At 33.9% G+C, this 144,179-nt stretch overlaps 7 protein-coding genes, 1 long non-coding RNA gene and 1 other non-coding gene across 10 annotated transcripts; 4 read left to right on the top strand and 5 right to left on the bottom strand.

Annotated features, from left to right (window-relative positions):
- Positions 1-3,914: 3,914 nt before the first annotated feature.
- Positions 3,915-4,043, bottom strand: MIR10542 (microRNA MIR10542). The gene has a single exon (NR_161786.1). It is a non-coding gene; the product is annotated as a microRNA MIR10542 (primary transcript).
- A 46,002-nt stretch (positions 4,044-50,045) lies between these two features.
- LOC101250580 (BIIDXI-like protein At5g11420) lies at positions 50,046-53,240 on the top strand. The gene is made up of 3 exons (XM_004252440.5): positions 50,046-50,181; positions 51,209-51,727; positions 52,545-53,240. The coding sequence occupies exons 1-3, from the start codon at positions 50,094-50,096 to the stop codon at positions 53,078-53,080; spliced, it is 1,143 nt and encodes a 380-aa protein (XP_004252488.1). The 5' UTR covers positions 50,046-50,093; the 3' UTR covers positions 53,081-53,240.
- A 499-nt stretch (positions 53,241-53,739) lies between these two features.
- On the bottom strand, positions 53,740-60,654 carry LOC101263000 (cytochrome c1-2, heme protein, mitochondrial). The gene is made up of 9 exons (XM_004252276.5): positions 60,383-60,654; positions 60,224-60,256; positions 60,009-60,106; positions 55,315-55,502; positions 54,883-55,162; positions 54,744-54,815; positions 54,399-54,515; positions 54,253-54,318; positions 53,740-54,093 (listed from the first exon to the last, which is right to left on the bottom strand). The coding sequence occupies exons 1-9, from the start codon at positions 60,384-60,386 to the stop codon at positions 53,977-53,979; spliced, it is 975 nt and encodes a 324-aa protein (XP_004252324.1). The 5' UTR covers positions 60,387-60,654; the 3' UTR covers positions 53,740-53,976.
- Positions 60,655-64,327: 3,673 nt separating this feature from the next.
- On the top strand, positions 64,328-70,311 carry LOC101262697 ((6-4)DNA photolyase). The gene is made up of 14 exons (XM_004252275.5): positions 64,328-64,800; positions 65,989-66,060; positions 66,233-66,313; positions 66,482-66,661; positions 66,728-66,799; positions 66,934-67,020; positions 67,103-67,201; positions 67,277-67,360; positions 68,115-68,201; positions 68,315-68,386; positions 68,469-68,582; positions 68,824-68,911; positions 68,994-69,089; positions 69,564-70,311. Exons 1-14 carry the CDS (start codon positions 64,498-64,500, stop codon positions 69,746-69,748), a joined length of 1,620 nt encoding a protein of 539 aa, XP_004252323.1. The 5' UTR covers positions 64,328-64,497; the 3' UTR covers positions 69,749-70,311.
- A 408-nt stretch (positions 70,312-70,719) lies between these two features.
- On the top strand, positions 70,720-79,131 carry LOC101262088 (putative cytochrome c oxidase subunit 5b-like). The gene is made up of 6 exons (XM_004252273.5): positions 70,720-71,145; positions 71,322-71,401; positions 71,508-71,558; positions 76,729-76,795; positions 76,917-76,996; positions 78,839-79,131. Exons 1-6 carry the CDS (start codon positions 70,971-70,973, stop codon positions 78,902-78,904), a joined length of 519 nt encoding a protein of 172 aa, XP_004252321.1. The 5' UTR covers positions 70,720-70,970; the 3' UTR covers positions 78,905-79,131.
- An 11,326-nt stretch (positions 79,132-90,457) lies between these two features.
- LOC101261789 (uncharacterized) lies at positions 90,458-93,578 on the top strand. The gene is made up of 9 exons (XM_004252272.5): positions 90,458-90,983; positions 91,280-91,394; positions 91,714-91,750; positions 91,835-91,904; positions 91,984-92,088; positions 92,289-92,439; positions 92,524-92,606; positions 92,962-93,055; positions 93,142-93,578. Exons 1-9 carry the CDS (start codon positions 90,953-90,955, stop codon positions 93,227-93,229), a joined length of 774 nt encoding a protein of 257 aa, XP_004252320.1. The 5' UTR covers positions 90,458-90,952; the 3' UTR covers positions 93,230-93,578.
- A 557-nt stretch (positions 93,579-94,135) lies between these two features.
- LOC104645020 (uncharacterized) lies at positions 94,136-97,093 on the bottom strand. 2 transcript variants are annotated; one of them, XR_011213290.1, is made up of 3 exons: positions 96,762-97,093; positions 96,596-96,639; positions 94,136-95,321 (listed from the first exon to the last, which is right to left on the bottom strand). It is a non-coding gene; the product is annotated as an uncharacterized lncRNA (long non-coding RNA). The 2 variants fall into 2 exon arrangements; XR_011213291.1 differs by lacking the exon at positions 96,596-96,639 and having other exon boundaries at positions 96,762-97,086.
- Positions 97,094-107,951: 10,858 nt separating this feature from the next.
- On the bottom strand, positions 107,952-109,320 carry LOC138340740 (uncharacterized mitochondrial protein AtMg00810-like). The gene is made up of 3 exons (XM_069292768.1): positions 109,148-109,320; positions 108,313-108,799; positions 107,952-108,156 (listed from the first exon to the last, which is right to left on the bottom strand). Exons 1-3 carry the CDS (start codon positions 109,318-109,320, stop codon positions 107,965-107,967), a joined length of 852 nt encoding a protein of 283 aa, XP_069148869.1. The 3' UTR covers positions 107,952-107,964.
- Positions 109,321-111,687: 2,367 nt separating this feature from the next.
- On the bottom strand, positions 111,688-112,500 carry LOC138340480 (uncharacterized). The gene is made up of 2 exons (XM_069292205.1): positions 112,129-112,500; positions 111,688-112,041 (listed from the first exon to the last, which is right to left on the bottom strand). The coding sequence occupies exons 1-2, from the start codon at positions 112,498-112,500 to the stop codon at positions 111,688-111,690; spliced, it is 726 nt and encodes a 241-aa protein (XP_069148306.1).
- Positions 112,501-144,179: the final 31,679 nt, after the last annotated feature.

Below are 144,179 nucleotides of genomic sequence, written 5' to 3'. Positions count from 1 at the left end.
CATAAATTGGATGGATGGATCTTCATGCCACATTTATGGAAGCTGTGCATATGGATCTTCATGCCAAATTCGTGGAAGTTGTGCAACAACTTGGTGAAGGTGTTGAAATAGAGGAGGATGGATCTTCATTACAAATTTATGAAAGTTGTACAACAACTCGGAGAAGATCAGGTATCCAACTATTGAGAAGATGACAAAGAAGTGCTCAACAACAAATAACAAAAGAGTGTATATTGTTGAGCTAAATATGATTCTTGAAGTGATCCATTTAACTTCATAGGGAATTCATTTGATGCATGTACATTGGAATGATTTTCATTATCCGATAAATGATTAATTATATTAAAATAATGTACACCATAATAAATGTCAATTTGATTTTCTATCATTTTGGAATAGAAATGGCCAAGTTCTAAATTTTGGATCAAGCCATTCAATTTTACGAAGAAATCATTTGGTGGAACTAAAGAAGGTATTACAATTGATTGAAGTAAGTATATTTCTTGAAATGATTCGTCGAAAAATAACTTATCTATTAGTAAGGATTTTTCATCTCCCCTATGGTAATATTAATTAAAGGGAAATGATATTCAAATGGAAGTGCTTTTTGTTTCTCAATTAAAAGTTCTTAAATAGGTAAAAAAAAAACTAATAATAACAGAACACATAAATTACTCCTAATTATCCTGATCTAACCAACTCCATTAATCTTGTAGCCTAGAGACCAACAAATAACATAATTAACTCCTAAACAATAGCAACAAACAAACCACTAGTCCAACACAAAGAATAAATAAAATCATTTTTTTAAAAAAATACTGAAAGAAGGCAAATAATAATAAGGGAAAAGGGTCAGATATACCCCTCAACTTTGTCATTTAGAGCTGATATACCCCTTGTTATGAAAGTGGCTCATATATACCCCTACTTGTAAACAAATGACTCACATATACCCTTTTCCTCTAACGGAAATGAAAAAAATAATAATTTTCAATCTAAATTTTTATTTTTTTTTCTAAAAAATATAATCCCATATGAGTAAATTTAATCCTCGTCAAACATATTTTTTTTGACTTTTTTTTTTGATTCAATGACTAATTTATAATTATTATTTTGATAATCAAATTTATTTATGTTTCACTAATTTTCTTGTAAAACTTATTGTAGATGACCAAATTTTTTTTCGAATACGAAATTAAATTACAATACACACAAAAAAGTAGTTTAATCTTTTTCTCTTTAAACTAAGGAATGAAAGAAAAAAATAAAATAAGAATAAGAAACTCAAATAATTATAATAAAAGAAGTCAAAAAATAATTTATGTATGAAAAAAATTAAAATATACCTTGAACTTTTATAGAAGAATCATATATACCACTAAATAATTTTTTAAAAAAAATTATAAGTAATAAATATAAATTTAAAACTAATTATTTAAAATTTCGTTAAATGAAGGGTATATGTGAGCCATTTTGTAACGGCAGGGGTATATGTAAGCTGTTTGTATAAAGGTAAGGGTATATATGAGTCACTTTTATAACGAGTGGTGTATCAGCTCCAAATAACAAAGTTGAGGGGTATATCATACCCTTTTCTCTTCATTTAATAACATGGTATGAACACTTGGCGTTTATAAGTTTTACCTCTACTATAGGAGCGTATCAAAAGAATCGATCTCTTAGTTAGAAAATTACACTTAATATAAATTTAAAATTATCTTGTAGTACCGTCTATGACAAGATTTGAACGTGCTTCTAACTTACACATCATGTGTTGTATTTTTGTGCTAAACTTGTACATCATTTGTCTCACAAATATTATAAAAAAATTCCTTAAAAAAATAATAATATTTGAACCTCTTTTAATTATTTGAAAAAATTACAAAGGTACTACCTTTTAGTTTACTTATTACCATTATCTCCTATAAGTTTTATAAATCTCCAAAATCACTCATTTTCGCACATCAGATTAGTGTATCATCATATTAGTGTATCATGTATAAAATATATATTAGATTAGTGTATCTCGCACATCAAATTAATGTATCAACGCTTATATTATTGTATCCGTTTGAGAGATTTCTGTAATTATAAACTTTTAAGCGATATATTGTAAGTTTGCCTTAAAAGTATGTGATTTCTATAATTTGCCCTTAATTATTTGTGTGTTTACTCTAATATAGATAGAGCGCAAAAATAAATACAATTAAATGTTACTTCATTACCTTTTCCTTCCACCTAAAAAAAAAAAACTCCATTATTAGACATACATCACTACTATATATACTATTATCTTTAGTATATATTAATATATTATTTGAAGATACTATTCGATACCATATCCCTAAAACTAGGATTGATTAATTAACTCTTTCACTCCAAATCAACCACTATATCTTAATTCTCTCTTCCCATATTTATCACTCAATTATGTCTCCTCATTTCTGATTCAAGAATTTCAACGTACCATTTCATTCCAACAATAGATAATCTACTCTCTTCTTCTAATATATCATCACCATTGTTGATAAATTCTCCTAAATTCAAATATTATTTTGTATTGTTCATTTATAACGAGATCAAATCAAAGTAACTGCTACAAAAAAAAGTTTCAATTCTAAGTGGATCTTGATTGTTTGTGTTTGGAAGAAATGGATCTAAAATTTGATTATGTTATGCCACAACACAAAAGGATCAAAGGGAGTATGGTAGAGAGTTTTTGTCTACTGGTGTTCTTCTAAGGCTTTCTTAATTTGGTTACTGTGTTATGGATGTGGTAATACCAATATTACTTTGATATATCCCTTTAAATATGTGTATCCAACAAGTAGTAATTTTAATTAAGATTCAAGTTGTATTTTTAGTAATGTGATATATGAACATGTATATGTATCCACCATTAAATTTTGAATACATGTTTTTTAACAACATGATGATATTAATGATACGACAGATACTCTACAATCATGATTTGACCTAAATTCATGTGTTTCAGCTGCATTTCACATTTAGACACACATAATTAAATGTATGTGCTTATTATGTATTCGAGATACATATTTTTAGATATAACGTATGAATTTAGATACACATAATTATGTATATGCTTACTGTGTATTCGAGATACATGTTTTGGATATAACATATGCTTGATACCTGATACGTCAAATCAATACTAGATACAAATAAAAAATACATGAAATTATTAGATATAGGTAAATAGATACATAAAATTAATACTAGATACGCATAACAAATACATGAAATTAATATTAGATATATATAAATGGATACATAAAATTAATACTAGATACCTATAAGAAATATGATACATATGAATTTACTTGTATGATACTCATCTAAAAGCCCGTTTGGGTGGATTTAAAAAAAGCAACTTTAAAAAAGTACTTTTGAAAGTGCTGAAACTTATTTTTAAAATAAGTAGTTATGTGTTTGGATAAAAGTGTTTCAGTTGAAAAAAAAATTGTTGATGTGTTTGGCAAATAAGTGCTTGTAAACATTTTTTATGAAAATGTCTGAAATACCCTTAAAACTGTTAACATGATAAAAAATTGATTAATGTAAGGTTTTTATACTTAAAAAAATTAAAACAAAACTAATTTATATTTTATATCATAAGTAATAATATTTCCTATCGTTCACATATTTCTTTATCATCACAATATTTATAATAATAATAATAATAATAATAATAATAATAATAATAATAATGATGATGATGATGATGATGATGATGATGATGATGATAAAAGTAAAAATAAAAAAATTATAATAATAACGGAAAAGGGTCTGATATAACCCTCAACTTTGTCATTTGGAGCTGATATTCCCCTCATTATAAAAGTGGCTCATATATGCCCTTACCGTTATACAAACGGCTCACATATACCCCTGCTGTTACAAAATTGCTCACATATACCCTTCACTTAACGGAAGTTAAAAAATTAGTTTTAAATTTAAATTTCTTAATTCTAATTTTTTAAAAAAAATTATTTAGGGGTATATATGATTCTTCTATCAAAGTTCAAGGTATATTTTAATTTTTTTCATACATAAATTATTTTTTGACTTCTTTTATTATAATTATTTGAGTTTCATATTCTTATTTTATTTTTTTCTTTCATTCCTTAGTTTAAAGAAACAAAAATTAAACTATTTTTTTGTGTGTATTGTACTTTAATTTCGTATTTGAAGAAAAAATTTGGTCATCTACAATAAGTTTTACAAGAATATTAGTGAAACATAAATAAATTTGATTATCAAAATAATAATTATAAATTAGTCATTGAAACAAAAAAAAGTCAAAAAAAAATATGTCTGACGAGGATTAAATTTACTCATATGGGATTATATTTTTTAGAAAAAAATAATAAAAATTTTGATTAATTTTTTTTTCCATTTTCGGTAGAGGAAAATGGTATATGTGAGTCATTTGTTTACAAGTAGGGGTATATATGAGCCACTTTCATAACAAGGGGTATATCAGCTCTAAATGACAAAGTTGAAGGGTATATCATACCCTTTTCCCTAGTAATAATAATGTTGTAAAGAATTATGGATGCCATGTGGCCCCCAACAATTTGTGGAATTACATCACTTGTAGTAAGTGTAAATTCAAGGCTCATGCCATGTGGTACTAACCCGTTGGAGGGACACCATCACTTGACCAATTAAAATAGTCAAGTCGTACATTTGTAACTCATCTTTTTGCTATAAATAGCCATGACATTTACAAAGAATGATATACATATTGAAATATATTACTTCTTCAATTTTCCTTCTTTTTATACTAATCTTAGTAAGTTCTTTTATAACAAATAATAATAATAAATAATAGTAATAAAATAACAACAACAACAACAACAACAACAACAACAACAACAACAACAACAACAACAACAACAACAATAATAATAATAATAATAATAAAAGAATTAAGGGCAAAAATATAATATACTTGGTCAACATAAAATGACTTTTAAGTTGAAAAAAAAGCATCCCTCACCTAACTTTTAACTTTTAGCTTAAAATAAGTTATTTTTGACTTAAAATAAGTCACTTTGATAATTGTCAACACTCTAATAAGTCAAAAAGTGACTTTTAAGTCAGTTTGACCAGCTTTTAAGCTCATTCAAACATGTTCTAAGTGTTTAGTTTGTTGGATACATCATATATTGATAATAGATGTATCAAATAAATGAATTTATTATTTTAAGAGTAATAATTTGATTAAATCCCTTGACAACTAATCTAGCTTTGTACCGTGGAACTGGATTACCATCTTCATGTTTCACCCGAAAAATCCACCTGTTTTTCAAAGCTTTTCTGTCTTTAGGTAACTTAACCAAATCAAAGGTATGATTATCATGCAAGGATTTAATCTCATCTTCCATAGCATCAAACCACCTTTCTTTTTCTTCACTTTCCATGGCCTCATCAAGACTCTCAGGTTCTCCCCCGTCAGTCAAGAGTACATACTCATTGGGAGAATAACGAGATGAAGGAATTCTCTCTCTACAAGATCGTCTGAGAGAACTCTCTGGAGCATCTATAATTTGTTGTTGGACAACCACATCATCTTTCACTGGAGCATTAACAACATCATGCCGGTCATTCTGAACATGATCACCATCTTTATTATCAACTTGATTTTCATCATTATGAAGATTTTCTTCCGGTGCAATAGTCAAAGGAATTGGATCAACATCAACTAAGCTCTCACTACTCTGAAAATCAGCCTTGTCAGCTTTGTCAAAATCTTCAATTATTTGGTCTTCAAAGAACACAACATCACGGCTTCTAACAAGTTTCTTCTCAACAGGATCATAGAAACGATAGCCAAATTCATCTTGACCATAACCAATGAAGATACACTGCCTAATTTTAACATCCAACTTTGACCTTTCATCCTTAGGAACATGTACAAAGGCTTTACACCCAAAGACTCTAAGATGATCATAAGAAACATTCTTACCAGTCCAAACTCTGTCAGGGACATCACCATCTAAAGCAACAGCGGGAGATAAATTGATAACATAAGCAGCAATATTAAGTGCTTCTGCCCAAAAGGAATCTGACAGCTTAGCATCTGAAAGCATACATCTAACCCGCTCAACTAGAGTTCTGTTCATCCTCTCTGCTAAACCATTTAACTGAGGAGTCTTTGGAGGAGTTTTCTGATGTCTAATACCCTGCTCTCTGCAATATCTATCAAAAGGACCAATATACTCACCACCATTATCTGAGCGGATGCATTTCAATGTCTTCCTTGTTTGTCTTTCAACCAAGGCCTGAAAACTCTTGATGTCACGACCCAAAACGAGCCGCGAGTGACACCCACACTTTCCCTCCTATGTGAGCGAACCAACCAATCTAAACCCAACATTTCAAACATAATAAACATAAAAATAATGCGGAAGACTTAAAACTCATTAATGAAATCAATAATCAACTTCTAAAACTCAAACTTATCATTATCCCCAAAATCTGGAAGTCATCATCACAAGAACATCTATTCTCAAATTCCTAAAGCTAAGAGTATCTAAGAAACTAAACATAAACAACAGCTAGTCTATGCCAGAACTTCAAGGCATCCAGACATGAAGAAGATGATCCAGTCCAAGCTAGAAGCTTTTACTCACCCTGAAATCTGGTGTGACGAAGACTGGCTAGAGTTGCGGTTGAGTTGAAGACGACGGTACGTTTGCTGCACTCCACAAATAATAAAAAGAAAACATGCAAGTAGGGGTCACTACAATACACAGGTACTGAGTAGGTATCATCGGCCAACTCAAAATAGAAAATAGTATATATCAAATAATATCATAAAATCAACTACAATACTCAACAGGTAGCATCACGAGTACGAGAATCATTGATGAATAACGCCAAGTACACCCATGAGGACTCAAGCCTCCATACCATACTCATTTGGGAAATATGTTCATTAAATTGAGAATATTAACATATTTCAAGATTCATTCTCTTTACTATCCTGGTGTCGGAACGTGACACTCTGATCCTCATCATACTATCCTGGTGTCGGAACGTGACACCCGATCCACTATTACTATCCTAGTGTCGGAATGTGACACCCGATCCTCGATTACTATCCTGGTGTCGGAACGTGACACCCAATCCTCTATTACTATCCTGGTGTCGGAACGTGACACTCTGATCCTCATCATACTATCCTGGTGTCGGAACGTGAGACCCGATCCACTATTACTATCCTGGTGTCGGAACGTGATACTCCGATCCTCATCATACTATCTTGGTGTCGGAACGTGACACCCGATCCACTATTACTATCCTTGTGTCGGAACGTGACACCCGATCCACTAACCTCATTCTTTTAGTTCATCAAGCCTGCTTTTATACCAAGGCATCATCATTAACAAAGAGGTTTCAAGATTTAAGATTCAACAGCCTCATCATGCTTATTTTATCACCATTACATAATCACATCATGAAAGAACACAATTAAGCATATAGAAGACTTTACAAAATTACCCAATACATATCATTCACTATTAAGAGTTTACTATGAAATAGCATAAACCATAACCTACCTCTACCGAAGAATTCGTGATCAAGCAACCTTCTTTCCAAAACCTTTGCTTCCCTTGCGTTCTCCCCTTCTCTCGATCGTTTCTCTCTATTCTTTCTCTTTTTCTTATTCAAACCCTTTTGTCTTTTACCCTAATTGTCATATAATTAAGTATAAGGATGGTAAAAGTAACCCACTATTTATTCAAAGGTTGTCTCCTTTAACCCCCATGTAATTGAATTATTAACATTTAACCACTAACTTTATAATTATAAGCAGGAATAGTCCAAAACGCCCCTTAAAACATTTAACAGAAATTCGACCCAGTCAGGGTTACACAGACTGTGACGGCCCGTCGTGCCTGCGACTAAACAGGTCGTTACAATAGATACCAATTTACCCATCGTTCGTCCCGAACGATCACAAGAAGAAAAACAAGGACGAAAAGGAGTATCTAAATCTGTAAACAGGTGTGGGTATCTTTCTTGCATATCGGCCTCATTCTCCCAAGTGGACTCTTCAACTGGTCGATTCTTCCATTGTACTTTGATGGATGCAATCTCCCTTGATCTCAACTTGCGGACTTCTCTATCTAAAATAGCAACAGGCTCCTACTCATAAGACAAATTCTCATCAAGAAGGACCGAATCCCAACGAATAATGTAGTTTCCATCACCATGGTATCTTTTCAACATAGACACATGAAATACCGGATGCACTCCTGACAATCTTGGGGGCAAGGCTAATTCATAAGCCACCTCCCCAAGCGTTTCAGTACTTCAAATGGACCAATATACTCAGACTAAGCTTACCTCGCTTACCAAACCGCATCACCCCTTTCATGGGCGAAACCTTTAGCAAGACTTGCTCACCCTCCATAAACTCCAAGTCCCTAACATTTCGGTCTGCATATTCCTTCTGTCTACTTTGAGTCGCTAAAAGCTTTTCTTGAATGCATTTCACTTTATCTAACGATTCCCTCAGAAGGTCAGTACCCCAAGGTCTAACCTCAAATGCATCGAACCACCCAATGGGAGACCTACATCTTCTCCCATACAATGCCTCAAATGGGGCCATATCAATACTTGAGTGATAGCTATTGTTGTATGAGAACTCTGCTAAGGGTAAGAAGTTATCCCAATGACCACCAAACTCTATCACACATGCAAGAAGCATATCCTCCAAAACTTGAATCGTTCGCTCAGACTGACCATCGGTCTAAAGATGGAACGCAGTACTAAGGTCCAATATAGTACCTAATTCAACATGCAATGTTTTCCAAAACTTAAAAGTAAACTACGTACCTCTATCTGATATGATGGAGAGTGGAACTTCATGCAATCGAAAAATTTCTGAGATGTAAAGTTTGGCTAACTTCTCTGCATTATAAGTCACATTGACCGGAATGAAATGAGCAGACTTAATTAATCTATCAACAATTACCCAAATGGAGTCATACTTACCCATTGTCTTTGGACGACCAACCACGAAGTCCATTGCAATTCTCTCCCACTTCCATTCAGGAATGGGCATTCTCTGAAGTGTCCCTCCAGGCCTCTAATGTTCATACTTTACCTGCTGACAATTCGGGCATTGAGCAATAAAATCCACAATGTCACGCTTCATCCTACTCCACCAAAAATGTTGCTTTAGGTCACGATACATCTTGGTTGCGCCAGGATGTATAGAATACCTTGAACTATGAGCTTCTGTAAGAATAGTGTGAATCAAATCATCGACGCGGGGTACACACACCCTTCCCTTAATTCTCAAAACACCTTCCTCATCGATTTTTGCTTCTTTAGCCTCTCCTCGCAACGCCTTATCTCGGATCCGGATCAATTTCTCATCAGTAAACTGTTTTCCCTTAATCTTGTCAAGAAAGGAAGATCTTGCCTCCACACAAGCCAAAAATCCTCCCTTCTCATTTACTTCTAGCCTCATAAAGTCATTAGCCAAAGTCTAAACCTCTCTAGCCAATGGGCGTCTAGAAACCTGCATGTGGGCTAGGCTTCCCATGCTCCCTGCCTTTCTACTTAAGGCATCTGCCACCACATTAGCCTTTCGCGGATGATACAAGATAGTGATATCATAGTCCTTCAGTAGTTCCATCCATCTCCTCTGTCTCAAATTCAAATCTTTTTGAGTAAAGACATACTGTAAACTATGATGATCCGTGTAGACTTCACACTTAACCCCATATAGATAGTGCCTCCATTGCTTTAATGCAAACACTACCGCAGCCAACTCCAAATCATGGGTCGGATAATTACGTTCATGCACCTTTAATTGCCTCGAAGCATAAGCAATTACATTCTTCTCTTGCATTAGCACTGCACCCAACCCAGAATAAGATGCATCACAATAAACAGTGAAGTTCTTACCTTCCACTGACAAGGTGAGGATTGGTGCAGTAGTCAACAAAGTCTTGAGCTTCTGAAAGCTTTCTTCACACTCGTCCGACCATACAAATGGAACACTCTGCTTAGTCAAGTTTGTCAATTGGGAAGCAATAGAAGCAAATCTCTTGACAAACCGACGGTAGTAGCTAGCTAAACCAACAAAGCTCCTTACCTCTGTAACATTAGTGGGTCTTACTCAATTCTTCACTGCTTCGATCTTAGAAGGATCCACCATCACTCCATCCTTAGAAACCACATGCCCCCAAGAAGGACACTGAATTTAGCCAAAACTCACACTTAGAGAATTTGGCATAAAGCTTTTTCTCCCTCAACAGTTCCAATACAATTCTAAAATGCTCCTCATGTTCTTTCCTGCTCTTTGAGTATAGCAGTATATCATCGATGAATACAATGACAAAGAGATCCATATATGGCTTAAAAATCCCGTTCATCAAACTCATGAACGCAGTAGAGGCATTCGTAAGCCCAAAAGACATTACTAAGAACTCGTAATACCCATACCTGGTCCGAAAAGTCGTCTTGGGCACATCCATTGCCCGTATTTTCAATTGATGATAACCCGATCTCAAATCTATTTTTGAGAAGTTACAAGCACCTTGTAACTGATCGAACAAATCATCGATGCGAGGAAGAGGATACTTGTTCTTAACAGTTACCTTATTCAGTTGTCTATAGTCAATGCACATCCGAAAACTTCCATCCTTTTTGTTCACAAACAAAACGGGAGCACCCCAAAGAGATGCACTTGGTCTAATAAAGCCTTTGCTTAGCAACTCTTGAAGTTGGGCCTTTAACTCTCTTAACTCAGCGGGAGCCATCCTATAAGGGGGTATGGAAATGGGGTGAGTACCCGGCTCTAGATCAATACAAAAGTCAATATCCCTATCCGGTGGCATACCAGGACGGTCTGCAGAAAACATATCCAGAAACTCACGGACTATTGAAACCGACTCAATTGAAGGTACTTGGGTAGTATCATCCCTGAGGTGTGCCAAGAAAGCTAAACAACCCTTGCTAACCATTCTCTTAGCGCGAAGGAAGGAGATGATACGAACTGAAGTGGAAGTGCAGTCACCCTCCCACACTAACGGATCTGTCCCAGGCTTGGCTAATGTCATAGTTTTAGCATTACAATCTAAGATTGCAAAGTTTGGAGAAAGCCAAGTCATACCCAGAATTACATCGAAATCAACCATTTCTATGATAACCAGGTCTAACTGAGTATTGCTCCCCACAAACGTTACAAGACAAGACCTATACACCTTTTCAACTATCACAGACTTACCCACCGGAGTAGAAACACGAATAGGCATGTCAAGCAATTCACAATGTAAATTAAGACCAGTAGCAAATGAAGAAGATGCATATGAAAATGTGGATCCAGGATCAAATAATACGGAAGCCATGCAATCACAAACCAAAAGATTACCTGTGATAACAGCATCGGATGTCTCCGCTTCCGACCGCCCGGGGAAAGCGTAACAATGGGCCCTATAGCCTGTCTGCCCGTTGCCCCTACCATGTTGTGCTGTAGTGGCTCCAGTTTGCCCGCCACCCCGGTTGATTTGGTGACCACCATTACCTCGGCCACCACGTTCTCCAGAATAGCGGCCTCTTCCATGAACACCTCTACCTCTGACTATTGGAGGTCTGTAACTCTGTTTTGGACAATATCTCTTAATATGTCCAATTTCCCCACATCCATAACACTCTGGGTTCAAGCATAGGTCTCTGTGAGAACGACGGAGTCTAAGGATAACCTCCAAACTCAGAGAAATGATGACCGGTCTTCGGTGGACCCCCAGCTACAGCCTGCAGTGAAGACTGAATAGGTCGGGATGTATAACCTCCAAAATTCTGTCTTTTGGAGTAAGAACCACTAAACTCACCTCCCTTACGAAACTTCTTAGTAGTTGATGCCATGGTGAAATCATCTGGCTTCACTCCCTCCACCTCTATCACAAAGTCTACTACTTCCTGAAAGGATTTTGCTGTAGCAGCTACCTGTAAGGCTGAGATCCGCAAATCTGACCTCAACCCCTTCATAAAACGGCGAATCCGCTCTTGTGGAATGAAGCAAAGCTGAGTGGCATATTTGGAGAGTGCACGAAACTTAGCCTCGTAAGCAGTAACCGACATCCTGCCTTGCTCTAGGCTCAGAAGCTCATCCCTCCTCCTATCTTTCAAAGTACGGGGTATATACTTCTCCATAAATAAACTAGAGAAAGATGCCCAAGTTATAGGTGGTGCCTCTGTTAGTTGACACTCCACATGTGACCGCCACCACATTTTGGCGTACCCTTGAAATTGATAGGTCACAAACTCGACGCCAAATCGTTCTACTATACCCATCTTGTGTAGTAACTCATGACAGTCAACCAGAAAATCGTAAGCATCCTCAGATTCAGCACCCTTGAAGACCGGAGGTTTCAATTTCAAGAACTTACTGAAAAGTTCATGCTGATCACTTGTCATTATAGGCCCTATAGTCAAACGAGGAAATGTGCCTATTTCAAGTGAGGCATCCATGCGGGGAGCCCCAGCAGCGGCATGTCTTACTCTTGTAACCTGAGGTGCGGGTGCAGAAAAATCTGGAGGTGTTTTGACTTGATCAGATAACCCGCTAAGATAAGCAAGAACCTGATTAATCATCTCTGGGGTAGGTTGGGGGGGGGGGTAATTCCTCATTCTGCACCTGTTCGCTCTCCCCTTCCTCACCCTCTCTTAATACTTCCTCAGTCGGTGGAGGAGTCACCGCCCTACTACTAGATGGTCCAGGTGTTTGTCCTCTTTCTCAGGAGGACGTCCTCCCGCGACCTCTACCACGACCTCTTGCCACTGCCCCTCTTCGAGCTACAGCCCCAGTGGCTGGCTCAGACGCATCTTGTCTTGCCGGTATTGGTGTTGGCGCGGTTGTTGCTCTAGTTCTAACCATCTGCAAAATACAGTGAAGATGGTCAGATACCAATTTGTATCACCTAGATACCAATTAGATCCAAGTAATAGCACGAAAGAAGAAAAGAATGGAATTTTCCTAAAGTCTTATAGCCTCTCAAACAAAAGTAAAGGCGTCACCCTACCGTTCCTCGAGACTCTACTAGACTCGTTCTTGTGTGATGAGACCAACGAACATAATGCTCTGATACCAAGTTTGTCACGACCCAAAACGAGCCGCGAGTGGCACCACACTTTCCCTCCTATGTGAGCGAACCAACCAATCTAAACCCCAACATTTCAAACATAATAAACATAAAAATAATGCGGAAGACTTAAAACTCATTAATGAAATCAATAATCAACTTCTAAAACTCAAACTTATCATTATCCCCAAAATCTGGAAGTCATCATCACAAGAACATCTATTCTCAAATTCCTAAAGCTAAGAGTATCTAAGAAACTAAACATAAACAACAGCTAGTCTATGCCAGAACTTCAAGGCATCCAGACATGAAGAAGAAGATCCAGTCCAAGCTAGAAGCTTTAGCTCACCCTGAAATCTGGTGTGACGAAGACTGGCTAGAATTGCGGTTGAGTTGAAGACGACGATATTTTTGCTGCACTCCACAAATAATAAAAATAAAACATGCAAGTAGGGGTCAGTACAACACACAGGTACTGAGTAGGTATCATCGGCCAACTCAAAATAGAAAATAGTATATATCAAATAATATCATAAAATCAACTACAATACTCAACAGGTAGCAACACGAGTACGAGAATCATTGATGAATAACGCCAAGTACACCCATGAGGACTCAAGCCTCCATATCATACTCATTTGGGAAATATGTTCATTAAATTGAGAATATTAACATATTTCAAGATTCATTCTCTTTACTATCCTGGTGTCGGAACGTGACACTCCGATCCTCATCATACTATCCTGGTGTCGGAACGTGACACCCGATCCACTATTACTATCCTGGTGTCAGAATGTGACACCCGATCCTTGATTACTATCCTGGTGTCGGAACGTGACACCCGATCCTCTATTACTATCCTGGTGTCGGAACGTGACACTCCGATCCTCATCATACTATCCTGGTGTCGGAACGTGACACCCGATCCACTATTACTATCCTGGCGTCGGAACGTGACCCTCCGATCCTCATCATACTATCCTGGTGTCGGAAGGTGACACCCGATCCACTATTACTATCCTGGTGTCGGAACATGACACCCGATCCACTAACCTCATTCTTTTAGTTCATCAAGCCTGCTTTTATACCAAGGCATCATCATTAACAAAGAGGTTTCAAGATTTAAGATTCAACAGCCTCATCATGCTTATTTTATCACAATTACATAATCACATCATGCAAGCACACAATTAAGCATATAGAAGACTTTACAAAATTACCCAATACATATCATTCGCTATTAAGAGTTTACTATGAAATAGCATAAACCATAACCTACCTCTACCGAAGAATTCGTGATCAAGCAACCTACTTTCCCAAACCTTTGCTTCCCTTGTGTTCTCTCCTTCTCTCGATCGTTTCTCTCTTTTCTCTCTGTTCTTTCTCTTTTTCTTATTCAAACCCTTTTGTCTTTTACCCTAATTGTCATATAATTAAGTATAAGGATGGTAAAAGTAACCCACTATTTATTCCAAGGTTGTCTCCTTTAACCCCCAAGTAATTGAATTATTAACATTTAACCACTAACTTTATAATTATAAGCAGGAATAGTCCAAAACGCCCCTTAAAAAATTTAATAGAAATCCGACCCAGTCAGGGTTACGCAGACTGTGACGGCCCGTCGTGCCTGCGACGGTCCGTCCTACTGCTTCCGTCACAAAGTTCAGAGACTTAATTCCTTGAAGAGACTGTGACAGTCCGTCGTGCCAACGACGGTCCGTCCTGCCACTCCATCGTGAAGTTCAGAGGGTCGATCTCAGTATCCAAATTTTCAGAATCCAAGTGTTTTGGAACGAGACCCCCTCGACAGTCCGTCGTGCCCATGACGGTCCATCGTGGGATCCGTTGACCCAGGCAGTTATTACCAGAATAAACTCTACTGCTTGAAACGACTAAACAGGTCATTACACTTGAACACATCAAGTACTTGATCCTTGGACTTCAAAGGAAATACCCAGAGTTTGCGAGAATGATCATCAATAAAAGTCACAAAGTAAAGTGCACCACCATGAGATCTTACCTTAAAAGGACCACACAAATCATAATGTACTAACTCCAGTTAATTAAGCTTTCTTGAAGGCGGATGACTCTGAAAAGAAACTCTTTTTTGTTTACCGGCTAAGCAATGAACGTATTTCTTCAACTTTGCTTGTTTCACTCCAGAAAGCAAATTTTTCTTAGCCAAACTATCAATCCTCTTCTCGCTCATATGACTCGGCCTTCTATGCCATAACTCTGATGAAGTATCATTCTCCACCAAATTAACTGAGTCTCTGGACATGGAGCCCTGAAATACATACAAGTTAGACAACTTATCACCATGGGCCACAACCATCAAACCTCTAGTAAGCTTCCACGGGCCAATACCATGTGTATTAACATAACCCTCATCATCAAGATATCCCACAGAAATCAAATTCAAGCGAACATCTGGAGCATGCTTGACATTATTGAGAACTAGTTTGGAACCATTGTTACTTTCCAAACAAACTGTCCCAATCTCAATAACTTCAAATTCATGATTATTGTGCATTTTAAACGTTCAAAAATTACCTGGAGTATAAGAAGAAAATAACTCCTTCTTTGGCGTGCCATGAGAAGTAGCACCAGAATCCACAAACCAGCTAGACTCATCACGAACAAGATTAATGGCATTTGCATCACAAGAAACAAGAAGATCATCATTAGCAACAACAGCAACACGATTTTCATTATCGCCTTCTCTCTTTCTCTCTTATGCTCGTAACAATATTTCATGATATGCCCATTCTTGTGGCAATAGTCACATGTAATATTCTTGTATTTAGACTTTGACTTGCTTCTATTTTTACCTCTATCATTCTGACCTCTGGACTTGTTTCTCCCTCCATCTTCAGTAACCAACACATCGGAGTGTGAAGCTGAAGAAGATGAGGCTTGAGATCTTCTTCTCATTTCTTCATTCAAGACACCACTCTTAGTATATTTCATGGTTACAACACCCCTGGGAGCAGAATTAGTCAAAGAAACTCGAAGAGTTTCCCAAGAGTCTGACAGAGTATTAAGAAACCAAAGTCCTCGTATCCCATCATCAAACTTTACACCCATTCCGGACAGCTGGTCAAGAACACCCTGAAAATCATTAATATGATCAGAAATAGGAGTGCCCTCTTTATACCTAATATTCATTAATTCTTTCAATAGGAACAACTTGTTGTTGCCAGTCTTCGAAGCATAAAGTGTCTCGAACTTGTCCCACAAACTTTTGGCATGTGTCTCATTCACAATATGATTTCTAACATTATCTTCAACCCATTGTCTAATATAGCCACAAACCTGGAGATGTTCAAATTCCCATTCTTCATCATTCAAAGACTGAGGCTTATTAGAAGCAAACACAGGTAAATGCATCTTCTTGACAAATAGAAGATCTTTCATCTTGCCTTACCAAATATGATAGTTACTACCATTTAAACACACCATTTTGCTCATATTTGCCTCCATCATTCAAAACGACAATCAACAATAACCAATGCTCTGATACCACTTTGTTGGGAAAGACAAGGCACTAACAAAGAATGCCTGACATGATAACAGCGGAAGAATACCCAAGTCTATACTTTTCCTTCTCGATTTGAACCAAGAGAAGACAAACAACCACAAACAATATGATAGTAAGGCAGCAATTAATTCAACCAAACAAATATAACAAGGCAATAATAAACCAATCATACAAGATACCAAGATTTACGTGGAAAACCCTTCGATGTGAAGAGTAAAAAACCACGGGACCAAAAGCTCCACTATAATCACCAAGAGTTACGATATTGTTCTCCAAAATTGGCCACAAAACAAGTGTCAAATAACGAGCAACAACAAAATAAGATTGCACCAAATCTAGAGAATTAAAGGAGCAAAATCACCAATTTCGTAACTACTGTTCATGATAGCAAAACTGAAGCTGCAGGCCACCAAATCCAACTCTGTCAGTTCCTAATCAAAGATTGAGATGAAGATAATATGTTGTCCAAAAATCAGCTCAATCGGACAAGAAATGAAACGGGAATCGCAATTTGAAGTTGGCTGTTAGGGGAACTCGCGAGGTCCATATACTGACACGGACGATCTCCACGTGCCCAAATTAAAATCATAACTTCTCCATCGCACGGACAATCTCCACGTGTTAGACCTTTACTCATACTCAATCACATGTCAATGCATGTGCACAATATGATAGCAAACAAAGGGGAAAATGCAACATCTCAAAAAAAATCGTCGCTATGACATATAATTACCTCAATTATAACAATTATACGAGTTTAGTACAGAACATAGTCACACCTAATAAATTAGATCAATAATATATCATTTACTACATATATATTTTGGCATTCTCGGATTACAATTCACATTCTATAGTAATAAACTCTGTCTCTGACACCGGTATTTGTACCATTTTCAATCCATCACACACAAATAATTTATCATATTACCTTTTATTATCCCTTTTTATTTTGAGAATTAATTAAGGTGAACAAGTAAACCCTTCGCCAAGTCCCATTACTTTCAAACACATACCATAAAAAATACATAAATTTTGTACACTTAAACAAAGGTTTACAAATCCACTTGCCTCAAACAGTAACAGTGTAATAATGACTGTGACAAAGAAAAACTAACCCATTTTGCAATGTGCTTATCGATATATTTATCTTTCCCACCAATATTATTGGCTCCTTATGGCCAATCATTGGTCGATTATTAGTAATTGATAGTTATTATTCAGTTTATATACTATCCACTAACACGTAATTGGCTAAGACATTCAAAATCTCACCAGATATCATACTAACACTTTTATAATTCAATTCCCACTATTCCTAATTCCTAAAAAACATATTAAATAAATGTATATATATCATCTGCCAATTTCTTATTTCAAATATCAATCTAAATTCAACTATAGCATATTAAGGATTTTTCCACTAACTTCTAACCAACAAATTTCGTACGATAGAAATTCATTATTTCACTTAGTGATGGAAAATTTTGTATAAACTAACCTGTAGTCGGTGCCCTCTCGTCCGACGCCCCTTAGGAAATTTTTTCCTTTTTTTACTATCATTTTCCTTCCCTAAATTATTCTAAATTGCTAAATTCTTTTAACTTATTTCACATATGGGCCAATTGGTAAGGGTATATGGACTTGGCCCATTAATCATTAACTACTACAAAAAAAAATAAAATTCACTGACTTAATAGTTGTAATTATCTAATAGTTCAAAATTTTCAATCAACTTCACCAACCAATCATAAATGACTCAGAACAACTATCGAAAGGGATAAAAATAGTAGTTTAATAAAAAAAATTCAAAAATAACCTTGCGGGTCATTACATGATAATATTATGCCTTTTTTTGATGATTTGTATCTCAAACAACATTAATGTTAAGGATCCAAACTATAAAAACAACATCTAATTAAGGATCTTGGACCAAATATCTATCTGTTTTAATTAGTAGAGATTTGTATGGCTATTTTGTCCCACAGATAGTCTATATGTCTTTTATTATTTTAAATGCATAAGTTGTCTCATAGGATTCTTCATATATCTTTACTTTTTGTCCTTATTCTAAGTGTTTTTCTGTTATGTTTTATCCTTTTTTTAATTAGTTATTTCATTCACTTATACTATGTATGCAATTAATTTTTATTTGGATATTTGCTTGAGATTATTATATTTGTTTGTGTCTTTATTATTTTTATTATTAATATTGTAATTATTAAAAATATTTTTATTGCCAGTCTGATTTTTAAATATGATACCATACACGTTTAAAAATCTTAAAAAATCAATGTAAACTAATTACTTATCTACAATTAAAATTAATTAAAGCAATAAGAAAGATTATCGAAAATACTTATTTATTCACTTATTTAATAAATACGGTTATATTACAAGATTAATTACTGCTCTAACTTTATTAAGTTAAGAAATATGATATTTTCATTTAAGTTAATTGTCAAAAATTATTTTTTCTCTCCCAAAAACATAAATTTGTCTTAATTAATATATTTATATCCTGCTTTCATTTTGTTATGTCATCCTCCTTTACAAAATTGAGAATTTCATTCTATGTAGAAGGTTTGCTGGATAATGTCAATATATTATTTGTATCTTTAAAGGCTTTTATCGTTTATATAATATTAGTATTCGTATTCGCACGTTGCACGGATATTCTTAAATGTTATAATTCTAAATTTAAAATGATTTATAAAATTTATTATTCACTGAATAATTATTTGTTAAATAGTTATAATAATAAACTATAAATATCAAACAACACTATTTATTGAATTTATAGATGAAAAAAGAAGGATCAAAATATAAAATATACTATACTAAACTAATAGCAAATGCATAAAAATAATTACGTGACTGTTGTACGATTATGTACATTTCATTTAAGGGAAAAGGGTCTGATATACCCTTCAACCTTGTGAGAAGAAATCATACCGGTTGAACTAAAGAAGGTACTACACGTGGTTGAGGTAAGTATTCTTCTTGAAGTGGTTCATTGAAGTTTATAGGAATTCATTTGAATTTAGTACATTGATATTGTCGAATCCTGGGTCTTAGTTCTACACGTCCAAATCATTCAGTGGAACCAAAGAAGGTATTGCAAATGGTTAAGGTAAGTAAATGCTTCTTAAAGTGATTTTTGAAGTTCATAGGGCACTTGTTCGAATTAAGTTCATTGAAATTATCGAGTTCTACTTGTTGGTTCCCACCATTCAACCCTCTAAAGAAATCATTCGATTCAACTAAATAAGGGATTGCAAGTGGTTACTACAATTTAGTAGTTGTTGAATTTTATTTGCCCTGATTTCTTACCATAAATTGATTTTCCTTTCAGGAAAAGGTTTTGGATTGATGTAAAGACCTGTTTAGTCGTTTTGAGCAGTAGAGTATTTTTTTTGGTAATAACTGTTTGAGTCGACGGATCCCACGACGGACCGTCATGGGCACGACGGACCGTCGAGGGTGTCTCGTTCCAAACCACTTAGAATTCTGAAATTTGGGTGCTGAGATCGACTCTCTGAACTTCGCGACGAAATGGCGGGACGGATAGTCGTAGGCACGACGAACCGTCACAGGGTCTTAAATAAAAAGTGTCTCTGAACTCTGTGAAGACTCAACAGGACGGACCGTCACAGGCACGACGGCCCGTCACAGGCTGCGTAACCCTGACTGGGTCGGATTTCTGTTAAATGTTTTAAGGGGCGTTTTGGACTATTCCTGCTTATAATTATAAAGTTAGAGGGTAATACTAATAATTCAATTACTTGGAGGTTAAAGGAGATAACCTTGAATTAATTAGTGGATTACTAAAGGAAAAAGAACAGAGAGAGAGGGAGAAACGATCGATTGAGAGAGAGGAAGAACGCAGCTTTGGGAAAGTAGATTGCTTGATCGCAATTCTTCGGTGGAGGTAGGTTATGGTTTATGTTATTCGTAGTAAACTCTTAAGTGCTGAATTTAAGGATGCCTACGATTTTCTGGTTGATTGTCATGAGTTACTACATAAAATGGGCATAGTGGAACGATTTGGCGTTGAGTTTGTAACCTATCAGTTTCAGGGAAATGCCAAAATGTGGTGGCGGTCACATGTTGAGTGTCAACCCACACAGGCACCACCTATGACTTGGGCGTCGTTCTCTATCTTATTTATGGAGAAGTATATCCCCCGGACCTTGAGGGATAGGAGGAGAGATGAGTTCTTGAGCCTAGAGCAAGGCAAGGGTCGGTGACTGCGTATGAGGCTAAGTTTCGTGCATTATCCAGGTATGCCACACAGCTTTGCTTCAGTCCACAAGAGCGGATTCGCCGTTTGTGAAAGGGTTGAGGTCAGATTTGCGAATTTCAGCCTTACAGGTAGCGGCTACAACAAAATCCTTTCAAGAAGTGGTAGACTTCGTGATAGAGGTGGAGGGAGTGAAGCCAGATGACTTCACCATGGCATCGACATCTAAAAGGTTTCGTAAGGGAGGTGAGATTAATGGTTCTTACTCCAGAGGGCAGGGTTCAGGAGGTTATCCAGCCAGACCTATTCAGTCTTCACTGCAGACTGTAGTTGGGGGGTCCACCGCAGATCGGTCAACACTTCTCTGAGTTTGGAGGTTATCCCCAGACTTCGTCATTCTCACAGAGTTCTATGCTTGAATCCAGAGAGTGTTATGGATGTGGGAAGACTGGACACATTAAGAGGTATTGTCAAAAACAGAGTTACAGACCTCAAATAGTCAGAGGTAGAGGTGGTCATGGAAGAGGCCGTCATTCTGGAGGGCGTGGTGGCCGAGGTAATGGTGGTCACCAAAACGGCCGGGGTGACGGACAAATGGGAACTACTGCAGCGCAACCTGGTAGAGGCAACGGGCAGACAGGTGATAGGGCCCATTGTTACGCTTTCCCTGGGCGGTCGGAAGCGGAGGCATCAGATGTTGTTATCACAGCTAATCTTTTGGTTTGTGATTGCATGGCTTCCGTATTATTAGATCCTGGATCCACATTCTCATATGTATCTTCATCATTTGCTACTGGTCTTAATTTATAATGTGAATTGCTTGACATGCCTATTCGTGTTTCTACTCTGGTGGGTGAGTATGTGATAGTTGAAAAGGTGTATAGGTCTTGTCTTGTAACGTTTGTGGGGAGCAATACTCATGTAGACCTGGTTATCTTAGAAATGGTTGATTTCGATGTAATTCTGGGTATGACTTGGCTTTCTCCAAACTTTGCAATCTTAGATTGTAATGCTAAAACTGTGACGTTAGCCAAGCCTAGGACAGATCCGTTAGTGTGGGAGGGTGACTACACTTCCAATCTGGTTCGTATCATCTCCTTTCTTCGTGCTAAGAAAATGGTTAGTAAGGGTTGTTGGGCGTTCTTGGCACACCTCAGGGATGATACTACCCAAGTACCCTCCATTGAGTCGGTTTCGGTAGTTCGTGAGTTTCTGGATGTGTTTCCTGCAGACCTTCCTAATATGCCACCGGATAGAGATATTGATTTTTGCATTGATCTGGAGCCGGGTACTCGCCCCATTTTCATACCTCCTTATAGAATGGCTCCAGCGGAGTTAAGGGAGTTAAAGGCCCAACTTCAAGAGTTGTTAAGTAAAGGTTTCATTAGACCAAGTGCATCCCCTTGGGGTGCACCGGTGTTATTTGTGAAGAAGAAGGATGGGAGTTTTCGGATGTGCATTGACTATAGACAACTGAATAAGGTAACTGTTAAGAACAAGTATCCTCTTCCTCGCATTGATGATTTGTTCGATCAGTTACAAGGTGTTTGTACCTTCTCAAAAATCGATTTGAGATCTGGTTATCATCAATTGAAAATACGGGAAACGGATGTGCCAAAGACTGCTTTTCGGACAAGGTGTGGACATTATGAGTTCTTAGTAATGTCTTTTGGGCTTACGAATTCCCCTGTTGCGTTCATGAGCTTGATGAACGGGATTTTTAAGCCATATCTGGATCTCTTTGTTATCGTATTCATTGATGATATACTGGTATACTCAAAGAGCAAGGAAGAACATGAGGAGCACTTGAGAATTGTATTGGAAATGTTGAGGGAGAAAAAGCTCTATGCCAAATTCTCTAAGTGTGAATTTTGGCTAGATTCGGTGTCCTTCTTGGGGCATGTGGTTTCTAAGGATGGAGTGATGGTGGATCCTTCCAAGATTGAAGCAGTGAAGAATTAGGTAAGACCTACTAATGTTACAGAGGTAAGGAGCTTCGTTGGTTTAGCGAGCTACTACCGTCGATTTGTCAAGGGATTTTCTTCTGTTGCTTCCCAACTGACAAACTTGACTAAGTAGAGTGTTCCATTTGTATGGTCGGACGAGTGTGAAGAAAGCTTTCAGAAGCTCAAGACTTTGTTGACTACTGCACCTATCCTTACCTTGCCGGTAGAGGGTAAGAACTTCATTGTTTATTGTGATGCATCCTATTCTGGTTTGGGTGCAGTGCTAATGCAAGAGAAGAAAGTAATTGCTTATGTTTTGAGGCAATTAAAGGTGCATGAACGTAACTATCCGACCCACGATTTGGAATTGGCCGCAGTTGTGTTTGTATTAAAACAATGGAGACATTATTTATATGGGGTCAAGTGTGAAGTCTATACGGATCATCGTAGCCTACAGTATGTCTTTACTCAGAGGGATTTGAATCTGAGACAAAGGAGGTGGATGGAACTACTGAAGGATTATGATGTTACCATCTTGTATCACCCAGGAAAGGCTAATGTTGTGGCAGACGCCTTAAGGAGAAAAGCAGGGAGCATGGGTAGTTTAGCCCACTTACAAGTTTCTAGACGCCCATTGGCTAGAGAGGTTCAGACTCTGGCTAACGACTTTATGAGGCTAGAAGTAAATGAGAAGGGAGTATTTTTGGCTTGTGTGGAGGCAAGATCTTCCTTTCTTGACAAGATTAAGGGAAAGCAATTTAATGATGAGAAACTGATCCGGATCCGAGATAAGGTGTTGCGAGGAGAGGCTAAAGAAGCAAAAATCGATGAGGAAGGTGTTTTGAGAATTAAGGGAAGGGTATGTGTACCCCGCATCAATGATTTGATCCACACTATTCTTATAGAGGCTCATAGTTCTGGATATTCTATACATCCTGGTGCAACTAAGATGTACCGTGTCCTAAAGCAACACTTTTGATGGAGTAGAATGAAGCGCGACATTGTTGATTTTGTTGCCAAATGTCCAAATTGTCAGCAAGTAAAGTATGAACACCAGAGGCCCGAAGGAACACTTCAGAGAATGCCCATTCCTGAATGGAAGTGGGAGAGAATTGCAATGGACTTCGTGGTTGGTCTTCCAAAGACATTGGGGAAGTTTGACTCCATTTGGGTAATTGTGGATAGGTTGACTAAGTCTGCTCACTTCATTCCGGTCAAGGTGACTTACAATGCAGAGAAGTTAGCCAGACTCTACATCTCAGAAATTGTTCGATTGCATGGAGTTACACTTTCCATCATATCAGATAGAGGTACGCAGTTTAGTTCTAAGTTTTGGAGAACATTGCATGCTGAATTAGGTACTAGGTTGGACCTTAGTACTGCATTTCACCCTCAGTCGGAGCGAACGATTCAAGTGTTGGAGGATATGCTTCGTGCATGTGTGATAGAATTTGGTGGCCATTGGGACAACTTCTTACCCTTAGCAGAGTTTTCATACAATAATAGCTATCACTCAAGTATTGATATGGCCCCATTTGAGGCACTGTATGGGAGAAGGTGTAGATCTCCCATTGGGTGGTTTGATGCATTTGAGGTTAGACCTTGGAGTACTGACCTTCTGAGGGAATCGTTAGATAAAGTGAAATGCATTCAAGAAAAGCTTTTAGCGGCTCAAAGTAGGCAAAAGGAATATGCAGATCGAAAGGTTAAAGACATGGAGTTTATGGAGGGTGAGCAAGTCTTGCTGAAGGTTTCACCCATGAAAGGGGTGATGCGGTTTGGTAAGCGAGGTAAGCTTAGTCCGAGGTATATTGGTCCATTCGAAGTTCTGAAGCGCGTGGAGGAGGTAGCTTATGAATTGGCCTTACCCCCAGGACTGTCAGGAGTGCATCCGGTATCTCATGTGTCTATGTTGAAAAGATACCATGGGGATGGAAACTACATCATTCGTTGGGATTCAGTCCTGCTTGATGAGAATTTGTCTTATGAGGAGGAGCCTGTTGCTATTTTAGATAGAGAAGTCCGCAAGTTGAGGTCAAGAGAGATTGCATCCATCAAGGTTCAATGGAAGAATCGGCCGGTTGAAAAATCCACTTGGGAGAAAGAGGCTGATATGCAAGAAAGATACCCACATCTGTTTACAGATTCAGGTACTCCTTTTCGCCCTTGTTTTTCTTCTTGTGATCGTTCGGGGACGAACGATGGGAAAATTGGTATCTATTGTAACGATCTGTTTAGTCGTTTTGAGCAGTAGAGTATTTTTTTGGTAATAACTGTCTGAGTCGACGGATCCCACGACGGACCGTCATGGGCACGACGGACCGTCGAGGGTGTCTCGTTCCAAAACACTTAGAATTCTAAAATTTGGGTGCTGAGATCGACTCTCTGAACTTCGCGACGAAATGGAAGGACGGACCGTCGTAGGCACGACGGACCGTCACAGGGTCTTAAATAAAAAGTGTCTCTGAACTCTGTGACGACTCAGTAGGACAGACCATCACAGGCACGACGGCCCGTCACAGGCTGTGTGACCCTGACTGGGTCGGATTTCTGTTAAATGTTTTAAGGGGCGTTTTGGACTATTCCTGCTTATAATGATAAAGTTAGAGGGTAATACTAATAATTCAATTACTTGGGGGTTAAAGGAGATAACCTTGAATTAATTAGTAGATTACTTTTACCATCTTTTATACTTAATTATATGCCAATTAGGGTAAAATAAAGAGGGTTTGAATAAGAAAAAGAAAAAGAACAGAGAGAGAGGGAGAAACGATCGATTGAGAGAGAGGAAGAACGCAGCTTTGGGAAAGTAGATTGCTTGATCGCAATTCTTCGGCGGAGGTAGGTTATGGTTTATGCTATTCGTAGTAAACTCTTAATAGCGAATGATATGTATTGGGTAGCGTTGTAAACCCTTCTATATGCTTAATTGTATGCTTGCATGAATGTGATTATATAATTGTGATAAAATAAGCATGATGAAGCTATTGAATCCTAAATCTTGAAAAACCCTAATCTACTTTGTTAATGATGATGCCTTGGTATAAAAGAAGGCTTGATGAACGAAAATAGTGAGATTAGGGATCGGGTGCCACGTTCCGGTACCAGGATAGTATATGGATCGGGTGCCACGTTTCGGTACCAGGGTAGTATGATGAGGATCGGAGTGTCACGTTCTGACACCAGGATAGTATATGGATCGGGTGCCACGTTCCGGTACCAGGGTAGTATGATGAGGATCGGAGTGTCACGTTCCGACACCAGGATAGTATATGGATCGGGTGCCACGTTCCGGTACCAGGATAGTATATGAGGATCGGAGTGTCACGTTCCGGCACCAGTCTTCATTACACCGGATTTAACGGTGAGCTAACGCTTCTAACTTGGACTGGATCTTCTTCTTCATGTCTTGATGCCTTGAAGTTCCGGCATGGACTAGCTTTTTATTTATTTTATCTTTCTAGATACTCTTAGAATTAGTAATTTGAGGATAGATGTTCTTGTGATGATGACTTCCAGATTTTGGGGATAATAATAAGTGTTTGAGTTTTTAGAAGTTATTTAATCGATTTACATTAATGAGTTAAGTCTTCCACATTATATTATGTTATTTATGGTTGAAATGTTGGGGTTTAGATTGGTTGGTTCGCTCACATAGTAGGATAAGTGTGGGTGCCACTCGCGGCCCGCTTTGGGTCGTGACAATTGACTAATCTTTTTTCTAGTAGGAAAAGGTTTATGACTCTATAAATAGAGGAATGTTCCTTCTAACTTAATCAGCATTCACAACGTAGTCTTAATGACTTTGATAGTTTAAGTTAGAGGGAGAATTTGTGGGTCACAAGTTTGATACGTTATTACTTGTGTGAACCTCCCATGTATTCCGAGTGAATTGGTTGAGGTTGTTTCCCTCTGTATTTTGTACTCTCATATTTATAGTGGATTGCTAGTCTCCTTTGTGGACGTAGGTCGATTGACCGAAACACGTTAAATCTTTGTGTCTTTTGGTATATTTCTCGTTGTCTTCTTACTCGTGGTCTTTTGAGTTTTGCTTTGCTAGATTCCACGTTTACACCTGATTATTTTTGGTCCAAACAAGTGGTATCAGAGCCAGATTCAATGATGGAGTCAGGTTTAGTGTTTCAATAATCGACGATTGAACTAGGTTAGAAAGAGGTGTTCATCTTGGCAGGTGTAGTTCTAGCCGCAACTTTTTTGACAGTAATGAAGATTTTGTTGGAGAAATTTTTTCAGAGAGGTTCTTTGTGTTGAGACATAGATATTGCAACGGAGATTATGGAGAGGAGAAGCAAGTTGTTGAAGATTAAGTCAAGAAGGTGGACAAATTTATTTTGCTAGAAATTCAGGTCAAGGGGGAGATTTGTTGGATTTTATTTGCCCTGATTTCTTACCATAAATAGATTTTCCTTTTAGGAAAAGATTTTGGATTGACTAATCCTTTTTCTAGTAGGAAAAAGTTTAGGACTCTATAAATAGAGCAATGTTCCTTCTCACTTAATCAGCATTCACAATGTAGTCTTAATGACTTTGAGAGTTTTGGTTAGAGAGAGAATTTGTGGGTCACAAGCTTGATACGTTATCACTTGTGTGAACCTCCCATGTATTCCAAGTGAATTGGTTGAGGTTTTTTCCCTCTGTATTTTGCACTCTCATATTTATAGTGAATTGCTCGTCTCCTTTGTGAACGTAGGTCGATTGACCGAACCACGTTAAATCTTTGTGTCTTTTGGTATATTTCTTGTTGTCTTCTTACTCGTCGTCTTTTGAGGTTTGCTTTGCTAGCTTCCACGTTTACACCTGCTTATTTTCGATCCTAACAGTAGTAATAATATTAGTAACAATTTATTATATTAAGTGTCAATAATATAAAGAGATTTATAATACTATTGCATTTAGCATACTGAACACAATAACATTAACTTAATTGTCACTGAATATTTTTACAACAGAAAATATTTTTGCAAAAAAAAAAAAAATCTATTGCCACTAATGCCTATTTTGTTATAGTAGGTTGAGGTAAGTATATTTCTTGAAGTAGTCTATTAAAGTTATTAATAAGATTATTAGGCGAAGAACATAAATTGGACGGATGGATCTTCATGCCATATTTGTGGAAGCTGTGCATAAGGATCTTCATGCCAAATTTATGGAAGTTGTGCAACAACTTGGTGAAGGTGTTGAAATAGATGAGGATAGATCTTCATGTCAAATTTATGAAAGTTGTACAACAACTCGGAGAAGATCAGGTATCCAATTATTGAGAAGATGACAAAGGAGTGCTCAACAACAAATAACAAATGGGTGTATATTGTTGAGCTAAATATGATTCTTGAAGTGATCCATTTAACTTCATAGGAATTCATTTGACACCTGTCCGATAAACGATTCATTATATTAAAATGATGTACACCATAATAAGTGTCAATTTGAATTTCTATCTTTTTGCAATTGAAATAGCCGAGTTCTAAATTTTGGATCAAGCCATTCAATCCTACGAAGAAACCGTTTGATGGAACTAAAAAAAATATTACAAGTGATTGACGTAAGTATGTTTCTTGAAATGGTTCATCGAAAAATAACTTATCTATTAGTAAGGATTTCATCTCCCCTATGGTAACATTAATTAAAGGGAAATGATATTCAAATGGAAGTGCTTTTTGTTTCTCAATTAAAAGTTCTTAAATAGGTAAAAAAAAAACTAATAATAACAGAACACATAAATTACTCCTAATTATCCTGATCTAACCAACTCCCTGATCTTGTAGCCTAGAGACCAAGAAATGACATACTTAACTCCTAAACAATAGCAACAAACAAACCACTACCGCATAAATAAGCTAGCAACTGTATATATTTACGTACCTATATCGTTGAATACAAGGAATAAATAAAATTAATTGAAAAAAATTTGAAAGAAGACAAATATTTATAATAATAATAATAATAATAATAATAATAATGAACGCTTGAAAAATTTATTACATACAAGACAATAAAACTATAAAAGTTATGTGTATTTGACAAAATTTTAAATATAAAGCAAAAAAAAAAGTACGTGTGTAAATTTATTTGAAATACAAGAGAAAGAAATATTTGTTCTTTTAAATTAAACAATAACCTTGTTAAGAAATTTTTGTATATCAAACTAATTGAATTGGACTTGCCTCAGTGTAATCACATGAAATGCAAAGAAATATAATTTTTTGGCTTTTTAGTATTAAGGACCTTGTTAAGATAGAGTGTGACTCAGAAAGTGTATAATTGAACCCAAAATGAATCTAAGGATATTTTTAAAGCAAAATAAGTGAAAATAAGATATTTTTAACGATATTCTATAGTTTATGATATTTTAAATCGTTTCCAAATAGAATATGGTAAACAAAGTTAAGAATTTAGAGAACCTTCTACTCCTCGAATTAAGAAAACCTTATATACACCAAAGGCTCAACATAATTTTATCATAAATCTATGGTGTTTGAAAGAATTTTAACCGCTCTTTATTTTAAATGTTGCACTATTAATGAGAACGATTTTAGTTGGTTTCCTAGTTTGAAAGAGATCTATTTTAATCGCATTCATATTAATCTCATTACTATCTCCAAACTTATTTGTAACGGTATTTCAACCATGTGAAGAGATCATTAAGTGGAACTAAAGAAGGTATTGTAGGTTATTGAGATAAGTATGCTTCTTGAAGTGATTTGTTAAATATCACAGGGAACTAATTTGAATTTAGTACATCGAAATGGACAATTTCTAGATATTGGTTCCAACCATTTAACCTTGTGAGAAGAAATCATACCGGTTGAACTAAAGAAGGTACTACACGTCGTTGAGGTAAGTATTCTTCTTGAAGTGGTTCATTGAAGTTTATAGGAATTCATTTGAATTTAGTACATTGATATTGTCGAGTCCTGGGTGTTAGTTCTACACGTCCAACTTGCGAAGAAATCGTTCAGCGGAATCAAAAAAGGTACTGCAAATCGTCGAGGTAAGTAAATGCTTCTTAAAGAATTTTTTTGAAGTTCATAGGACACTTGTTCGAATTTAGTTCATTGAAATTATCGAGTTCTACTTGTTGGTTCCTACCATTCAACCCTCTAAAGAAATCATTTGATTCAACTAGATAAGGGATTAGAGGTGGTTACTACAATTTAGTCGTAATAATATAAGTACCAATTTATTATATTAAGTGTCAATAATATAATAGAGAGATTTATAATACTATTGCATTTAGCATACTGAATATAATAACATTAACTTAATTGTCACTAAATATTTTTACAACAGAAAATATTTTTGCCAAAAAAAAAATCTATTGCCACTAATGCCTATTTTGTTATAGTGGGTTGAAGTAAGTATATTTCTTGAAGTAGTCTGTTAAAGCTATTAATAAGATTATTAGGCAAAGAACATAAATTGGACGGATGGATCTTCATGCCATATTTGTGGAAGCTGTGCATAAGGATCTTCATGCCAAATTTATGGAAGTTGTGCAACAACTTGGTGAAGGTGTTGAAATAGATGAGGATAGATCTTCATGTCAAATTTATGAAAGTTGTACAACAACTCGGAGAAGATCAGGTATCCAACTATTGAGAAGATGACAAAGGAGTGCTCAACAACAAATAACAAATGGGTGTATATTGTTGAGCTAAATATGATTCTTGAAGTGATCCATTTAACTTCATAGGAATTCATTTGACACCTGTCCGATAAACGATTCATTATATTAAAATGATGTACACCGTAATAAGTGTCAATTTGAATTTCTATCTTTTTGCAATTGAAATAGCTGAGTTCTAAATTTTGGATCAAGCCATTCAATCCTACGAAGAAACCGTTTGATGGAACTAAAAAAAATATTACAAGTGATTGACGTAAGTATGTTTCTTGAAATGGTTCATCGAAAAATAACTTATCTATTAGTAAGGATTTCATCTCCCCTATGGTAACATTAATTAAAGGGAAATGATATTCAAATGGAAGTGCTTTTTGTTTCTCAATTAAAAGTTCTTAAATAGGTAAAAAAAAAACTAATAATAACAGAACACATAAATTACTCCTAATTATCCTGATCTAACCAACTCCCTGATCTTGTAGCCTAGAGATCAAGAAATGACATACTTAACTCCTAAACAATAGCAACAAACAAACCACTACCGCATAAATAAGCTAGCAACTGTATATATTTACGTACCTATATCGTTGAATACAAGGAATAAATAAAATTAATTGAAAAAAATTTGAAAGAAGACAAATATTTATAATAATAATAATAATAATAATAGTAATAATAATAATGAACGCTTGGAAAATTTATTATATATAAGACAATAAAACTATAAAAGTTATGTGTATTTGACAAAATTTTAAATATAAAGCAAAGAAAAAAAAGTACGTGTGTAAATTTATTTGAAATACAGGAGAAAGAAATATTTGTTCTTTTAAATTAAACAATAACCTTGTTAAGAAATTTTTATATATCAAACTAATTGAATTGGACTTGCCTCAGTGTAATCACATTAAATGCAAAGAAATATAATTTTTTTGTTTTTTAGTATTAAGGACCTTGTTAAGATAGAGTGTGACTGAGAAAGTGTATAACTGAACCCAAAAATGAATCTAAGGATATTTTTAAAGCAAAATAAGTGAAAATAAGATATTTTTTAACGAAATTCTATAGTTTATGGTATTTTAAATCGTTTCCAATTAGAATATGGTAAACAAAGTTAAGAATTTAGAGAACCTTCTACTCCTCGAATTAAGAAAACCTTATATACGCCAAAGGCTCAACATAATTTTATCATAAATCTATGGTGTTTGAAAGAATTTTAACCGTTCTTTATTTTAAATGTTGCACTATTAATGAGAACGATTTTAGTTGGTTTCCTAGTTTGAAAGAGATCAATTTTAATCGCATTCATATTTATCTCATTACTATCTCCAAACTTATCTGTAACGGTATTTCAACCATGTGAAGAGATCATTAAGTGGAACTAAAGAAGGTATTGTAGGTTATTGAGATAAGTATGCTTCTTGAAGTGATTTGTTAAATATCACAGGGAACTAATTTGAATTTAGTACATCGAAATGGACAATTTCTAGATATTGGTTCCAACCATTTAACCTTGTGAGAAGAAATCATACCGGTTGAACTAAAGAAGGTACTACACGTCGTTGAGGTAAGTATTCTTCTTGAAGTGGTTCATTGAAGTTTATAGGAATTCATTTGAATTTAGTACATTGATATTGTCGAGTCCTGGGTGTTAGTTCTACACGTCCAACTTGCGAAGAAATCGTTCAGCGGAATCAAAAAAGGTACTGCAAATCGTTGAGGTAAGTAAATGCTTCTTAAAGTAGTTTTTTGAAGTTCATAGGACACTTGTTCGAATTTAGTTCATTGAAATTATCGAGTTCTACTTGTTGGTTCCTACCATTCAACCCTCTAAAGAAATCATTCGATTCAACTAGATAAGGGATTGGAGGTGGTAACTACAATTTAGTCTTAATAATATAAGTACCAATTTATTATATTAAGTGTCAATAATATAATAGAGAGATTTATAATACTATTGCATTTAGCATACTGAATATAATAACATTAATTTAATTGTCACTAAATATTTTTACAACAGAAAATATTTTTGCCAAAAACAAATAAATCTATTGCCACTAATGCCTATTTTGTTATCGTGGGTTGAGGTAAGTATATTTCTTGAAGTAGTTTGTTAAAGTTATTAATAAGATTATTAGGCAAAGAACATAAATTGGACGGATGGATCTTCATGCCACATTTATGGAAGCTGTGCATATGGATCTTCATGCCAAATTCATGGACGTTGTGCAACAACTTGGTGAAGGTGTTGAAATAGAGGAGGATGGATCTTCATGACAAATTTATGAAAGTTGTACAACAACTCGGAGAAGATCAGGTATCCAACTATTGAGGTGATGACAAAGGAGTGCTCAACAACAAATAACTGTCACGACCCAAAAATGGACGTGATGGCACTCATCTTATCCCACCAAGACAAGTCAGCCTAAAACTCAACCATTACAATAAAGTGCGGAAATAAAATATAAATAACTTAATAAGAACCCCAAAACCTGGTAGTCACGTGTACAAACCTCTAAAATATTACAATTGATTCAAAATAAAACTCAAGTCTCAAATGAACTTATTTCTAGAATAGAACAAGAGCATAATTAAGGAGAAGAAAGTCTGCTGAGATGGAAACAGCTACCTCACAAATCTCCAAGAAGCCTCGGAAAATAGGAGAATGATAGGTACAACAAAAATCAAGGCTCATAACCTACAAAAAAAAATTGTAGAAGCAAGGGGTGAGTACCAAACCACACGGTACTCAGCAAGTAAACCTCTAAACACAAGCTAAGGGGATGAAATACTAGTACTCCTACCACCCCCAACCGAACCTCCACAACTACAACCTGCATAAAAATCTACCCAACATAACAGCTCAGAGTTTACATAGCACGTAGCTCAACAACAACACTTATACAAATTACATATCCTCAACAATAACACTTTAACAAATTACATATCCTCAACAACAATACTTCAACAAATTACATATCCGCAATAACAAGCTCAATATTGATCTATCACAAGTTCCACAGGAGGCAATCATAAGATCAGCAAAACACGATATCAAGTTCACTAATAATAAGTATGTGCAATGCAATGGAATGCAATGTCAAGTATAATGATGCATGTCTGACCTAATGATACACACCCGCCGTCTCTCAGTCCGGCACCCATGGGGGACATATGTGTCCATGCATCTGTCGCGGCGCACGACACGACCCTCGATAATAGTAACCATCACGGCGCGCGATACGTCCCTCAAAATACTGTATCCATCGCGGCGCGCGATACTTCCCTCGAAATGGTACATCCTCTTAAATACTCATTCTTTCTCAATGCACATAACACTTGTCACAACCAATGCCTCAGAATAATGCAGATGACAAATTCACACAAATAATGAGGAGATGACCATTTTCATAACATCGCACAGTTCACAATCACACAAACATGAAGTCACATCGACAATGATTCAACAAGTCTTCAACACTTTCTCAACAAAATCACACATAAATAATTAATCACATTCCCTTTTGTTATCCCTTTTTTTTCATCATTATAATTAATCAATGTCAACAAGTCAACCCATCACCAATCTCATTACTCCCAAACATATACCACAAGGAAATACGCATATTTCATACACTTAACAAGAGTTTAGAAATCCACTTGCCTCAAGTAGTCGAACATCACTCCAGGACTTGAGTCTTGCCTTTTCTTTAGACTTCCAAATAATTGCAATCTATTCAAATGTGTAATCACCATAAGATTCCAAACTAAAAACACCCATATGCTATATGTCAAGCTTAGACCCAAAAACCTAATCAATTTATAATCAAGTCCTAATCTTGATGTCAATTAATATTTAAATTTCTTCAAGTTCTTTTCCAAATTTCAAGCCTAGGGTTTAGCATCATTATCTCCAAATAACATAAATTTAATGATCTTCATATACTACCATACACCCACTATTTAATTATATATCTTTATATATATCAAAACTTGAATCATAATATAATAAATAAATAATTAAGTAACACCCTATATTAGTCGCGTACCTGGAACCAAATTTTTCCAAACTAACATATTTCTTTGTTTCATTATAAGCCCTAATCCATGTGCCACCGATGCACATTACTTTATTTCCCATTTTTTTCTTATCTCCTTTTTGTTTCACTATCTTATATTATAATATTATTAATAATAACATAACCTATAACTATATACTTTAATAGATCAACTGAAACATTACCTGATGTGCAGAAGTCAAGTTCTATGCCGGCGGCCGGTTTAAACAGGTTAGTGTTTCTTCTTCCCCCCTTTTTTTTTCTAAAATAAATATATACTAAAAGTGATAAATTTTACTAACTTAATTTAATTATATGGAACAAATGGTATAAGATCTTAAATAAATGATATTTTTGTCCATTAACTATCAATTAAGTCAATTATCCACAATTACCCATCAAATAATTAACTAAAGTCAATGAATAGTTCAAAATTATCAAAAATAACTTTCGGGGTCATTACATTATCCACCACTAAAAATCATGTTCGTCCTCGAACATAAAGAAGAAGAACTAAGAGTAATTGATATTACCAAAAGCGGAGTTATGACCTAACAGTCAGTGTTCATCTCTCTAAGTGAGCTCATCCTTAAAATCATTCAATCCAAATCAACTACTAACAATTGAACTTTTAAACAAACTTTGTAAGATCTGTAAATTAAGAGTGATTATCAAGTCACAAACTAACTCATGAACCCAATCTAAAGTGAGACTCATTGGACCATAACACAACCATCATTACAAATCTTTTCTTACATAACCAAGAATAACTTCTGAATCAATACTGGCTACAATCACAAGTGGACCTTAACCAACCATGAAACACTCATAATACCCGAATCATTACAGATCTTGTCAAAATTCTTTGCTCAAAGCGTCATCTTTTCCCGAGCTTAAGTTATAAACATCTAATATTTAGACATTGGGTACTCATCAAGGAGAATTGAACTCATATAGTCCAAAGAATGAAATGATTAAGAAACACCCAACAAGCGATACACTCTATGATGAAAACCTTTAACACCATTGTTAGATAACCATGACTATTCACGGAAGCTTTTTTTTTTTATAAATCCTCATAAGCAAAGTTGTGCATGTAGAATCACTGGTATATTTCAACTATCCACAAAACACTAAATCTCCCATAACTGAAATGATTAATTCTGTCCAAGGATCCTATCATATCAAGAGGACATAAGAGGATCGGCACATCCGATCCACCACTAAGAATTCACTCATAGGTGTGGAACCACGCGTAATATAAGTAATGAATCATACTATAAATAGTGTCCAAAACGAAGAAGGTTATCACATAAGAATTTACAAAACCAAGGTTGAATAACACTAAAAACTTCTTCCATAATTCCCACATCAAATATTCCATTCATTTGAGTACATCTCTCGATTTTTATCCACACACAACCAACCAGTTTGATCCCCGTTTTGTTAGTACCGAATCCCACATACTTTTCACAATAATCCAATGTATCTAAAACTCTTAATACCAATAAACATTATAGGCTCACCATCCATTTACCTTACTATTAAACCGTCTCTGGTATTAAAGTATTCTTAGCGAACACATTATCGCCTTAAAATTTTTTTTTTTGAACTAGGTCTTCCTCTCTTTCCCTTTTAAGCATCGCATGACAACAATGAGTCACACCCAAGAGTGATAGCACTAATTACCAGTCTAAAAATACTTTTCCATTGAGGTAAAATAATTGAATCACAATGTCAACTTCACGTAAATTTTCAAATACCATTTTTAAACTTCCTATTCATACCATCATATATCTCATATCAACACTTAAAAAATTGTTAGTCACCCCAATAATCCTATATATTATAAGCTCATAATCTCTACTAACCATCAAATTTCTATGTAACACATTATAACAATCTACATAGTCCCATCAACAAAGTAGTTTCAGTCCCATCAAAATCTTTATTAATCGTGTAGAATTGTAGGTCCACATTGTTGAATATAAATAAGGTACCTATCATATTGAACAACTTAACTCGACATAATAACATAAAATATTCCTTCACTTTTCTTAAATTCTTCTTAGGACGGAAAATTCTGAATATCTTAATTTTTTATATACACCACATTCTTGTTCCTTGTCTAACCACCTTACCAATCTTATTCTTTGGCTAACATCCCATACAATGTAAATCAATTCCTTGATAGAAATACTTTCTTAGGTCCTTTAACAATTAAAAGTAACAAACTCTACGATCCTAACCTTGCACATGTTATTTTAAATTCTCAATATCTGATGCAATCGATCAATTCTTACTTTAATTATTCATGCCTCCATAAAACACATTACCACAAACCTAAATTTACCATGAAAAACTTGAGTTTTGGACCCAACTGTGTAACCCATTCCCTTTATCTATGAACATTAATTCATATCTTAAAGATTTTATGAATTCACGTATCTTAGCTTCTCATTGGTCGCCTATCCATCGACCTTATCATATTTTTCACAATCTTATCATATTCAATATCAAACTCAAAATCATAAAAGAATTTATTATCACACTCAAGTCAAATGTCTTTAGACTTCTTTCTTAAATTTTATCAAATAGTATTGAACCAATATTATGAACATGTGACACTATTATCATAATTAGAGCAAAATAGATGAGATCACATGTCGATAAACTCCATCTTCTACCATATGAAGATATATCTTTTGTACTTGCACTCAAAGTAAATATCTTTGTTCTCGATCACCTCCTTCAAATGACTAAACTAGATCCCACTAATTCTTTTCATTTGTGACTCTAGCTCTTTTCAATTTTATTTAAGCAGAGTCACAACACCTCTTATAACTTTTCATGCAACAACATTACTCATCAAAAAGTAGCAGATCATAGCGATAAATACTCGCAGCTCGTTACTATCATAAAAAAATCATTTAACCCACAATCTTTATCATATAGTTATGTCTCAGTCACAATCCATCACAAACTCTTATTACCAATATGATCCCTTAGCATTTGTCATCACCACGAAGTCAACATTCTCAATGACATGACACCTCAAATCCAGTTATACCAACAAAATCAAAGGACTAACCCGATTTTATATGTATTTTCTTACTATAATCTTCAATTATCTTTACACAAGTATACTCTTTGAGACTTTTCTTACCCATAAGTTCATTTTCATTCTGGTATATCCATTCCCTTCGACCACTTCTCAATTAGAAACATCGATATACACTCCATAAATTGACGTATTAATATCATTCCAACAATCCACCACTAAAACATCCCTTATAACAATGTTTTAACTCAAGCAACCGTAGTAACAAACTAGTTAGTTTCTCAAATATGAATGTAACATTGAATCTAATTGTACGAACATGTGATATAACTTATAACTCTTTAAGTAGTTAATAATCACACTTGACAATCGACGTATTCATTTTCATACCACTAGCGTCACACTGCAAAAATTTATTTAATCCACCACTAGAACATATCATACATATCGAGAAGATCGCACCCAACTAAACCACACATTTCTACCAATCAAATAGACGTAAAATATTACAAAATTTGTTCCATATCTAGCCTTTCCTTTAATACTTTCACTTTCGGTTCTCGAACTATTTTCGATTCCGCCTATACGACAGAAGTACTATATTATTTATTATTATTTTACAATGATAACTAACCTTACTCAACTCTTTCAAATATGATCACGCATTCGTTTCATAAGTATATCATTTCCACCTTAATACCAAATCTAACATCAAACCAATACACGACATGCCAATGATTCACAAAAGGAATTACGCACGAGTCATCACATAAACGAGAGCGAATGGAGCGAAGTGATAAGAATCAAAATGGGACAAGTACGCACAATAGAGATCAAGAAGTGAAGATATTTCCTAAAAGTCACTATAGCCTCTCGAAGATAGGTACAGACGTCTCCGTACCAATCATCAAGAGTCTATTTAGACTCGACTTGTACACAAGTGAGACCTATGAACCTGGGGCTCTGATACCATTAGCTTGTGTTTAGAGGTTTACTTGCTGAGTACCGTGTGGTTTGGTACTCACCCCTTGCTTCTACAATTTTTTTTGTAGGTTATGAGCCTTGATTTTTGTTGTACTTATCATTCTCCTATTTTCCGAGGCTTCTTGGAGATTTGTGAGGTAGTGTTTCCATCTCAGCAGACTTTCTTCTCCTTAATTATGATCTTGTTCTATTCTAGAAACAAGTTCATTTGAGACTTGAGTTTTATTTTGAATCAATTGTAATATTTTAGAGGCTTGTACACGTGACTACCAGGTTTTGGGGTTTTTATTAAGTTATTTATATTTTATTTCCACACTTTATTGTAATGGTTGAGTTTTAGGCTGACTTGTCTTGGTGGGATAAGATGAGTGCCATCACGTCCATTTTTGGGTCGTGACAAAATGGTATAAGATCTTAAATAAATGATATTTTAGTCCATTAACTATCAATTAAGTCAATTATCCACAATTACCCATCAAATAATTAACTAAAGTCAATGAATAGTTCAAAATTATAAAAAATAACTTTCGGGGTCATTACAATAACAAAAGAGTGTATATTGTTGAGCTAAATATGATTCTTGAAGTGATCAATTTAACTTCATAGGGAACTCATTTGACGCCTGTACATTGGAATGATTTTCATTATCCGATAAATGATTAATTATATTAAAATAATGTACACCATAATAAATGTCAATTTGATTTTCTATCATTTTGGAATAGAAATGGCCAAGTTCTAAATTTTGGATCAAGCCATTCAATTTTACGAAGAAATCATTTGGTGGAACTAAAGAAGGTATTACAAGTAATTGAAGTAAGTATATTTCTTGAAATGATTCGTCGAAAAATAACTTATCTATTAGTAAGGATTTCATCTCCCCTATGGTAATATTAATTAAAGGGAAATGATATTCAAATGGAAGTGCTTTTTGTTTCTCAATTAAAAGTTCTTAAATAGGTAAAAAAAAAAACTAATAATAACAGAACACATAAATTACTCCTAATTATCCTGATCTAACCAACTCCATTAATCTTGTAGCCTAGAGACCAACAAATAACATAATTAACTCCTAAACAATAGCAACAAACAAACCACTAGTCCAACACAAAGAATAAATAAAATCATTTTTTAAAAAAAATAATGAAAGAAGGCAAATAATAATAAGGGAAAAGGGTCAGATATACCCCTCAACTTTGTCATTTAGAGCTGATATACCCCTTGTTATGAAAGTGGCTCATATATACCCCTACTTGTAAACAAATGACTCACATATACCCTTTTCCTCTAACGGAAATGAAAAAATAATAATTTTCAATGTAAATTTTTATTATTTTTTTCTAAAAAATATAATCCCATATGAGTAAATTTAATCCTCGTCAAACATATTTTTTTTGACTTTTTTTTTGTTTCAATGACTAATTTATAATTATTATTTTGATAATCAAATTTATTTATGTTTCACTAATTTTCTTGTAAAACTTGTTGTAGATGACCAAATTTTTTTTCGAATACGAAATTAAATTACAATACACACAAAAAAATAGTTTAATCTTTTTCTCTTTAAACTAAGGAATGAAAGAAAAAAATAAAATAAGAATAAGAAACTCAAATAATTATAATAAAAGAAGTCAAAAAATAATTTATGTATGAAAAAATTAAAATATACCTTGAACTTTTATAGAAGAATCATATATACCACTAAATAATTTTTTAAAAAAATTATAAGTAATAAATATAAATTTAAAACTAATTATTTAAAATTTCGTTAAATAAAGGGTATATGTGAGCCATTTTGTAACGGCATGGGTATATGTAAGCCGTTTGTATAACGGTAAGGGTATATATGAGTCACTTTTATAACGAGTGATGTATCAGCTCCAAATAACAAAGTTGAGGGGTATATCATATCCTTTTCCCTTCATTTAATAACATGGTATGAACACTTGGCGTTTATAAGTTTTACCTCTACTATAGGAGCGTATCAAAAGAATCGATCTCTTAGTTAGAAAATTACACTTAATATAAATTTAAAATTATCTTGTAGTACCGTCTATGACAAAATTTGAACGTGCTTCTAATTTACACATCATGTGTTGTATTTTTGTGCTAAACTTGTACATCATTTGTCTCACAAATATTATAAAAAAAATTCCTTAAAAAAATAATAATATTTGAACCTCTTTTAATTATTTGAAAAAATTACAAAGGTACTACCTTTTAGTTTACTAATTACCATTATCTCCTATAAGTTTTATAAATCTCCAAATCACTCATTTTCGCACATCAGATTAATGTATCATCATATTAGTGTATCATGTATAAAATATATATTAGATTAGTGTATCGTGTATAAAACGTAATATATTTTACTTAATGATTAATGTATCTCGCACATCAGATTAATGTATCAACGCTTATATTATTGTATCCGTTTGAGAGATTTCTGTAATTATAAACTTTTAAGCGACATATTGTAAGTTTGCCTTAAAAGTATGTGATTTCTATAATTTACCCTTAATTATTTGTGTGTTTACTATAATATAGATAGAGCGCAAAAATAAATACAATTAAATGTTACTTCATTACCTTTTCCTTCCACCTAAAAAAAAATAAACTCCATTATTAGACATACATCACTACTATATATACTATTATCTTTAGTATATATTAATATATTATTTGAAGATACTATTCGATACCATATCCCTAAAACTAGGATTGATTAATTAACTCTTTCACTCCAAATCAACCACTATATCTTAATTCTCTCTTCCCATATTTATCACTCAATTATGTCTCCTCATTTCTGATTCAAGAATTTCAACGTACCATTTCATTCCAACAATAGATAATCTACTCTCTTCTTCTAATATATCGTCACCATTGTTGATAAATTCTCCTAAATTCAAATATTATTTTGTATTGTTCATTTATAACGAGATCAAATCAAAGTAACTGCTACAAAAAAAAAAGTTTCAATTCTAAGTGGATCTTGATTGTTTGTCTTTGGAAGAAATGGATCTTAGATTTGATTATGTTATGCCACAACACAAAAGGATCAAAGGGAGTATGGTAGAGAGTTTTTGTCTACTGGTGTTCTTCTAAGGCTTTCTTAATTTGGTTACTGTGTTATGGATATGGTAATACCAATATTACTTTGATATAGCCCTTTATTTATGTGTATCCAACAAGTAGTAATTTTAATTAAGATTCAAGTTGTATTTTTAGTAATGTGATATATGAACATGTATATGTATCCACCATTAAATTTTGAATACATGTTTTTTAAAAATATGATGATATTAATGATACGACAGATACTCTACAATCATGATTTGACCTAAATTCATGTGTTTCAGCTGCATTTCACATTTAGACACACATAATTAAATGTATGTACTTATTATGTATTCGAGATACATATTTTTAGATATAACGTATGAATTTAGATACACATAATTATGTATATGCTTACTGTGTATTCGAGATACATATTTTGGATATAACATATGCTTGATACCTGATACGTCAAATCAATACTAGATACATATAAAAAATACATGAAATTATTAGATATAGGTAAATAGATACATAAAATTAATACTAGATACGCATAACAAATACATGAAATTAATATTAGATATATATAAATGGATACATAAAATTAATACTAGATACCTATAAGAAATATGATACATATGAATTTACTTGTATAATACTCATCTAAAAGCCCGTTTAGGTGGATTTAAAAAAAGCAACTTTAAAAAATTACTTTTGAAAATGCTGAAACTTATTTTTAAAATAAGTAGTTATGTGTTTGGATAAAAGTGTTTCATTTGAAAAAAAAAATTGTTGATGTGTTTGGCAAATAAGTGCTTGTAAACATTTTTTATCAAAATGTTTGAAATGCCCTTAAAACTGTTAACATGATAAAAAATTGATCAATGTAAGGTTTTTATACTTAAAAAAATTAAAACAAAACTAATTTATATTTTATATCCATAAGTAATAATATTTCCTATCGTTCACATATTTCTTTATCATCACAATATTTTTTATAATTATAATTATAAGAATAATAATAATAATAATAATAAAAGTAAAAATAAAAAAATAATAATAATAACGGAAAAGGGTCTGATATAACCCTCAACTTTGTCATTTGGAGCTGATATACCCCTCATTATAAAAGTGGCTCATATATGCCCTTACCGTTATACAAACGGCTCACATATACCCCTGCTGTTACAAAATGGCTCACATATACCCTTCACTTAACGGAAGTTAAAAAATTAGTTTTAAATTTAAATTTCTTAATTCTAATTTTTTTAAAAAAATTATTTAGGGGTATATATGATTCTTCTATCAAAGTTCAAGGTATATTTCAATTTTTTTCATACATAAATTATTTTTTGACTTCTTTTGTTATAATTATTTGAGTTTCATATTCTTATTTTATTTTTTTCTTTCATTCCTTAGTTTAAAGAAACAAAAATTAAACTATTTTTTTTGTGTGTATTGTACTTTAACTTCGTATTTGAAGAAAAAATTTGGTCATCTACAATAAGTTTTACAAGAATATTAGTGAAACATAAATAAATTTGATTATCAAAATAATAATTATAAATTAGTCATTGAAACAAAAAAAAGTCAAAAAAAATATGTCTGACGAGGATTAAATTTACTCATATGGGATTATAATTTTTAGAAAAAAATAATAAAAATTTTGATTAATTTTTTTTCCATTTTCGGTAGAGGAAAATGGTATATGTGAGTCATTTGTTTACAAGTCGGGGTATATATGAGTCACTTTCATAACAAAGGGTATATCAGCTCTAAATGACAAAGTTGAAGGATATATCATACCCTTTTCCCTAGTAATAATAATGTTGTAAAGAATTATGGATGTCATGTGGCCCCCAACAATTTGTGGAATTACATCACTTGTAGTAAGTGTAAATTCAAGGCTCATGCCATGTGGTACTAACCCATTGGAGGGACACCATCCCTTGACCAATTAAAATAATCAAGTCGTACATTTGTAACTCATCTTTTGGCTATAAATAGCCATGACATTTACAAAGAATGATATACATATTGAAATATATTACTTTTTCAATTTTCCTTCTTTTTATACTAATCTTAGTAAGTTCTTTTATAACAAATAATAATAATAATAAATAATAATAATAATAATAATAAAATAATAATAATAAAATAATAATAATAATAATAACTATAATAATAATAATAATAATATTAATAATAATAAAAGAATTAAGGGCAAAAATATAATATACTTGGTCAACATAAAATGACTTTTAAGTTGAAAAAAATCACCCCTCACCTAACTTTTTTAACTTTTAGCTTTAAATAAGTTATTTTTGACTTAAAATAAGTCACTTTGATAATTGTCAAACACTCTAATAAGTCAAAAAATGACTTTTAAGTCAGTTTGACCAGCTTTTAAGCTCATTCAAACATGTTCTAAGTGTTTAGTTTGTTGGATACATCATATATTGATAAAAGATGTATCAAATAAATGAATTTATTATTTTAAGAGTAATAATTTGAAAATAACTAAATTACATTACCAAGATATACATAAAATTAATTATCTATGTATTTTTAAAATCCTCAGTTACTCCTCTAATTAAGGAAATCAGTTATACCAATTAATTTAAATAAATAAATTTTGTACCTCAATTTTAAAATTTGACAAATACATGTATCTCATGGATTCTGAATCTGTATTCTAAGTATGAAATATGGTAGAGAAAGTGCTATGTGAAACTATTGTGAATCTTTTTAATTAAGACTTAAACTAGTGTGATTTATGTGGTTTTCCCAATATGTTGGAACAAATAAACGTAGTAGCACATACTTTTCTTATTCACTTTACTTGTCATATTTTAATTTGTGTATACTCTTTAAAAAATAATTAATATCTGTTATAAACAATTTGTATTATGTGAATGTCTAATTATGTGGAGTCCTAGTAGGATATGGTTAGGAATCCTACTTGGGGACCAAGTAAGGTTTTCCCTATAAATAAAGGGTTTTCCTTCATTGTAAATAAGATTTGTAAAAGATCTATGAATCCTGAATATAATTCAAGAGAAATAAGAAGTCTTTTTTCTTATCCCTGCTTTCTTCTTCTTTTAAATTCATATAGTTTCATAACACGTTATTAGCATGATTGTTCTATTCTTAAAGAATTATGAAGAAGACGGGAAAAGTGCAAAAAGACATGTTTTCAATCTTTATATGAGGTACGTGATCTATTAAACGATATCTATTAACTGCTAGTGATGATTATAAGAAATCAATATTCTCAATTTTGTGTGTAATTATAATATGTGATCATATTAATGATCATCAAAAGACATGAAATTGCAATTATTTTAAAGGCTTGAGGTTGAGCCTCATTGTGGGTAAGACGATAAATTTATGTTTTATCGTACCAAAAGAATAAGACCGATGGATTTATGTCCAATCGCACCAAGAGGGTAAGATATCAGAAATCTTGATGTTTTGTGATGAAAGATGTTGGATTCAAGTCCCTCATTGATTTATGACATAAGACGTTGGGTTTGAGTCTCAATGCACCATATTGATGATATTATGATGACTAAGGGAAATAATGAGTTTTTGATAAAATTAGTCATGAAATATATCTCGTTAAAGCAGATTCATTCCCTAAAGTGAATGTGATAGTCGTGCATATTACGTCTGAAAGAAGACAAGTGATTGAATAATGCACATAAATATAGAATGAGGTACCAAAGCTATCATAATTTGATATGCACATGTTTGTGTTCCATTCATCAAGAATGAGAACTTTTAATAAATGCTAAAAATATAAATTCTTTCTTTAAAGGGAATGAGGTGTAAGCCGCCATGCTAGGCATGATAAAGATTGCGACCTTGGTCAATGATGTGGCATCACCAAGAATGTCTCTAAGAAGACATGTATTATAGAAAAATTTCATGTTTTATGTTCAGACTTGTATTGAACAAGAATTAATGCAATTGAGGCACATTCTATGGTAAATAAGAAGTTTACTAATTCCAATACTTTCTTAGTTTGAACGATTGTCTGGGACATCATTAGTCTATAATGTTAGACGAATTATGGAAAGTTAAAATGAACATCCATGGAAGAACCTAAAATTCTTTTAAATGGTGAGTTTTCTTGTAATGATTGTTAGCAAGGCAAGCTAATTGTGAGACCATCATAACGAAAGTTGAGATTGAATTCTCCGCGTTCTAGGAATGTATACAGATATTTGTGGACCTACTCATCCACTTAGTGGATTGTTTAGATATTTAATGGTCCTAATAAATGTTTCTTCTATATGGTTCATGTGTGTCTATTATTATCTCGCAACTTGATGTTTGGAAAAATGTTGGCACAAATAATATATTTACATACACAATTTTCTTCAGGTTAGTTTATTCAATGATGGAACACGACTCACCTAAAGGTTAAAATAACTGAGAAGAAATAAATCTGAAAATTATTCTTGGAGTAATAAAATTGAAATTTAGTCATATAATAGTAAATCAGAAATTTACAAAAGCAAAAGGCACATAACGTAGTAAACTTGAAGTTTACGAGTACCAATAATTTTATTAGTTGGCATGAATAATTTGGTCATCCCAAAGATGTGCATACTAAGTAATGGACATACATTGAAAAACTAGAAGATTTTTCTAGAATTCTTTACGTTGCTTGTTCTCGTGATAAAGTTGATTGGATAAACTAAAGTTGGGACTAAGTCCCTAAATTTTGAAAAGTATAAAAGGTGAATATGGGCCCATTCACCTATCATGTGATGTGATAAAAAGATGCATCTATAACATAATCACATGTGCGTTTGTTGTCAACATGTAGTTTGACATTTACAAAATTGTTTGTGCAAGATAATTGAGCTAAAAGCACAACTTTCAGAATATGAAATCAAGATAATTCATCTTGATAATATTGATAAATATATAAGATGATGTGACATTAAATGTCTCACATAGTGAATCATTGCTTATGAAAATAAAGTTTCATGTGTTAATCTGAAATACGATATTACATACAAACATAATTGTATGAATCAAACCAATAAATTGTGATCAATTTTTCTGTTAATTGGTTTATGGTCAGGAACCAAATAGTTTTCATCTGATAATTTTGATGTGCAATATATGATTAATGAATATACTATGATATACAAAGATAGATTCTCCAAAAGATTGAGCTATATGTTAGGTTGTCTAACATAAGAGGGAGACTAGAAGCAACACAGAAGTTGTAAATGCTCTTATTGAATGTCTCTTAAGGATAAAGTCTATGACATACATGAAGCATGATAGACTAATCAATTCTAATTAAAATAATCCTTGAAAAAGGGGGAGGATCAAAGAATCAAAATGATCATAATAAGGAGACAATGTGCTCTTGGAGAGCTTACGGCATAACACTTTATGAAACCTCATGAGAGGGGTAGCTACCTAAAAATAATGAAGTGATCAGATCTCAATAAGTTTGTCGTATTGTGAATCAATGCAAAATGGTATATCGTTGAAGATATCTTTAATACAATAGCGTGTAATATTGTAAAAGAGTATGAGTATATGAATTCTACATCTATTAAAGCATGCTTTTATAGAAATAATTATCAAGTGAAAAGTGAAATGATGCATCTTGGTAAGCGTAAAACTTATTTGACTTGAAATCTAGGCACTAGAAGATGTCATACATCTAATATTAAATGTTGTTACTTGACAAAATTGATATGAAAATATCGAATGGGTTCAAAATCTAAAGCATATACAAGTTTTTGGAAAATTTGTTTATCATCCTCATAAGGATTAAATAGATTCAAAATGCATAGAGCATATATAAGTATTATTATGCAAGTTGATGACTAGAATTGAAACTCTTGGCAATAGATTATTTGCTTAAAAAAGTTGAAGTAAGGAACTTGCAGAAATCTTTGACCTTGAAGGGAAGATTTATAAAAGCAGATAGAAGAAAACATATTTTGTCAAGGTTTTTCTACACTCATAAGCTCCCAAGAATGATGATATCAACATGCAAGAGGTCTATTCAAGTAATATTATTGTTCATTTATTCACCAAGTCTCTACCAACTACAACTTTCAAAAAGATGGTGCACAAGCTTGGAAAACGAAGATTCTAGTCTCTGAATTGATGTTGTCATTAGGGGGAGTTAATACGCGATGTACTCTTTTTTCCTCTCAAGGTTTTGTCCCACTGGGTTTTCCTGGTAAAGTTTTTAATGAGACATCCATAATACGTATTGTTAGATATGTGTACACTTTTTCCTTCATTAGATTTTTTTCCCATTGGATTTTATCTAGTAAAGTTTTAACGAGGCACATAATCTACCGACATTCAAGGGGGGGTGTTATAAACAATTTGTATTATAGTGAATGTCTAATTATGTGAAGTCCTAGTAGGATATGGTTAGGAATCCTACTTGGGGACCAAGTAAGGTTTTCCCAATAAATAAAGGGTTTTCCTTCATTGTAAATAAGATTTGTAAAAGATTTAAGAATCCTGAATATAATTCAAGAGAAATAAGAAGTCTTTTCTCTTATCCCTACTTTCTTTATCTTTTAAATTCATATAGTTTCATAACAATATGAAAATTTTTATCGTAATATCAATATTAATTGATAAATGATTTCAGAATAAACAATTAATTTCAAAGTAAAATATGAAAGAAAAAATTGTAAGAATATATTAAAACTAACAAAAAAAATGTGAATTTATTTTTGAAATAGTAAATAAATAAAAGTAAATCGAGAATATATGTTGATTTAATGTAAATTTTATATTCTCAAACACAATAATACGCTTCAAATGCACAAAAAAAATGAGTGTAAATGACAACATCCCTTAGATTGACCTAAGGAATAACCTAAAGGAGACATTATAAACGAGAAAAGTATTTATTGATTTGATGTAAATACGTATATCCCCGAATATAATAATTCGCGATATTTCCCTCAGGTTGACCTAAAGAAAGAACATAAAGGAGACATTATAATTAGTACACATGGCTAGAAGTCAAATAACCTACACCACATAAGACCTTTTATTGACTCTCTGTATTTATATTTTTATAATGGTAATTAGGAATTGAAAAATACCCAACATTAATACAAGTAATTAATATAACTTAAATAATTCCATATTGATCGGATCATGTTACCCAACAAAGCCATTATAGATGCTTAATACTTAACTAAGAGAAACAAACACCGACCAGCATAGAACAATTCAATTTATTTATTACAAACTAATTTATAGTTCTACTTAATGATAATTTAGGGTTTTTTTAATCAAACCGGAGGTTCGATTCAACAGGATAAAGTGAGAATACTATTAATTCTCTTACATAGAGTAGGTTTACAAAGATTCAAGGCATATGTTAAATATTTTGATTTGTGTAATTTAATTAATCTAAAAGTTAAATTGATTTATAGCTTAAATTTATTCATGAAAATCTTATTAAAATGTTTTAGAAAGATTAACTTTTTAAATTTTGATAAGTTATATATAGTCATAAAAATATATAAATACTTATATAAGTTATTTTTTAAATTTAAGTAGGCATTATTAAGGAAGGTCATTTTGATGTCCAATTTCGAGTTCACTATTTGGCACCCCTATACTAATAACTAGTGTACAATATGTCGTTTGGTAAAATGTATAAGAAAATAATATATATATATATATATATATATATATATATATATTATTTTCGTGTATTATTTATATCTTGTTTAATATACTTTTTTTTATTTATGTACAACTTATGCAAGCAATATTTAGATTGAGGTATGCATAATAACTAATACATAAAAATCTATTATTTGAGAATGTATGGGGTTTTAGTGTAGGAATTAGCATGGTCAAAGATATAATTGTCGCTCAAATTTATTTTTTACATTCTTTTCATCATTTTCTAGAGGGTATTTTTACAAATAAATATTTTATTTTAGAAATTATGCAAAGCATAATGCATAAGATAATTGATATTAGCTAAAAAGTTTATCGCTAATCGATTGTTATTTCACTTATCACTAACATAAATTTGTCCTAATTCATTGCTAAATAAGATTAGTGTTTAGCTACAAAATTTGTTCGTGGCTCAATAAATCTCATTTTTAATGTCAGCATTATTTAAAGTATTATTTTTATATATCCTACGAAACGACGACTCAATAAATCTCATTTTTAATGTGTGTCTGTTGAGTAGCTCCTCATCATGAGAATTACACGTGCAGGCTATGTTCCCTTGTAGCTGCTGGGAAAGAGCAAGTTGTGGTAATCACCTGTAATTTACTTAATCTCTAAGGGCATTTTTAGCAACAGATATTTATAAAAACCCTTAGGGAGTTTGCTAGTTTTCATTGTGCACATATCCCTCTCATACATATAATTAATTTGGATAATATACATGGAAGAAGCTATGAAAATGAAGAAGGTTGTTATAGTTTTGGTGATTCTATGTGCAACTCTCCAAATTGGTTCATCTCTAATTGATGGTAATCAATTAATCCTTAATTATCCTTTTTATTATCATTTATGCATACTTTGTAGATGTTGTGTTTATTAATTCTATATGCTAATGAGTAATATAATTGTACACTGTACACTATTAAGGTTTTCCAATCGTGAATTCTTGAAAAATTTATGTTACGGAATGTGATTTTTTTCATTTATTTTCCACCGAATCAGGTTACTGAGAAAATATATGATAGGAAATGAAAACGAAAACTCATTAAAATAGTAAAAAAAATTCTATATTTTCCGTATGAAAATATTACTTACTATTTTTTCTATTCATTTTCACAAGGCTAGCTAGGTCTTTTTCCTCTTTAATTTATTTTTAAAAGGTTGTGGGAAAATTTTAAATTTAGATTTTTCATTTTAAATGTTTAAGGTGAAGCTCTTACTATTATAAAAAATGTAGACATATTTAAAAGTATTTGGGAGTTGTGACAATAAATTAACTTGCTCCTTGTTAGAGTACCATTTTGCATGAGTTATTATTAGTTGTCAGCAAACTTTAGGCACCAAGTTCGCAAATGTCATTCAATGCTCCTAACTCACAATTACTTCAGTTTTTAGTTTTAGTACAAGGCAGCTGATTAAAAATAGTTGATAAATATCGATAATTAAAATTAATTTTATAAATAATTATGTGATATAGAAATATTGAGATTGATTAACTAGTTAGTGTTTTCGGTATAAATATATTTATAAGCATTTTTTTTATAAAAATGATTGAAATATCCTTAAATTTATGTACCAATAATATAAATTTGAAGGTATTTTCATATAAAAAAAAGGACAAATAATGAAAATATTATAAACACTTTTTTTTTGGTTACCAAATGCATACACACAAGAGTGATGATGGATCCTCACTTCTGGGGCGGAACTAGTAAGGATGTAGGGTTCAGCTGTATTCGACTTCTTCGTATGTTCATTTTGTTATATTGTGAATTTTTCAATGAAAATTTTGATTCTGTCACTACCCTCACTCTGCGGTTTTCTAACTCATACCAGGATTATTACCAAATGGTAACTTTGAGCAAGGTCCAAAATCATCACAAATGAAGAATACAAGAGTAATAGATCCTCATGCTATACCTCATTGGGAACTCTCAGGTTATGTAGAGTACATAAAATCAGGACAAATGCAAGGTGACATGTTACTTCCAGTACCACAAGGGGATTATGCTGTTAGGCTAGGTGAAGGTGCATCACTCAAAACCAAAGTCACAAGTGTCACAAAAGGAACATTTTACTCCCTATCTTTTGTGTTTGCTAGGACTTGTGCTCAAGAAGAGAGACTTAATGTGTCAGTTTCACCTAATAGTGAACCAAAAGATTGGGGTATGTTGCCATTACAAACAATGTATAGTAGTGATGGATGGGATACTTATTCATGGGGTTTTTTGGCTGAGGCTAATGAGATTGATATTGTGTTACATAATCCTATTGCTCATGAGAAGGACCCTGCTTGTGGACCACTTATTGATTTTGTTGCTCTCAAGGCTTTGAAAACAACACATAGACCAAAAGGTATAACTCCTCACATTCACCGTATCGTCGATTTTATTTGTGCGTCTTTTAATTTATGTGATATCATTCAAATTTAAAGAAGCAAACAACTTTTTTCATAAACCATAATTTTTTTCATATACTTCATCTGTCTCATTTTATATGAGTTAGTTTGACTTGAAATGGAGTTTAAAAAAAGAAAGGAAGACTTTTGAAACTAGTGGTCTAAAATAAGTGACGTGTTTGTGTGGATATAAATCATTTCATTAAGATAAAATAGATATTTTAAAGTTAAATTATTATGTAATTAATATTGAAATGTATTATTTCTTTTGAGACTAAAGTGAGTCAATCATATAAACTAGGATAGAGGGAGTACTACTTTTAATATTTTGAATGTTACTTATGCTAACTTATACTCCCAAATATGTGTTTTTTGTTTCAAAATTTTATATCTAAATTTATGATCAAAATTAGAAATTTAGACTCCCCAAAAATACGAACATAAATTTGTTCACACTTTGTAATCGTGTCCAACTTGTTCAAGGTCTTTTGAGACTTGTGGTTCTAAATCTGTTATAACATTTATATCGATGGTAATCATTCAATGGATATATAGAAAGTTTAAATTAAATTATTTTCAAATTTAGAAAGATACTACTCTTTATTTCTACGAAACCTAGCTAGTACCATAATATGCACATGCACTTGTTATTAAATCCTTTTAATACCTATTAAATAAAGTTGCCCATAACTACTACTACCTCTTACATGATCAGATTGTGTAAATATTTTCCTTACGTCAGAATTTAAACTCTAGTTACATAAATGTGTGCAGACAACATGTTGAAAAATGGAAACTTTGAGGAGGGTCCATACATCTTCCCTAACACAAGTTGGGGTGTTCTAATTCCTCCCAACATAGAAGATGATCATTGTCCATTGCCTGGATGGATAGTTGAGTCTCTCAAGGCCGTAAAATACGTCGACGCCGATCACTTCACGGTTCCCGAGGGCAAGCGAGCCATCGAGCTAGTCGCGGGACGAGAAAGTGCAATAGCACAACAAGTGATCACTAAAACCGGAAGGATTTATGATCTCATATTCTCAGTTGGTGATGCTAACAATGCTTGTGAAGGGTCTATGGTTGTTGAGGCATTTGCTGGCAATGTTGCATTACAGTTTCAATATGTGTCTAAAGGCAAAGGTGGGTTCAAACGTGCTAAGCTTAGGTTTACAGCAATGTCTCAACGCACTAGGGTTAGGTTCTTGAGCTCCTATTATCATATGAAGAGTGACAACTCTGGCTCCTTGTGTGGTCCTGTCATCGATGATGTTAGGTTAGTCAGCGTTCGCAATCCACGTATCCCATAGGTCAATTTACTACGTTATATGTGTGCCTCTTTGAAATCATCATCTATATTATAGTGCAATTGTTACTAAGCAAGAGATTTAAATTATTTGGTGTTTCAGTGTAACGTCTTACATGTACTTATCAAAATTTCAAGAAATCAAATGAAGTTATGTTAGTCTATTTATTCCACGAGATACCTGCGCTACCTCCTCCAGCAAGGTAACTCTATCCACTCTATTAGCTAATTAATGTGAAATGGAATAAGGATAAGAAATGGAAAAACAGATAGGTGAAAGAATATCTGAGCATATATTACTCAACATTCTAATACCATTGGTAAAAAATTGAGGATCCTGCATTGTGTACCTCCAGCTACATTAGAATTAGATAGTATAACACAAGGTGATTTGTTAAGGAATTTGAGCATCAAATCTAAAACTTTGAGAGAACTAGTGTGGAGAAATTATATTCATGACAAACAGAAATCATCATTTTATAGTTAAAAGTCCTTGTGAAAAAGACTTGTAATTTTCAATAGCCTAAAACTTTAGGTCATTTGGTTGGTGGGAACAAGTTATCTCCCGGGATAAGTTATTCCACCATCCAAAACAGCAAAAGTCGCATCTCCTGGTGACTTTAGAAAAAGGAGGGGTGGGGGTGATACCACTCGCACTTGGAATTCCTATAACAAAGATTTATTATAGACAATACTGTAAATAGTACATCGGCTATTTATTTTCCCCTCAAAAGAATAGCTCCAAGTGGCTGATCTATTGTCTAGAGTCTACATTGTATATTATAACACTGATAATTCAAATCATTGGGCAATAATATCAGTATTCCTTGTGCCCCCATCACATACAGTACACAAAAGGAAACGCTTACTATTAGTTCACGTAGTGTGATTTGAATGAAATCAGTTGACAACATCGAGGACCAATTTGCGAGATTTCAGGACAGACCATCTCAGGCGACGGTAGTAAGCTGCTTGGAGAAGTGCAAGTGATAAGACGAATATCCATTTGAAACCCATCTGTAGAAATTACAATACCCAAGAGGTCAGTAAATTCATTTAATGGCACATTCAACTGTCAATGAGGATCCAATATCAGTTCAACATTCAAAATGCAGAGGTTGAATATAGTGACTATCATACTGCAAGAGAAGGACCAAATGGAAGATTGCGACTTACCAGCTTTCTCTCTTCCATTTCTGGCTCAGCAGCCCATGACAAGAACGACACAACATCTTTTCCCATCTGCACAGTTAGAGAAAAATTACTTCTATCTCTTTATAATGGATCAACACATAAAGCAGAAAGAGAGCAAGACATATTACTTGTGCCTCAGTTGCAGGTATACCATCTTCATACTCAACAGCACCATCATTAAGCATTTTAGGCATTGCTATAGCTCCACCAGGGAAGTAAGGGTTATAGTGAAGACCTTCCCGAATCTACAATAAGAGTTGAGAAGTTATTATGGTTCTCAACTTCCAATATAAAATTGTGATAACAACAAGCTAGTACAGTGTTACTCTTAGGTAACAACCAATTAAAAATGGAGCATATCTCTTCACAACTACATCTTCAGATGTACACAATTTTTCTGTTTGATGCTTCCCCTGTTCTAAACAAACAAAAGATGGTCACAAACCAAAAGAAGTCCGAGGGGCAGAAATTACCGAGACACCAGCAGGAGGGTCCCGGTAGCCAGTTAGAAGAGCAAAAACATAGTTTTGACCGTTATGCCGGGCCTGAAAGAAGAAAGAAAATCAGGCAATGCAGATAAATATAGCTGAAAGAAGAGGACCAAGGCAATACCTTAGTGATAAGACTTAGATCAGGAGGATAAGCCCCACCATTTGCAAACCTTGCAGCTGCTTCATTTGGGTAAGGCTGTGGAAAACGATCACTCAACTTCCCAGGGCGGGTGAACATCTCACCCTCATCATTAGGGCCATCAACCACCTCAATTTCTGCTGCCATGGCCTTAGTTTCTTCTTCAGTGTATGCAACACCAACAAGATCACGGTAGGAAATTAGCGACATTGAGTGGCAGGACGCACACACTTGCTGGTAAACCTGATGACCTCGACGTATCCTGTCAGGCAAATAAAGGCGTTAAACTAAATGGGGTATCCATTTCATTGAAGACTCATGCTAAATTTAGTTTTGAATAAACAAAAGGTTGAAATGTTTTCTGTAGCCTCCAATGAACTTTAATTATCATGTGGCAGCACAGCATATACTCACGAAGCATGGTCATAAGAGCTGAGAATGCCTTCGTGAGGCCAAGGATAGCTCGGACACTCTAAGCCATGTTCGGCCTCATCAGAATAAGCAACTCCTGCAAAGCTAAGTAGCCCAGAGATTCCAGCACCAACCACTGCAAATGCTCTGAAAGACTTTAACCCAGCAGATCCAAAACCATCTGAGTCATGCTTTGAAACAAATAACAAAGTAATTTAATCAGTTGTAAATTATTCCATGATCATAAAATTTATTGACCATACAACGCTAATGTAAAGGATTCAACAGAACACACTTAGTGATAAAAACTTTAATTGCTCGGAGCACACTTAGTGATAAAAACTTTAATTGCTCGGAGTCATTAGCATATGTTCATATAACACCAAAAAGATAGAAAAAAAGACAATTAAAGGGTACATTACAATTGTTTATACCCTGCACCACTAGGATACACATTATTTTACTCGTATTAGAGGTTCACCTGCATGATGGCTCTTCCAATAAGAAATTTTGCTCCTTGTGGGATGAAATGGCATGAGAAACTAATTTTGCATAGTTTACATCCTCATAGATATATGAATTAGTAGTTATATGAATGACACTCTCAATTATATTCACCAAAGAAATATGGGATCTGAAGAATCAAATCATGTAAACCAAACTGGGCACAACAATAAGTCTCAAGCGATTCACAAAACTGATAGTGAAATTTGCGATGTCTACTGACACGTTTGAACCATCTACCACTATGCATTGCTTTTTACTCTTTCTGAAATGGTTAGGATTGTATTCAAAACAGCAGTAAGAGTGTGCTGGGAACTCTGCAGTCTGCACAATGTGGAAAGTATAACGATACAAAAGTGCATCACATACTTAAACATGTAGGGATTCCAGTAGTTCTATTAAACCAAAAAGTTGTTAGCCTTTATCATCTGGATGGAACTGTATTTGTCTTCGAAACATCTCAAGTTCCTCTTCACCACTCTTATTTAATATTTTCTTGTGAAACTAATGATGTGCAGATTGTAGGACAAATAGTTACTAGTCTCTGCCAGGGGTAAATGCAGCGCTGGGTTCACGTTTATTCTTATGGCAGACCCACCACAAGAAAATGGAAATCAAGTTCTTTAGTTTCATTTTGAGATATTGAAACATGGTCAAGTAGCTCTTCTACCATGCATCGAGATCCATCATCGCTTTCTCTAGCTAACTATAGGAATACATGAAATATCATGTAGTATCCGTAGTGTTAGTTTGGCTGCATATTAAGCACTCAAAGAACCAGGTTCTTTGAACAACTATGCGAGAAGATTGTTTGCAGAAAGTATATGGAAAACTCACTTCCCTTAGGAGTCAAAAACCATGATCCAACTCTCCACTATCCTTTCAGGTTTGCACTGCCCTTCTAGTTAAGCTTCTTTTATGGTACCAGCAGTATCCAAGTAATATTTGATAGTACAAAATTAATTATCAAGGACACCAGAAGAGCTAATGTACTACAAATATAAGCATGATGAAATCACATGCCACAGTAAACTAGACGTTTATTAATATGAAATTCATGTCATGGTAAACCTGAAGCTTACTAAAAGAAATTGCACATATAATGGTAAACTTTCACTAGAACCTTTCTTTTACCTAGACATTCAAGGGGGAGTGTTGTAAAATAAGGGTGGATGTCATGTATGAGACCCACCCATTTATGGCCTATTTTCACTTACCCGATCAATCTCCTCATTGGTGGCCAAGAAACAAGTTTGTTTCTTTCACTTTGGCTATAAATAGTCTTTTCAAACAAACAAAAGAAAAACAAGAACAGATTGTTCTCTACCTCACTCAACTTTTTGTTAATTTAGTTTATCACTATCATTTGTTGGTATTAAAATAAATACAGAAGTGATAAACTAAAATAACAAGAAGGAGAGAGGGAGAGAACTATTCTTAACAAAAGGGGGGGAGAGTAAGAGAAAAAGTTGTTCTTGTATATCTTTTGTTCGTTTGAAAAGGCTATTTATAGCCAAAGTGAAAGCAAGAAGTAAACATTAGTAGGTCCCATGAGCATCCATATCTTTTACAACACTCTCCCTTGGATGTTCATGTAAAAGAGAAGTTCTAGTGAAAGGACAAATATATATAGTTATACTTAATACGCATAGTTTGCTACCTCACTAAATATCTTACTAAGAAAACCCAAAGGGCTAAAACCTTGGTTAAGAAAAAAAGAGTACACTGTGTATTGTACTACCCCGAATAAAGAACACAATACAGTTGGTTAAGTCTTCGCATCCCAATCTTGTATACCATCTTTTCAAAAGTTGAAGTTGGTAAGGATTGGTGAATGTATCCATTGGATTATTGCTTGAACGGAAATGTTGCACATCAACATCACTGTTCTTCTGGAGATCATGTCTGAAGAATAATTTTGGTGAAATATATTTTGTTCTATCTCCTTCAATGAACCCTCATTTTACTTGGGTTATGTCTACAACATTGTCTTCTAGTAAGATTGTGGACACCTTAATATCATACTCCAGACTACATTTTTCTTTGATGAAATGTATTACTAATCTCAACCATACACATTCGCTGCTTGTTTTATGAATAGCTATTATTTCAGCAAGATTTAGAGAAGTGGCAACAATAGCCTGCTCCGTGATCACCATGATATAGCAGTTCCCCTATATGTGAACGTAAGGTCCAAAAGATCATCCAATACAGAAAATAGCAAATCAAATGCCGGACGTGTTTACTGATTTGAAAAGGATAACTAAGTCACATATTCGAGCAGAGAATTGCCTATCGAAATTGATGTTCCGAAAGTTTCATCTATCTACTAGTGTGAGAGCTTCTGAATCTTCAACACATTTGAAATGTGGTACACCATTGGGTTCAAAGGATAAAAATCCTAGAAAAAGAAGTACGAAAAATGATCATATGACACCATAAAAAATCTCATAAAGAGATTCAAGATTTGATTAATCTTGATATTTCTAAAGAAATCAATGAACTTGAGACTGAAGTGAATAAAGAATTATCAATATATTTTACTGGTGATTGGATAGAATTAAATTGATTGAAAATTATGGTGGATAATGTTTTTGCATACAATGTTGCACTAAATAATATGCAAGACATTGAGGATCTTGAACCTCTATTTGTCGAAGAATGCTGACATAGTTGTGATTGGCCAAAATGGCAAGAGGCAATTCAATTAGAGTTGAACTCACTTGCTAAATGTGAGATTTTGGGAACATGTTTCCAAACGCCTAATAGTGTAAAATCAGTTGGCTATAAATGGGTCCTCAAGCGAAAAAGAAATGAGAAATATAAAATTGTAAGATACAAGGCATGCCTTGTTACGCAAGGATTCTTTCAAAGACTCAGTGTCACATTCACCGATTATTACAATAACTTTTGGATATCTCATCAATTTAGTTCTACATGAAAAGCTTGAAATAAACCTAATGGATGTGGTTACAGCTTCATAATGAAATTTATATTAAAATCCTAAAAGGATTAAAAATTCCTAAAGCATATAGTTCAAAGTCTCAAGAAATACTCAATCAGATTACAAAATTCATTATACAGTTATAATCGCCTCAGTCCATAATTGATAAAAGAAGGTTATATAAATGGTGTCATTTGTCCTTATATTTTTATCAAGAAAAGAACATTAGAATTTGTTAGGAGTACTTTTTATTTATATTGATGACATAAATCTCATTGGAACTACAAAAGAGGTCCAAAAAGCAATTGAGTATCTAAAGAAAGAATTTCATATATTTTGGAAATAAAAAACTTAGTATTGGTCAGCATATTGAACATTTAGCACACGGGGTCTTTATCCATCAATTTGTCTATACTAAGAAAATTTTGAAACGATTTTACATGGACAAGACACATCCTTTAAGTACTCCAATTGTTGTCTGTTGTTCGATCACTTGAAGTAAAGATCCGTTTCAACCTCAAGAAGAGAATAAGGAACCTCTTGATCCTTTTGTACCACGTCTTAGTGCAATTGGTGGACTTACGTCTCTTGCTAATGCTACAAGACTTGACATGGCGTTTATGTTAATCTATTAACATGATATAGTTCTTACCCTACACGGAGACATTGGAACAAATTATGGGTGGGAGGAGGGTTTGGGAAAGAGGAAGCCTTAGGTAAAGAAGGGAAAGGGGCCCACCAATAAGGTGTAAAGCCCAAGGGCCTCAATGCCTTATAAGGCGTGTGGGGCCATGTGCCTTCCTTTTGATGTTTATTTCACATCTGTTAAGGGACAGAAGCCAAGGTCGGGGGGCTGCACCTTTGCCCCTTTGGTTTCTTTAACAATTTGTTTGCCCTTTAGGCTCTAGACTCATCAATCAACTACATCTCAACCACAAACTACTTAAATTGTCTATATGAACCCTCTATATACATTGCACCCTATTCCCAACAGTGACAAATAGCTTGACAATTGACATTCCTATACTAGTATACAAGCTTGTAAATGGGGAGGATAGAGTATACGGAGACCTTACGCCTACTTCATACGGATAGAGAGGTTGTCCTTGATAACCCTCGGCTTGGATAAAGCATTTCTAATGTAAGTGTGACAACAACAAAATCGTAATCCCACCTAATTGATTCCCCTATATGATCCTTTGTTTCCTCTAAGTTGTAGCATTTAACTGTGGGGCATATATAAAAATACCTTAAAGGTGGAAGTCTTAAGCACAGTGCTTGCATTTGAAAGCTTGTTTTCGTCTCTGTGAGCTGCTCTCGCGATGAAACGATTAATTCTTCCAAACCCTGAATTTATAAACAAATAAAGCAACAAACTTTACAGTTTCAGGTGTAAATGATGAGCAAAATTTGATAAAACTAATAAAAATGTAAGGAAATCCATGAATGGTGATGAGTTTATACCATCGAGCCCTATCCTGATCTTCTTTCCGAAACCTGTTTTATTAAAATCATAAGAATTAGCTAATTTTCTACTAAATCAATCAAACAAAAATTTAATCCCAAACTAGTTGAGATCTCTATGAATAAAATCGAAATCCAGATATGATAAAAAGGACGTACTCATTATCTGACGAGACTGTGAGAGAGGACACTATGCAGAGGAAAATGGTGTAGCGCTGCAATGGCTGCACTGCGTGTTTTAGGAGAAGAAATTGTGGTGGGAGAGGGAGAAGCGCGTGTGGCTCAGAGCATCTTGAGAATAAAAAAATCAGGAATTTGTCCAGTCATCGTCCTGGGCGGCCTAGCTCCAGTCAAATTCGGGTTTATTTTAGTTGGATATACTTTTTTTGGCACCCATTTATGTGTTATATCATAATCTTAAAAGGAAACATACTACCAAGAACATGTTAACTTTAGTTGAAATAATTGTTACCACACTAAATTTTATATAATATCTTTTATCATTATATTATTTAATAATATATTTTGAAGATATATATGTGTCAATCTGAACATGTTATTATTTATAATGACTCATTATTTATGATATTCACGTGGAAACATATATATCTTTAAAAGACATTATTAAATAATACAGAGTAAAGCTTCTTTCCAAAGTTCGATATTGTTAAAACTATTACAGTCAAAGTTCAAATATATTACAGATTCTTTTTACAATCTAAAAATAACCTTATTAAAAAATGTTAAATTATAACCAAGTTATTATAACGCAAGACAACAGACTAATATTTTATCTCTAAGATAATTTTTTCGTGCGATATTAGATGAGATCTCAGTAGAGTTTTCAAAAAACATATGCAGGGCAGATTTAATTTGGAGTGGTTGGTTGATTGTTTGAATAATAATAATAATGTCTATCTTTAAGATAACGAAGATGTGTGAAGAGTAAAGGTAGAGTATGATAATTTTGTTGTATAAGAACAATTGTGATATTCAAAATTGCAAACAATTGTAAGGATAGGAAATTGCTAATTTATATTATGAAAGTGTGGGGTTGGGAGTGGAGGAGGTGTGTGTAAGGATGGGTGTGTTAATTTTTTGGAATCGTTTTGAATTCTTGTCGGGATCGATCTATCACATCAAAAGCTATATACTTTGTGCGGTGACTAGTGGAGCAATATAAGGAGATGGAGAGAAATTTGCATATGATGTTTATTGATCTAGAAAAGGTTTACAACAAAGTTTTGAGGGAGATTTTATGGAGACGCTAGGAAGTTAGATGTATACATTCGACTTAATTAATGACATACATGATGAAGTCAAAACTAGGATAGGGACAGAGGAAAGATACTCACAACACTTCTAGTCATAAGGTGGTTGCATCAAGAATCAACTCGTGTCCTATCTGTTTTCACCGCTCTGGATTGTTGTGCGATAGTAAGTACCATCAAAAGTTAAAAGGTAAGTTTTATATGATGGTGACTAGACTAACTATGTTGTATAAGATAGAGCATTGATCGGTCAAGATTTCTCGTCTTTAAAATATGAAAATTGTGGCTATGAGTATGTTGAAATAAATGTGCGTGTATACTATGAGCAATAAGATTAGGAATGATGATAATCAAAACAAGATAGGAGTGACTTCTATAATGGACAAATGAGAAAAGTGAGACTGAAATAGTTTGAACATATGAAGAAAAATGTGTAGATGCTTAGTTAGTAGGTGTGAGCGGTGACAATAACAGCATTATGAGAGGTAGAGGGATGTCAAAAAGTATTAGGAGAGGGGGTTGGGGAGTGTTGATTATACATGGCATGGAGCATCTTAAACTTACGACATGACCTTAGATATGAGAGTTTAGAGGTCGTGAATTAAGGTAAAAGGTTAATTTGGTTGGTAGTTGAACGTTCTCTCGTTTTTTGTGGGATAGACTTTTGTGGCTATATTTGTACTTACTTTTGTACGATTAGTATCGGCATAATTCGTGTAATTCTTTATTCTTTGATTCGGTTATCATTAATGATCAACTATAAAGACGAGTTTTAGTGATTCTTCACATATTATTTACTTTTTTTTAATTTAATGTGAGCTAAAATTATGAATTTACACACAATAATATATGTTTTTTGGAGTCTAGAGCCTAAAGGGCAAAAAAATTGATAAAAATTTCAAAAGGATATATCAAAAAAAATTCTAACCAAAATGGTAAAATCGATGTAGCGATTTGTTTTAACGGCGTTAAGCAAAATCGCTGCCTTGACAGTGGTTTGTTATAAAAAAAACTTTTCCAATTAAAAAAAAGTTTTAAAAAAAACAATAACAAAACTCACTGCCAAGGCAGCGATTCCAGAAAAAATAATAAAAATTGTACAATATTGTTCCTAGAGCAGCGATTTTTTTTCGTTAATATAAATCGCTACGTCAGTAGCGATTTTATCATTTTGTTTAGAAATTGTTTTGATATATTTTTTGAATTTTTTTTCAATATTTTTTTTTGCCATTTAAGCTCCGGACTCTGTTTCTTTTTGTAAGATGTGTTCATACAAATATTTTAATGAGTTTTGAGCAAAACTTAGTGATTTGGACATTGAAGTCCGAGTAGAAGCCTAAGAATATGCATTGAAATCAAGTATGAGATTCAAGGATACAGACATGAAAATGAAAGAGAATGGACCAAGCGTAAACTTTGTAACAATGATTGAATACAATTTCCAGTATTAATTTAAAGTTAAGTATTTATATATGAAATCTGCACAAAATCTTAATTTCAAATTATAAATTATCCAAAAAAATAGAATTTCAATTCAAGAATACACACATGAAAATGAAAGAGAATGGACCAAGCGCAAACTTGTAACAATGATTTAATATAATTTCCAGTATTAATTTAAAGTTAAGTGTTTATATATGAAATCAGCACAAAGTCTTAATTTCAAATTATAAATTATCCAAAAAATAATATATCATGATTTCAATCTTCTTTTATTTATAAACAGACATATTTTATATTTTGTAAAATAAAAACTCATGGTGGAATGAGGAGATCGCCTGTATTATATTGAAGGATTATATTAAAAAATAACTAGTCAGTGACTATTTAATTACTTGCCTATTGAATCTTTATAAATTATGTGTATTCGTAATAATACGAAATTACAAACTTTTAGGTATAAAAAGAACATAAAAAAAATATTTTATTAATGCGATAACTTTAGAGTATTTGAATGTTTCTTTTTATGAATCATATTCACTCATTTGATTAAAAAAAGAACAACTTTTACTTATAACAAATACAAAATTCATATTTGTATGTTATAGAAAAATTTGTATAATTGCGCTCCATAACAAATATAAATATATTTTAATTTGCTATACTGATACAAAGAAACCAATTGTTTAATTCGCTATCCATATACAAAAGAAAACAGTTGTATACAAATAAATTGTATAATTTGTGTATATATAAAACGGGAAAGAGAGAAAGACAAAAGAAAATTGGGCAGAGGAATATTTATATTATATAATTATAAGTGTATAGGACGAATATATATATATTTACATGTGTATATGCAATTTATATATTTCGTTTCTGTTTGTATAAGCGATAGAGACAAGGGTGACGAGCCAGATTTGCGAGAGAGGAATGAAAATATATGTATATATACAATTTTTTTCTCGCTTTACACAAATAAAAACACATTTTATACATTTGTGTTTATATAAATGTGAGAGAGCGAGAAAGGAAGAGTGGCGAGCGAAAATTTGAGGGATAGATGTGATTAACAAACAATTTTCTATACAATACAATTAAATCAAAATATAATTATAATATTTGATTTAATTTTTTAATTTGTCATTACATACAATTTTCCCATATAAAACTCGTATAAGAGTTTGAAAGAACTTTAAATAATTTTTAATAAGTAATATTACTCTTATTATATTTATACATACAAAAAATATAATTGTGGATCCAAATTAATCCACCTCATCAAAAAGCTCAAATGTTTGAACTACCCATAGAACTACGTGGTGTCTTCACAACCAATCCTTTCCTGCTCTACGTTAACTTACGCTTGCTGCGTTCTGCCCTTAACTTCCTCATGAAAAATGAACAAACTGTTCTCCCTTTCGCTAATTCTAACCACCCGGCTCACGTTAGTGAACGCCCCTCATTATACAAAGTACCAGAAGTTAGAGCCCATTTATGGCGGGAAACCCCATAACCGTTTAAATAAATTCTCTTTTTCTTCATTTCTCTGTAAAATCATCTATGGCTTCTGGAGCGAACTCTTTGATGTGGTTCAGGAAGGGTTTGAGACTCCATGATAATCCAGCTTTGGAATATGCAGCTAAAGGATCGAAGTTTTTGTACCCTGTTTTCGTGATTGATCCACACTATATGGACCCTGATCCGACTGCATTTTCTCTGGGTTCATCTAAAGCCGGGTTGAACCGGATACAGTTTTTGCTTGAAAGCCTTGCTGATCTCGATTTGAGTCTTAAGAAGGTTGGTTCACGTTTGTTGGTGCTCAAGGGTGACCCTGGTGAGCTCTTGATTCGCTGCTTGAAGGAGGTAATCACTGTTATTACTTTAAATTCTACGGGTATTTAACTATTTTAGTATTCAAGTAATAACTAAGAAGAGTTGGATTCAGTATTTAGAATGCATGTAGTATTATCTTTTGTGTTTTAGATAAATGTATATAGTTGAGTATCGGGTTTCTCCATGAAAAAAATGAACTCGTGTATTGGATATTAAAGGTTTTTGGCCATCAAAAAGATTGACTTTTTTCCGTAGTTGAGACCAGCATGTTTGGCCATAAAATTTTGGAATTCAACTTGAAGTTGAATTTCAGAATTTGAAAAACAATAAAAAGGTGTTTTCACTCCAAGTTACTCACATAAAGTCCGGATTTGCAAAATCACATTTTTTCACTTTGAAAACAAAAAGTACTTTTTTTTCTTCAAACTTCACTATGAAACATGGCCAAACGTCCACACTTATTAAGAAACCTATCATGAAATAATTAGTGTAGCTTAGTTTCCAGCAAGTTGTTGTCGGTGTTGGATATGGTCATATAGACATGATTGTGCAGATGAAGCACCTCTGTGACAGTTACAGTTCAATTTAGTTATCAACAAATGGAATATAAGTTGATTAACTTACGTACAAGAAAAATGATTTCTTAAGTTTATGAGCTATCAAAATGTGTTATTGCCATGTGATTCAGGGTTTATGATTGATTTTGCTTGCTGAAAATGTTGTATGTGGTTTCCATGCTGTTTGCTAATGTTGGAGCAATCGTTTAAGGTTCAAATTTGAATATGTTTGTCAATTGAATTTTACATATTATGTTGGGTATGACAGTTTAGATCATGTAACAATTTGTAAAGTTTTTGGTGTTCTAGAGATGCAGTTAGCCCTTTTAAGCTCTCTGGTCCATATCTGGCTATGGCTGAGCTAATAGATCTACTTATACACAGTTATTTAGTTATCAATTGATCAATATTACTTAAGAAAGTTCAGTCATGCTTGTGCTTTGAGTCTTGGAAAATCATGAAACTTAGAAACTAGAGTCAAGCTATTGATTGATCCGCCTATATGCTGTGAAAGACGACCGTTTCTTTTATGGTTTTCTTTTCCTCTTTCAAGTTTCAACATGCGTCTGTCCAATGTAACTTTGTACTGACATTGTTCTTTTATTTTGAGAACCAATTCATTTATTTGCCATTGATTTGCATAACTTGACATAACTTTCAGTGGAGCATAGGCAAACTTTGCTTTGAGTACGACACAGAGCCCTACTATCAAGCTTTAGATGAAAAAGTTAAGGTAAAATTTCATTTCCATCTGAGGAAAAGATTTGAGTACTTAATGGGAGCTTAAGGCAGATCCTGTATGGTGTTTTTTGGTTGATTAGATAATTTCTATACTAAGAAGTCTTTTTTTTCACATTCCGAATGATTCGGTGCTTGTCTAAAGAAAAATTATATTTGCTCCACAGGGCTATGTTTCTGGAACTGGTGTAGAGATTTTCTCTCCTGTGAGCCATACCCTCTACAATCCTGCCGATATAATACATAAGGTAAGTGCATTAACCTGTGAGTTAAAAACTAGGTTCGAAAATCTCAGAGGATCAGTTTGTTTCTTCTCCAATGAGAAAAAAAATGTTTAAGGAGAATAGGGTAGTCTTCTGTTTTATATTTGAAGAAATATTCTATATTGAATAATTTGTTTATGAATGTCTGCAAAGAATGGTGGATCCCCACCTCTGAGTTATCAGTCTTTCCTCAAACTGGCTGGGCAACCATCTTGGGCAGCAACCCCTCTTTCAACAACCATATCTTCACTTCCTCGTATTGGAAATACTGGAAGTTTTGCAGTCTCAGAAGTTCCAACTGTCAGAGAACTTGGTTATGAAGATTTACCAGAGGTATGATATTACTAGATTTCCAATGAAGTCCTTCAGGTGACGTCTTACCATAAATTTCGGATGCAGGACGAAAAGACTCCTTTTAAAGGTGGAGAATCAGAAGCACTGAAGAGGTTGAGAGAATCAATTGCTAACAAGGTGTCTTTTAATGTTTGCTGTACAAGCTTTAGCCCCATCTTATAGAATAACATTAATATTTTCTTTTTCTGGTACATTGTCTTTGGCTTTTTTTACCAATTCTCTAATAAAATGAACTGCTCGTTTTCGTACAGGAATGGGTTGCAAATTTTGAGAAACCCAAGGGTAATCCATCTGCATTTCTAAAACCAGCAACAACTGTTTTATCACCCTACTTAAAGGTGAGCGGTTTATAGGACGGATGAGTTAGTAGTTATTGCTCTGAAATATTCTGATCTCTTGCCCCTCCAATTCTTTTGGAAGTTTGGTTGTCTCTCTTCCAGGTACTTCTACCAGTGCATTCAGGACATTCTGAAATGCTCTAAAAAGCATACTTCTCCACCTGTTTCTCTTCTTGGACAGGTCAGTTTACTTGTTGTTTAATGTTCAGAGCTCAACAGTCAGCACCCAAGTGACTTGCAATTTCAACTACTGCAGTTGTTATGGCGCGACTTTTTCTACACAGCTGCCTTTGGAACTCCTAATTTTGATCAGATGAAGGGTAACAGAATATGCAAACAGGTGATGAGAGCAATCTTCTTCATTGATCTGGATCATGTTCCTCAGTTCCATTTCTTTGTGCTTTTGCTTTTTCCTCTATTTGATGCTAGGTTACTTCTTATCATTGTCTTTATGAGTTCTTGTTGGGTATCATCTCTTGTATGAAGTGTCATAACACTTGTTCAAATGGCGGTGGACTAGAACTTTTGGATGTATCAACAACTCAAGATCATGCAGAGGACTTGATAGGAAATTCTATCGTCTTGTTTATCTGATTTGATGATTTAGTTCTGGAAATTATGAGTGAACTGAGGACACTCACACAAGCACTTGTTTCTCAATCTAAACTTCCCAGTACTATCTGTAGGATGTTACCTTCTCCAATTTTTCCTTCCGCTCTTAGTTTGGTTCCTTTGATGTCCTTGACCCTCCTTTACCAAAAAAATTATTTAGTATACTATCAGTAAGTCATCATTTTACATAATGTCATATTGTGCTATGGAAACTACTCGATGACTGCACTTATTGTCCTCGATAGCACATGTGTTACATCTTTTACCGAAGTGTAACTTAGATGATTCTGTCGATGAAAGCCTTATAATTTGTCTTTTATATAAGTCCACATAATTTTCTGGTCGCCTAATCTTTTAGTTATTGTCTATATTTATTAAACAACTTCTCATGTTGTAACAATTGACATTTTACTATATATGACTTATCTCATTCGGACCTGAGTTTTTCCTTGTTCAATTATTATCTGTCTACCTTCCAACAGATACCTTGGAAGAATGATGATAAATTGCTAGCTGCTTGGAGAGATTCCAAGACAGGGTTTCCTTGGATTGATGCCATAATGGTCCAGGTTAAATTGCCGGAGCTTACTATCACTGTGTATACTTGAGAGATACTTATTGGTGTACTTTTGTTTGATTTGAGATTCGTTAGGGTATCTGATTTATTTTCTCAATGTTTCAGCTTCGAAAGTGGGGTTGGATCCATCATCTTGCTCGACACAGTGTAGCATGCTTTCTAACTCGTGGGGATCTGGTTAGTCACTTTAAGACTTGGATAATTTTTTTTAATTTTTGAATAATTTCGCATTTTTTAATGGTTATTGTTGTGTGGATAGTTTGTGCATTGGGAGAGAGGACGTCATGTTTTTGAAAGACTGCTTATTGACTCTGATTGGGCAATCAACAACGGAAACTGGTTGTGGCTATCATGCTCTTCATTTTTCTACCAGGTAAATGTTAATCATAATTATGTTGTTTATGGGGAGCTCTATCCAAAGATCACATTGTAGGAAATTAAGCTGTTGAATGAAACGTTGGTCTTTTATTTGCTCCGATATAAAACTTCAAAAATAATTAGGTGATACTAAATACTTCTCCCTAGAAGTGCTCTTAGTTTACATTTTTCCATGTCTCAATCAGTTGTCCTGGATCACCTACAAAATTCTGATTGTTGGTGTTCTCCATTTACAGTATAATCGGATTTATTCACCAATCTCATTTGGAAAAAAGTATGATCCTGCCGGGAACTATATCAGGCATTTTCTTCCTGTTTTAAAAGGTATGCTAATGAACTAATTCTCTTATTGATGCAATGGTTTTCCTGCATTCTCTTTTATTATTCAATCTAAATTCAATGACAGATATGCCTAAGGAGTATATATATGAACCTTGGACTGCTCCTATAAGTGTCCAACGTAAAGCAAAATGCATCATTGGCGTAGATTATCCCAAACCAGGTCAGTCGTTTTTGTTACTTGCAGTAAGGCTTTCTATTTAACACTCACACTTGTTATGTTCTATGCCTTATATATTTACATATTATTTGCATGCATATGCTCTTTCTTATGGTACTCAGTTTTTGTATTCTTCAGTAACATGCATTTTAGTTCAGCATAGACTGGACTCCTTATCTCTTTCATTTTGGGAATTCAGAAATGCCTAAAAGAATAGTGTAGTAATTGATTCATTATTAGTTGATACGCTGGAAACTATTGGTGTCGAGATCTTGGATGAAGTTCAATCCAGATGTTTGTGTGATAGATTTTGCTCAATCTGTTACTTATCTTTGGTTCCTGCCGCCATGCCATGTGATATTCATATGCTATATTTACATTTCTTAATAGATGGATCTCTAGCTTTATCCTCTCTGTATGAACGAATGATAGCATCTGTAAATGTTCATATATTGATTCAGTGTTTCTTTGTATCAGTTGTTTCCCATGATTCTGCAAGCAAAGAATGTAAGATGAGACTTGGTGAAGCATATGCATTGAACAAGAAGCTGAATGGCTTGGTCAGTGAGGAAGACTTGAACGAGTTAAGGAGAAAAGCAGACAATGAATCTACAACTCTGGATTCTGTTTCCAGGAAGAAAAAACAGAAGTTAATTGATTAGGACTACGCCATTGAAACCATAGGTGTATACAAGATCGGCAGCTAGGCAACCAGTATTTGTAGGAGCTACGAAAGAACATTCTCCTCCAACGACATCTCCTTTAAAATGATGCCACTGGTGATGCCTTGGCCCTTAGGTCCCTTAACTCAATAGTGTTAAAATGTAGGTGTCCTATTATAGTATATCATGTGTGTGCCAGGATTCGGGAGATTAGAGTTAACATACTGAGAGAAGGAGAATGAGTGTGTGTGTGTGTCAAAATAGAGAAGCACAAATCTGGTATGTTTTGATATTTAAGTGAATAAGATCATTAAGATATTTAGCTCTTCTTTAACAGTGACAACCTATAAAGGAGAATGTGATGTATCCCTGTTGTTCTTTGACGATGTCCTACTCACAATACATGATACGTTTTAGATCCCTTCTTCCCTTGATTATGTTTTGATAGCTTTTAGGAAATGAGTCCTTTTCATTGTCTTCCTTCTTTTTTGTTGGAAGATATTGTGAAATACGATGTGTTTCATATGAATTTATTATTTATGACGATTCTAGTATTAAACATTCATCATCAGTTATTCATATTCGAAAAAATTAGATGTTTTCTGTTTATGAAGATTAACATTGATGAAATTAAGGATATTGCAAAGATAGGTTTATAATTGAACCTTTGATTCTTGATCATTATATTTGTAAGCTTGAAGTAGATGTTCGTCGCTAAGATTTTCATAATTACTCAATTTAAATTTTGTTTCTTGGTTTTTTAGTTTACGTCAGTGAGCTATAGACTATAATAGCCAAATGGACCTCAAAGTATAGAGCTCAAGTAACATTACGTACCCTCTCTCAAATTGCGTGATAACTTTTGAAGTTCTTTAATGATAAATTTTTCATATATTTCAAATTATCAATTATTGTGTTGTATAATATTTTTCATATAGTTTACAAATATAGAAATTTTATTTTAATTTCATGAATAGTGTTTGATATTGTTTTATGTTTGAATTTCATATCTATAAAAATTAAAAAATTAGTGCGAGTACACGCTTCCCTTGAGAGAAATTCGATACGAGTGAGTCAACCTTGGCCGAAGCCGCCGGCCAGTGGCACCCTTATTTGCCATTTCATTTCCACAAAAAAGAGAAGATACAGAGCGTTGATAAGAACAAGTCTCCATCTATATACACACACAGGGGCTGACCTGAGATCCAACTGAACACACACTATGTCGAGAAAACTCTCTTCGCACCTCCGAACCCTACACCTACTTCGATCTACTCCCAAAACCAATTCATTCGCCGCCGCCGCCGCCGCCACCACCTCCGTATCTTCTTCTCAATCTCCGGCAGCCTTCCGTTCGTCGGTCACTTTCTTCCCTCGCCACTTCAGTACCGTATCAGGTATCCTTTCGCATTTCTCTCTCTACTCTCAACCCTAATTTAATCAGATCTTACGAGTTTGAATAGAGTGACTTGATTGATTTATTGTACTTGCGTTATTTGATATTTTTTTCTAGTTGGTTCCTTTTTTGTTTATGTGATGAGTATGCATTTTTTGTTGTTGTTGTGTGGAGTAGAGAATGTTGTTAAGAAAGTGGAGGATGTAATGCCGATTGCAACTGGTCATGAGCGTGAGGAGCTTGAAGCTGAGCTCCAAGTGAGTTATCACCATGTTTTACTAATTTAGCGTTGAGATATTACGTGTACTAATTCAAATGTTATTGATAGTGACTGAAAATTACATTTGTTGTGTTTCTCTTTAGGGAAGGGATATTCTTGACATTAACTTTCCTGAAGGTCCTTTTGGTACAAAGGTTAGTGTGGAACTGTGGGTTTCCTAGTAACTTTTGGTGCTAATAGGCATTAGTTATTGCCCCTTTTGCTTTAGTCATCATTATTGTTGATCACTAAATTGTTTTGTCTTTTATCCAGATTAGTTATTCTCATCTGATGCATAACGATTACTATATCATGTGATTGGTCATTCTCTTATTGACAGGGATAATGAGTAATGAGCAATCATTGGAAATGTTTGGAAGTAGTTGTTTTTAGGTGTTCTTTTGAGTGTTAGGTTCTTCTGAGAAAATTCAATTGAAGATGAAAGCAAGTCAGATAAAAATGAGCAGTGTAATATATGTTCTCGTAAAGTAACATCTGAGTTGTGAATATATTTTAGTTTGCAATCCGAGTCTGAGGAATATGTTTTGGTTTTAACTATTACTCCAGAATGATTATGGAGTTCTATTAAGCTAAAGGCACGACTTGGATCAATCTAAACCAGGGTTATGTTTTTCTTAAGAGGCTGTTCCATTGTTCCAAATTTTAAAGCTGTAAACAACAAATATTTCATTATCCGAAATAGGACCTGGATCCGCCTTGCTATTTCTCGCTTCTTTACTAGTCATAGTTATGTGCTTACTTCAGGAAAAGGGAGGATTGAGGAGAAGAGAAAGGGGTATGATGGATGGTTGATTTTGAATATTTGTACTTTTGTTCATGTTGGTTGGGGCATGAGTGAAAGAGAAGTAAATGAGCTTGTCTCACTTTCCCAGTCTAATCTAAAGAGATTAAATAGGATTAGCTGGAATTGCAAAGTCCCCTCATTTTTTCAATATTAAATAGGATTAGCTGGAGTTGCAAAGTTCCCTCATTTTCGATTGGACGATTCCTAACCTAACCTCTTCGTGCTCCAAGTCTCCAACATCTTGTGAAAGCATGTTTTGGATACACATTAACCCTGCTGGTTTCCAAAATTAATATACGACAACTTTGCCTGAACTTCAAGCGAGTTGGGTTAGCTGTATGAGTGTTTTATGTTTCTTTCCCTCTGCTTGGTTAAGTTAATTCCATTACTCAAACTTAGAAATAATCAAAATTCAGGGGTTATCTGAACCTAAACATTTCTAAATCTGAAACTTATCTTTGCACTTACAATTGAAAAGGCTCTTAATGTCAAAGATAACGTAAGTGCACTAACACGACAAAGTAATCCTTATTAATCTCATACTTTCACTTTTAGTCCACCCCAAAAGGAATAAAAACTAACTTTTTTCATTTTTACCCTAAATGGATGATTTATAGCTACACAAATATTGAAGATTTATTTTAGACCACATATTTCAAAAATCTTTCCTTTTTTTTTTGATGAAGTAAATGTTTCATTGAAGGCATCAAGAAGATGCAAATTAGTTACATAAGTAGAGTCTTTCCTTTATTTCTTTAACTTCATTTCAAGTCAAACGGTGCCACATAAATTGGAACAGAGAGAGTAGTTGGTATCACATATGCAAATCTTTTGCTTTTGTATGTTCTGCTGATTGTGTTCGGTCATGTGCTATTCTATTTGAGAGACCGCGACCATTTCTAATAACTTCCCCTATGAAATTTTATGCTGCCACTTTTCTCCTTTAATGTATCAAAATCATAGTGTGGCAACTAGAGGTCCGTGCATTTGGAAGATATACCAACCTTTTCTTGCTTTATCCTCTACGTGTGTTAGATATAGTTGCTTTGGAATGTAATCATTTCTAAGCTAATCTTTATCTTAGTGACTATACATCCATTTTAACATCCTCAAGTCTTACTTTGTCTCAGTAGTAGCTTGGTATTGAGTTTTCATTGATAAGATACTTATAATTATAAAAAAAATTCATTGACAATTTTCTTGTGGATATGGTCTGCTCTCTTTTACAACATTTCTGGTTCCATCATCATTTTAATGAACTTGTCTTCATTTTGGTAGGTATCTACCTAGCACATATTACTCTCGTAACACTGTCATATTTAGCAATCCTACTTTAGTTTTATATATAAAGCATTCTCATGGAATATTGAACATATATATCTAGATATGTATTTCGACACCATAATATTGTCTAATCTTACCTCAATTTTTTTTTATTGAGCTAAACTTGCAGTTTTTATTGTATACTAAAGCCCTAAGGGGTAGTTTGGAACGCGATTTAGTTATATGGGGATTGTACTGTGAAGATTATGATGTTCTGATTAAATAATAATGCTTAGTAGTCAATCAAGTGTATTGAGAAGCATGATGTCTTAGTTTCAAATCTCCTCAGAGACAAAATACACTAGGTAATTTCTTCCCATTTGTTCTAGAATTGGTGGATAAAGTTATCTAGCACATACCCTTCTGGATGACCCAGTGGTTCGAGCTTAGGACTTTCATGTTGGAGGTCTCAAGTTCGAAACCCCTTGCCAGTGAAAGCAAGTGGTTTGCCTTCTGGGCCGAGCTCGTCGCACCAGGCTTGCCTAGTGCAGGTTATCTCTCCTATGTGGTTTGCGAGCTATTGCATAGGAGCGGGAGTTTTACCTTGTGCGCACCCAAAGGGTAGCGGCTGCGGGTTTCTGTTGTCATCAAAAAAAAGTTATCTAGTAAATGATGTTGTTGGGAGGTGACATGTATCCCACAAAATTAGTCGAGGTGCGTGAAGTTGGCCCGGAGTAATGTTAGTATTGGTACTTATGGAGTTGAGGTTTAGAGGAATATTAGAAACATGTGGCCCAAATTAGAGGCTAATTTGTACATACAGGTGGGAGATGGTAGGTGAGCGAAATTCTGGGGAGTTGCTGGGATAAATAGATACCTTTGATGGACGATCTGTTCATGCTATGCAATAACCTAGAGGCAAAGATCAAGAACTGCTGGATAATACAGGGGCAGAATCTTTCCTTCAGCAGATTCTACTGAACGATTGAGATGTAGAGAGAGCAGCCAAACTGCTAGTAGAAACAGGGAATTCCCCGGCACCAACTGTTCCTGATTCAGCGATGGTTACAGACTTACAGTTTACACAATGAAGATGACACTTTCACTATCAATAGGGCCTATAAAATAGAAAACAATCAAAATAGAAGAAACAACAAAGATTTTGGTTGTGGAGACACTTAGCACCAACCAAGATAAAATGTTTTACATGATTGGTTGCTAGAAGGGACTGCCTGACCCATGAAGTCCTGAAGAAGATAAGAGCCAGCAAAGTTTGTGGAGGAAGGTGTGGAGAAACTTAGCACCAAGCCACCAACCAAGTTAAAATGTTTTACATGGCTGGTTGCTAGAAGAGTCTAGTATCTTGGTGTTCGTTATATGGGAAGATAAAAGAGACCAATAACCACTTATTGTTGCGTTACGGTTTCACAACACATTTAACAGGCTTGGGCCATATTTCTCAACCTCACAAACAAAGTGGACTATGCCTGAACACACACAGACCTGTTGAGTTGCTGGATTAGAAAAGGGGGCAATAAGAGACAGAAGGCACGGTGGAGACTAATCCCACATTGCATATGGTGGACGATATCGAGAGAGGAAAAGTAGAAATTTTGACGATAAATTCAATTCCGTTAATAAGGTTAACTGGAACTGCATTGTTTCTCCCTATTTTTGGTGTAAAGAAATAGGTTGAGAGGAAACAAAACAACTTTTAGAATTCTTAGGATCTCTATTAGTATTACTTTCTCTGTTCCTACTTTTGAAGGTCCTCAGCATTAAGGAAGAATACAACATTACCATTTGCAGGAACAAAGAAAAGAGTGTGTATTAGCAATTAAGAGAGAAAATTTGAAGTATAAAAATGCCCCTAAATTAGGCAAACCCCTACATAACATTATTAATACTCATCACATGAAAGTCTTTACATCACCATTCATTTTATAACAACCCCTTCATTATTTTTCACCAAACAACCATGCATTTTAATTCCCGTGTGACTAGTGTGTGAAGTGAACAACCCCTCACTTTCTTAGCATACTTCTCCAACCTTTGGTTGGCTTTCCGATAATCCATTGTGAATATGATAGGAGCAAATATCTATGAGGTTCTACTTCTGCCTGTTTATTTGAAATGTACTGCGTAAATATGGTTTCCAACATATTATTATTATTTTTATAGTCTTATTAATCTGGTACCAAGCTGGTACAGAAGCAAGTACAAAGCATAACTACATAACTTCCACCAATCACACTAGAACTAGATACTGCCCCCCGAATAAGTACAGCCAAACCAAGTAACGATCCATCCTATTTTAAGTACTGCTAGAACACCATAAGATATATTGTTGATGCATTTCGTTAATGCTGATAAATTGGAAATTCTAAGTTAGCGTTTTCTTCTACTTTAGCCCATTCTACGGAGCACAGTCAGTCGCTTAATGGTCTGCCTGTTTCTTGTTTGATTATCACTGAACTAATGGTGGTCTTATCATATGTAATGGAGGCCATTTCTTTTTCAAGTAGTGATGTAGTTCAGGTCATGCCTTGTCTTTTGCATATGCTCTTGGAGATGTAGTTAAACAGAGGTCTTCTCAGCTTCCATAATTAGCTTGTACATTTTGATAATATATGATTGCTTTAGTAAACTTTCATTAGTGCAATTGATTAGTAGTATTGACTGTCTTATTTTATCTTGTAATCCTTCACCAACACGGAAACAACCTCTCTATTCACCCCACCCTCCCTAGACCCTGCTTGTGGGATTAATGAATCCTTTACCAGTGAAAACTAAGTTACAGGGGTGTGTGGTGAATATTGACAAAATTTGCAAAGCAAATATTTCTTGTGTTTTAACTACTTTCAGTGGTTGACATCACTACTATTGCAACTTATAGGTCTCAAGTTTCCATTATTTTTCCATGTGAAAATAATCTTCTGTTGAATCTTTTTTACTTTTTGATCAATGGGGCATGCAAATTTTATTATTGTTTTTCTGCTAACGCTGATGGCTTCTTAATTAAAACGTTGCTAATTTCAATTCTTCAAATAAGTATAATTTGTGTGGCTGATAAGTGATTAAAGATTATATGTCAGCACTAACCACATGGTAATTGATGTTATGTGGAGATCACTTATGTTTGTTTTCAGTTATGTTTCAAGTTTGATGCATATGGAAATATGGATATGATCAACACTTTGAATGTTACCTTGTCAAAAATAAATAAATGATCAAATTTTGTGTGTTTTATATTGTAGGAAGCGCCTGCTGTTGTCAAATCCTACTATGATAGAAGAGTTGTAGGATGCCCTGGAGATGAAGGAGGTAAGTTTCCATTATTTATTTGACAAGTCTCCATCATACATTAATTCCTTTAGTCAGTTGACTTCAATCTTTAGTTGGTTTCTAGTCATGTCCTCTTTCATTTTCTATTCTAATTCAACAGAAGATGAGCATGATGTTGTTTGGTTCTGGCTCGAGAAGGGCAAGCCACATGAATGCCCAGTATGCTCACAGTATTTTGTGGTAAGTACAGGATATCAATTAATTCATAGTTAGTCCTGTGGTTTGTTATTGATTAAATCTAGGTGAGTTTGTAGGCTGTTGAGGAATTTGCTAGACATGAATCTGTACTCCCTGCTTTTCTAAATCTAGGTTAATTTTGAGGATGTTAGGGAGTTTTGTAGGTATGAATTTGTTGTTGCTGTTGTATATGTCAAAAAAGGCGCATCAACATCTATTAATAAACATTTCTTCAGTTAATAACGAGAATATTTTTTCTTGGGTTGGCTTTTGCTTAGCTGCAAATTACTAATTGTAGTTCTCAATTGTCCAAATGTGGTACTTGCTTAATTCTGATAGAATGCACATATGTGGCAAATGCACACAAGAGGTTCAGTTGTGTTGACAAAATGATGAAAGATGGGGAGCTGGTAGATGATGAGAAAATTATTAATGAACACACTCAAGACTTCTATTAAAGTATTTAGGGAGAATGAAGAAAGGAGATTAAACTGGAAGGATGAAGAACTGAAAAGGCTTCCTGATGAAGACAGAGAGTGGCTGCAAAGATCTTTTACTATGGAAGAACTGGAAGTTGTTATCAGATCTTTTAGAGGAGATAAGGCTCCATGTCCCGATGGGTGTATCTACACTTCTTCCTAAGATGCTGGAGCACAAAAAAAGATGATGTTTAAAGGACTGGAAATTTTCTATCAAAAGGATTATTTTGTTAAAAGTTTAAATGCTACTTTTATTGCTTTGATACCTAAAAGGAAGGGGCGGTTGAGGTGAAAGATTTCAGGCCTATCAACTTCCTTGGCCTGGGAGTGTATAAAATTATTGCTAAACTATTGGCTGAAAGGCTCAAACTGGTAATTGATAAGTTAGTGTCAGGACATCAGGATGCATTTATTAAAGTGAGGCAAATAGTTGATGCAACTTTGGTCGCCAATTTAAGCATTGAGAAACTAATGAAATAAAGAAGAGAGGAGCTGCTTGCAAGCTTGATCTTGAAAAGGCTTACGACCATTTTAACTGGTCATATTTATTAAATATTCGGAAACAAATAGGCGATAAATGGATTGAATGGATTTGTTACTGCAAATCTAGTGTAAAATTCTATATATTGATAAACGGGAGTCCACATGGTTTTTTAACTCTCAAAGAGGCTTGAGGCAAGGGGATCCACTTTCCTCCTATCTGTTTACTCTGGTGATTGAAGCTTTTAGTATGGTGGAGAAGCAAGCTGAAAAGTTGGGCTGGATATAAGACATGAGCTTTCAAAGAAATTGTGTTGATAGGGTTACCTTATCGCACATTCTATATGCTGATAGATGATACTCTTCTTTATCTTAGAGAGATTCTGGAAATTTTGAGGCAGTTATGGTTGAAAGTTAATCTGGCAAAGCGCAGTATTTTCAGCATTAATGCAGATGACCTCTGCCCTTCCATCCCTTGGATAGATTGAGAGGGGCTTTTGTTTTTTCATGTTGTCAAGGAACTAGCGGATATCCTGGGATGTAAGGCGGAAACGTTCCTCACTGTTTCTTTGGGGCTTCCCTGGGGGCGAAAAGGCAATGATCAAAGTATCTGGAATAAGGTGGATACCCTGATTTGGCTGGGCTAGTAACACACACACAAAAAAAAAAAAATCAGTTAAGAATTGTTATAGCTTATAGTATGTTACTGCAGTCAGTACTCAGGTCAGAATTGTGCTGCTTTTTGTTTCTTCTCCTGTATCATCTTGGTACCAATTAATAAAATCTCTACCTAATCAAAAAGAAGAAGAAAGAGAAGATAGAATGGAATTTCAGTTATGTGTTGATCCAAGCAAAATTTGATACTAAATGATTTCTTGTATTGCAGTTGGAAGTGGTTGGACCTGGAGGACCTCCTGATGGACATGGCAGTGATGATGAGGGTCATCATTGATAGTCCGTCTTGCAATTTTTTGTCGGAATAAATTTGGTTGAGACAATGAGAGATTACTCGTTTTATAAACTGATGATTCAAAGCTGTGTTCTTTCTTTGCCTTTACTGGATTATTGTTCTTATGCTTGCTGTGGTAGCACTGAAGTTGAATATTTTTGCTTATATATTTTATACAATTGACATGTATGTCGTGGTCTACTTGAAATATAGACCCAGTTTCTTCCAAATGCATAGTTCAATAATCAACGGCTACAATCTTTTTTTTTTTTGGTTGTACACTTTGAAATTCCTTGGACTTGTGCCTTATGGTGAAGCTTTTCGATGAAAAATGAATCCACGCGAGAAATCATTCTGCACAAAATGTTGTGTTTGTACATGTACAATTTTCTGAAAAAGGAACAAAGTATTTGTGAATAATTTTCATTTTTTTTAGGTACGAGTAGTTTTCTAAAGCGCACACATGTGATCGCCAAATCAGCGATTTAAGACAGTCTTTCTATTTCAAAATGAGTGATTTGTTGAAATCTTTTTCTTAGTTAAAAATAAGTGAACTGTTCAATGCTTAAAAGAGAGTTATCGGAAAAAAGAAAAAGTTTAATTTGGCCCCTCATTCATATTTTCGTTTGAACCTCTCTACTCAATATTGTGAAAAAAAAATGAAATCACAAGTGCAGTTATTTTTTTAAAAAAAAGAACCACCCAAACATAGAAGCACATAGAAGAACCATGATATAGAGAAAGAGGAGCTTAAGCTCAAATAACTCATCCATACTATCCTATAATGAGATAATGAAATGGAATTGGAAAGAGTAACATGTAAGAAGGATGGATGTGTATAGCCACTTAAAAAGCAAAGCAAATGAGATCAATATATTTAATAGTCAAGAACAAAGTTCAGTGCCACAATTGTAGTATACATAGAATGTAGATAACAAATTATAAAATGAAATGGAAATATGATGATCACTTGTTGTTCAAACATATATTCTAACAACAATAAATGAAAAAAGGGATCTACATCAAAAAAAAAAAGAGGACAATTACATGATAATCAACAATAAATAACTTTTCTTTCTCAAGCCTTTTGTTACCTTCTTTTCCTTCTTTAAGGTGATTTTGAAAAATAACACACTTCTCTACATTTACACAAAGAAAACACATTGACATAAAGTGCATACACCTTTTTACAACAATAAATGTTAAAAATAAGAGTTTCTTCTTTAGGCGTAGTAACAAAACTTACAAGAAAAAAACATTATTTTGCACCTTCACTCTAAGCTTTCTTGTTTAAACTTTGCACAAACGCTTTGAAAATGTTGAATATATATCAACTTCGTTGTCTGTTTTGGCCATCGAAATCTTTTGATGTCCTAGAGTCTCTTTTTCTGTCATTACTCAACTGAAAATGAGATGCTAATTGATGAGGCTCTCAAAAAAATGTGTTGCGTCTTCTATATTGTAATAAATATCTTGTCATACTATAAATGAAAACAAATTTATTCATTACGTTAAAATTATAGTAATAAAATAATTTATGTAGAGACTTAGAGAAAGTAGTCTTGCTATTACCATAATAACAAAAAATAAATCAAAAATTTCAAAATAAAGAAACTAATACTGTCAATGACTTTATCAATTTATTGAGGAAAGAAGGTGAAATTGAAATAATCTACATATCAAAATTTAAAAAGAAAAATCAATATAATATGAAATGTTTTAATAAGCTACTTTGTATAAAAGTTAATATAATTAAAAGAAAAAATAAATTTTCTTGGCTAAAATTTCTTGAAACTTCATGAGGGGAAGTTACCAACCCAAAAATAAATCTTAGTTAGAGTTGTAGAACTTCAAAATATTTGAAGACCAAAATTTAAAAAACTTATCAAATAAATAGCCAAAGGTGAATTTTTAAAATATACCCTCAAAATACTTCATTGCTATATACATTATTATTTATACTTTTAAAATATTACGTATTTTATCACTAATTAAAAATTGACTACATATTTTATATTTAGATACATCTATTTTTACTATCAGATACACACAAAAAAAGAGGAAGAGAGACACGCAAGATTTAGGAGGGAGGTGAGCGCAATTTATATGTATTCCAAACACATGAAAATCACACTAGATAAATGTTTAAATCTTCTTTTTTAAATAACAGTTACCAAGTTAAATTTTTACTATTGACAATATTTTTTCACATTCTCTACAAAATTTATCCCAACTCATAATTGAGTAAATATATTACAAACAATAGTTTATATTTCTTTTTAAGAATTATATTTGTTGTTATCACTTTTTCACTTTTTAAAATTTTTTAATATTTAATTGAAACCACTATTTGATATGCTTATTCGAAAGTATTACTGATTATTCATTTATTGATAATTAAAGACCATGGTAAAATGGTGGGTATTTTATCAATCTTTAATGGGAAAATACATAAAAGAAGTTTTGAAAATTGGTAACGATTGAGATTATTGTTGATCCTTTTTTAGTCCATAGTTTCTTTTACATTCCCTGCACATATGGACTAAAAATGATCAACAACAGCATCGATTGAAGGGTAGAAAAAAAAAGAAAGATTATCAATGGGGAAAAATATTATTATTCCCACATTAATGTTATGTTTTCCAATCATATCACTTGTTTTCTTGTATAATCTTGCTCAACGCTTTGAAAATGTTGAGTATAGCTCATCTTTGTTTTCCATTTCGGCAATCAGAATATTTTGACGCTCTAGAGTTTTTTTCCCTGTCATTAATCAAGTGAAAATGAGATGTTAATTGATTGGGGTTCTCCAAAAAATGTATTGCTTATTTATACAAAAAAATCTTCTATATTGTAATTAATTTCTTGTCATACTATAAAAGAAAACAAATCTCCTTATTATGTTAAATTATAGCAACAAAATAAATTTATGTAGATACTTGGAAAAAATATATCCTTTCTCTTACCATAATAATAAAAAGTAAATCAAAAGTTTCAAATTAAAGAAATAAATACTCTAATAAGTAATATAGTTAATGACGTTATCAATTAATTGAGAAAAGTAGGTAAGTAGGTGAGAACATAATTGACATGAATAATCTACATATCAAAATCTTACAAATTTCAATATAATAGGAAATTTTTTAATAAGCTACTATAATTATAGAAGACAAAAGTTAATATAATTAGAAGAAAAAATAAATTTTCTTGCCAAAGATTTCTTGAAATTTCATGTGTAGAAGTTACCAAATCGAAAAATAAATCTTAATTAGTTAGTGCCAGGAAATTTTAAAATATTTGAAGACCAAAATTCGAAAAATTGGTCATCAAGTGATCATTATATTTATGAGTAAGTCTGTCTTTTTTTTTTGAAAAATGACAAGTGTCTCTCCTAGATTATGACAAAAATCTCAGAATCACACCTTAACTAAATTAAAGTCTTATTATGCTTTAAACTTATGTTTTTTTATAATTTTGTGTACTTTTTTGTCTTATGCGTCATTCAAATATCTCCCACGCGCTTAATTCTGTGGAGTCAAGGAGTGTGCCACGTAAGACAAATGGTGCGCAAAATTTCAAAAAGAAAATAAAAAATTCAAAGGAGTAATAGGATCTTATTTAGTTAAAGTGTGTCTCAAAATTTGACAATAGTCTAGGAGGGTACTTGCGCATTTTCCCTTTCTTTTTCTATATATTTTCCCTTTCTTTTTCTATAAAATATTTGTATTATGAGATATGAACATTTTGATTGATCACAAAATATCATGCACACTAATTCTTTTCAGATATTTGATGATATGCCTGAGACATCTGAATAACTGATAAGGTTTTCTGTTTTCTCATGAAATTGCATGTAACGCTTCGAATAAACTAAGGCTTTAGTCTTAGATGTGGTGATAGTTAGAATTGCTTCTCAGTATCTACAGGTGAAGATAGCTATAATTGCTTCTTAGTATTTACAGGTGAAGATGGACAGATATTTCGTAATATTTGTTAACATGCATGTAAACTGATATAAACACCATAATTATTCATCAATGTAAGCGAATTGATAGTTCAAAATGGGACTTGGTAATTTCCTAATTCGGTTGTTTATGAAGTAAAAGTTACCTGTAAAATTGGCCATATGTGGTAGAATTTACTATTTAAACTTTAGTACAAAATCAATATTTTGGTTTCATATATGTATGTTTATCTACTAATCTTAATCTATGAATGACTCAAAACAAACTCAATCGATGTTATTCAAAGACTAAGGTGAAAGGTCGTCTCCACACACTTTTTTATATATATATATAAAATCAAGTATGTTGGGTCCCTGCTCAGCACAGCCATGACCAATCTAGTACTATTAATAAGAGATACATGAAAATGAATTTGGTTTAAACTTTACGTATCTTATTTTATCATAATCTCTAAAATTTCTTATCATTTAAAAATTTTCAAAAATCCTTTCTTGGATACCTCACTCTTTTGGCTGATACATCCTTATCCTCTCTCGGATACATCCATCTCCTCTTTGATGTATCCGAATTTCCTATCCCTCTCTGATACATCATACATCCCTCACCTATGTATCTGAGTGTCCAGTAATATATCTGGAATTTCAGTGATGTATTTAAAATTCATAATTTTTTAAGAACTTATTAATTTGAAAAAAAAGTAAGAAAATAATATAAGTAGCTCAATAGTTCTTAACACTATGAAATTTACGTAAATTATACTATTTGAATTACTAAATATTTATGAGCTATAATTCTATATGGTACGTTTGAACTTAAAATAATATTTAAAAATTAGGTAGTAGTATAAATTCTTGAACCTCAAAGTGTCCTAACTTTGGCTTCTCGGAGACTCAAAGAACGAATAACGAACATCTACCAAACTCAAAAGGGGCAAAAGGAAATAAGAATATCAAAGTATATTACAATGGGATGTGAAAAGAGACTTTTCTTTTTTCATTTTTCATTCAGTATTCGATATTTATATTAGAGTCCGACTATTTCAAATTCGTGCCACGTAGGGGGAAATCACTTTCTACCAAAGATTCTTCTATATGTAGGGCTCAAATCTAAGACCTCTAATTACCATAGGAATAACCTCATCCACTTTTAATGATAAGTGTGAAAAGAGATTGATAAAAAGTTCAAATAAATAAGACGAAAGAAGAGAATAAATGCTTTCTATATATAAATTGTGCACCAAAAAAAATGAAGAGGAAGATATCGATGTCTTTTCTAGTCTAGTAGTAGAAACACCATATTATTTCCTAAATAGTATGTATAAAAGAACCCTTTTTACCTTTTTTGCTGAATAATAACGAATAAGTAATAATAGGAATCTATTATTTAATTAATTATATTTTTTTTATGTAATATGTGCGTATGAGTGAATTTATAGTATCGCACCAAGGGTGGTTTATAAACAATGACTATTGATTTAATTAATTTGATTAATTCAGGTGAAATAATTTTAATTAACCAGGATGAAAAATTATCTTCAAAAGACTAACTCAATAGATAAGAGGTAACAAAATCGAGTTATATCATTTGTTTATCGAGAAAACGTCATTTTGATTAATATGTACGGTTTCTAAAAAAAATTAAAGGCAAGTACGTTAATTTGATTCGCGAATTTTAAGTTATTTTGAAATCGTAGTTTTGAAATTATAATTCATCTATTTATCTCACTTGGTAGATGGATAAAATAATATATACCAAATGACATGGGAAAAGAAGAAATATCGAAAATAAATTTATACCTTCAACTAAATAAATTATAAATTTCTTCTCAAATTTATTTCTATAAAAATATCAAATTTGTTTTAACATGCTCCAATACACATATCATCACTTCCAAACACTCATATTCGTGTTTTTAACAGGTGATTTTGCATTGTTTAAAAAGTTAAAATTTTACGAACGTTTTTACTAAAATACAATGAAAAATATTGAATTTTTATTGAAAAATCTATTAAAAATGATTCTGACGAACCAATTTTTCTCCGATTCCCGATTTAAATGTCAGTTCCAGGTTTATTTCTTTAATAGTGTAAAGTATATATTTGGCCCTTTAATCGTCTCAAAATAAGATCGGAGGGACACATGATTCATGTTGGTCTACAATACTCACAATTAAGTATTATTCTTATAACAAAAAAAAAAAACTGGAAAGAGGAATTAGTTCTTGGAATAGCATTATCCTACCTAATTAAAAATTTATTCTTTTCTTTGTCTCTTAATATAATTATATCACTTAATTAAGCAAGAGATAGGGTTAAAAAATTATTATGAGTTTGTACTTGAGAGATACCTCTCTTTTAGTTAACACCGTCCTAAATGGCATAGGGAATAAAGGTCACACTGCAAGAATTGCAACCGTGTATACAAAAAGTAAAGAGAAAAACGGGGAGTGATCGATATCGTTTAAAAATTTAAACGGTTAAAATATTTTATCAAGTCAATTTTAAAATATTTTTAATATAATGTAATAGTATTTGTTTTGGATCAAGCCCGTAGGGTTTTAGAAGTGTCTTGCCCCATTAAAAGTATTTCTACATCATATATGTAGCTTAATGATCTAATCAATTATTGATGTGAGATTTTATTCGAACACCTAACAATATATGTTTTCCTTGATTAAGTTTTGTGTGGCCCATCACCATGATTCATGGGATCTCTTCATTGACCTATTACGTGACACATTCTCGTAATTCACGAGTCATTTTTTAAAATTTACTATGTGTCACTTATATGATCGCACATTTAATTATGAGACCAAAAGTTTAACTAACTTCTTGATTTGTATATGTTAAAGCTACCCTTTGTTATGATAAAGGTAGTAAAAATCCTGGTATTGTCATTTCACCATTTTGACAATTTATAAATACTCTTAATATAATGTGATATTATTCACGTTGATTCAAGTCTCTCGTATAATTTTCTTTGGAAAGATCTCACACTATATTAATAAGAGTATCCCTACCACTTGTATGTAGCTATTAATCTTTTCATGTGACACTTTTATTGGCACACCCAACATATGAATGAAATGACACTTATATGTATTGTATATTGTTTTCTTAACACTTTAATCTACATATATTGAAAAAAGAGGAGAAAAAGAGATTAGCATCATTTTAGATGTAGAAAAGGCATTTGCTATTTGAGGCCAATATTTCCCTTTTTCCTTTATCAACAACTTTTTCCCCCCAAGTGCATCATTCACAAGTGTTAAACAATTTGATAATTTATAAAGTCATGTCAAAACTAAGGAGCTAGTGCCAACAGAATATCTTGCATTAAGTTTAAAATTATCCCCACCCAAAATATGAACCTAAATTTCATCACTAGATAGAATAATCAATGTGATATATATATATATATATATATATATATATATATATATATATATATATATATATATATATACTTATTATATACTATGTCATGACTGATTGATTCTTCTTTCTTAGTGGGGTAATAGAGTTGACATCCAAGATTTTTCACTATAATAACTCTAAGTCCCCTCCAAAAGGGAGACAAAATTAAAGGTCTAGTTTTTTCACTTGAAAAGATGACCCCAACAATATCCCACACTTCTATTAAAAAAGAAGAAGGAAAAATTCCAATTTTAAAGTCAACTAGCTTAATTATTATTTAGTACGTGTCAGAAGTAGCATATATTCGATAAAATAGTTAAGTATGTCAACAAACTGACTCAAACATTACTATAAGGTCCACTAATTTGATGGTGGTGTATGCCTTTACAACTCATATAAATCCATATCTAAACATGTAACATCACCAAATTTCACAAGTATTATGATTTATGATGAAGTCATTATGATGTTCATATTCACATAAAGCTTCTAAGTAACGATATTTGTTAATGACAATGCAACATCATCAATTGCTTTATAATTTTGTGAAAGTCAAGTGAGATTCTTGTACAAATGATACTCTGAAAAGAGACATAACAACAATTGTGACTAACTATTACTATTATTGTTGTCATCATTAGTTACATTTCTAAGTTCTCTTGTGACACATTTAATTTGCTTTGTTTTTTAGGAGTACTATTTTCTTTTTTATTACACTACTAAATAATCATTATTTTTTTTATTAAAAATTTTCACATAGAAATTTTGATTGAATCGGTAAGAAAAAAAAATAGTAGTGTTATCATATGAAAAAAAATCAGGATGCTTCCCAATATTTCATAAGAATCTATTTATTATCATGCGTTTTCCCAAATAAACTGATTCGGTGGAAAAATCATAATTTAAAAGCATAAATTTCTATTGATTCTCGATGGAAAATGTTAACGTTAGAATATGGTTTTGGAAAAACTAGTTTTAATATAGGAAAACCACCTTATTAGACATACATTCATACCATAGATGTTGATTCTATCTATACTTTCAAAAAAAATACGTATCTTACTACTAATTAAGAGTTTTCTATAATATATTGAGGAAGATACACCTAGATACATGCATTTTTGCTATCAAATACACTAAAATAGGAAGAGAGGAGAGCGATAAAGAGAGGGAGATAGTCATGTATCCCAAATACATGTGAATCACATTAGATACATGTATTTGTATGTATGTAGTATGATTCACATTGTATCTAGAATACGAGATTCATAGGAGAGTGATGAGACATATCGGAGGGAGGCGAGAAAGATTTGCCTATATATCTCAGAAACATGCGAATCCACTTGAATACAGTATATCTTGAATAAATTAAACCTGATTTTGATCTATATATCCGAGGTCTTTTATTATGTTAACTTTTTAAAAAGAAACAGAATACTTCCTACTATTTGTTTTTAAATAAAAGTACTCAAGAAAATAGCATAATTCAGTATTATTCCATGTCCCATGATGCTTGGGCCCAGGTGAAAAGATTAGGCGTATAATGGGCCGAGGAATCCATCTTCTATGGGCCCATGCCTTGAGAAATGAGATCTTGACAGTTTTAACCATGCCAGTGAATACAAATTGTGTATATTTTTTTATATATATAGTAATTGTATATTCAGCAGGCTAAGTACAATCAGTGTATACACAGATATAGATGATGTTTGGAAAAATATTCACTTGGTATATTGATTCATTTACTAAATCACATCCACATGTTAATGTTCAAGTTTGAGTTGATGTACCAGTAGATAAATTGTTAACATAAATGAGTCTATCGTCCGCTTAAAGCGTGGTAGATCAATTAATTTCAAGGATAAAATACTAAAAAGAAAAAAGAAACAAATGATCATAATACGGAGACAATTATTCAAAAAGATTCCCAAGATATAACAAGTGATGATACCACCAAGGAGGTCTAAAAACTTGAAAATAATGTAAATGAAAAAATCTCAATAAATTATGTCTCTTTAAGAAAATAATGGAATCAAAATAATGCTGCTATTGAAATAATGCAAACAAGATAAGAATTAAATTCTTTCAATGAATGTAAATAGAAAAATGATTGATCAAAATGAAAGGAAGTAATTCAAACAAAATTTACTTCACTTGAATAATGTAATTTTTTTTGTATCAATAGTCCAATTGCCAGAAGGTGTCAAGTCAATGAGGTACAAATGTGTTTTTATGCGAAAATTGCAATAAAAATGGTTTAAGTTGTAAGACATCAAACATGACTTGAGGCACAAAATTTTTTTTCAAAGGCCTGATGTTGATTATGAAAAGACATATTGTCTTGTGGTAGATGCAATTATCTTAGAATATCTGATAAATTTAGCCGTATATAAATTTTTTTAAATACATCTAACGAATATTGTCACAACCTATTTGTATGGCTTATTAGACCACAATATGTTTACAAAAATTCTTGAAGCACTCAAAGTGCCTGAACTATGTAAAAATTCAAAAGAAACTTGTTCAGTAAAGCTTCAAAAGTCTTTAAATGGATTGAAACAATCATGATCAATGTGAGATAAGCGAATTGACGAATAGCATCAGCCAATGTATGAGTCGCACTTTCAAGGTACGATCCATACTTACTAGTCGTAAGGTGCACTTCAAATGGTGAGTAATCTAGGTCCAGGAACCACGACTCACACTACGAGCCAATCATAGTCACTGAGTACGGCTCGTAGAATGAGGCATAGCTACCGGAGGACTTGAGGTGATTTTGGTAACTACGAGCGAGACATCTATTAATCACAAGTTGTACTGACATACCCTGGATCGTACACAGCTGATAGGTCTACTTTCCTAGTTTATTTAAGATAAATTTTGTGTTGTTTATAAATATTTGCATGTATTGTTCTCTTTTCGTATTTATTGCTTTGTAATGGCACAAATGTTAAAACTCACCTTAATTCTTTTACTTGTTTGATAATATATATATATATATGTGTGTGTGTGTGTGTGTGAAATGAAAAGGGAGTAACAATGGATATTTGAGATTACCCACCCTTATTTATTACTTTAAGTATAAAAGGTAAAGTTAATGTATAATTAAGGTAAGGGTTTAAGATTCAAATATTCAGAAACCAAAATTATTTTTGATAGACACTCAAATAAACGATTACTTATTATTACAAACCTCCTTTGAAAATAACTAACTAAAAAATTCTAAACATATTGTAGGTATGACTGACCCCAGCAAAGGGGAATCTTTAGAACACAAAGCAATCAAGAGTGGTGAAGTAACAATTTTTAGCCTTTACCCAACTTCAAAACCTATTGTATAGATGGGACTCAAATAAAATTATCTGCTGCATGATAGACAGACTGACAAATAGGTGAAATTGCTCTTCTGTTGTGGAGTCAGCCATCAATAGAAACAAACAAAAAAACTTATGATTACTTTGAGACTTTGTGTAACCACATAAAAGTGACTTTTGAGGGACTAAAATACCCAAATAGGTGGCAAATCAAGAAACTAATAGAGAGATGGTATAAAGTTCACTTACTTTTTTACATGTTTTGTCCCTTCCACCTAAACAATTCTTAGTTGGTAAACCCTACATGCCTCACTTTGTTCAAATTCTTGATCATTTATGCATTTCTTGAATGCATAACAATGTTGCAATCATGATATATTAGACTTCACTTTTTTTCATTTAAAAGAAAAAGGGAAAATGCATAAATCCAGTTGAACTTGTCTCAAAAAGTCAGTTACACACTTAAACGCTTAAACTATTATAATGACTTATTATACACATTTAAGAAATAAAAAAAAAAGGGAAAAGGGATAAATTTACTTAAACTTATTTCGAAAAATCAGTTACACACTTAAACGCTTAAACTATCATGATGACCTGTTACATACGTTTAAGAAGTTAAAAAATAAAAGGAAAAATGAATAAATTCACTTGAATTTGTCTCGAAAAATCAGTTACACACTTAAGCTCTTAAACTATCATGATGATGACTTGTGTCACACATTTAAGAAGTTAAAAAATGGGAAAAGGAATAAATTTACTTGAAAATTTGTCTCAAAAAATCAGATACATGTTTAAACGCTTTAAACTATCATGATAACTCAGACGTTTAAGAAGGTAATGGGTATCCATCAAATCATCATCAAAATACATAAACAAATGATTGAAAGAAAGATATTTTTTTTCCTTTTTTTTTTATACCAAGTTGGTATTATTCCTTGTAATTGTGAAACTTTTTTTTTTCTCTTCTATGGCATAGATTCTTTCTTTCATGCTGTAATTTCTTAAGGGAAATGAACGGATGAATTGTGTTCTTTTCTTGTTTTTCTTTCATTTGATTCTCTTATTTACGCGGTTGAAAAGATTGCACCCTTTTTTCCCTCTGTTTTACACTTCTTTTTCATTGATTCTTTCTATTTTTTATGAGTTTTTAGGCACAATTTGCAGCTGTTATACACATACTTAGTTGTTGTTGTATATTCACATGTTTTATTATTCCATTTTGGACCTACTACTTTGTCTATAAATAGAGACTAAAACATTGTGTTTTCTTCAACTTAGCATCATTTCTTAGTTTATTTTGTTGTAAAGAGAGGTGGCCGTTCAAAACTATATTGGAAGTTGCATTTCATAGACATGAGTTACATAAATCCTTCAATGGGCTCTGGTTAGTTTGCAACTTTAATAGCTTTTCTTTTACTTAGGTTCTTCGCGCACAGACTTTGCATTGTGTCATCCTCTAGAAGGGTTATAATTAGTGTTTTAAGGTCTTTTTGGCTATACTGTCATCATGCACTGAGATTTAGACCTTTGTCGCTTCGATTAGAAACGGACTTTTGGCTTTAAATTCTAAAAAGCAACTTCACATTGTGGTATTTACCAATGAGAGTAGCAATTTTGTTACATTTTTAGTCTCTTTTTATATCTTTGTTAAAGTAATTAACTTGGTTAACAATATGACAGGAAGTAGGACGGCGAGGAGGACGATGGAGTTTGGAAGGACATATGTGGTGAGGCCTAAAGGAAAACACCAGGCTACAATGGTTTGGCTACATGGTCTTGGTGATAATGGCTCTAGGTAGGTTCCTTTTTTTGCTTTTAAGACAAACATTTTATGGTTATTTTTTTGAAAAAGAATGTCACATTTATATGATGGACTATTATACAAATAACCAGAACAACTTCTTTGCTATTTCTTCCTTTTATCACTTTTCGAAATGTAAAAGCAACTATAAATATAATCACATCACTTACAAGCTAGATATTCTGTTTCTTAGTGGAGTTTACTGTACTAATTGTTAGAATAAAGTTTGTAAAGAAGTGTGAGTTCACTGACAAAACAAGAAAAGAAAAGTTGGTTTTGTTGTATCGGCTAATTTGCTTGTTTCTTTTTGCAGTTCTTCTCAGCTCTTGGAAAGCCTAGCCCTTCCTAATGTAAGTGATGTAATAACATTTTTGATTTATGTGGTTAGATGGTACTCGTCCTAGACGATGATTGTTGTCTATATAATCTTGCAGATCAAATGGATATGCCCAACTGCCCCAACTCGTCCCGTGGCTATACTTGGTGGATTTCCTTGCACTGCATGTAAGAATGAACCTGACAACTATGACATAGTTAGTTACCTTTATAACTTCCATTTGTTGAGAACTTCATCTTATTCCAGGGTTTGACGCGGGAGAACTTTCTGATGACACTACTAATGATCTTGAAGGCTTAGAGGCGTCCGTTGCACATATTGCAAACTTATTGTCAACTGAACCTGCTGATGGTAAGTTTCTTTACCATGCACAATTATAGACTATTAAAACTACAGAGACTATTTGTATGAAAATCAGTTCACTAAGCTGATGACTACTGATCATGTGAATGCTAAATCGACGACACCTAAGAAATTAAGTCCTTTTACTTCAAATTGTTCAGTCAGACTGTTTTATTTGTCTGATTAGAAGATTACTATGTCTTATACAGTTAAACTTGGTATCGGAGGCTTCAGCATGGGCGCAGCCACTGCGCTCTACTCAGCGACTTGCTTCGCCCACGGGAAATATGGAAATGGAAACCCTTACCCTGTCAACTTGAGGGCTGTCATAGGCCTCAGTGGTTGGCTTCCAGGTTCCAGGTGTGCAAATCATTTTTTCAAACTATAGCTCTTATGATTCTCTCTTCTAAGTTTACTTAGGAGTTAACAACTGACATTCTGCAGGAATGTGAGGAACAAGATTGAAGGATCACATGAGGCTGCAAGATGTGCTGCATCTTTACCTATTCTACTATGTCATGGAAAATGTATGTATTTTCACTTGCAAATATAGTTATAAAACGTTGACGTCTGTGTCCTTTAGAGTCGTTAAAGACCTAAACATTTGATCTGATGTACAGAGTGTCCTGAGTCTGCCTTGAACGTTTTACCATTCCACGATACCAAGAAAAAGAAAGCTGCTAATTAGTTAAGGAATGTGAATTAGTGTCCCATGTACGACCTACTTAAAATGCTATTTTACGCTAGTACTTAGCTGTCTTGAAGGATGCAACAATATTCTATAAGGTGTTACCAGCTTATAGTGCAGATTGAGTACTGTGATTCATGTGAAGTATATACAATCTGCATATCCATCTTTACACAGTTATCTGAACTTGTTAGGCGATGAAGTTGTTCCTTATCGGTATGGAGAGAGGGCTTCCTATGTTTTGAGCTCAGCTGGATTCAGGAATCTTCAATTCAAAGCCTATGATGGGTAACCCCTTTATCCTTTTCTTGGAGAAAAGTAGTCGTTCTCGCCATGTATAAAAGATTAACATGAATTACCATCTTCTTCTGCAGGCTTGGTCATTACACAGTGCCAAGGGAAATGGATGAGGTTTGTAATTGGTTAAATGCAAGGCTTGGTCTTGAAGGTTCACGACGATAAACTCCATTACAAATATTTCGTTTTCAACATAGCAGACGAAGAAAAAGAAAGAGGCTTGGTCATTATACAGTGCCAAGAAAAATGTATGGAACTCCATCAGGGAGTTTTGAAGTTCAGAGTAGCTGATGACAAATGTACGACGAAAACGGTAACAGGAAGGAGTACATAGAGTTTATATGTAGTTAATAATGTATGTTTTATGGTGAATGCTAAGACTTAGTCTTCCAGTTTTGCCTTAACATCTTCTGTATAATAAAATTTTGGATGTGTGCTATTGCTTATTATCATTCACTTGTAGACAAATAATTTGACAATTTGTTCTCTTCAATTATAGTTTTGACTTTCAAAATATGTTTATTTAGAATTCTGATGGCTTTTGTTACTTTAGTCCGTTACCAATTCAAGAAGAATGAGAGGGAGGTTGGCTGTGTTTTTGATGTACACACAAAAAGTTTTGACCCTTTACCCCCATGAAACAAAATCTAGTGAAAAAAGCTAGGTCAAAAGTTCAAAATCATCCATAATTGTAAACTTCTTAAGATATTTTTAGTTAAAAGTATAAAACTAGAAGATACTACCTGTTTTCCAAATTTTACTCTATGGGATACTACTCCATTCATTCTAATTTACATAAACACCATTTCATTTTTATAACAACTTGACTAGTTTCAAGAATCAAATTCATATAATTATTTTTAGGTTCTACACTTCCATGTGATATATTTCCAATCAAACTGACATTATACCCATGATTCTAATAGTCAAATGAACATTTAAACCCAAAAGTGCAGGAAAAATTGTCATGCAACAGAAGTGTCACTTGGATAGTTTCCATGTCTGCAAATAGAATTGCTGACTGGAAAAGCAGGAAGATACTAAGCAAAACCCGTTTTACGCTCTAATAAGTTTCGGACAAAACAGAACCTTTTAACATGTAGAAGAAAGATTGCACTTGTAACAGAGTTGGAATTCAGATTTTAAGAAGAAAAGAATGGAAGACATGGACCGAGACTATAACGGTCAGTAATAAAAGAGCAAGAGATAACATGAATAACATAAAGTCAAGGCCTAAACTCTACCCATACACTAAAAGCATGACCAATTTGAGTGCCCTGGCAACAGATTTGTGTTTCTTCTACTTGTTGGCCTTAGTTCATTGTTATCAGAATCTAGATCTCCTGTTTTGTGGTCTAGCACCACTCTCTGGTCGATTGGTCCTCCTACTACCATAGCTTGGAGACCAATCCATAGGGGAAGGCACAGACTCACTCAGGAAAGAGAGACAGAGCTCAAGTTCGACATCCACTGAAATTTCCAATCCCGCATCAGCCTCTGAGTAGTGACTATCTGGAATATCAAATAGACCAGTGTCAAGAGGCAGTTCAAGAGGCAGGTAAGCCAGGAAGCCGTCTTCAAACTCCCTTTGAAGCCCCAATCTTGTCCAATTATATTGCCGCATAGGATCAACCTCAGATGGCCTTTCCAAGGGATGTTCCTGCCTTGCATGATTTTCTTAGTTCAGCATAGTTACCAGAGAAATTGCATGCCTCCAGGGCACAACTCCTTGTCTTGGAGTTCATGAAATTACGGGCAGCTTTTACAACAATCCAGCCTTCGACATGTCCCCGGCAAAGAGGACAGGTAAGCTCAGGTTGCTTCTGCATATGAAACCTTGAAGCTCCTGATAGCGTTTGTCCCCGACTTTCTCTATGGAACACAGCTCCTGATACATTACCACCGCCTTGTTGAGCTCCTACAGCAGATGATTTACGAAATTGATCAAGGCAATTAGAATGTCGATGACTTGTGTCACACATATAAGGCTGACAACCCTTGTCTCGTGAAGAACAAAGCAAAAGGACAGCATTGTGTGGATGCTCCAGACATATTGGACACTTAGCTTCTTCCCACTCTCTTTCATTCACAACTGATGGTAGAGATTTCTTGGAGTCTAGGTCAGAATTATCTGAGCTGCAAGAATAAGGAGATGCCCTTGACTGGTTAACGGAAAAGGAATTCACACTTGTGTCTTTTGGCATGTTGAGACGATGCTCTGTTGGACTGGCTTCTATTTTAATGCATTTGTGCAATTCTAGAATAAGAAGAGCAAGAGAATAAATAATCGGCTACAGCTAACAATGAGAACAAATTCAGGAACACCATCATAGCACATAGTGAAATGACTGATATTTCATTTTAATCTGAGGGTCCGTCATATTTGAAAACTTACTTCATCTTTTGTTCTGAGAGGGGGAGGGGTGTGAAGGACATCAAAAAAGGAAACAGGTTCAACAATGTACTCATTTGAATATTCCATGACCAAAAGAATCTGCAATAACCTTTCCCTCTTTTACTTGCGTAGATTCAAAAGCTAAATTGAGAAACAAGAATTAAACTATAAAACCTAGAAAACAGGATATCAACATAGACAACAAAAAATAACATTAATATCCACATTTGTCAATTTACAACTAAAGGTTTCGTCTCTTGAGAGAGCTCTTAGTCCCTAACACTTTTTCCCCTTGAGGCTTACTCAAGTAAACTCAACGTATTACTAATGTGACTTGTCCAGCCCTGACTATTCATGTGTGTACACACCAAATTCTCGTACACATTCTTGCAACAAGTACAACTATGTCTTTAGTTCAACGCTAGTTTGGCATTGGCTTTACATATCCTCTATATCCAAAACTTAATATTTTCTCCCAAGATATGTCTAGAGTTAGAGACCACATGTTATACCACATGACTTTCGCATCCTCACAACTCCCCTATGCCCCCATTGCCAACAGTTTCTCCCCCATCTCCTGGGCATGGTCAAATTTCGCCATCTGATCCTTGACCATTCATTCCCTGACTTTCTTCGTCCTGTTGATCTTCAAATCCATCACCAAGAACCTATATTGAGTGGTGAGATTCTTACTCGCAGTCTTCCCAGCGACTTCTACCACCCTTCCAAATGAGCAGATAATCCATCCACACTACAGAAGATTACCAAATAGTACTCCTCCTTTAAAAACATGAATTGGCCACCAAAACCACCCGAAAGTGTAACTCATCTCACATTCCTATCACCTAAAACAAAACCTTCATGTGCCCGTTACAATCTCCTCCTACAAAAAGCTTCCTCAACCCCATGCATGGTACACCTCTAACAAAACAATGTCTTTACAGTAAAAATCATTCAGCATTCACCAATCATGCATCAATTACTTAGGTTTAAGGCTTAATTATTGTTTAAAATCTACCACTAGATTATCAATTCAACTTTTTTTTACAACCCTAATCCATCAAAGTAGTAGTTATTAGAATGAGATGAACCTAATAAAACGGAACAGATCTAATTTGGTACTGAACAGCGATTACCTTAGAATTAACAAATCACAAGCCCTAGACCCAAAGTTTCAAACCTATGAAACAGATAGCCTAATTAGTTTAGATATTACAAAGCATATATAAATTATAAGCAGAGAAAAACTATGAAAGCACAAATATACAAATAACGTAAAAAACTCCATAAAAGTTGACGAACCTGAAATCGTAGCCTCTTAAAAAAAGAGTTCAGAGAAGGACAACAATGCAAATTTATAAAGAAAAATTACTAACGCTACTTTAATTTATCTAATTTTATTAATTTCCTACTAATGCTTAGATAAAAGAATACGTTCTTGCATCGCTTTTTTTGTAGAAAGCTCGACCAGCGAGAAAAAGTGTTTGGCCGAAGCCAAAAAGAGGGTGACCCACTTTATTCGCCAAGCGAATGATCTTCGCTTCGCGGGAACAACAAAAACCACCATCTCGCTCTTTCCTTTCTTCGGTGCTACCTTTTTTTTTCCAAGGGATGGGGTTGGGGTGTGTATTACATTACAAAAATTCTTTTTTTTATTCTAAATAATGCTAATTAAATTTTATACGTTGGAATAATAAAAGTTCATTCAACCTTACCAAAGTAAAACACAATTCCTTTCCCCAAAAATTTCACCTTCACCAAAACTTTTGCCTTCCCCAAAATTTCTGTCTTTCCCAAATTTTTCTCTCAAAATTTTCTCCCTAATTTGAGTTAAAAATTAAAATCAAATTTGAAATTCAAATTATTCTAAGGATTACTATCGATACTCTTCCGAATTTGAGTCCTAAATCAGATATATCATCATCCACATTACTATTTTTTATTTTTTTCCCCATTTTTTTATATTTTCTGTGATGGTATACTATCATCCATATTAGTATTTTTCAATTTTCCCCCCTTTTTTTTGTATTTTCTGTGATTATTGTTCAAAAAATTTTATTGTTGATTTTCATAATCAAATTCTATGTAGATCTGGGTTCTTTACAGTTGCATCAAACTATTGTCATGAAAAAATCAAGCTCTAGCAAGAAAAATTCTTCAAAAAACAAACATGCATCTACATTTAAAGACTCGAAAACCCCCAAAAAGAGGGGTAGAGAGGCGGCACCTCCTATTGTTCGACCAACATTACAAACGGTATGTAAATTTGTTTCTCATATACATCATTATTTTCAAGTTATTTCTTTAGTTTGTTGATTCTGATTCTTAAGTGTCGTTTATATTGTATATGGAATTATTATTTTTAGTTAGTCTGATAAATTATAATAAATATCATTTTAATCTTATCATGATTTTTGTATATATTTTGTTAGTATGTTCAATGATTTTTTATTAAGTATCATTTTTTTGGTTCTCATGATAGAATGATTCTCTGTTTTATTTTTACTTATATTTCGTATATATTAAGGTATCAAATCATATAGTCATACATCTATATTTAAGTATCATATTTATATGAATTATTGATAATGATATAAAAGTTTAAGTATCTATCTTTTTATGTGTTGGACATGAAATTTAATGTATCAAAGAAATATATTCAAATTTAATGTTTCGTTAATATATAGTTTCAAATAGTATTTGTAAGTATAATGTTAACCTGTTTATTTATATTTAGAATCAACATTAGGCAATTTTTAGTATCATTTAAAACAGTAATATTATTATATGCGATCAATAGTTTATAAACTTTTTATAACATTTTGATAAAATTTTATTTGTTTTATTGCAGAATATGAATTACGTCATTAAACATATTCCAACTAATGCATTAAAGTTTGGTCCAATATACAACACGAATTTTGTTGAACACTTAGTATCATCTATTAAGGTTGAAGGTATGAATTTATTAAAAAACAATTTTTGCACCATACCTAAATATCCTTAGATGCAATTACCAAGGCCAAATTACTAAGTGTTTATACTTGTTAGAGATTGAGCATAATAATTTAGATGAAGAGATTCACATTCCCCATGCCAAAGCGAATATCAGTGAATTTGCAATTGTTACTTGTTTGAATTGTAAAGGTAATGTAAAGAACTTTACATATTTGGACTCAAAAACTAGTAGGTTAGTTTAAAGATATTTTTCTGATACTAAATATAATATTAAAAACAAAGATTGGTAGACCGGTTTATGGTAGGTCAATGGAAAAATATTGAGGATGCCCTTCAAATGGCTTTACTTTATTTTATCCATACATTTTTGTATTCCCAACCTGATAATACACCAACTCCTATTGAAGATTTCTATATGGTGGAAGATGGTAGTTACCAACAGTTTCCTTGGGGTATAGTTGCTTTTGAAAAGTTAATGAAATCTTTTCAAAAAAAGTACAAATCCTCCAAAAAATTGTATCGATTAAATGGATTTTCATATGCACTTAATATATGGATTTATAATGTTCTTCTACAATAAACACGAATATTGTTGTCAAAGAAGAAACAATATACCGGGGATTTGCAACTGGCAAGTTGTTGGTTTGAAGCCCAAGTTTGAGTTTTTTATGGAAATAATTTTTTCAGAGGTAATTAATTCAATACAACATTCTTAATTAATTAGTTTTATTATGGAATACAACTTTAATATGTTTATTGTCATTAATTAATTATTTTTTTAGATTGAATGTTCTAACATTCAGCCAACGATCCTGAGGAAATATCATCACTTGGGTTACCAGATATCAATTATGTACCTCCAAACCAATCAGTTTCATCAATTCCAGATAATGAAGATGTGCATCCGGAGGAGGTTTCTGATTTTGAAGACTTCACAACAAAACCTCCAGATAATCTGTTAAAGAGAACATCAACAGGTGTTAATGTAGGAACAACCCCACCAAAACGCAAGAGAATAAAGATTGCATATCCACATAAGTATGACCTATCAAGACTTTCAAAAGCACAGAAGGAACCAGATCATTCATTCCAAAATCCAGAACCACAACAAAAAGAATCTGAGAATGTAGCTGGTGTTGGTGTTTCTCCAAATTCATTCAATGAAAAAACAAGCTTGGGCAGTTCAGAAATTGATGATTTGAAGAAGTTCATGAAGTTTTATGTAAGTAATCAAGTAATTTAAACTCTTATATGTTTTAGTGTTACTATTTATTATATGTTAATTTTGATAATAGGTTGACCAAAAATTTGGAGATCTTGATAGTAAAGTTGAAGCTCTTGAGGAATTAATAAGGAGTAACCATTCATAATTGTTGAGAGTTGTTGCTGCGAGAGGAAACAAATCTGAGAAGGTGATATTTTAATTTTTGTTATTTCTTTCTGTTTTTTTAAGTGACGTTTCTGTAAAAAAAAATTGTAGGATACGGGAGGAGTCTCATCGCCAAAGATGATGGATGATTCTGTGGCGAAAGAAAATGTTGGTGCAAAATTCAATTCAAGTAACTCTGATGAAGCAACTGTTTCACATAAGCATATGGATTGTGTAACTCTAGACGATGCTGCTGAAAATTCTGATGCTGCTGGAAAACAAAAGGCGTCTTCTGAAGATGTAACAAAGGTATTTAAGTATATTATACTTAATTTATTTGAAGTTATCTTAATATTTTTGTGCATTAGAAAGTTTAATAAAGTATTGTTTCGTATGCTTGATACTCTAATCCATTAATTTTTATGTGATAATTTGTATCATTGATTAACTAATTATTTAGTTTTAAAATATAAAGGATGATGTAAATCATGTATTTGATATATACTTTAATTTATGAAATTGATTACTTTATTTTTTTAGTATTACTGACTGCACAACGCATATTAATAGAATAACTCTGATCATCCGACTGTTTCACCAAAGCATACAAATTTTGCAACTGTTGATGATGTTGCTGAAACTGCAGTGGAGGTTGGAAAACAAACAGAAGATTTAATGAAGGTAATAACAAATCTGATACTTAATACATTGATTAATACTTTATTATTCATATTCTGCAATAAAGTATCTTTTCAGATGGTTGATACCTTATTCTATCAATTTATCTTTAAAAATTGTATGTTATCAGCAATTGCCTTATTCTTTTATAGTAAAAATATATATGATGTTTTTAATCATGAATTTTGATTTATAAATTATTCTATTAAATTTATCACTTTATTTTAAGTACCGCTGACTGCATAATATATATGAAAATACTAACATATACTTTATTTGTTCAAATATTATTATTTATTTTAGATCATGCTGCTGACATATTGAAAAAACAAGTTGAAAAAAAGAGTATATTTTAACTTGCATAAGTTATTGAAAATATGGTGTTTCTTAATTATTTGATATGACAGATTCTACCTCATCGATCTCCTTCACACCTGAAAATGAAGCAATGACATTGGATGTCAACCCATTGGATGCAGTCATTCCTCTACAGCTTACCTGGAGTGATGATCGGTTATCGGACAGTCAACTACCCACCGAGCTTGGTATCAGTTATGTTGATACTAAAATTCCTGCTCAGCGTAACAAGATGCCTTCTAAGGTTTTGCAGTCTCCCTATGTGCATTTCTTTGAATAACCTGATAAGGGAAAGGACAAAATACGATGATATCCGTCCATTTACTCCATTTGATGATTGCCGAATCACATCTCCTATATTTTATACCATGTCAGATCAAATGGAGTAAATGGACGAATATGATCGTATTTTGTCCTTTTCCTTATCAGTTGATTCAAACGAATGCACATAGGGAGACTGCAAAACCTTAGAAGGCATCCTGTTACGCTGAGCAGGAGTTTTGTATCAACATAACTATACCAAGTTGGGTGGGTAGCTGACTGTCCGATAACAGATCATCACTCCAGGTAAGCTGTAGAGGAATGACTGCATCCAATGGGTTGACATCCAATGTCATTGCTTCATTTTCAGGTGTGAAGGATACCGATGAGGTAGAATCTGTCATATCAAATAATTAACAAACACACTATATTTTTAATAACTTATGCAAGTTAAAATATACTATTTTTTCAACTTGTTTTTTAAATATGTCACCAGCATGATCTAAAATAAATAATAATATTTGAACAAATAAAGTATATGTTAATATTTTAATATATAAGATGCAGTCAACGATACTTAAAATAACGTAATAAATTTAATAGAATAATTTATAAACCAAAATTCATGATTAAAAACATCATATTTATATTTTTACTATAAAAAAATTAAAACAATTGCTAATGACATACAATTTTCAAAGATAAATTGATGGAATAAGGTATCAACCATCTGAAAAGATACTTTATTGCAGAATATGAATAATAAAGTATCAATCAATATATTAAGTATTAGATTTGTTGTTACCTTCATTACATTTTCTGTTTGTTTTCCAACCTCAACTGCAGTTTCAGCAACATCAGCAACAGTTGCAAAATTCGTATACTTTGGTGAAACAGTCAGATGATCAGAGTTATTCTATTAATGTGCGTTGTGCAGTCAGTGATACTTAAAAAATAAAGTAATCAATTTCATAAATTAAAGTACATATCAAATACATGATTTAGATCATTCTTTATATTTTAAAACTAAACAATTAGTTAATCAATGATACACAATTATCACATAAAAATTGATTGATTAGATTATCAAGCCTACAAAAAAATACTTCATTAAACTTTCTAATGCACAAAAATATTAAGGTATCTTCAAATAAATTAAGTATAATATACTTAAATACCTTTGTTACATCTTCAGAAGATACCTTTTATTTTCCAGCAACATCAGAATTTTCAGCAGCATCGTCTACAGTTGCACAATCCATATGCTTATGTGAAACAATTGCTTCATCAGGGTTACTTGAATTGAATTGTGTAGCAACATTTTCTTTCGCCACAGAATCATCCATCATCTGTGGCGATGAGACTCCTCCCGTATCCTTCAATTTTTTTTAAAGAAACGTCACTTAAAAAACCAGAAAGAAATAACAGAAATTAAAATATCACCTTCTCAGATTTGTTTCCTCTCGCAGCAACAACTATCAACAATTATGAATGGTTACTCTTTATTAATTCCTCAAGAGCTTCAACTTTACTATTAAGATCTCCAAATTTTTGATCAACCTATTATCAAAATTAACATATAATAAATAGTAACACTAAAACATATAAGAGTTTAAATTACTTGATTACTTACATAAGACTTCATGAACTTCTTCAAATCATCAATTTTTGAACTGCCCAAGCTTGTTTTTTCATTGAATGAATTTGGAGAAATACCAACACCAGCTAAATTCTCAGATTCTTATTGTTGTGGTTTTGGATTTTGGAATGAATGATCTGGTTGCTGATCTGGTTCCTTCTGTGCTTTTGAAAGTCTTGATAGATCATACTTATGTGGATGTGCAATCTTTATTCTCTTGCGTTTTGGTGGGGTAGTTCCTACATTAACACCTCTTGATGTTCTCTTTAACAGAATATCTGGAGGTTTTGTTGTGAAGTCTTCAAAACCAGAAACCTCTTCCGAATGCACATCATCATTATCTGGAATTGATGAAACTGATTGGTTTGGAGGTATATAATTGATATTTGATAACCCAAGTGATGATATTTCCTCAGGAGTTGACTGAATGTTAGAACATTCAATCTAAAAAAAATAAGTAATTAATGACAATAAACATGTTAAAGTTGTATTTTATAATTAAACTAATTAACTAAGAATGTTGTATTGAATTAATTACCTCCGAAAAAATTATTTTCATAAAAAATTCAAACTTGGGCTTCAAACCAACAACTTGCCAGTTGCAAATCCTCGGTATATGGTTTCCTTCTTTGACAACAATATCGATGTTTATCGTAGAAGCACATTCAAAAATTCATATATTAAGTGCATATGGAAATCCATTTAATCGATACAACTTTTTGGAGGGTTTGTACTTTTTTTCGAAAAAATTTCATTAACTTTTCAAAAGCAACTATACCCCAAGAAAACTGTTGGTAAACACCATCTTCCACCATATAGAAATCTTCAATTAGAAATTTGTGTATTATCAGGTTGGGAATACAAAAATGTATGGATAAAATAAAGTATAGCCATCTGAAGGGCATCCTCAATATTTTCCCATTGACCTACCATAAATCGGTGTACCAATCTTTATTTATTAACATTATATTAGTATCAGGAAAATATCTTTCAACTAACCTACTGGTTTTTGAGTCCAAATGTGTAAAGTCCTTTACATTACCTTTACATTTCAAACCAGTAACAATTGCAAATTCAATGATACTAAATTTCAACACATTCCATTTGGCATGGAGAATGTGAATCTCTTCATCTAAATTATCATGCTCAATCTCTAACAAGTATAAACACTTAGTAATTTGATCTTGGTAATTGCATCTAGGGATATTTAGGTATGGTGCAAAAATTGTTTCTTTAAATAAATTCATACCTTCAACCTTAATAGATGATACTAAGTATTCAACAAAATTCGTGTTGTATATTGGGCCAAACTTTAATGCATTAGTTGAAATATGTTTAATGACGTAATTCATATTCTGCAATAAAACAAATAAAATTTTATCAAATTGTAACATATATAAAAAGTTTATAAACTATTGACCGCATATAATAATATTACTGTTTTAAATGATACTAAAAATTGTCTAATGCTGATACTAAATATAAATAAACAGGTCAACATGGTACTTACAAATACTATTTGAAACTATATATAAACGACACATTTAATTTAAATATATTTCTTTGATACATTAAATTTCATGTCCAACACATAAAAAGATACTCAAATTCACAATTTAAATTAGATACTTAAATTTTTATATCCTTATCAATAATTCATATAAATATGATACTTAAATAATAGATGTATGACTGTATGATTTGATACCTTAATATATACGAAATATAAGTAAAAATAAAACAAAGAATCATTCTATCATGAGCACCAAAAAAATGATATTTAATAAAAAATAATTGAACATACTAACAAATATATACAAAAATCATGATAAGATTAAGATTATACTTAATTTAATTAATCAGACTAATACTAATTTATTAGACTAACTAAAAAATAATAATTTCATATACAATATAAATGACACTTAACAATCAGAATCAACAAACTTAAGAAATGACTTAAAAATAATGATGTATATGGGAAATAAATTTGCATACCGTTTGTAATCTTGGTCGAACAATAGGAGGTTCCGCCTTTCAACCCCTCTTTTTTGGGGTTTTCGGGTCTTTAGATGTAGATGCATGTTTGTTTTTTTTGAAGAATTTTTCTTGCTAGAGCTTGGTTTGTTCATAACAATAGTTTGATGCAACTATAAAGAACCCAGATCTACATAGAATTTGATTATGAAAATCAACAATAAAATTTTTTGAACAATAATCACAGAAAATACAAAAAAAGGATAAAATTGAAAAATATTAATGTGGATGATGATACACAATCATAGAAAATACAAAAAAAAAATGAAAAAATAAAATAAAAAATAGTAATGTGGATGATGATATACCTGATTTAGAATTCAAATTCGGAAGAGTATTGATAATAATCCTTAGAATAATTTGAATTTCAAATTCAATTTACAATTTTTAACTGTAATTAGGGGGAAATTTTGGGAGAAAAATTTGGGGAAGGTAAATTTTTTGGGTGAAAGGAATCAGATATTGGGAAGGTAAGTTCTGTTTTACTTTGATAAGGTTAAATTAACTTTTTAGTATTCCAACATATAAAATTTTATTAGTATCATTTAAGGTAAAAAAAGGAATTTTTGTAATTTAATACATTAGTAGGGAATTAATGAAATTACGTAAATTAAAGTAGTGTAGTTTAATAAGTTTAATAAATTTTCCTTATATATTTTATATTTGTACTATATTAGAAGTATGAGTAGGAAGTGTGGTATGAACCTGTCAGGTTTTTGTCTTTACAATTGTATTTGAGGGTATTTTAGTCACTTTACTATTTAATGCAACCAACTATTAAGTCCTCATCCATCGATGTTGATAGTGGAGTGAGGCGCCAGATCTCTCATTCAATCAACGACATCGGCCTTTGTTTCTTTGAATCTGTCGTCGGTTAGTTACAATCAACATTTTAGATATTGTAACTTTTCTTAAAAGTATATTATTTGAATTTGCTGGTCAATTTTAGCCAAAGTAATTGTGGTAAATTTCTGCTGTCAAACTGAAAAATAGAAGTGGAAATAATATGTGAATTGCTTATTGAGAGGAGGAACAGAAAGGGGTGTGGGATTGGTACCATATATTGATATTTATAATGCATTATCAGATGTTTGCAAAAATATCACCAATAGAAACTCAAGATTTTCTTTGCATGATATTGATTCCACACTACATTCTTTGCAGGGAGAAGAACTTCAAGTATTTTCTACTTTGCAAAAGATGTTAGAGCCTTTTTGGCTTAGCTTAAAAGTTGGTCAAATTGACTTAAAAGCTGGTTTTTGACTTATTTAACTGTTTGGCAATACTTGAAATAGCTTATTTTAAGTTTAAAAAAATTTATTTTAAGCCAAAAGTTAAAAGTTGGGGTAGGGATGCCTTTTTTTTAAGCTTATAAGCTGTTTTAAGTTGACCACATTTTTATCCTTTTGCCCTTAATATTTTTATACAATCTCCAAATTACCCATATAACCCTAACATCTCTTTCTTCCATTTTTCCTTTTTCACGTTTGGCATAACAATTTCAGCACTTTTATCCAAACGCATAATAACTTATTTTAAAAATAAGTTTCAGCACTTTCAAAAGTACTTTTTTAAAGCTCTTTTACTAAGCCTATTCAAACGGGCCCTTAGTGGTGTAGTTTGTGATAGAAATTAAATTTTCATTGGAAATAATTTTTCAAAATATGTATAAGATAATAAAAAAATTCTTCGATTCAATTTAAAATTTTTCATTTTTCTCATGTGATCAATTACATTTTAGGGATGCTTTCTATGGCCTTAAATAAGACTTTTTATAAATTCATAGTGCACGTCTATGATAAACTTTAATATTTAACTTGTTGACACTAAATTTTCGTCTGATAATTTAAAAATTAATACATGTTGAATATTTTATTTTAAATAATTTAAAATACATAGTTTTGTTATTTTAATGAAATTTTTTGATAATTATCTTCTTTCTCTAAATATTAGGATTTTTATCGATTGTTAATTTTTAAATTATATACGTTCAAATATTTGTTCATTTTTTATAAGATCATTATTTCTGTTAAATTGCAGTTTTTACATGTAATTGATTACGTTTATTACATTTTTTCATATTCATTTTTTTCTCTGTTACAATGTTAATATTCATTGATATCCTGTTCATTCAAATTCAAATACAATTTATACATATAAATATTTTATCAATTGACAATTTTGGGGCCACAACCTCAAGTCCATTAATTGGGCTCATAATTTTCAACTCCCTATAATATAGTTGATCCATTATGTTTTGGGGTGATAAAAGTTTTTAGGGTTAAGTTTTCAGATTTTACAAGTCGTAAAGATATTTTGTGTTCAAATTTTTAAATCACCACTCTCACCGGAGGATTTTTCGGTGAAGCCTAAAGCTCCTCATTTGAGCTCCACCGTCTCACTGCCGGAGTATCACCGAACCCTCCAAAAAATTAACCCCAAACAGCAGTCCAAAAACTTGCCAGAAACACCCATCGCAATCCCTTTTCTCCGACCAAACAGCCCCATACCCAAACTTACCTGAAAGCAGCAACCCCAAACCACCATCGCCTCCTTTCCCACTCTTCTCTCCGAACAAGGACCGATCCAAACACTGCCTGTGTTCTCTTTTCCTGCAGCCACGGAAATTGACCCATTTTTTCATGCCAAAAGCGCACCACCAAGACATCTTCTTCATTACTCCAAACCACCTCCCATTTTGATAAAAATGCCAACCAAAACCCCCTTCGATTTCCAGCAAACAGCCAACAAACCCACGAGTTTCCTCCACCAAACAACAACAAAGCCGACGAACTTCGAAGGCTCTGGAAGAACAATCACAACACTCTTTCATTTTTTCCCCTTTTTCTGGTGAAAGAATCACCGGAAACAACCTCAAATGGCCAGTCCCTTCCCCTCTCCCCTTTCATGATTTTCCTCTTATTTTTTGTAGGTAACCTGATGCCATTCAAATGAGCTCCATGTCAAGTAAATCAACTGATCAACAATGGAGAATAGAAGAAGAATGTAAGGAAGATCAATAATGGAGAGAAGGAGAGAAAAGAACTGCTTTGATTCCTTTCACCAAGATCACATAATACACAATGTTAAAACTGAAAAACTGAAACTAACTACAATGATCCTTCCAATATATATATCTATCACATTAAAGAATCAACTAACTACTTTCTAACTAATTCCTACTGACTTAATTTGTTAACTAATCACTAATCGACAGCTGCACATTTTGTTAACTGCTCAACATCCTCCCTCAAGCTAGGTGTATGAAAGACATTCTTCATTCCTAGCTTGGTAAGTAGATATCTGTGTTGTGCGCATGTAAGGTCTTTTGTGAGCAAGTCTGCAGGTTGCTCTGATGTATTCAAATACACTGGTTGAACCAATCCTAACTGAATTTTCTCTCTAATAAAGTGACAGTCAATGTCTATGTGTTTCGTTTGTTCATGAAAAACTGGATTGGCTGCTATCTGTATAGCTGACTTACTGTCAGTGTGTATAAGCACAAGTAGCTCAACTTGCATTCCTAGTTCCCTGAATATTCCAACCAACCATACAATTTCTGCAACTGTTGAAGCCAAGCTTCTGTATTCTTCCTCAGCTGAACTTCTTGAAATGGTGCTTTGTTTCTTGGACTTCCAAGATATCAGTGATTCTCCATAAGTAACTATGTAACCAGTTATCGACTTCCTATTGTTTGGACATGATGCCCAATCTGCATCACAATAGGCCTTCAACTGATTGTCAACAGCACTTGTCATGAAAATCCCTAGGCCTGGTGATTGTTTTATGTATCTAACCACTCTCATTGTTGCATCCATATGAGATGTTTTTGGACTATGCATAAATTGACTTAGAAGTTGCACTGAAAATGCAATGTCTGGTCTTGTTATGGTCAGATAAAGTAATCTTCCAATCAATTTCTGATACACTCCAGGATCCTTCAATAATTTGTCATGTTTATCTGCAGGGGAAAAATGTAGATCAAATTCTGTAGTTGTCAACTTTTTATTCAACTCAATAGGTGCTCCAACAGGTTTCGAACTTGACAATCCCATGTCTGAGATTAGTTCAAGACAATACTTTCTCTGATGCATAAGGATTCCAGTACTGTTTCTGGCAAATTCAATCCCTAGGAAGTATCTCAATTCACCTTAATCCTTGATTTTGAAGCTGTCTTTGAGGATTCCTTTTGTCTCTAAAATCATCTTGTGATCATTACCTGTGATTAGTAGATCATCAACATAAACTAATAAAACCACCAAAATATCTCCTTGATGCTTTGTGAATAAAGAATAATCATGATGACTCTGTCTAAATCCTGAGTTGATCAATGTTGTAGTCAATTTTATATTCCATTGCCTGCTGGCTTGTTTAAGTCCATAAAGTGACTTTGTGAGCCTGCACACTAACCCCTGCTCACTTTGATGGACAAAACCCAAAGGCAACTCCATATAAACTTCTTCATTCAAATCACCTTGAAGAAATGCATTGAAAACATCCATTTGATGAATTTGCCACTGCTTTGCAGCAGCTAAGGCTATGACAGTCCTCACAGTCACCATCTTCACAACAGGTGAGAAAGTCTCTTGATAGTCCAGACCTTCCTTTTGATTATAGCCCTTGTCTACTAATCGAGCTTTAAATCTATCAATATCTCCATCAGCCTTATATTTGATCTTGTATACCCATTTGCATCCTATTGCTTTCTTGTCCTTAGGTAACTTAGTGATCTCTCATGTGTGATTGTCCTCCAAAGCCTTTATCTCATGTCTCATGGCTTCAACCCATCTAGGATCATGAACTGCTTCTTGATAAGATGTAGGTTCCCTTTCTTGAGAAAATTTACTAATAAAACTCTTTTAGGATGATGTAATGCTACAATAATCCATGACATCTTCAATCGGATACAAACACTGTCCAGCTTTGCTATTTTTTGACAAAATATAGTCTGCATGCCATATAGGAGGCTTGCTTGTTCTGTGTGATTTTCTGATGTTAACATCATCAGATGGTGGTACCTGTGAAGTAACTTCATCTTCAGACCTGTTATTTGAAGCTTCAGAGATAAGATTTTGATGTTGAGGTAGCTCAGTATCATTCATGTCATCCCTTAAAATAACACAAGGTGTGAGTTCACAATCATCAGTACTTGAGTATGACAATATAATGTCTGGATCATCTGCTTGTCCAAGACTTGATGACTGAAAAGGAAACTCTTGCTCATAAAAAACAACATCCCTGCTGACAAAAAAAGTTTGTGATGCAATGTCTAACAGTTTATATCCCTTCTGATTCATAGCATATCCCATCAACACAACTCTTTTAGCTCTAGGCTCAAACTTATCACCTTTATCCAAGTTTGTTGCAAATCCAAGACAACCTATCACTCTAAGATGTGACAATAATGGTTGTCGATTATACATTATCTCAAATGGTGTTCTATCTTTCAGTGCAGACAAAGGAATCCTGTTGATAATGTATGTAGCAGGTTCTATACAGACCCCCCAAAATCTGTTTGGCAAATGACCTTGAAGCTTAATGGCCCTTGCTGTTTCTAATAGGTGCCTGTGTTTTCTTTCTGCAACTCCATTTTGTTGAGGAGTATGTGGACAAGATCTTTGATAAACAATGCCATGTGACATAAACAGATCATAAGAAGTAGCATTCATAAACTCACCTCCATTATCATATCTAAACACCTTAACACACTTGCCAAACTGATTTTTTATCATTATCAAGAAATGTTTCAAAACAACAACTACATCAGACTTCAATCTTATCAAGAAAGTCCATGTCCATCTAGACTTGTCATTAACTAGTGTGAGAAAATATTTCATTCCATCATGAGTAGCTACTTTATATGGACCCCATACATCCATGTGTATCAAATCAAAAACAGCATTTACATTGGTACTACTATTTGGAAAAGGCATCCTTGTTTGTCTAGCTTGTGGACAGATATGACAATGATCAATAGTAAAATTACTACCAGTGTTGAACTCTTTAATTTTCCTAAGCACTTTCATTGGAACATGTCCCAATCTTCTATGCCAAAGTGCTGGATCTCCAGCTCCCTCCTTTATTGCAGACATTATGAGAGAGTTGTTTCCTTGTGGTATCTCATTCCAGTTCCAGTTCATCACATACAAACCTTCTTCCACTTTACCAATCCCCTTGACCTTCCCAGATGAGAGGTCCTAAAAAATGCAATGTGTAGGAAAGAAAGAAACACAACAATTTAATTCCCTTGTCAGCTTGTTCACAGATAACAGATTAAACCTGAAGGTTGGTATGCACAAGACATTACTGATCATTTCAGTAGCATTCAATTGTAAACTTCCAATGTGGGATATAGTTGCTGATTCTCTTGTGGGTAATTGTACCTGCCATGTGCTATGTATTGTGTATTTATTATGTAAAAATGTATGATCATTGATCATATGATCTGATGCTCCAGTATCTATAATCCACTTCAAACAATAATTGGGATTACCTGCCAGATTAACACAGCTTTGAGGATTCGAGAACTCCTTATTGCCTTGCAAAATTCCAAGAATTTGTTGAAGCTGTGTAGGTGTTGCCTTGTGTAGTAGCTTCCCTAGCTGGTTAGGTATGTCACCATAACTTTCTTCCTGTCCTTGCATTGTTCTATCCATGTGAACCTTCTCATCATGCAGTCGTGAATGCATAGCACTCTTTCCTGCATTATCCAATGCTTTTTGCAGCTGTACTCCTCCTGCATTGACAGAGTTAACCTTCTTCCTACCTTTGAAATTTTCTGGATAACCAATCAACAAGTAGCAATTGTCTTTCACATGCCCAGTTGCATGACAATTATCACATTTCTTCAGCTTATTGCAGTTAGCCCTATCATGACCTTTCATGTTGCAATAATCACAATACAGTGTGTGGTAACTTTTCTTTGAATTCTAAGATTGTCTATTATAAAATTGTGTAGATTGATTATTCCTGGCAGTATACATAGCTAAGGATTCAATTCCTTCACTGATATTGCCTGCAATTACTCTTTGACTTTCATCCTGGATCACTAGAGCATATGCTTGATTAACATTTGGTAAATTGTGCATCATTAGAATTTGACCTCTAGCTGATGAATATCTATCGTTTAATCCCATCAAAAACTGTAGCAATCGTTGATACTGTAGTTGCTCAACATATTCCTTAGATTTGTTACAATCACAACTTGGTGGAGGTAAAATCGAATCATACTCATCCCACAGATTCTTCAATTTTGTGTAATAAGCAGAGACACTCAATACTCCCTGTGTTAGAGTGAATATGTTCCTATGCAATTAATAAAGTCTCGATCCATTTATCTTGTCAAATCGCTCCTTGAGGTCAAGCCATACCTGATGTGCACTAGGCGAGTACAAGATGCCACTGAGCAACTCCTTACTGACATTGCAGGTAAGCCAAGAGATAACAATGACATTGCATCGATCCCAAATTTTTTTCAAATTCCCTTCGAAATTAGTACGTAAAACAGATCCATCGATAAAGACTATCTTGTTTCGTCCAAGTAATGTGATCTCCATAGCTCTGCTCCACAGAGTATAGTTCTCCATTCCTTTCAATTGAATTCCCACAGACAGAGCTCCAGGTACATCTGAAGAGCTCAAATATAGTGGATGATTGTGATCAATCATCACCAAATTCCCAGCAGCTGTCTCACCTTGTGTTCTGCTGCTCGATCCTCCCAGTGAATCATCCTCGATCGCCATGGATCAGATCCAACTGAGTCCTTCGTAGAACAACAAAAAAAATGTAGAAGATGAAAGCCAATTCCCAATTCCTAGACTCTTCCTCCTCCCTGCTCTGATACCATGTCAAGTAAATCAACTGATCAACAATGGAGAATAGAAGAAGAATGTAAGGAAGATCAACAATGGAGAGAAGGAGAGAAAAGAACTGCTTTGATTCCTTTCACCAAGATCACATAATACACAATGTTAAAACTGAAAAACTGAAACTAACTACAATGATCTTTCCAATATATATATCTATCACATTAAAGAATCAGCTAACTACTTTCTAACTAATTCCTACTGACTTAATTTGTTAACTAATCACTAATCGACAGCTGTACATTTTGTTAACTGCTCAACACTCCAACCTCCGGCGAAGCTCCGAACGGACGCCAGATCTTAGACAGCTTCAAGATGGAACGACACTAAAATTCCCAAGTCGTGCTGCATTGATCTCAACGAACCCACAACGGTGGAAGCCATTTACAACAGTTGGAAATGCAAAACTCTGGCGAAACCTCACTGTTTGTTTCCATTATTCCTTTTTATTTCATTATTTACTATTATTGTTTTCTTTATCAATTTTTGTTATTACTGATATTTAGTAGTGTTTTTGTTCCATGTGCAATCGTGTTTGAATACTTATTCCAGTGAATTTTTTATATTTATTTTATACTTTGTTTTGCTAAAACTTCTTTTTGAGTATGTCAATTAAGTTTGGTTTTTTTATTTGCTTTTGTTTTGCAAGTGATTTCTATAGAAATACTTGCTATAACATTTGTAACGATGCTACTGTAAATTTCTAGAATATGTTAGTATTGTATTTTAGTTTTATTTTGTTCTTGTTCTTTTTCTTATTTTTTATTTTTGTCCTCTGTTGGCTTCAATTTTACTTATGCTTTATTTATTTACATGAGTTGTTGTCTCTGGTTTATTAATTATTTTGAATATTGTTTGTTAGTGGTTGCATATTATATTATTTTAAAACTTTATTTTGATAATCTCGTATGATTTTGTGTTGAAATAGTGTTAAATTTGGCCGATAATAAAATTTCTCCGTTGGTTTTGGAGGCTTTTACATGTTAAAAGATGGAAATTTAGTTAAGTTTATATTATTTGTTTTGTTAAAATTGGCCAAGGATAAAATTTCTCTGTCGGTTTTGGAGGCTTCTCCATTTTAAAAGACAGAATTTTAGTTAAATTTATATTATTTACTTGTTAAAATTGGCCGATGAAGAAATTATCGTCGATTTTCAAGGCCTCCCATGTTCATAAGACGGATTTTTATTATTAAGTTATTATTTGATTAATTCATATTTATTTATTGCTAACCCTTTTACTAAGTGTTTTACAAGTACCCTTAAGTTGCTTTCCATTGAAGTTATTCGGACAAAATTTGAATCATATTATTAATTGTTTTGTATATATTGACGTTAGGCAAATCTTAGATCGATATAATTATATAATCATATTACTCGTGTATATTGTATGATTACTATACTTGTACATTAATTTGTCTTCTCCTTGATTTGAAAAAATGAACCTAGTCGTGAACCATAGTTGTGGATTTCGAAGGATGCCTAACCCCTTCCTTTCAGAATAACTTGAACCCCTTATCTAAAATCAAATTGGTTTTGTAGACTCGCTTGTAAGTTAATTAATTAATTGCTTTTCTAGTTTTCCTAAAAAATTAGATGGTGACTCCCTTTCTCTTTAAATTCCTTTTAACCCTTTACCTGTTTTAAAAATTGATTTAAACTATAATTCTTTTTTAATTGAGTCATTGCAATTTGCTCCTAATTCAAAGGATGTCAGCATAACTTTCACAGCGATCTACTACATTTTAGAAGAATGATCTAATTTGAACATACCATTTCTGTTTGCTGGTATTTGTCCATAGGAGCTAATAAGGTTTATTTTGTTCAAGTTCAAAGTTTTGGTGGCAAATGTCAATGGAGAGAAGAAGTAGATAGTGTGACAGGAGAGGAACGTTACAGAAAAGTCTTATAGTAGGGAAAGGTGTCAATTAGATTCTGTACAAAAATATATGGCAGCTGAATTATTTTACTATGTAAATTCGTGACAAGCTTTCTTTAACTTGTAGTTTTTTTTTTCATATGTATAAAATGGTATTTGTTGAAGTTATTTTTATTGTGAAATTTCTTCAAGTTTTTTTTGTGTCACGACCCAAATCGGGTCGCGACTGTCACCCACACTTACCCTCCTATGTGAGAGAACCAACCAATCTAAACCTTAACATTTCAATATAATATCAACAGAAAGAAATGCGGAAGACTTAAACTCATTAATAAAAACCAATTCAATAACTTCTAAAAACTCAACAACTATTATTATCCCCAAAATCTGGAAGTCATCATCACAAGAACATCTACTTCAAATTACTAAATCTAAGAGTATCTAAGAAACTAAAATACATAAACGGCTAGTCCATGCCGGAACATCAAGGCATCAAGACATGAAGAGGAGGATCCAATCCAAGCTAGAAGCATTAGCTCACCCTGAAATCCGGAGTAATGAAGACTGGCTAGAGTTGCGGTTGAGTTGAAGGCGACAACACGATTGCTGCACTCCACAAATAATCAAAAAGACAACATACAAGTAGGGGTCAGTACAAAACACAAGTACTGAGTAGATATCATCGGCCAACTCAAAATAGAAAATAGTATATATCAGATAATATCATAAAATCAACTACAGTACTCAACATGCGGCATTTACAATTACCATAACCCTTGGTCGCAACACCAAGCTCATCAATGAGGACTCACGCCTCCTCATCATACTCATTTGAGAATTAGGTTCATTAGATTGAATATATTAACATCTTTCAAGATTCATTATCTTTTTTCCCCTCGTGTCAGTACGTGACACTCCGCTCTCATATACTATCCTGGTGTCGGAACGTGACACTCCGATCCTCATTCTATCCTGGTGTCAGAACGTGACACCCGATCCATATTCTATCCTGGTATCGGAACGTGGCACCCGATCCATATACTATCCTGGTGTCGGAACGTGACACTCCGATCCTCATTCTATCCTGGTGTCGGAACGTGACACCCGATCCATATTCTATCCCGGTATCGGAATGTGGCACCCGATCCATATACTATCCTGGTGTCGGAACGTGACACTCCGATCCTCATTCTATCCTGGTGTCGGAACGTGACACCCGATCCATATTCTATCCTTGTACCGGAACGTGGCACCCGATCCATATACTATCCTGGTGTCAGAACGTGACACTCCGATCCTCATTCTATCCTGGTGTCGGAACGTGACACCCGATCCCCTAATCTCACTACTTTCGTTCATCAAGCCTTCTTTTACACTAAGGCATCATCATTAACAAAGTAGATTAGGGTTTCTTTTTCAAGATTTAAGATTCAATAGCTTCATCATGCTTATTTCATCACAATTATATAATCACAACATGCAAACACACAATTAAGCATATAGAAGGGTTTACAACACTACCCAATACATATCATTCGCTATTAAGAGTTTACTACGAATAGTGTAAAAACCATAACCTACCTCCACCGAAGATTAGAAATCAAGCAAGCAAGTTCCCAAAGCTTTGTTCTTCTTCTCGTTTCTCCTCTTTCTCGTTCGTTTCTCCTTCTCTTTCTGTTCTTTTCTTTTTCTTATTCAAACCCTATCTCTTTTACCCTAATTAGCATATAATTAAGTATGAAAGATGGTGAATTAACCCATTAATTAATTCAAGGTTACCTCTTTTAACCCCCAAGTAATTAGACTTATTAACATTAACCCACTAACTTTATAATTAAAGCAGGAATAGTCCAAAACGCCCTTTAAATTACTTAACTGAAATCCGACCCAGCCTGGGATTACGCAGCCTGTGACGGGCCGTCGTGCCTGCGACGGTCCGTCCTGCTGCTCCGTCACAGAGTTCAGAGACTGAAATTCACTAAAGAGTCTGTGACGGTCCGTCCTGCTATTCCGTTACGAAGTTCAGAGAGTCGATTTCAGTATCCATTTTTCAGAATTTCTAAGTGTTTTGAAACGAGACCCCTCGACGGTCCGTCGTGCTCATGACGGTCCGTCTTGGGTTCCGTCGTCTCAGCCTGTTTTTCCAGAAATAAAATTTGCTGCTCAAAACGACTAAATAGGTCGTTACAACAGATACCAATTTACTCATCGTTCGTCCCCGAACGATCACAAGAAGGAAAACAAGGGCGAAAAGGAGTACCTGAATCTGTACATAGGTGTGGGTATCTTTCTCGCATATCAGCCTCATTCTCCCAAGTGGCTTCTTCGACTGGTCGATTCTTCCATTGAACTTTGATGGATGCAATCTCCCTTGATCTCAACTTGCGAATTTCTCTATCTAGAATAGCAACAGGTTCCTCCTCATAGGACAAATTCTCATCAAGCAAAACTGAATCCCAACGGATAATGTTGTTTCCATCCCCATGGTATCTTTTCAACATAGACACATGAAACACCAGATGCACTCCGGACAGCCCTGGAGGCAAGGCTAACTCGTAAGCCACCTCCCCTACTCGCTTAAGTACTTCGAAGGGACCGATATACCTTGGGTTTAATTTACCCCTTTTACCAAACCGCATCACCCCTTTTATGGGTGAAACCTTCAGCAAGACTTGTTCACCCTCCATGAACTCCAAGTCTCTAACCTTTCAATCTGCATATTCCTTTTGCCTACTCTGCGCCGCTAACAACTTTTCTTGAATAGATTTCACTTTATCTAACGATTCTCTCAGAAGGTCAGTACCCCAAGGTCTAACCTCAAATGCATCAAACCACCCAATGGGAGACCTACATCTTCTCCCATATAGTGCCTCAAATGGGGCCATATCAATGCTTGAGTGATAGCTATTGTTGTAGGAGAACTCTGCTAAGGGTAAGAAGCTATCCCAATGTCCTCCAAATTCTATCACACATGCACGAAACATATCCTCCAACACTTGAATTGTTCGCTCAGACTGACCATCGGTCTGAGGATGGAACGCAGTACTAAGGTCCAACCTAGTACCTAATTCCGCATGCAATGTTTTCTAAAACTTAGAAGTAAACTGCGTATCTCTATCTGATATGATGGAGAGTGGAACCCCATGCAACCGAACAATTTCTGAGATATAGATTTTGGCTAACTTCTCTGCATTGTAAGTCACCTTGACCGGAATGAAATGAGCAGACTTAATTAACCTATCAACAATCACCCAAATAGAGTCATACTTACCCATTGTCTTTGGAAGACCAACCACGAAATCCATTGCAATCCTTTCCCACTTCCATTCAGGAATGGGCATTCTCTGAAGTGTTCCTCCGGGCCTCTGGTGTTCATACTTTACTTGCTGACAGTTTGGACATTTGGCAATAAAATCAACAATATCCCGCTTCATTCTACTCCACCAAAAGTGTTGCTTTAGGTCACGATACATCTTGGTTGCACCAGGATGTATAGAATACCTTGAACTATGAGCCTCTGTCAGAATAGTGTTGATCAAATCATCGACGTGGGGTACACATACCCTTCCCTTGATTCTCAAAACACCTTCCTCATCGATTTGTGCTTCCTTAGCCTCTCCTCGCAATACTTTATCTTGGATTCTGCTTAGTTTCTCATCCTCAAACTGTTTTCCCTTAATCTTGTCAAGAAAAGAAGATCTTGCCTCCACACAAGCCAACAATCCTCCCTTCTCATTTACTTCTAACCTCATCAAGTCGTTAGCCAGAGTCTGAACCTCTCTAGACAATGGACGTCTAGAAACTTGCAAGTGAGCTAGACTTCCCATGCTCCCTGCCTTTCTACTTAAGGCGTCTGCCACAACATTAGCCTTTCCCGGATGATACAAGATAGTGATGTCGTAGTCCTTCAGTAGTTCCATCCATCTCCTCTGTCTCAAGTTCAAATCTTTCTGAGTAAAGACGTATTGTAGGCTACGATGATCCGTGTAGACTTCACACTTAACTCCATATAAATAGTTTCTCCATTTCTTTAATGCAAACACTACCGCAGCCAACTCCAAATCATGGGTCGGATAATTACGTTTGTGCACCTTTAATTGCCTTGAAGCATAAGTAATTACGTTCTTCTCTTGCATTAGTACTGCACCCAAACCCGAATAGGATGCATCACAATAGACAATGAAATCCTTACCTTCCACGGGTAAGGTGAGAATTGGTGCAGTAGTCACCAAAGTTTTGAGCTTCTGAAAGCTTTCTTCACACTCGTCCGACCATACAAAAGGAACATTCTACTTAGTCAAGTTCGTCAATTGTGAAGCAATGGAAGAGAATCCCTTGACAAATCGGCGGTAATAGCTAGCTAAACCAACAAAGCTCCTTATTTTTGACACATTAGTAGGTCTTACCCAATTCTTCACTGTCTCAATCTTAGAAGGATCTACCATCACTCCATCCTTCGAAACCACATGCCCCAAGAAGGACACTGCATCTAGCCAAAACTCACACTTGGAGAATTTGGCATAAAGCTTTTTCTCCCTCAACATTTCCAATACCATTCTCAAGTGCTCCTCATGTTCCTTCTTGCTCTTTGAGTATACCAATATGTCATCAATGTATACGATGACAAAGAGATCCAGATATGGCTTAAAAAACCCGTTCATCAAGCTCATGAAAGCAGCAGGGGCATTTGTAAGACCAAAAGACATTACTACAAATTCGTAATGCCCATACCTAGTTCGAAAAGCAGTCTTTGGCACATCCGTTGCCCTTATTTTCAATTGATGATAACCGGATCTCAAGTCAATCTTAGAGAAGACACAAGCACCTTGTAACTGATCGAACAAGTCATCAATGCGAGGAATGGGATACTTGTTCTTAATAGTTACCTTGTTCAACTGCCTGTAGTCTATCCACATCCTAAAACTCCCATCCTTTTTCTTCACAAATAATACCGGAGCACCCCAAGGAGATGCACTTGGTCTAATAAAGCCTTTGCTTAGCAACTCTTGAAGTTGGGCCTTTAACTCTCTTAACTCCGCGGGAGCCATCCTATAAGGGGGTATAGAAATGGGACGAGTACCCGGTTCAAGATCAATGCAGAAGTCAATATCCCTATCTAGTGGCATACCAGGAAGATCTGCAGGGAACACATCCAAAAACTCACGGACTACCGAAACTGACTCAATTGGAGGTACTTGGGTAGTATCATCTCGGAGGTGTGACAAGAACGCTAAAAAACCCTTACTAACCATTTTCTTAGCACAAAGAAAAAAGATAATACGAACCGGATTGGAAGTGTAGTCACCCTCCCACACTAACGGATTTGTCCCAGGCTTGGCTAACGTCACAGTTTTAGCATTACAATCCAAGATTGCAAAATTTGGGGAAAGCCAAGTCATACCCAGAATTACATCAAAATCAACCATTTCTAAGATAACCAAGTCTACATAAGTATTGCTCCCCACAAAAGTTACAAGACAAGACCTATACACCTTTTCAACTATCACAGACTCACCCACCGGAGTAGAAACACGAAAAGGTATGTCAAGCAATTCACAATGTAAATTAAGAACATTAGCAAATACAGAAGATACATTTGAAAATGTGGAGCCAGGATCAAATAATACAGAAGCCATGCAATCACAAATCAAAAGATTACCTGTGATAACAACATCCGATGTTTCCGCTTCAGACTGCCCAGGGAAAGCATAACAATGGGCCCTCTCACCTGTCTGTCCGTTGCCCCTACCATGTTGTGATGTAGTGGATCCAGTTTGCCCATCACCCCGGCCGTTTTGGTGACCACCATTACCTCGACCACCACGTCCTCCAGAATGACGGCCTCTTCCATAACCACCTCTACCTCTAACATTTGGAGGTCTGTAACTCTGTTTTTGACAATACCTCTTGATGTGTCCAGTCTCTCCACATCCATAACACTCTCTGGGTTCAAGCATAGGTCTCTTAGAGAAGTGTTGACCGGTCTGAGGTGGACCCCCAACTACATTCTGTAGTGAGGACTGAATTGGTCGGACTGAATAACCTCCTGAACCCTGTCCTCTAGAGTAAGAACCATTAAACTCACCTCCCTTTCGAAACCTTTTTGATGTAGTTGCCATGGTGAAGTCATCTGGCTTCACTCCCTCTACCTCTATCACGAAGTCTACCACTTCTTGAAAAGATTTCGCTGTAGCCGCTACCTGTAAGGCTGAAATCCACAACTCTAATCTCAACCCCTTCACAAAACGGCGAATCCGCTCTTGTGGACTGAAACAAAGTTGGGTGGCATACCTGGATAATGCACGAAACTTAGCCTCATATGCAATAACCGACATCCTACCTTGCTCTAGGCTCAAGAACTCATCTCTTTTCCTATCTCTCAAAGTCCGGGGAATATACTTCTCCATAAACAAGCTAGAGAATGATGCCCAAGTCATAGGTGGCGCCTCTGTTGGTTGACACTCAACATGTGACCGCCACCACATTTTGGCGTTCCCTTGAAACTGATAAGTCACAAACTCAACACCAAACCGTTCTACTATACCCATCTTGTGTAGTAGCTCATGACAGTCAACCAGAAAATCATAAGCATCTTCCAATTCAGCATCCTTGAAGACTGGAGGTTTCAATTTCAAGAACTTACTGAAAAGTTTATGCTGATCATTTGTCATTATCAGCCCTGTAGTCAGACGAGGAAACATGCCTATTTCCAATGAGGCATCCATGCGGGGAGCCATAGTAGCCGCATGTTGTACCTCCGGAGCCTGAGGTGCTGGTGCAGAAAACACTGGAGGCACTTGGCCTTGATCAGATAGCCCGCTAAGATAATCAAGCACCCGATTTATCATCTCTGGGGTAGGTTGGGGTGGCAATCCCTCATTCTGCACTTGCTCAGTTTCCCCTTCCTCACCCTGTCTTACTACTTCTTCAGTCGGTGGAGGAGTCACCGCCCTAGTATCAGATGGGCTAGGTGCTCATCCTCTTCCTCTAGAGGACGTCCTCCCACGACCTCTACCACGGCCTCTTGCCGCTACTCTTCCTCGAGCTACATCCCCAGTGGCTTGCTCAGATGCTTCTTGTCTTGTCGATGTTGATGTTGGCGCGGTTGTCGCTCTAGTTCTAACCATCTGCGAAATAGAGTGAAGATGGTCAGATACCAATTTGTATCACCTAGATACCAATTGGACCCAAGTAATAGAACGAAAGAAAGAAAGAAAGAATGGAATTTTCCTAAAGTCTTATAGCCTCTAAAAGAAAAGTAAAGGCGTCCCTCTACCGTTCCTTAAGACTCTACTAGACTCGTTCTTGTGTGATGAGACCAACGAACCTAATGCTCTGATACCAAGTTTGTCACGACCCAAATCGGGTCGCGACTGGCACCCACACTTACCCTCCTATGTGAGAGAACCAACCAATCTAAACCTTAACATTTCAATATAATATCAATATAAAGAAATGTGGAAGACTTAAACTCATTAATAAAAACCAATTCAATAACTTCTAAAAACTCAACAACTATTATTATCCCCAAAATCTGGAAGTCATCATCACAAGAACATCTACTTCAAATTACTAAATCTAAGAGTATCTAAGAAACTAAGATACATAAACGGCTAGTCCATGCCGGAACTTCAAGGCATCAAGACATGAAGAGGAGGATCCAGTCCAAGCTAGACACATTAGCTCATCCTGAAATCCGGAGTAATGAAGACTGGATAGAGTTGCGGTTGAGTTGAAGATGACGGCACGTTTGCTGCACTCCACAAATAATCAAAGAGACAACATACAAGTAGGGGTCAGTACAAAACACAGGTACTGAGTAGATATCATCGGCCAACTCAAAATAGAAAACAATATATATCAGATAATATCATAAAATCAACTACAGTACTCAACATGCGGCATTTACAATTACCATAACCCTTGGTCGCAACACCAAGCTCATCAATGAGGACTCACGCCTCCTCATCATACTCATTTGGGAATTAGGTTCATTAGATTGAATATATTAACATCTTTCAAGATTCATTATCTTTATTCCCCTCATGTTGGTACGTGACACTCCGCTCCTCATAACTATCCTGGTGTCGGAACGTGACACTCTGATCCTCATTCTATCCTGGTGTCGGAACGTGACACCCGATCCATATTCTATCCTGGTACTAGAACGTGGCACCCGATCCATATACTATCCTGGTGTCGAAACGTGACACTCCGATCCGCATTGTATCCTGGTGTCGGAACGTGACACCCGGTCCATATTCTATCCTGGTACCGGAACGTGGCACCCGATCCATATACTATCCTTGTGTCGGAACGTGACACTCCGATCCTCATTCTATCCTGGTGTCGGAACGTGACACCCGATCCATATTCTATCCTGGTACCGAAACGTGGCACCTGATCCATATACTATCCTGGTGTCGGAACGTGACACTCTGATCCTCATTCTATCCTGGTGTCGGAACGTGAAACCCGATCCCCTAATCTCACTACTTTCGTTCATCAAGCCTTCTTTTACACTAAGGCATCATCATTAACAAAGTAGATTAGGGTTTCTTTTTCAAGATTTAAGATTCAATAACTTCATCATGCTTATTTCATCACAATTATATAATCACAACATGCAAACACACAATTAAGCATATAGAAGGGTTTACAACACTACCCAATACATATCATTCGCTATTAAGAGTTTACTACGAATAGTGTAAAAACCATAACCTACCTCCACCGAAGATTAGAAATCAAGCAAGCAAGTTCCCAAAGCTTTGTTCTTCTTCTCATTTCTCCTCTTTCTCGTTCGTTTCTCCCTCTCTTTCTGTTCTTTTCTTTTTCTTATTCAAACCCTCTCTCTTTTACCCTAATTAGCATATAATTAAGTATGAAAAATGGTGAATTAGCCTATTAATTAATTCAAGGTTACCTCTTTTAACCCCCAAGTAATTTGACTTATTAACATTAACCCACTAACTTTATAATTAAAGCAGGAATAGTCCAAAACGCTCCTTAAATTACTTAACTGAAATCCGACCCAGCCTGGGATTACGCAGCCTGTGACGGGCCGTCGTGCCTGCGACGGTTCTTCCTGCTGCTCCGTCACAGAGTTCAGAGACTGAAATTCTCTGAAGAGTCTGTGACGGTCCGTCACGCCTGTGACGGTCCGTCCTGCTATTCCGTTACGAAGTTCAAAGAGTCGATTTCAGTACCCATTTTTCAGAATTTCTAAGTGTTTTTAAACGATACCCCTCGACGGTCCGTCGAGCTCATGACGGTCCGTCGTGGGTTCCGTCGTCTCTGCCTGTTTTTCCAGAAATAAAATTTGCTGCTCAAAACGACTAAACAGGTCGTTACATTTTGTAAGCCTTATTTAATGATCCAACTTTTTTACAAGTAGCATTCACAATAGTTTTGTGTGTAGCTAATTCATGTTGAATAAATATACTCATGATAACTTTTACATTATAATTCATATATACATATAACACTCGTGCATTATTTTATTCATATATCTATTTAAGTTTAATTAGGTGAGAAAATATATCATAAATCACACTTGGAAATAAAATAAATAAAACAAACAAATATATCAGGTTGAGGTGTGGAGACATATAATGATTTTTTAAGGAGATTCAAGCTTATTGTGATAAAATATTCATCGCTTTAGTAGTATATATGTTGACTTATTTTCTACAAAATATATAGTCCAACAACGTCGTACAATTCAAATAACTCTGAGTTAGTTGTAGATTTCAAAACTCCACCAAAAGGAAAACATTTCCAAAATAAAAAAAAATATTTTCGCATAATTGATTGGATAAAAAGTTTTGAAAAATATTTTCTAGGAAGTCACGTTCCTCCCAACGGAGGAAAATGACTTCCTTAACTGGAGTAGAAAAAAAAATTCTATAGATTTGTAACGACCTGTTTAGTCGTTTTGAGTAGCAGACTTCAATTCTAGAAAAACTGGCAGAAGCGACAGACCCCACGATGGACCGTCATGGGCACGACGGATCGTCGCAGGGTCTCGTTTCAAAACACTTAGAAAATCTGAAATTGGGTACTGAAAATCGACTCTCTGAACTTCGTGACGGAATAGCAGGACGAACCGTCACAGGTGTGACGGACCGTCACAGACTCTTCAGAGAAATTGAGTCTCTGAACTCTGTGAAGGGCAGCAGGACGGACCGTCGCAGGCACGACGGGTCGTCACAGACTGCGTAATCCTAGTCTGGGTCGGATTTCTTTATACGTTTTAAGGGACGTTTTGGACTATTCCTACTTTAATTATAAAGTTAGAGGGTTAATGTTAATAAGTCTAATTACTTGGGGGTTAAAAGAGGTAACCTTAAGTTAATTAGTGGAGCATTATTGCCATCTTTTATTCTTAATTATATACTAATTAGGGTAAAGGAAAGAGGGTTGGAATAAGAAAAATAAGAAAGAACAAAGAGAGACAGAAAAAGAAAGAGAACGAGTAGAGAGAGAGAGAAACGAAGGGGATAGCAAGGATTTTGAGAAGATAGCTTGTTGATTGCAATTCTTAGGTGGAGGTAGGTTATGGTTTTCATGCTATTCGTAGTAAACTCTTAGCGAATGATATGTGTTAGTAGTATTGTGAACCTTCTATATGCTTAATTGTATGCGTGCATGAATGATGTGATTATGTAATTATGAATAAATAAGCATGATGAAGTTATTGAATCCCAAATCTTGAAAAGAAACCCTAATCTACTTTGTTAATGATGATGCCTTGGTATAAAAGAAGGCTTGATGAATGAAAGTAGTGAGATTAGGGGATCGGGTGCCACGTTCCGGTACTAGGATAGTATATGAGGATCGGAGTGTCACGTTCCGACACCAGGATAGAATATGGATCAGGTGCCACGTTCCGGTACCAGGATAGAATATGGATCGGGTGCCACGTTCCGGTACCAGGATAGTATATAAGGATCGGAGTGTCACGTTCCAACACCAGGATAGAATATGGATCGGGTGCCACGTTCCGGTACCAGGATAGAATATGGATCAGGTGCCACGTTCCGGTACCAGGATAGAATATGGATCGGGTGCCACGTTCCGGTACTAGGATAGTATATGAGGATCGGAGTGTCACGTTCCGACACCAGGATAGTATATGGATCGGGTGCCACGTTCCGGTACCAGGATAGTATATGAGGATCGGAGTGTCACGTTCCGACACCAGGATAGTATATGGATCGGGTGCCACGTTCCGGTACCAGGATAGAATATGGATCGGGTGTCACGTTCCGACACCAGGATAGTATATTGAGGGGTGGAGTGTCACGTACCGACACGAGGGGAATAAAGATAATGAGTCTTGAAAGATGATAATATATTCAAATCTAATGAACCTAATTCCCAAATGAGTATGATGAGGAGGCGTGAGTCCTCATTGCTGTGCTTGGTGTTGTAACCAAGGGTTATGGTAACTGTAAATGTTGCATGCTAAAGATATTAGTTGATTTTATGATATTGCTTAATATATACTGTTTTCTATTTTGAGTTGGCCGATGATATCTACTCAGTACCCGTGTTTTGTACTGACCCCTACTTTTATTGTTTTCTTCTTGGTTATGTGTGGAGTGCAGCAAACGTGCCGTCGTCTTCGACTCAACAGTAATTCAAGCCAGTCTTACTACATCGGAAATTCAGGGTGAGCTAATGCTTCTAGCTTGGACTGGATCTTCTTCTTCAAGTCTCGATGCCTTGAACTTCCGGCATGGACTAGCTTCTTATGTATTTTTAGCTTCTTAGAATACTCTTAGTTTAGTAATTTGATTATAGATGTTCTTGTGATGATGACTTCCAGATTTTGGGGAATGATAAGTTTTGAGTTATAGAAGTTGATTATTGATTTTTATTAATGAGTTTAAGTCTTCCGCATTACTTTATGTTGATATTATATTGAAATGTTAAGGTCCAGATTGGTTGGTTCGCTCACACAGGAGGGTAAGTGTGGGTACCAGTCGCGGCCCGGTTTTGGGTCGTGACAAGACTTGGTATCAGAGCATTAGGTTCGTTGGTCTCATCACACAAGAACGAGTCTAGTAGAGTCTTGAGGATTAGTAGGGGGACGCCTTTACTTTTCTTTGAGAGGCTATAGGACTTTAGGAAAATTCCATTCTTTCTTTCTTTCGTGCTACTACTTGAATCCAATTGGTACCTAGGTGATACAAATTGGTATCTGACCATTTTCACTCTCTTTCGTAGATGGTTAGAACTAGAGCAACGACTACGCCAACACCAACACCAGCACCAGCGGGACAGGGTGTGTCTGAGCCAGCCAATGGGGCTGTAGCTCGAGGAAGAGCAGCGGCAAGAGGCCGTGGTAGGGGTCGTGGGAGGACGTCCTCTAGGGGAAGAGGACGAGCACCTAGTCCATCTGATACTAGGGCAGTGACTCCTCCACCGACTGAGGAGGTAATAAGAGAGGGTGAGGAAGGGGAGAATGAACAAGTGCAAAATGAGGAACTGCCACCCCAGCCTACCCCAGAGATGATCAATCAGGTTCTCGCCTATCTCAGTGGGTTGTCTGATCAAGGTCAGGCACCTCCAGTGTTTTCTGCGCCAACACCTCCGGTTTCAGAAGTACAACATGCGGCTACTATGGCTCCCCGCATGGATGTTCCATTGGAAATAGGCACGTTTCCACGTCTGACTACTGGGCCTATAATGACAAATGATCAGCATGAACTTTTCAGTAAGTTCTTGAAATTGAAACCTCCGGTCTTCAAGGGTGCTGAATTGGAGGATGCTTATGATTTTCTGGTTGACTGCCATGAGCTACTACACAAGATGGGTATAGTAGAACGGTTTGGTGTTGAGTTCGTGAGTTATCAGTTTCAAGGGAACGCCAAAATGTGGTGGCGGTCACATATTGAGTGTCAACCAACAGAGGCACCACCTATGACTTGGGCCTCATTCTCTAGCTTGTTTATGGAGAAGTATATCCCCCGAACTTTGAGGGATAGGAAAAGGGATTAGTTCTTGAGCCTAGAGCAAGGTAGGATGTCGGTAAATGCTTACGAGGCTAGGTTTCACGCACTATCCAGATATGCCACTCAATTATGTTTTAGTCCCCAAGAGCAAATTCGCCGGTTTGTGAAGGGGTTGAGGTCAGAATTGCGGATTTCGGCCTTACAGATAGCGGCAACGGCAAAATCCTTCCAAGAGGTGGTAGACTTTGTGATAGAAGTGGAAGGAGTGAAGCCAGACTACTTCACTACGACATCAACATCAAAAAGGTTTCGAATGGGAGGTGAGTTTAATGGTACTTACACTAGAGGACAGGGTTCGGGAAGTTACTCAGTCTGACCAATTCAGTCTTCACTACAGACTGTAGTTGGGGGACCACCTCAGACCGGTCAACACTTCTCCGAGGGGCCTATGCTTGACTCCAGAGAATGTTATGGATGTGGGGGGATTGGACATATTAGGAAAAATTGTCCCAGACAAAGTTATAGACCCCCAATAGCTAGAGGTAGAGGTGGTCATGGTAGAGGCCGTTATTCTGGAGGACGTGGTGGTCGAGGTAATGGTGGTCACCAAAACGGCAGAGGTAATGGGCAAACTGGGGCCACCACATCACAACATGGTAGGGGGAACGGACAGACGAACGATAGGGCCCATTGTTACGCTTTCCCTGGGCGGTCTGAAGCGGAGGCATCTGATGCTGTCATCACAGGTAATCTTCTGGTTTGTGATTGCATGGCTTTCGTATTGTTTGATCCTGGATCCACGTTTTCTTATGTATCTTCCTCATTTGCTAATGGTCTAAATTTACATTGTGAATTTCTTGATATGCCTATTCGTGTTTCTACTCCGGTGGGTGAGTCTGTGGTAGTCGAAAAGGTATATAGGTCTTGTTTGGTAAACTTTGTGGGGAGCAACACTTATGTAGATTTGGTTATCTTAGAAATGGATGATTTTGATGTGATTCTGGGTATGACTTGGCTTTCTCCGCAATTTGCAATCTTGGATTGTAATGCTAAAATGGTGACATTAGCCAAGCCTGGGACAGACCCGTTAGTGTGGGAAGGTGACTACACTTCCAATCCGGTCCGCATCGTCTCCTTTCTTCGTGCTAAGAAAATGATTAGTAAAGGGTGTTTAGCTTTCTTGGCACATCTCAAGGATGACACTACCCAAGTACCTGCGATTGAGTCGGTTTCAGTAGTTCGTGAGTTTTTGGATGTGTTCCCTGCAGATCTTCCTGGTATGCCACCAGATAGGGATATTGACTTCTGTATCGATCTTGAACCGGGCACACGCCCCATTTCTATACCCCCTTATAGAATGGCTCCCGTAGAGTTAAGGGAGTTAAAGGCCCAACTTCAAGAGTTGTCGAACAAAGGCTTCATTAGACCAAGTGCATCTCCTTGGGGTGCCCCGGTTTTTTTTGTGAAGAAGAAGGATGGGAGTTTTCGGATGTTCATAGACTACAGACAACTGAATAAGGTAACTATTAAGAACAAGTATCCTCTTCCTCGCATTGATGACTTGTTCGATCAATTACAAGGTGCTTGTGTCTTCTCTAAGATTGACTTGAGATCCGGTTATCATCAATTGAAAATACGGGCAACGGATGTGCCAAAGACTGCTTTTCGAACGAGGTATGGACATTACGAAATTGTGGTGATGTCTTTTGGTCTTACGAATGCCCCTACTGCGTTCATGAGCTTGATGAACGGGATTTTTAAGCCATATTTGGACCTCTTCGTGATCGTATTTATTGATGATATATTGGTATACTCAAAGAGAAAGAAGGAACATGAAGAGCATTTGAGAATGGTATTGGAAATGTTGAGGGAGAAAAAGCTTTATGCCAAGTTCTCTAAGTGTGAGTTTTGGCTAGATGCAGTGTCCTTCTTGGGGCACGTGGTTTATAAGGAGGGAGTGATGGTGGATCCTTCTAAGATTGAGACAGTGAAGAATTGGGTAAGACCTACTAATGTGTTAGAAATAAAGAGCTTTGTTGGGTTAGCTAGCTACTACCGTCGATTTGTCAAGGGATTCTCTTCAATTGCTTCCCAATTGACGAACTTGACTAAGCAAAATGTTCCATTTGTATGGTCGGACGAATGTGAGGAAAGCTTTCAGAAGCTCAAGACCGTGTTGACTACCGCACCTATCCTTACCTTGCCAGTAGAGGGTAAGAAATTCATTGTTTATTGTGATGCATCCTATTCTGGTTTGGGTGCAGTACTAATGCAAGAGAAGAGTGTGATTGCTTATGCTTCAAGGCAATTAAAGGTGCATGAACGTAACTATCCGACCTACGATTTGGAATTGGTTGCGGTAGTGTTTGCATTAAAGCAATGGAGACACTATTTATATGGGGTTAAGTGTGAGGTCTACACGGATCATCGTAGCCTTCAGTATGTCTTTACTCAGAAAGATTTGAACTTAAGACAGAGGAGATGGATGGAGTTACTAAAGGACTACGATATCACTATCTTGTATCATCCGGGAAAAGCGAATGTTGTGGCAGATGCTTTAAGTAGAAAAGCGGGAAGCATGGGAAGTCTAGCTCACTTGCAAGTTTCTAGACGCCCATTGGCTAGAGAGGTTCAGATCCTGGCTAACGACTTGATGAGATTAGAAGTAAATGAGAAGGGAGGATTGTTGGCTAGTGTGGAGTCAAGATCTTCTTTTCTTGACAAAATTAAGGGAAAACAGTTTGATGATGAGAAACTAAGGCGAATCCGAGATAAAGTATTGCGAGGGGAGGCTAAGGAAGCACAAATCGATGAGGAAGGTGTTTTGAGAATCAAGGGAAGGGTATGTGTACCCCGCGTTGATGATTTGATCAACACTATTCTAACAAAGGCTCATAGTTCAAGGTATTCTATACATCCGGGTGCAACCAAGATGTATCATGACCTAAAACAACACTTTTGGTGGAGTAGAATGAAGCGTGACACTGTGGATTTTATTGCCAAATGTCCAAACTGTCAACAAGTAAAGTATGAACACCAAAGGCCCGGAGGAACACTTCAGAGAATGCCCATTCCGGAATGGAAGTGGGAAAGGATTGTAATGGATTTTGTGGTTGGTCTTCCAAAGACAATGGGTAGGTATGACTCTATTTGGGTGATTGTTGATAGGTTAACTAAGTTTGCTCATTTCATTCCGGTCAAGGTGACTTACAATGCAGAGAAGTTAGCCAAAATCTATGTCTCAGAAATTGTTCGGTTGCATGGGGTTCCACTCTCCATCATATCAGATAGAGGTACGCAGTTTACTTCTAAGTTTTGGAAAACATTGCATGTGGAATTGGGTACTAGGTTGGACCTTAGTACCCCGTTCCATCCTCAGACCGATGGTCAGTCTGAGCGAACGATTCAAGTGTTGGAGGATATGCTTCGTGCGTGTGTGATAGAGTTTGGTGGTCATTGGGATAGCTTCCTACCCTTAGCGGAGTTTTCATACAATAATAGCTATCACTCAAGTATTGATATGGCTCCATTTGAAGCATTGTATGGTAGGAGATATAGGTCTCCCATTGGTTGGTTTGATGCATTTGAGGTTAGGCCTTGGGGTACTGACCTTTTGAGGGATTCGATGGAAAAAGTGAAGTCTATTCAAGAAAAGCTTCTAGGCGCAAAGTAGACAAAAAGAATATGCAGATCGAAAGGTTAGAGACTTAGAGTTCATGGAAGGTGAACAAGTCTTGTTGAAGGTTTCACCAATGAAAGGGGTGATGCGGTTTGGAAAAAAGGGTAAACTAAGTCCAAGGTACATTGGACCATTTGAAGTACTCAAGCGAGTAGGGGAGGTGGCTTATGAGTTAGCCTTGCCCCAGGGCTGTCCGGAGTACATCCGTTCCATGTGTCGATGTTGAAAAGATACCACGGGGATGGAAACTACATTATCCGTTGGGATTCAGTTTTGCTTGATGAGAACTTGTCTTATGAGGAGGAGCCTGTTGCTATTTTAGATAGAGAAGTTCGCAAGTTGAGGTCAAGAGAGATTGCATCCATCAAGGTGCAATGGAAGAATCGACCGGTTGAAGAAGCCACTTGGGAGAAGGAGGCGGATATGCGAGAAAAATACCCACATCTGCTTACAGATTCAGGTACTCCTTTTCGCCCTTGTTTTCCTTCTTTTGATCGTTCGGGGACGAACGATGGGTAAATTGGTATCTAATGTAACGACCCGTTTAGTCGTTTTGAGCAACAGACTTCAATTCTGGAAAAACTGGCAGAAGCGACGGACCCCACGACGGAACGTCATGGGCACGACGGACCGTCACAGGGTCTCGTTTCAAAACACTTAGAAAATCTGAAATTGGGTACTGAAAATTGACTCTCTGAACTTTGTGACGGAATGGCAGGACGGACCGTCACAGGTGTGACGGACCGTCACAGACCCTTGGTGGAAATATTGGGTCTCTGAACCTTGCGACGACCTGCAGGACGGACCGTCGCAGGCACGACGGCCCGTCACAGATTGCGCAAATCCCAGGCAGAATCGGATTTCCTTACACGTTTTAAGGGACGTTTTGAGACTATTCTTTCCTTGATTATAGATTTCGTGGGTTTATATTAATAACTCAAATTCTTGGGGCTTAAAAGAGGTAACCCTAAGTTAATTAGTGGGGTATTATTGTCATCTTTTATTCTTAATTATATACTAATTAGGGTAAAAGAAAGAGGGTTTGAATAAGAAAAATAGAAAGAACGAAGAGAGACAGAAAAAGAAAGAGAACGAGTAGAAAGAGAGAAACAAAGAGGATAGCAAGGATTTTGAGAAGATAGCTTGTTGATCGCAATTCTTCGGTGGAGGTAGGTTATGGTTTTCATGCTTTCATAGTAAACTCTTAATAGAGAATGATATGTATTGGTAGTATTGTAAACCCTACTATATGCTTAATTGTATGTTTGCATGAATATGATTATGTGATTGTGATAAGATAAGCATGATGAAAATATTGAATCCCAAATCTTGAAAAGAAACTTTAATATACATTATTAATGATGATGCCTTGGTATAGAAGAAGGCTTGATGAATTAAAGTAATGGGATTGATGATGCCTTGGTATAGAAGAAGGCTTGATGAATTAAAGTAATGGGATTGAGGATGCCTTGGTATAGAGAAGGCTTGATGATTTACAGAATGATATTAGTGGATCGGAATGTCACGTTCTGACACATAGATTTAGTGGATCGGAGTGTCACGTACCGACACATGTAGGGGATCGGAGTGTCACGTTCCGACACATGTAGGGGATCGGAGTGTCACGTACCGACACATGTAGGGGATCGGAGTGTCACGTTCCGACACATGTAGGGGATCGGAGTGTCACGTTCCGACACATGTAGGGGATCGGAGTGTCACGTTCCGACACATATAGGGGATCGGAGTGTCACGTACCGACACATGTAGGGGATCGGAGTGTCACGTTCTGACACATGTAGGGGATAGGAGTGTCACGTACTGACACATAGAATTAGGGGATCGGAGTGTCACGAACCGACACATAGTGGTAGGGGATCGGAGTGTCACGTACCGACACAAGAGGAGGAAAGATAATGAATCTTGAAAGATGATAATATACCTAACTTAATAAACTTAATTCCCAAATGAGTATGGTGTTGAGGCTTGAGCCCTCATGGATGAACTTGATGGTACTTATTGATGATTATAATACTTGTTGTTGCTACATGTTGAGTTTTATAGTTGATTTACGATAATATTTGATATATACTGTTCCCTATTTTGAGTTGGCCGATGATATCTACTCAGCACCCGTGTTTCGTACTGACCCCTACTTTTATGTTTTTCTTCTTGTTATTTGTGGAGTGCAGCAAATGTGCCGTCATCTTCGACTCAACAGTAACTCAAGCCAGTCTTCGTCACACCGGATCTTCAGGGTGAGCTAACGCTTCTAGCTTGGACTGGATCTTCTCCTTCATGTCTTGATGTCTTGAACCTCCGGCATGGACTAGCTTCTTATGTATTTTTAGCTTTTAGAAACTCTTAGAATTAGTAGTTTAAAGTAGATGTTCTTGTGATGATGACTTCCAGGTTTCGGGAATAATAGATGTTGAATATTGATAGTTATTGAATTGGTTTTTATTAATGAGTTTAAATCTTCCGCATTACTTTCTGTTGCTATTACATTGAAATGTTAAGGTTTAGATTGGTTGGTTCGCTCACATAGGAGGGTAAGTGTGGGTGCCAGTCGCGGCCCGGATTTGGGTCGTGACAATTAGCTGTAAGGATGGCTTCCCCCAAAGATTTTGCGGTGAACCAGAATTGATTATTAAGGCATTCATCATTTCCTTTAATGTTCTATTCTTCCGTTCTTTCAAACCATTTGAGTATTGTGTATAAGGTGCAGTAGTTTGATGAATAATACCATATTCCAAACATATCTCTGCAAAAGAAGATTCATATTGTCCACCCCTATCACTCCGAATCATTTTTATCTTTAGATCCAATTGGTTTTGTACTTCATTTTTGTATTGCTTAAATGCATCAATTGCTTCATCCTTACTATCAAACAAATATACATAACAAAATCGAGTGTATCACCAAGAGATGGTGTTGACTTCATATCACATATATCTGTGTGAATTAAGTCTAAAGTTTTAGAATTTCTTTTAACAGACTTGTAAGAATGTTTAACAAACTTACTTTCCACACAAATTTCGCATTTTGACTTATCGCATTTAAAATCAGGCAATACTTCTAGATTAACCAATTTTCGCAAGGCTTTGTAATTTACATGTCCCAAACGGACATGCCATAAATCACTTAACTCCAATAAGTAAACAGAAGCAAAATTTTTATTAATATTGTCAACAACCATTACATTTAGTTTAAAAAGGCCCTTATTGAGGTAGCCCTTTCCTATGAACATTTCATTCTTACTTATTACAGCTTTATCACTAACTAGGACACACTTAAACCCGTTCTTAACGAGTAGTGCAACAGAAACTAAATTCTTCCTAATAGTAGGGACATGCAGAACATTGTTCAAAGTCAACACCTTGCCGGATGTCATTTTCAACATTACTTTCCCAGTTCCTGCAATCCTTGTTGTTGCTGTGTTTCCCATGAATAAATCTTCATTGTACTTAGTAGGAGTGTACGTTGCAAAGGCTTCTTTAGCAGAGCAAATATGTCTAGTGACACCTGAGTCGAGAAACCACTCCTTGGGATTTCCAACTAAGTTACATTCCAATATCATTGCACACAAGTCATCTGCTTCCATCTTTTCCACGATGTTTGCTTGGCTTTTGCCTTTGCCTTTGTTTTTGTCCTTTCTTGGAGCATGACAATTAGAAGACCTATGACCAGCCTTGCCACAATTATAACAGTTGCCTTTGAATTTCTTCTTGGCCTGTTCTGACTTCTGCCCGTTGGACTTCTTTCTCTTTTTGTCTTTGGTTGGAGCTTCTTCAACAATATTAACTCCAGTGATTGTTGAACTCTTACGCGACTTCTTTTCGGCATTTCTGTTATCTTCCTTAATCTTGAGCCGAATCACAAGATCTTCAAGCTTCATTTCTTTACGCTTGTGCTTTAGATAATTCTTGAAATCGTTCCACGAAGCAGGGAACTTCTTGATCATTGCAGTCACTTGAAAAACTTCATTTACTACCATATCTTCAGCAATGAGATCATGGAGAATAAGTTGAAGTTCTTGGACTTGTGATCCAACAGTTTTACTATCTACCATTTTATAGTCTAACAACTTTGCGACCACAAACTTTTTCAAGCATGCATCTTCTATCTTATATTTATTCTCAAGTGCATTCCACAACTCTTTTGAAGTTGTTATTGCACTATAGACATTATATAAGTCATCCTCTAAAGCACTCAAAATGTAACCTTTACATAGGAAGTCTGACTGTTTCCATGCTTCAACAATCATGATTTTTTCCCTGTCTGACATATCATCAACAGGAACTGCAGTATCTTCACTTGTAAATTTTTGCAGACCAAGAGTGGTAAGCCAGAAAAATACTCGTTGGTGCCATCCTTTGAAATTCGCACCTGTGAATTTACCCGGTTTCTCTCCTTGTGGTACAAGAGTTCGGGTTGGTGCAGCAACAACCACTGTAACACCAGTGTTTGCCATTTCTGATAAACAAAATTGATACAATATAAGTAAGCAATAAACTATAATTGCAGACTGAAAGGAGTATAAAATCACAAAGATTTTTGTCTCCACCAGAAACACAGATTTAATAATTTCTTTAAGATTGTTTGTCAATCTGTGTTATAAAAATCAGAAATTACTGGTTGTAATAAATCATTCAAAAACACAAAGTAATTGAGATTTATAGAACCAGTAAGTAAGATGAACAGAAATTTATTTGTAAAAAATAATTGAATTAGTAAAAACTTACCAGAATATGGAATACTCTTTTTGAATTTTGGAAGAAAATCAAGTCCGCTGAATTCACAGTGTCCCCTTAAGGAAATTATTCCCCTCTAGTATCCGAGGTTTTATTTGGAATATATCCTCCCATGGTAAAAAATGATCTTAATCAGTAGAGTGTAGATACCAAAAACTCTACTGTCAGCGAATCAATCCACAGCGGGATAGTACACGAAGAAATATGTGTTTAGAAGAAGAAGGAAGATCAGAAAATTCGTTGGGAAATATTCTGAAGACTGAATGGTATTTATAGGCAAGAAGAATATATTCTGAAAGGCTGCAACCCTTTCAGAATTGACATGACCATTAATGAAAGGTTGCAAACTTTCAAATGGTATTGACTGTTCCTGAAAGTTGCAACCTTTCAGAACATTCATGACGGGAATTTTAAATTTAACGGAAATTAAAACGTGTCACGCGCGCGGATCTGAGTAGGGTCGGGTTAACTAAAAAGTTGAAACATTTCGATTAACTTCTGTTATCAATTAATTAATTGAAAATAATTTTTTGGCCATTTAATTAATTAAATAAATAATTAAAATAAATTTGTCCAAAAAATAATCTCTCGATTGATTGCTAAAGTCGAAGCCCAAGCCCAAGCCCGAGCCGAAGCAAGCGACGACGACGACGATACGAGGGAGGTCCCTCTTTCCAACCCTTTTAACAATTAATAAGAGTTTTATTTATTTAAACTCTCCTATTTTCATTTCCATTACCGATGAGGGACAATTGCCTTTTTCATTAAAGAATTAGAGGACTTTTCAAGTTCTCAACTTTTCAAATTCCTCTCCTTCCCTCTTTTTCCCATCAATTCTTGCTACATACCCAACAGATACAACTTCAAAATAGCGATATTCATATTTTGGTGAGATTACAAAGGAACATCGTGGGGGTTGTTATGTATGTGTTTGTTTTCCTTCATATAACATTAGGTAAGGATTTCTAAGCCATCCTCTGTCGTTAATTTTGAAGTTATATGCTTTTATGACATAGGAATCTATTTTTCTGTTTGTACATACATTGTGGACTATTTAAGGTGGCAGTTGAGTTTAGTGTGTTGTTCTTACTCTGCTTAAGTATCATATTGAATTATTGATTGAGAGTATTTGAGTTATCGGATTGCTTAGAAGGTATGTCAAGGATAAACCTTTTCTGCAAGTTTTCTTCACCGTATAGTTGATACGACTTGTTCTTTACCACCATGTGGATCTATGCGTACCCATAGGGCCAGTATGACACCCAGTAATCTCAGGAAATATAAGTTTTAAAAATGATGAATATTATTATTAGAGTTCTCTTGATTTAAAGGTTTCTTAGATCTTCACCATTATTCTTTCTAGTAAGATGACTAGGTTAAAATTACAATTTTTATTTTCTGTAACATATATTTGCAATAACACATAAATACAATGGAATATAAATATATTAAGTAAACACTATTAGATGATTTATACAAGCTCAAATTTTAGTGTAAAAATCTTTTTTTCCCTCAATGTGTCAGCGGATAAGGTCATTAATTTTTTAAAAAAATAAAAATTGAATTTTTTAGTTATATCTAATCTCATAATATCTAAAAGAAAATATTACTAACATGACCGATTTATTTATGAAAAACGAAAAAAAGGTAACTCGAATTGTAATCCAAAATTAAAGCAACCGACACACTTATCTTACTTGAACAATGTGGCACCCAAGACCTCTGAATCCTAGATCCGCCTCTGACAACAACCATAATAATTGTTGATGAAGTTGACTATTGAATGATATATATGTTGACATGTAATCTTCCCTTATCGGGACTAGAGGGATTTTAATTGGCTTAAAGGTTGGTCATACTTATTTCTTAAGTCAGTTTTTGAATTCTGAAAGTGTTTGATATATAAAAATAACTTAAGATAAGTCAAAAGTGATTTAAAATAAGTTTGAAAGTGTTTCACAGGATTAAAAATAACATAAAAGAGGTTTAAAATAAGTTAAAATTCAATAGTAGACCTCCTCCTAGCTCCTTTTTCTTTTGACTTAAAAGTCATTTAAATTTGACTTTTTAAGCCGTTCAAATGGGATCTTATGAGCTACATATATTTGCCTACGAAATTATACACAGATTTTACCAAACGGGCTGTATACATATTGTCTTAGGTCTATATAAAGATTGTCTTTGGGGATATATATAAATTGCTTAAGGAGATATATACGGATTACCTAAAGGGTTATTGAGGGAGTAATTTCCTTAGATAGTCACCCATGTTTGAGAAATTACCTAGTAATATCATTTAAGTTTGTTTTAGGATTATAATATCATCCAACTTTACTTATTTACCTCAAAATATACAAGACATAAAAAAATATTATCTCTCCTATTAGGATGTCATGTCACATTTTTTAATTTATTAATAATATCTTTTTTAGATTCTTTAAGTGTTTGTGCCCTGCTTTTCAATATTATTTATACGATGATTTTTATTTATTTGTTTGTACTTCTCTGATTGAAAAAAATATTTAGTTTGTCCTATTTTAACTTAATTAGTGGATAATTTTTTCTAAAGTTATATAATCTGTTTTGGTTATATCTTTTAGTTTTAAATTCTTATTCTTTAGTAATATCTTTATTATTTTGGATGTCGGTAATATCTTTTAGGTACTTTGAGTATGAAATCAACAATCGATGACGAAAAATACTTTAATTATAGAATCTTAATGGACATCTTTACATCGAAATTGTGCAAATAAAAAGTAACTAACGACTTAAAATATCTATAATCATATTAAAATTTAATTAACATTCTAAATTCTATCAATATCACATAAATTAAAATAATAGATATTGGGCTTGTTCTAGCATAGACACTTGTGTCTAGTTTTAAGCTTACATGTAAGTTTTGAATTTTACTTATTTAAAGTAGAGAGTTCTAAATCAATATTATAGATATATATATATTTAATAATTTTAAAATCAATATATATATATAAATGAGGATCTTCAATCAGCCTATGTGGCATGCCTCAATGATGAGAAAATATATATTTTTATTTTTTTTAAAAAGGCTTTTTAAATTATTTTTTTTACACAATAATATTATGTGTGTGTGTGTGTGTGTGTGTGTATTGCTATTAATAAATTAGTTAATGAGCATTACACCTTCTAATTCCTAACCTTTTATATTCATAACCTTCAAAATATTTAATATAAAAATTATAACTCCTAAATATTACACCTATAAAAATCCACTTTGAGATATTCCATGATGGTCATTTTATTTTTATTTTCCTTATTCTTCATTTTTTATACTTTTGATTTGTTAATTTTATTTTTTTTGTCTTCTTTGATCTGATTTTTGCAGGAGAGGGATGTATAATGAAAAATGTTATATATTTTGCATATTTTGATTTGTGAGGTAAAATGTTATAATATGTCTAATTATCATTATCACTTTGTTCTTTTGTAATTACATATATATTTGATATTATTAGGTTGAGTTGTTGATGATACAAATCATGATTCTTTTATAAAAAAAATAATTTGTTCTTTTTTTTTTCTTGCTTCTCTTTGTAGTTTTTTTGAGATTTTTTTTCTTAATCTTGTAATTTCTACCGACACTGATTGTCTTTATTCACTTTGTAAATTTGAAGAATCATATATTTTAAATATTTTTGCTTGATTAGTTAATTAATTTTATCTATGTTTGTTGGTATTATTGTATGGATTGTTTATAGTTCTCCGGTTAAATCAATGATGTAACAAGAGTTGATTGGTTCCTTATCAGATTAATTAGTTAATTGAAAAAACGCCAATATATCTTATTTCTGATTTCGTCTAACAATATCATCCTCCTCACTAGCTATAAAAATGTTATACAAATATATAATAAATATAAGTAATAAAAAAAGTAATATATCATATCTCAATATAAAGTAAATAAAATACTAAATATTAAATTCAAATATTATATAGCTAAGAATCAAATAAACCGATTCTTGTTATAGTTTCGTATCTCACAATCACATAATAATGATATGGTAAAACTACATAATTTTAACGTTGCATTATTTTTTATATTGTTCATATATAATTATTATTTATAGGCCAAATGTTTCACAATTTTGAGAATTTAATCAGCAAAAAATTAAATATTTTTTAATTTTATTTTAAAACATTCGTACGATTACTTTTTTTTTTTGATAATTTCAAAAAAAATTCTATTCCTTTTGACTAACTTTTTAATTTTGTGTCCCTTTTTAAATTTATTTTTAATTATTTTTTCTCTTAATAGATATCTCTCCTATAATATAAAATAAGAGAAAAAATATATATTGTTCAAAATAATAGTAATTACTAAAAATAATGTTTATTATTAGAAGCATATTTGGAGACATTTAATAATTTGAAATTTCTAAAATGAGGTAAAAAGAAAATATGTCATATAATAAAATAAGTCATAAAAATGGTGGAGGATTTTACTTAAACATATTTTTGTTTATTAAAAAAATATGTCACATATTTTTTACCTTTTTCTCTTATTTTTATATATTTATTTTTAATTTAATTTTTATCTTAAACTCACACCTCTTCATCCTTCAAAACCTCTATACTTAATTAATACTTATTAGTAATACCTATAACTTCCAACTTTATACCTTCCTAACCCCAAATTACTTAATGTTTAAATTTGTGACATCTTAAAATCACATCAAAAAATATTTCTAACCAAATATATTTATGTTTAGCTTAATTGTCCTCTACTTTAATCTTGTAATGCAAAATCTATTGACAAAGACTTCTTTGTATAATTATTTTTACTTCTAATAAGAATGATACAAAATAAGATATATAAAAGAGAATAATTGATTTGTTTTTTTTGCATGAAATTATAAGAGCAAGATCATTACTAAAAGTATGACAAAAACAATTCTTGAAAACATTAAAATGTATTTGTAGATACGCTTAGCGGCGGGAGACAAGCAAAATTATTATGAAGTTATTTTTAAATTTTAAATAAAATATGAATCATGAAAAATATAATAAAAATTAATTAAGAGAATTCATTTAAACATTCTGCTTAAATTAATAAAAAGCTTAAGACAAGCTAACTTGATTATGTTAAGATTTGATGTTAATTGTTACTGTTTTACAAAAATATATATAAACTAGTAAAAATACTAAAGACGAGCAAACTTCATTCTCTTAATTACGATGCTAATTGTTTATGTTTTCTTATTGGAATTAAATAAGCAAAGACTAAAAAAAAAAAGGAGACTAATAATAGCGTTGAAATAAATTTAAAAAAAAAACTTAGAATTATAAAAGAAAATTTATCAAGGAAAAAATTAATACAGATAATCATTTCAAATATACTTATTACTTAACCATTCATCCTCCATTATTATGATTCTAAAAATTTACTTAACTTTTTATCCTACACTTTAATTATAAGAAAATATTATTTATCGTTAATAATTATAAATATTCATATTATTTGTGAACAATTTTTTTATGTTTACTTTATTCAAAAAAAATTCAAGAGTCTAATTATAAGTTTTTAGTAGATATATAAGTTTTTTTTAAGTCTTACCATAAAACCTTTTATCATTCATCTATAATTGTTCATTTATTACTTATTTTATTATGCATTTTAACAATAATATATTATTTTTATGTTAATTCTATATCACTAAAAATTATTTTACCAAACTAAAATCATGTATCACCCATTTTTTTTTTCAAAGAATCAATATACAGAGAACTTTATATCTTAATATATAAATATTGAATTACTTTTTTCAAGTCTTCAAATTATAGGTAGCTTATCTATTACGAATAATTTTTCATATTTCTAAGTCTGTTTTTGAATTTATTACTATTTTAATTCTTTTGATATTTTTTAAAAAGTTTAAAATACTAAAAATCTCACTTTAAATTCTTAACAAAACATCAAAGTTAACCATATTTAATTTTGAGAACTCATTCAAATGGATAATGAAGTCATAAATTCTTAATTATATATTATAATTAACATAAAATAATAGGTACTATTCAACCAAAAAAAAGTATAGATATTTGACCGTACATGTATATATTTTTTGATAAAATTAATTCATGTATTGAGTTGAAATTACAAAGCTAAATGATAAAATTTATTAACTAATCTATTTGAATTTAAAAATTAAATAAAAATGAAAACTTTTAGACACCGCGCATAGCGCGGCTAAGTTTACTAGTGTAATAATAAAATAAAAGAAAACAATATTGTTTTGACGAAATCAGAGTTTGGATAGAACATCACTACTCCTAGAAAAGATAGAGAAAATTAAAACATCTAAAATATTTTCAATCTAATACAATATATTGTTATTTCAACATATTATCCCTTATTTCATTTACTTCATCACGGTATATTTTGTTCTAATATATACATATACAAAACAAACAAATATATATTATATGTTTTATAAAAGTTTATGATATCACAGACGAGAAGAAATATAAATATTATCTATATATTCGATACTAACGTAAATATTATATATTTCATATTATTATCTTATAAATATTTCATATAATTGCGCGAAACGCGAATAGTTTCACTAGTAATGTTAAATAAGTCAAAAAAAATGAAGTTATAATCAAGTAATAAACGTCACAATTACAATCTCATTGACCATAAATTTGTTTTTGGACTACGTCATCATTGAGTTAAAAAATGCATGTACCTACATATCATATACTATATAAACTTGTATTATAAATTTTTATTTTTCTTTTTCATTCTGATGATGATGTTAACTTTGCTTAAAATTTTATATACACACTATTCTTTAAAAGCTTGTCAGTAGAACTCTGTCGATCATTCTGTATGTTCTATCCACGTCTATTCGTCCTTAGTTATGGGCACATATACTATACCAGAAAATATCTGACTCTAATATCATATATGTCATAACCCAAACCAATATCATGCATCTTCTTTTGTTGTTCCCTCGTCTACATCGTCATTGAACCTAAAAACGTGTGAATTTTTGTTTTGAGTTTCTCCAAAGGTATAACATGAATCTCATTTCAAAAACAAACATCAACCTAAAAATCTGTCAATCCTATTCTTCGACTCGCACTTGTCCACCAAGCTATTTAGCTACACATTAGCTAGAGATTACCAAAATAATTATTTGATGCTTTCTAATAATGTGTGTAAATAAGGTCAAATGATATTTTCTTAGCCTTATAATAATTTCTTTTATAATTACCAAAAGTCAATAAATATAACCTAAGAAAGTCTAGTTATACATATAACTAAATTCTGTTTAACCGAAGGTTAGCTCAGCTTTCAATTTCTTGTCAGAACTGACATTATTTTATCTTTACAATTAACAAGTAGATTTTTTGTGCGAAGAAAATCACGCACATAATAAATATCACATGTGTACTAATTAATTACTTTTATAACTTATTATTTTTCAAGTTAATAATAAAAAACACTTAATTAAATATTACTATCCACGAATTTCGTATTTCATTATCTATTATTTCCTTTATCTATCTAAATTATTTTTTTCTTTGTATTAAAATAAACCTTGATTTATAATGGCGATTAAATATTTGAAATAAATTAGTATTAGGAGCCTACATACATTTAAAGAATTAAAAAAAATATCATTAATAAATTTTAAAAAGGGAAAATTTCTTATATGACAAACTAAATTTATGAAATAACATTATATGAGTATAGTTTACATAATTATATTTTATGGGTATAGTTTAGTTTGTTATTTAGCTTTTTATTTTGTATAAAATATTTTTAAAAAAAATTTGTACTATATTTTACTTTTCCATTAGATAGTAACAATAGCCCTAAATATGGTAAAAAAAAACCATTAACATGATCCCATAATTTATGCTAAACATTCAAAATCAAATATTTTCTCAAAAAAGAATTCTACTACGACTAAAAACCATACAAACTTGTTTATGGAAAACTAAAATTTTTTATGTATATAGAGTTTATATACGAATGCAAGTAAATTGATTATAAATTGTTTAATTTGCACCAAATTGTAAAGTAATTATTATGTACATATACACACAAATCCCTCAAGCAGTTTTGTATATAATAATGTAAAATACAAAAAAAATGTGATTTAAAATAAATTATTATACAAATAATTGTACCAAAAATTTTAAAGTAATTACTTATATACATACATAACTAGTTGAATATAAAAAAAATTGTATATGTATAAACAAAGTTTATATACGAATGTAAATAAA

Source organism: Solanum lycopersicum, chromosome 12 (assembly GCF_036512215.1).
Source record: "Solanum lycopersicum chromosome 12, SLM_r2.1".
In the NCBI taxonomy this organism is placed as follows: Eukaryota; Viridiplantae; Streptophyta; class Magnoliopsida; order Solanales; family Solanaceae; genus Solanum; species Solanum lycopersicum.
Note: the sequence above shows the minus strand (reverse complement) of the source record. Positions and strands in the feature narration are given on the sequence as shown.

What these genes read in the sequence shown, in the direction of transcription:
- LOC138340740 (XM_069292768.1), bottom strand. Translation starts at nt 109,320, where the DNA reads ATGGTGACTGTGAGGACTGTCATAGCCTTAGCTGCTGCAAAGCAGTGG. An exon ending in TTAGTGTGCAGGCTCACAAA is followed by an intron (nt 108,800 to 109,147) that starts GTCACTTTATGG and finishes GGGATTGTCAAG; the next exon opens with TTCGAAACCTGTTGGAGCAC. An exon ending in CTTCAACAGTTGCAGAAATT is followed by an intron (nt 108,157 to 108,312) that starts GTATGGTTGGTT and finishes TTTATTAGAGAG; the next exon opens with AAAATTCAGTTAGGATTGGT.
- LOC101262088 (XM_004252273.5), top strand. Translation starts at nt 70,971, where the DNA reads ATGTCGAGAAAACTCTCTTCGCACCTCCGAACCCTACACCTACTTCGA. An exon ending in AGCTTGAAGCTGAGCTCCAA is followed by an intron (nt 71,402 to 71,507) that starts GTGAGTTATCAC and finishes GTTTCTCTTTAG; the next exon opens with GGAAGGGATATTCTTGACAT. An exon ending in AAGGTCCTTTTGGTACAAAG is followed by an intron (nt 71,559 to 76,728) that starts GTTAGTGTGGAA and finishes TTTATATTGTAG; the next exon opens with GAAGCGCCTGCTGTTGTCAA.
- LOC101261789 (XM_004252272.5), top strand. Translation starts at nt 90,953, where the DNA reads ATGAGTTACATAAATCCTTCAATGGGCTCTG. An exon ending in CTTGGTGATAATGGCTCTAG is followed by an intron (nt 91,395 to 91,713) that starts GTAGGTTCCTTT and finishes TTCTTTTTGCAG; the next exon opens with TTCTTCTCAGCTCTTGGAAA. An exon ending in TCTACTATGTCATGGAAAAT is followed by an intron (nt 92,607 to 92,961) that starts GTATGTATTTTC and finishes TGAACTTGTTAG; the next exon opens with GCGATGAAGTTGTTCCTTAT.
- LOC101263000 (XM_004252276.5), bottom strand. An exon ending in TTAAGACTTCCACCTTTAAG is followed by an intron (nt 55,503 to 60,008) that starts GTATTTTTATAT and finishes TTTGTTTCAAAG; the next exon opens with CATGACTCAGATGGTTTTGG. An exon ending in ATCTAAGTCTTATCACTAAG is followed by an intron (nt 54,816 to 54,882) that starts GTATTGCCTTGG and finishes TTCTTCTTTCAG; the next exon opens with GCCCGGCATAACGGTCAAAA.
- LOC101262697 (XM_004252275.5), top strand. Translation starts at nt 64,498, where the DNA reads ATGGCTTCTGGAGCGAACTCTTTGATGTGGTTCAGGAAGGGTTTGAGA. An exon ending in TTCTAACTCGTGGGGATCTG is followed by an intron (nt 68,387 to 68,468) that starts GTTAGTCACTTT and finishes TTGTGTGGATAG; the next exon opens with TTTGTGCATTGGGAGAGAGG. An exon ending in CGTAGATTATCCCAAACCAG is followed by an intron (nt 69,090 to 69,563) that starts GTCAGTCGTTTT and finishes TCTTTGTATCAG; the next exon opens with TTGTTTCCCATGATTCTGCA.
- LOC101250580 (XM_004252440.5), top strand. Translation starts at nt 50,094, where the DNA reads ATGGAAGAAGCTATGAAAATGAAGAAGGTTGTTATAGTTTTGGTGATT. An exon ending in TGGTTCATCTCTAATTGATG is followed by an intron (nt 50,182 to 51,208) that starts GTAATCAATTAA and finishes AACTCATACCAG; the next exon opens with GATTATTACCAAATGGTAAC. An exon ending in AACAACACATAGACCAAAAG is followed by an intron (nt 51,728 to 52,544) that starts GTATAACTCCTC and finishes AAATGTGTGCAG; the next exon opens with ACAACATGTTGAAAAATGGA.
- LOC138340480 (XM_069292205.1), bottom strand. Translation starts at nt 112,500, where the DNA reads ATGGCGATCGAGGATGATTCACTGGGAGGATCGAGCAGCAGAACACAA. An exon ending in ACTCGCCTAGTGCACATCAG is followed by an intron (nt 112,042 to 112,128) that starts GTATGGCTTGAC and finishes ACTCTAACACAG; the next exon opens with GGAGTATTGAGTGTCTCTGC.